The 131,728-nt window shown below is 36.1% G+C and overlaps 6 protein-coding genes across 10 annotated transcripts; 2 read left to right on the top strand and 4 right to left on the bottom strand.

Moving 5' to 3' along the window:
* The first annotated feature begins 10,892 nt into the window (after positions 1 to 10,892).
* Positions 10,893 to 14,957, top strand: MS3_00000118 (uncharacterized protein). Its single transcript, XM_051208016.1, has 3 exons — positions 10,893 to 11,111; positions 11,150 to 11,241; positions 13,306 to 14,957. Exon 3 carries the CDS (start codon positions 14,369 to 14,371, stop codon positions 14,741 to 14,743), a length of 375 nt encoding a protein of 124 aa, XP_051069703.1. The 5' UTR covers positions 10,893 to 11,111; positions 11,150 to 11,241; positions 13,306 to 14,368; the 3' UTR covers positions 14,744 to 14,957.
* A 142-nt stretch (positions 14,958 to 15,099) lies between these two features.
* Positions 15,100 to 45,918, bottom strand: MS3_00005607 (uncharacterized protein). Of its 2 annotated transcripts, XM_051213703.1 has the most exons (6): positions 45,859 to 45,905; positions 42,415 to 42,659; positions 42,255 to 42,376; positions 42,058 to 42,210; positions 41,385 to 41,745; positions 15,100 to 15,706 (listed from the first exon to the last, which is right to left on the bottom strand). In XM_051213703.1, the coding sequence occupies exons 2-6, from the start codon at positions 42,644 to 42,646 to the stop codon at positions 15,357 to 15,359; spliced, it is 1,218 nt and encodes a 405-aa protein (XP_051069702.1). In that variant the 5' UTR covers positions 42,647 to 42,659; positions 45,859 to 45,905; the 3' UTR covers positions 15,100 to 15,356. The 2 variants fall into 2 exon arrangements, with proteins under 2 accessions (XP_051069702.1, XP_051069701.1); XM_051213702.1 differs by having other exon boundaries at positions 15,100 to 41,922; positions 45,859 to 45,918.
* A 4,634-nt stretch (positions 45,919 to 50,552) lies between these two features.
* MS3_00005606 (uncharacterized protein) lies at positions 50,553 to 54,817 on the bottom strand. The gene has a single exon (XM_051213701.1). The coding sequence runs from the start codon at positions 52,026 to 52,028 to the stop codon at positions 51,366 to 51,368; it is 663 nt and encodes a 220-aa protein (XP_051069700.1). The 5' UTR covers positions 52,029 to 54,817; the 3' UTR covers positions 50,553 to 51,365.
* Positions 54,818 to 56,767: 1,950 nt separating this feature from the next.
* Positions 56,768 to 58,973, bottom strand: MS3_00005605 (uncharacterized protein). Its single transcript, XM_051213700.1, has one exon. It carries the CDS (start codon positions 58,252 to 58,254, stop codon positions 57,592 to 57,594), a length of 663 nt encoding a protein of 220 aa, XP_051069699.1. The 5' UTR covers positions 58,255 to 58,973; the 3' UTR covers positions 56,768 to 57,591.
* A 1,824-nt stretch (positions 58,974 to 60,797) lies between these two features.
* MS3_00005604 (uncharacterized protein) lies at positions 60,798 to 64,547 on the top strand (the record flags this gene model as incomplete). 4 transcript variants are annotated; one of them, XM_051213699.1, is made up of 3 exons in its annotated part: positions 60,798 to 61,440; positions 61,482 to 61,748; positions 63,094 to 63,910. In XM_051213699.1, the coding sequence occupies exons 2-3, from the start codon at positions 61,668 to 61,670 to the stop codon at positions 63,616 to 63,618; spliced, it is 606 nt and encodes a 201-aa protein (XP_051069698.1). In that variant the 5' UTR covers positions 60,798 to 61,440; positions 61,482 to 61,667. The 4 variants fall into 4 exon arrangements, with proteins under 4 accessions (XP_051069698.1, XP_051069697.1, XP_012795192.1 ...); XM_051213698.1 differs by having other exon boundaries at positions 61,482 to 64,547; XM_012939738.3 differs by having other exon boundaries at positions 60,798 to 61,748; positions 63,094 to 63,618.
* Positions 64,548 to 66,331: 1,784 nt separating this feature from the next.
* Positions 66,332 to 80,803, bottom strand: MS3_00005603 (uncharacterized protein). Its single transcript, XM_051213696.1, has 6 exons — positions 79,878 to 80,803; positions 78,574 to 78,712; positions 76,108 to 76,416; positions 68,742 to 68,915; positions 68,024 to 68,076; positions 66,332 to 67,190 (listed from the first exon to the last, which is right to left on the bottom strand). Exons 1-6 carry the CDS (start codon positions 79,916 to 79,918, stop codon positions 67,067 to 67,069), a joined length of 840 nt encoding a protein of 279 aa, XP_051069695.1. The 5' UTR covers positions 79,919 to 80,803; the 3' UTR covers positions 66,332 to 67,066.
* Positions 80,804 to 131,728: the final 50,925 nt, after the last annotated feature.

Here is a 131,728-nt window from a genome sequence, read left to right as displayed (position 1 = left end):
ATTCTAATTTATTGTGACACGACCAAGGCAATGCCGCGACCTTTCGTTCCCAAAAATATGCGAAAGTTGATATATGATAACTTTCATTCTTTGTCTCATCTTGGCGCAAAAGCTTCAACAAAACTAATCAATGCCAGATATATATGGCCGAATTTACAGAAGGATGTACACAAATGGGTTAGAGAGTGTTCAGCATGTCAACAATCAAAGATTAATCGTCACACAAATTCACCCGTACGTGTTTTCTCGCAACCAGATGCACGTTTTGCCCATGTGCATATCGACTTGGTAGGTCCTTTACCACGTTCAAACGGTTTTAATTATCTGTTTACATGCATAGATCGATTTACCAGATTCCCTATAGCCATCCCGATAGCGGACATCACAGCGGAAACAGTAGCCAAAGTTTTCATGCAGAACTGGGTAACCATTTTTGGTACACCCATAACAATAACGACGGATAGAGGAGCGCAATTCGAATCCGAACTATTTAATAACTTGGCTAAACTTCTAGGCTCCAATAGGATACGCTGCACTGCATATCATCCTCAGGCTAATGGGATGGTAGAACGTTTTCACCGTCAGCTAAAAACCGCCCTTATATCTCACTCAAACCCCAATCAGTGGACAGAATTCCTACCGTTAGTTATGTTGGGAATACGAACATCTGTCAAAACTGACGCACAGTGTTCAGCTGCGGAACTGGTTTTCGGAACAACTCTGAGACTACCAGGTGAATTTATTAACCCTAATACTAACAGTCAAAAACTTAATTTAGAAAATTATGTAGATCAACTACGGGACCACATGTCTAAAATTAAGCCGATTAATACTCGTGAACAATCGCGCGCCGTATATATACCTAAAGACCTAAGCAATTGCACGCACGTCTGGATAAGATGTGACAAAATAAAAGCACCACTCAGTCCTCCATTTGAAGGTCCTTTCAAAGTCGTCTCAAGAAAATCTAAATATTTCGTGATAGAAAAACATGGAAGCATCGACACAATAAGTATTGATAGGCTAAAGCCGGCTTATCTAGATCATGAACCACCATACGTGTTGTTAGATCGTTTAACTGACAAATCCATTACGGAATCGAAATGTAAAGATAATAAATCTTTACAAATGACTAAAACGGTTCGCTGGGCACATCCAATTAGTCAGTCAAGGATGTTGACAGTTTCGGCTGCAGGATAAAATCTAACCACGCAGCTAATCACACCCTGCATCTACTTAAAAATAATTTTTTCACCTCATTCCGTCTCACCGACAACTCCCCAGACCTTTTACCTTTGATATATACGTGTTATGTTAAATATTTTTTTTAAAATACTGGACACATAAGCTAGGTATTCCGCAACGATGGCTGAGGATTTTAATCAAACTCATACAACTAACACTGGCAAATACAACGAATTCAGAAAGCAACCCAGGCGAGTTTTATAATTTCTTTTTCTGGTTAATTAACTATGTTGGCTGTACTTCTTATATATTTATATACCTTTTTCACGTAGACTGGCTATACATATATACCATATGAACTACTTCTAAAAGTTTTCGGTTGAGGATATGCTTAGTAGCTTGATACGATTAATACTACCATTAGTAAGTAGTTTTCTAGACAAAACATTTTGGATTAAACCATAGTCAAGTACTTATTAAAGTTCTCATCATTTTTTTCATGTTTAGGAAACTTACGTAATGACTTAACCAGTTTCCCTGCAGCATGCTTTTTAGTGTGATCATATAACCCATCTTTATTGGCAATATTCAGAATTTTTTTAATTTCTGACATTTAAGAATCAATAACCGTGAAGATATAGTACAGTGCGTTACTGTAAGGTTACTATGTCAGCCGCATTGATTTCACATACCTAATTTTAAACAACTTATAAGGGAACTGTTTAGTAATCATAACATTGAACTGACAATATGAATATCACGACTATGCTAACGTTAAACCAATTATTATTAGTGGCCCATACAAAGTCCTGGAACTTAACATTAGCGTTATAAAAAAGACATTTTATGTCAATAACTGATATATATATATATATATTCGTTAGTTTAAATATAACGTAAAATGGAAATTTACTAAACTTGTAGTTTTTTTCTATAGTGATAATATTCATGTAAACAAAGAACTTATACTTTTCCAATATGGCACTTTGATATATCAATCTGTCCTCTTGTCATTTTTTCTCTCATATGTGCGCGACTTACGGGCAACAAACATCGTATTGAAGGTGGGCCTGGTGAACAAAAACGCAGGCTCCACACGCACTCGAACCTCTGCCCTCCTGAATGCTAGACCGCGTGCTTAGCCGTTAAGCCACATCAGACCACGGAGGAAGTGACTTCAATATTTCCTTACACCAATTAATCACTCATAATACTAATGAGTAATAGGACTTACACACTTCTGAGGTGCAAACCAATTCGTTACTTGGATGAATTGACGATATATTGCTTCAATATATCATGCATACCTAAATCAAACAAGAAAAGGGTATTTGACACAACTGTACTTGATCCGCATACTCTACACAATGTTTTTTGCTTCTTAACCGTATATTCCTTTCCTTTTCGTGGAGTATTCTGATGCACCCTTGGTTACGCACCTAGTTGTAGAACGCGGTCGTCACAGGCTCAAGGTCACGCGTTTGATCGATTTTGTTAAAGAGTCCAACTTCTAGCAAGTTTACCCTTTTACATATATGCATTACAAAAGAGTATTTTTTTTGTTTTCATGGTTTTTCGTGCACAAGATATCTACACTATGTCTATTCTCTTCCAGAATACCAATCCGTTCTGGAGACCAAGCACTTACATGGAACCGAACAACTATCAATTACATTTATGTATTTCCATTTTGTATCTTATTATTTTATGCAGGCAGTGGAGCAGTTCTTCAGGTTTGCTTGATTTTCACCATTACCTTTGAAGTAGATTCTTCTTTACTTTTTACTTGAGGGCGACTCAAGAGGCAGGTGAGTAAACACCTGATAGCCGGTCTGAGCACGGAAAAATCGTACCTCACCAACATGGTGTTGGGTAGCCCGCTCGCGGCACTTCCTCAGATATTCTTATTCCACATTCTCACACTTTCTCTTGAAAGCACGCAGCAGACCGTCGTCGATAGTTGTAGAAGAAATCACATGCTACAAAATAAGATGACAAGCTAGTAAAGAAGAGACATCCATGGACTATCGTTGACAGCGTCAGTCGTCACTGATTGTAAGTCAAACAGTGAGGGAGTTGATAATTTTCCCTTGGGATGAGAAATAGAACTAAGGTGTTTTCGATGGATAGGTTAATCGAACCGACGTTCCTACGGAAGTCGATTCTAGGGGGAATCTAATGTAACAGCTTAGGTTGGTTGGTTAAGAGTTGACCCCAAACAACCAAGTATATGCCAAAACAGTATTGTTCAAGTATTCATTCACTTCCTTGTTTTGTATAAGCGTTATATTCCCTATTATCTTATATTGAATGTTGAGAGCCTTTGTTTGTCTGAACAGATAATCCCACGCTCCACTGTGACTGCGCTAAGATCGAAATAAAGACCTATTCACTACTTGTCTGGTTTCTTCTATCAATAGCACGAGGGTTACCTATAGACACGAAAACGTATGTATGGGCCAGGTTAACATGCAGGTTGTTGACGTATATCACAATTTGAAAATAATGAACATGATCAGAAAGATAATTTTAAAGTTAAGACTGCTTATGAAACTTCAGGCAAGAATATGACGCGTTATAAGCATTCCGTAAGAAGTTAATGCATTTAGTCTGTGGACACTTACAAATATACGGCAAAAGCAACTAGAAAACATATACATGTTAAGTACAAAAAGTCATTAAGTAAAATAGTTGAACTCGCCTGGGTTATTTTTGAAAATTAGATTATTCAGTGGACGACATATATAACGCCATTTGTGAGGAGTAGTAATGATCCAAAAGTATCCAGAATAAAACATGCAGTATAGCAATTAATTCCAGGGTGCTTGATGCTGTTAACGTTTTTGCCACTCTCTCGGATCAGAACAACCGAATGAATCCAGATAATTGTGTGGTCGCCATTGAACGAGCCATCTAAAATGACCTTATGATTGCAGAAAACTTATGGCTGAAACTCACCGTATGTTTTTGGAGAAGTGTCATCCTTGTTGTTTGGCAATGGAACTCGAAAATTTGAAATTAGACAGGCAGTGGTCGGAAGAAAAGATACTACAGGATAGTGCATAGTTTAAAACAGGATGAGGTGATAAGAAAAGGAACACCGAATATTAGATCCAGGTAACTATTTAGTCCTTGCTGCATTGTTAGTCAATGTATATTTGCGTTATTTACAGGTCATATTTGCTAGAGCTTGATGCTTAAACAAGTCTATGTCGCTGAAGCATGTAAATGCTATAAAAGCTTGTTAACGAACCATCAAAGCTAATTAGTTAATATAGACGACCAGTTTTTATTATCGATTGAGCTAGTATGTCATGAGAACTAATCAATATAACATTACGATAATACATGTGAGCATTAATCAGGACTGTTAGAATATTGGGTTAACATCAATACAAAATAGTCAAGAAATTTAGAATGGAATTAAGATTAACAATAATAGGATGCGTTTCTCTAGTCGGGCTTACCAATGTAGGATTATGGTCTACTATGATATTAGTACTGCTCTAATAATAGACCTAATCCTAAAATTGTAGATTTGTCATGATATAACTGCCTAATCTATAAGATCTTACGTGGAAGTCACATCATCGACTACACCAACTCACTGTATCGTATCAATTACCAATACATGATGTAGAACAAGGTTAGGCTAGAGAAAGAACAATATATTTAATATGAATAGAAGATATAAGGTAACATTCAGCAGAGACCACGCCTGCATGGCCGAGCCATGCCACTCGATCAACTCCAGTCCATTCAATTCATTGTTCGCGCCTTCTCCATCGTTAGGTATTTATCCGCGTTAAATATTGAATATCTATTTTCTGAGTAGTCTCGTGTTCAGCTTTGTGAATTGTGCGGTTATTGTCCAATGCCACTACACATACATACCGCAAACTAAAACACTGTTATGTATCTAGTTTGATTATTCCAACTTTCTTGTATTTACAGGACTTGATAACTACAATACTACCCGTTGTTAATTCTGAAGCTTATTCTAAGTTCCTCAGTAGTTTGCTAGTATTGGATTTGACATGTAGTTTCTATCACTATTGATCTGTGTAAACTAACATGAATTAAGTTCGTTTCATCAGGTTTTCGCCCGCTGTGTACAACCTATCTTGTTAAAAATCAAAATTTCTTGTGCATTTCAAAACACTTATAGATATAAAATTGACTAGAATATAGCAGCTCACATGGAACTGCGTTTGTTCACATTTAATTTGGTTAAGCCCTTTTGTCAACTTATTTAACGGACGGAGTCATCGGTGCAATATTAACTTATCTACATCATTGTACCTTCATTATTGTTACACTTGCATGAATATGTATGTTTGTACACTGCTTGCAGTCTACGCATACATTCACTCTGCCAGCCTTGCTATTAGTCGCTTAGTTGATTCGACGATTCATTCGTTTCACTATATATATATATATATATATATGTATATATATATATATATATTAACTCAGCCTGGAGTCCCTCCGGAGGCTACTGCCGGTCCCAAGTCCGGATAAAGGAGGAAGGTTGGGCATGGGGTTAGCGAACTCATCCCGTGGAAAACTAACTCTCTAAAAAAAACGCTAACCAGAAAAAATTATCCAAACCTTTTAAACTATGCCCTGGGAATCGGAAGGTCTTCATTCAGGAGAACTATGACGCCTCATGATGAAAGCCGAATTCCTTAGGAAGTTACGAGGCCGATGCTGCTTCTGAAAACCAGAGAAGCAATGTATTTAGGTACATGGAATGCTCGTACAATGTTAGACAGCGGGAGAGCCTTCCAAATTGCTGCAGAAATGAGAAGATACAACCTAGAGGTGCTTGGGATCAGTGAAACACATTGGACGCAAGTTGGACAACAACGACTAACTTCAGGAAGGCTTCTGCTATACTCCGGCCATGACGAAGAAAATGCCCCACATACACAAGGAGTCGCATTGATGCTGTCCAAACAAGCTAGTACTTGAAGCAAAATGAACAGTCGTTTTGCATACCGAATGAATGTGTCCTATGTTATCAAATTAAAAGCATTTAGCATAACGAAATGTACATGAATTACGAAAAAGAAATTTGCCACAGAATAAACATTTAACAGACTTGATCTCCCTTTGTGATTTGCATTGTAATTTCTTGTTGAAACACCCTTCATATTTACACGAGAATAGTAATCACTGTTAAACGAACGCAATTTTGACTGACCTCGAGATTGTATTTCATCTTGACGACTAAGCAAAGTATTGGAAATCTTCATCGACTGGATATAAAGTTCATTCACTGCTTCGTAGTTAAGACACGCAGTTTTAGAATCTTGAAAGGAACAGTTCGGCATTTTTAAGCTCTCTTTCCGAACACAGTATGTTAACTCCTGCAATTAATTTATCTCTCAGTTGCACATGAGGTTGATTACCTAAATTGCATTTGACAGCTTATTTCTGCAATTCGAAGACAAATTCCCTGACCTTTGGGTTATTATGACGAATCACCTTATGAAATTTTACCCTCTAAGAACATTCAAAACTGGTGCACATTACGTGATTTATAATAGTTCCTTAAGAGTTTCATAAGGAGGTGAGATAGACATTTCCGGATACGCCAAGTGTTTAGTAAGTTGTATGCTTCTGTTCCAATGAATGAGAGGAAATGTGCCACAATTTTATCACCCTTCACACCTTTCTTGGTCATGCTTCAGATATCGAACCTTCCCGCATAATACTCAAAAGCTTCACAAGTTGAATGAATATCCCACTGTCCCATCGCGACGCTAATATGATAATTAGGAGTATTTGAATTATAGTACAAAATTGGAATCCTAGAAATAACGCAATTTAATCAAGAAGCACTAGATAAACACGAACGAGTCTAGTGTATTTGGGATTCGAGATCAAGCATTCATCAACTACAAAGGAATCGTTAGTTCATACAAACACCGCAGTTTATTACATTTAAATAGTTATATTTATTACTCTCCTTGTTAACCGGGACTTAACATGGGGTGCATTACTTGAAAAATAATTTGGTTCGCATTTGTCATTTTTCACTAAACCCACCACAGTCGTTACTGCTATACGTATTTGGGTTTATGAATTGGTCGATCATATTAGTTGCCTATAAAGACGAAGATAATTTAGATAATAGTCACCGAATTTGGGTATTATCATGCTGCACTTGAATAACAACTAAACTATTAGACAATTGTTGGTCAAACAAATGTTTAAAATCAAAACCTTGGAGACTACTACTAAAATTAACACTATGTAAAAAAATATTTTTAAATTACACTTAGTAATATAATCAGGCAGCTCGAATTCGTTAACGCTACGAATTTATGATAATTTCGAATCACCCAAGACAACAATACCTATTATCCACAGGCTAATTCTCAATCGACACTATAATTAGTTGAACATAATGGTTTTATGATATCTTCATACAGCATTGTCATGACTTGATTGATAAAATTGGTGGAGCTGTTAACAAAACCAGTCAACATATTGACTTATAATTATTATTAAATGGTGTTGTTTTCTCGTTATCTTCATCCACCACAGATGATTTCATTATGTTTTTCTCTCGGTTGCTCATTCAGTAAATATCTTGAAACTCCATCAGTCAAGGAGGTCAACCGACATAATCATGCACGCAACACATCAGTATAAGCAGTTGAGAGAATCGCCCGTAAACTGAAAACACTGTCGAATTTACACCAACACTGACTAAGGTTCAAACCAATATCATAGACATGAGTTGAGAGTTGTGCCCCCCCTTCGTTAAAACTAATGTTCTCCTTGATAATCACATGGACAGCATCATCTTGTAAAGATTCATTTAGCCGGACGCGTGCAACACAACACAACCCATGTTTATGGCACACACCCCGATTGGTTTCAACAATTCGTAATCACCATATTTGTATCTAACTATGCGGAACTCGATACTTGTTGCTTACTCGTATGCATCATCAGTCGGTAGGTATGAATATAAACACTAAGTCTGTGGCAAATTATAGCACTGGGTATTGAGAATGCACTCATGTTTAAGGAATCCCTCTTATCTATTTGCAGGTTCGATTTAGTTTGGTTTGGATATCCTGCGAGGATATCTTGGTTTTGGTAATGAAAACCCAGGGAAATTGTCTTCTGAACCTCAAATCTGGCGTTAAAGTTTACTACCCAAATGTCGCAATTTTAATTCTATTTGCGGCTTGAAGTCTGACTGGGGATGTTTCTCGACCCAGCTCAGTTTTATACTGGGGGAACTATAATAAGAGCAGCGCCAGTATCCGCCAAGAAGTTTAAGTCTGTATTTCTGTCTCTAAGATAAAATAAGCGGTTATTCGAGCGCTTTTCCATGTTCTTGGGATTCTGTTTAAGCCAGGCGCATGGTTGCCTGAACTTGGTTGAGTTGGTACCAAACTTCCAGTGAAACCAACGGAACTGCCCAGATTGTCTCAGCATTTGTGACCTATCTTGTGCGTTGGATCTCAGTCGTTGTGGTGACCTGCTGCTCTTTCTATGACCCATCTGCATTCTGGCGAAACAACCTCAGTGAAACTTCTAGGAATGGGTCCTTTGATTGCTCTTGTTTTCTGTGGATTTGTCGTTCGTTATCCAGGGGACCTAGTTCCATTATCCTATCTACTATACGCACCAGATGAAATAAAGAAGTGTCAGGGTCTTGTGCATCCAAACATTGTTCGACGTAGCATAAAAGAGCTTGTATCCATCCCTGTTTTAGGACTGCTTCACACACTGTGTTGTCACCCACTAAGACATGGAGATGATGTAAAAATGTGATAGCAGCCTATCAATTAATGTTTCTTCTTAGAGAAGTCTTTGGGCTTTTTGGCAACTTGATAATGATAAACGGTTCGTTATCTCTCGTCTTAAGATGGTATACGGTTGTGGTGATGGTGGGCTTAAAATCAAGTCGCGGACTTCTTTGGCGACTGAAGGAGAGGGATGGAACATAGGTCTCTATAGCGAATTCCTTCAAATTTGATATTGTGTCGCATGAAATAATGCTCAAGTTGAGAAATCCACAACTCGAGGTCACTACGACCAAATTCTGGGAGTCTTTGGTAAGTGTTTGTCTCCACTGGTGACAAATCCCCAGGTTTTGAGTTCGTAATGAATCTGACATGCGGTTTATGACCAATATAGTAATATAATAAGAACGAGGTAAAATACTGACTATAACACGAATACTTTAAGACACGAAACTATGTGTAGATATGTACATCAAACTTTGGTTAGAGATAATCAGGTCTACTTTCACGATTAGGCAAAAGAATAATGGTAATAATTAAATTAAACTATCGGGAGAAATTACCGGGATGAAGATTTTACATTTGTGTGAAAAATTCAGCAAGAACTGTACTTGTCCTCGGAAGGTGGAGTGTTGCAAGTTCACTCGCTCACTCACCATTGTTCCTCGAAGATGGCACAGGCATTGACGCTTTTACCATCAACACCTTCTAATAAAACTCGCACCCACCAAGTGAAATCAAAAGACAGAGTCGAGGAGATTGAAGAGTGTATTTGGCGATAACCAATATATCGGAATTCTCTGATATAATCTGGCTAGCGATTGCGGTAGATGTTGAGCGCAGCGTTACCACACGTGATCTGGTACGGATGCATGACCGAGCGCCTTCAGTTAGATGAGTCCACTAAAACTAATCTGGTCAGCATCCAATGTCGAAAACTTACAGAGCTATTTATCTTGGGGATTTATTTACCGCTACACACTCTTCCGATCTCCTCGACTCTGTCTTTTGATTTATCTTGGTGGGTACAAATTATATTAGGTGTTGCTGGTAGAAGCGCCGTGAAATACTGAATACCTGTGCCATCTTCAATGCATTCCCGGCAAGCCAGTTTATCTAGTATTCTTGAGACATTCGACTTTTTTAGCACTCGCATTACCACTTTATCGTTTTGACTATTACACTGACTAGAATTAGAGAAGTCGTGTGGCTGAACTATCACCCGTTGGACATTACCAAATGCCTAGAACCGCACTGAAACAACAAGAAGCGAGTGCAAATGAATCAATCGACCAATACATACTCATGACAGAGATATTGGATATTACAGTTTTGAGCTCCAATATTGACCTTGCAATATGTGCACTTGTACTAATTGCCAAAATTTTAACTGCAAGCATTCTTTCACAACTAAACATATTTAGTTATTCACATCACCGCTTATTCCGTCTTATGTTATTGTTTGCCGTTATATTTCCAAAAGCAGTCTTATTCAAGTACACAGACGACCTTGAGCTGCGACGAAGTCCCTACTTATAGGACGACCTATGATAATTCATTTAAATTCCACTGATCAGTAGTTTTAGCATAAAGAATCAGTCATTATACATGAATTATTGTTATTCTCATGAAAAGTCAACACCACCTAAAAGGCAAGAACGTTTTGTAGCCTTTTGAATGGTTTTCCTTCGAAATCTTATTGGTTCATACACTATACTCTATGAATTAGCTACGTCTGCCAACAGACTTGATGATTTACATGATATCATATCATATCATGTTACAGTTGTATTATTTAATATATAGTTTTATGGTCATGATCCATACAGCTGGATTACGTTCCATCTAACAGTCTTTCCAGGATTTTTTAAGTGTCTTATGGATTCGATATATATATATATATATATATATATATATATATATATATAGTTTTCAAATGCATTGGCTTTTGTTTCTCCTCCTTTCACTTAGGATTTTGGAAATCGTCTGCTTTTTCAGGAGTCTTATAAACCAATTATTGGGCGAATCACCAGTGTAGTAATTTAGAATTATTATAAACCGCGTAAGTTAGATGTCAATGATGGTTATTGTATTGTAGAAGCAATTTAATATCTACTATCTTGTTACTTCACCAGTGTTACGCAGCTATGTCAGGTACCATATTTATTTAACAATTACTCAAAGTTTATCAGATTCAGATTCAACTTTACCAGCCACAGACGACTTTGGGTCAAGGTTCTTAGAATTTGATGAATACTCTTTCGAGCAGACTGATAATACAGAAGTAAATAAATTATATTTTTGTGTAAATGAATGCTTGTTAAAGAAGCAGAAAGCGTGTTCTGACTAGTTTCATTTCCTGAGGCTATGAACCAAGTTAAATTTCCTCAAAACATTTCGCCCAGCCTTACAGATGCCTCTGAAGATGACCGTAAAGCGTCCCTCCCAAAGAATCAAATTGTTTTATTAACACCAGGCTTGTTGCTACTGGTAGCTTACGAGAGTTGGAACAGACTTAGTTGACACACGCAGTTGCTAGTCTACAACTCTCACTTAAGTTCTGCGAGATCTTGCTCCTAAATGACCTACCTTATTTGCTTTGCGTATAAGTGGCGTGATAAGAACTACGGAAATTAAAATGTTTTAGGGACGGTAAAAAGTTCACTTTTTTAATAAGTGGTTCGTAAAGCAAAGCTGCTACCAATTTTCATGGCATCTTTTAAATGTCATTAATACTCACCTGGGCTTTCTAGTGAATTAACATTAAGTTGTAACCTAGCAAGAGTCGATAATTGGTTTGGATGATCGTTCCAACCAATTGGTTTAGAACAAGGTGTCTGTCTATCACTAAAATCCAAGACAGATGATCTCCTACGTACTGTCGTATTAGTACAGTTCAGTCCGATTATATGTTTTGGTTCACTTTCTAAGTACATCAATATGTTATTGCAAACTCCGAAACTTGGTAAGATAAGTATTTCATAATGTTTATGGAAGCATTGTATGAAAACAAGGAGTGGTCTCCAACTGGAATATGATAACCAGATCTTCTACAGACCGAAATTAACCACTGAACATAACTTCCGTCACGAAGTGACAGCATAACATGCTGCACTGTTATTGATTTGCACTTTATTCAGCTCATATAACTCTGAACTACGTGCAGATAACGTCTCCAAGTATGTTCGATACACACAGTCACTTATTATACTCTACCTTCTTGAAATCAGCACTAACAATCCATAACTTGCTACTTTGCAATTTACAAGACAAAAATAGAAACGTCCACTGGAGTAAGAGGACTTTTTAATGAAAACTGAAAGATGCAGTAGAGTTGGTAATATCCCTAACATTTATGCAAATTAGTTACAAGGTCACAGTCCCATATAGGATGAAGTTATGTAGATGGCTCAGCACATCAAATGGAATTTTAGAGGATGGAGTATAGCTGTACTTGATAATAACAGCTAGATAGTTAAAAATCGAATAATATTACAATTAAGTCCTTTCGAAAAATTTCTGAATTAAGAGACAATTGTATAAAATGGAAACAATGTGATGCATTGGGGTATAGGTTAAAGTTACATGAGGGGACGCCAGGTACTGTATATTCAGCAACTGTTCCAATTGTTGTTTCTGGATACAACTAGGCTTTGGTCTGCACAAACTACATCTTCTGTTATGTGACCGATGTATCCAATTTTCTAATGAGCACCACAATACCGGGAAAAGGTCTTTAGTTTGTGGTAATTTTCCATACAAACCGGGATGTTTTAGTTTAAGTGGATGCTACAAGACATCGTTTTTTTTTAGTTTATTAAACTAAGTGAACTTAGCCTAGCGAAACGTAAATAAATTTTGTTTAGGATATAGTTGATCAGTTTCGCCTCTCTTGTATAACGTATTTCCGTGATTATTGGATGAGTAGTATTACAACATGCTCTTGAATATGACTGTCTTCTACAACAAACATCAATTAATAGTTTATATAGTTTAATATTATTCTGCTGTTAGGCCATCATGGAGTTACGAATCACATTTGGTTTCAGGATAGTTGTATGAACTGAATTCGAAGACAGGTTTCGGAAAGCAACAGTCGGAATAATGATTTTCTAAATGTTAGGTGAACTCTGGACCTACTAATCATCCCGGATACAAGCAATGCTACGATTTTCATATAGTAGATAATTTAAGCTATTATTGGTTTACAAAATGGTCAGCTATAATAAAATAACTTAAATGGTGTGAACCAAAGATGAAAATAAAATTTGCTAAGCAACGAATGTTTACTTAACATTACTATCCAGTTCACTTTTAGAATGATTTTTGGCCAATGTTTGTCTTTCAGAGTGATGCTTTTTCTGCGTTTCTACATCAATTTCGCCCCGTTGCCGAACGAAAGGTTTGTTTCTCGATGAGCGGTTGCTTGCAACAAATAGTGGACGTAAGAAATACATAAACCTTGCTCTTGAAGATGACCAGGATTCTAATACCAGTGACAATTTGAAGGCCGGGGCTAGCTCTGGCAACAATTCTGAAGATGATGAAATGGAATATAAACCTCCAAAGTTGTTAACTGCACGACAGATAAGTTTACAATCACAGAAAACTGCTGTTCCAACTGATATTAAGAACATGAAGCAGTCTACAGCTCATTCCAGACTAATTAGTCTAGAATCCTTGAATTCAACTAAACCAACTCCAACTTTAACACTGGAACAAATTGCCGTCCGGCAAAAAGAATAGCTCACCGCAGAGAATCAGCTAAGCACAAAGCGGAAATGGAAAAGCTCCAAACAGTGGAACGTTTGCTCAAGGTAAGTTACCGTATCCACAAGGTCCAAAATGTCAGTCACCGAAACTAACGGAATGGATGCAAATTTTACTTTTTTTCACAGTAATCTATGGTTCATTTCGAGTGCATGGGTAAGCTTCTGCACTTGAACGACTTGTGTAGTCTACTGATTATTAGATCCAGTTTGTGACATTTGTTTCTCAGGGGCGTTCCGGTTATTCTGATCCACACTAAAAGTATATAATAAACTAACTAGAAGTTATCAAGATATATTACTTATTATCACATATCCTCAAACCATACGTATCATAGTAGTGAGTTTCTGCGGGTGTGTTATGTTAATTTTGTTTTCACGGTTGAATAGTGATACTTGGGCATAAGACATTTCGGACGAATTAACCGAAGTATGGATTTTCTTTTTAGATTAATGCAATGTTATTGGGCGACGTGGTCGAGGTAGAGGTAGAGGTCTTCGGAATAATGGTTTGGCACACTGTGATCAGATCTCATCTCAAACGCGTTCACAGTTTGGTGTTTTAAAGTATGAGGGGATTTAGTTGAAAAGGAGTATCTCAATGACACGCATGCTTCATTACGACCCAGTGAAGGTAATTGCATGAATACCGATTTTGTGGACAATGCTTATGAAAATACGAAATTGTCTGATAATAACATGTCTGCTAGTTTGCCAAATGTTCAATCATATAATCCCAAACCAGGATACATCCGCTTTGTATCTTCATCTCGTTTATCAACACAAACAGTCATCTGTTTACCTGAGACAGATAATAATAGTGACAAGGATATTTATTTGCACACAAATGTTTGCATACAAAAAGTCGAAGCTCCTGAAATACCTAAATCACGTCTATGCGACATGGGTTGCGGTTGTGCTAGGCGCTATGAATGTGCTAAAACAGGCCGCTCCTTATGTAGTTTATCTTGTTATAAAGCTAATTTGTCAGGATTCCCATTAACTATCTCAACTTAAATTGTAGCATTTAGACTTGTACAATGAATTTGAATGAATCTTGGTTTCTAGTAAAAATATATCATAATAAAGTATGTTACATATTGCTTATCCGCGGTACTATTGTATCTACTTAGAAATTATCAAGATGTACCTATTAAGAAACGCCTTAGATGTTGCTTAGATGGTTATTTTTAGATAAATACATGTTAAGGTCTATGCACTTCCTGGAAACGAGGGTTATATCCCGATAGAAGTCAATTTAAAGACCGCTCTAACAAAATCTTAGCAATTCATATTTTGAGTAACTCTCTTTATATATATATATATATATATATATATATATATATATATATATATATATATATATATATATACATCTCCGTGAACAACACTTCTCTCAGTAAGCAACAAGTGCCAGCCACCGCTACATACCCAACAACACTATACGGACAATAACACAATGATCCACCTCACACACCAAACACAAGTCATCACATCCAATCACATCAGACAGATCATCGCCACAAATGTCATCATCCACGTTTTCCGTAGTTCAACTGGTACAGATGTAGGAATGTATATAGATATAATTTTATGTAATGCTACAGTTTTTTTTATCATAGTGTATGGATTATTTTTTATGAATAATTATTTTACTTACCTCGCTTATCTCTGGGTCATTTGTTAGATGTGCATATGGACATAAATGAGACGATTTTCCAATACAACCCTTGCCTTCTGTTGACTCTTGACTTGTAATGATAAAAAGTTGTCCTGTTTGAGCATATTGTGATGCTAGTACCATTAGACGTACACATGGAGGATAAACAACCGGATCGCCAGTAAATGATGTGATCACTTCTTCTTTAATTAACGATTTTGGTTTTTGTTTTAAAGGATTAGAACTAGAAGTAGTGCTATTAGAACTATCCGTAGGACTTCTGTTCTTTCGTTTTCTTTTCTTTTTTGAATGTGTCAAATCTGAAATATATAAAGACCTAACTTTTATAGGAATATTATTCAAATATAATAACTGGAAAACAAATTTCCCACTTGTATCAACGTCTGATCAGTTCAAATCCTATTCTTTTTTATTAAAATTCCTATTTAATAAAGGAAAAATCTAGTAAGAAAATTCGGATTCTATTATCAAATATCCATTAATTTTCGCTTAACACATACATACAAGAACAGCTTCAAGTTTACATGGTGATTCGTATTTACAACGTTAGTTACTTCGGAATTATAATTTTGTAGATTGCATATATATTTCAGTAATATTCTCCAATAATTGTATGACAGAATATTTACATATGCTAAATATTTAAACCCTAATTAACATATGATACGTTGTTAAAAAATGAAAAATAAAACGAGTTTTTAGAGATACTTTGTAAGAGTAGTAAATGACAATACATCACCGAAGTAAACAAGAAAAATAGACTGCTGACATTATATTAAAGTGCACTAATAAGATTAAATTGTTTGAATATAGAGTAAAATAATTATTGTTTCTCCACTTAGAAAAATGTTCAGTTTCACTTTAATGGAAATTATAGATAAACAGGTACTGAGATGATGAGTTCATTGGGTCACTTTATATGTCGTTGTATTTATTGTACAACTAGAAATGTAAAGGATTCAAGACGCAAATATCTTCGTATTTGAAATATGTTAATGTTACTTTCATCCTATGCAATAAACTTGATCATAATGATGTATTTAGACGTTTAAATCTGGCTAAGTTAAATCTAAAATTGACGTTCGAGCGTCGAACACGAATTACAATTAATTCCTCAGACTTAATCACCTAATGTACTACTTTCTGTACAAGGTAATATTCATAAACCAGCAGCTTTTATTGAAATGCATATGAAAGGATACTTATCAGAATATTCTGAACGGTAACCAGATTATGTTGCGAAGATCCCCAAAACAACAAAGTGCGATTCATCCGGAAGAACTTTATCGAAAATGATTATCCCATGCAGTTCATAAATCAGAGTTATAAGTCGACAAATGATGCAGTAGGAAACCATTGTTCGTAAAATGAAAACATTTGTCAAACTTTCATTCAAAGATTTCACTAGTATGTTTAAAATCGTCGGCTAATGACCAACACTGAACTGAGATATATCAACCTGATAATCACAAATACAACTAAAAGGCTTCTTTTAGTTATCTGAAATCATATCTTCCTATTTACACGTACGTTGGAAGAACGAAGATAACATCAAAGAGAATCTCTGAACATATACAGATGGACTCGATCTTGATTGATAGAAACAAACGTTGTTTTTCGCTTCAGTCCGTCTATACATACACGAAGAACTTGTGGATCACTTGGCACTGAGAATGTGACAGCTTCGCCACTAAAATTCCCTTCCTTGTCCCTTTCCGCCTTTTTAAAAGTTACTGTTTGCTTTGTTTGTTCGAACACACTTTTTGTGGTTATCATGATACCACTTGTTTTAGTCAAATCTTCATTCATGATTTACGTTGATTACAATGAGCCTAATAATTTTGACATCATTCAACGGAATGTATAACCTCTTATTAATTTAGTCACTCTTTTTCTCATACATACTTCAACTATTATCACCATTATTATGATTACTTTACTATTGTTTTTTTCAATAATCATTATCACTCGATAGCTATTAACGTCCTCGACCTGATCTATATATAGTGACAAAAATTGCAGTTAACTATTCTCTGGTATGATGATTGGGAGTTCATCGAATAACGTTTATTAATTTCAACTTTTAACCTTATATCTTTGCTTCGTCTCCCGATATTCATCTCATACATAATCTTAATGATGTTCATATATTTGTTTCTTTCATCATATTCAATGATTACCTAATCACTTATTAGTCTCATTACCCTTACATAAGCTCTTTTATGATCACTGGTAATTATAACACCTGTTCCATTCTGAATTACTACTTCCCAAAATATAACTTTTGGTTACTCTGTGAACATTTATCTAAACTTCACAAACTAAAGTATGCTAAACAATTGTTTATAATTAAATTTATTATTAGTAATTGTAAATTTAGGGTTGTATGCATTTGATAAGAAACTGTGAAACAACTCATTTTATTCTGCAAAAACAAAACCTTGTTGTTCTTGCTCTGTTTAAACTATTACGGTTGTTATCAGGAGTTTTGTGGATATTATAGTAATTTTAATAGTTGAGATCGTGAGTCAATTGAAGCTAGACCACTATGGAAAACCTGGAAGCACATATGCTCACTAATGACGATCTTCAAAAGGTATTTCATGGAGTTCTATTGAGAAGAAGTGAACAGTGGAGTTCAATCGGGTCTGTTGTGAGATATCAACTCAATGAAGACAATGGTGGATGTGTCGCTCAATTTCGTGGATTAGTTGAAGTTAGACATTAACACCGTTGGATGTCGGTCAGCTCAGTGGTCTAATGGTTAAGCGCTAACGCGCGAGACTGATAGGTCCTGGGCTAGAATCTTACAAAGTGGGATCGTGGATGCGCACCGCTGAGGAGTTACACAGTAAGACGAAACGGCCATCCAGTGCTTCTGGATTTTCCATAGTGTTCTAGCTTTAATTGACTCATGATCTCGATTATCAATATTACTATTGTTTTCGTATGATGTTCTCAAAAAAAAAAACATGTATTATAATTTTGAATGATATTTTTACTTTGTCAACTATTTGAAATACGAACGACCTAATGACCTATTGTATTGATTTTATAAGTTGATTATCATTGGTTAGATATTTTTTTATTTGGTCACATTATTAAAATGTAGATGACCTTGATTAGTGTTGGATGAACACATATGTAAATATGAAAAGTATATAAAATGACTGGATACTCTTGAGAGAAGAAAATCCAACTTATTTTATTTAAATTGTGAGTATTTTATATAAAATTTAAATCATTTACATAATGAACTCTTAACTATTTAGTAGTTCATCAAATATTAATCATAATCTCTAAGTTATTATAACAGTTTCAGAAAATCAATGATATAAATGCATAGTTGATAGAACTATATGTTATAATTTTATTATGAAACTTGTCGGTGAATTCATCATATTGGAATACTTTTTTCTTTCTTTTGTAAAGTGGTGCAAATCAAAATAAATTAACGGAATACATACAATGTGTCAATGATAATAGTAATCATATACTACGACAACTCTAAGAAAGATAAAGTAACCGTTAGGAGTACAAAAATATTCCATGGATATATATATACTCACTAAAATACATTAGATTATAATAAGCACTATTAAATTTAGGCAGTTAACATAGTGAAAATGAATTTCGAAAGATGAGTTCCATAATAGAACGACTATGTATTCAGCACATTTTAAATTTCATTTGTGGTCTAGCTTTTCTATCTTCTATCTGAAGGTCGAAACACAATCAACAACGAAACTTTAATCTATAACTCAATATTCCTAAGTGGTGGCACGATTTGATTGGTTGTAAACAAGCAAAGACTAACAATAGGTATGAATATTAATTTCCACGAGGAAATAATGGATTATTAATTTGAAAACCGGTATTTCGTCACTTTTTTCATCTCGGAATATTGCTTTCCATGTAACATGATTTTCGGATATAAATCATTTAGATGACGCACTTAGGTAGGATGTAATCAGAATGGTGAACACAACAAAATCCCTTAGTCAAAAAATTTAGGTTCACTTATAATTAAGAATAGTGTACCAATACCTAACATTACATATCACTCAGTTATTAGATATTCCAGTCATAAGACTTAGTAAGAATATGGAAGTTTACTGAAAATGGTTTATGCAAACTACCAGAGGCATTAACTTGTGTTTGAAATATCTAATTAGACGACATCCCCCATTTAGTTTAGACATCCGTGGTTGGCAAAATCAATAGTACTGGAATTGAAATTAAAATATATAAATGTTTAATCTGAAATGATAAATTCGTAATCCTATAGGTATGTACGGATGAAATATGTTATGATAATATTGATCGTGCCATCATTATTACTATTAATATTATTATACCAGTATAAAGAGAAAATAAAACACTTTCCAAGATTATGCATAAACCGGAATAACTCATGAACTTATTTCCTATTTATTTGGAAACCGGTAACTTAACATACTTTCACAAAATCTTATTATCACTGATAAGTTTAAAAAAGGTAATTTTTAAAATAAATACAATTTAATTTGATTTATTATAAAGTGAAATTATATTCGTAAGATATTGCAGCGATTAAAATTGAGTGACTCCGATGTTTGACATAGGGCCGTCTGGTTCAAACATTTTCTGGACAAATAAAAATCATCATTGAATAAATAAATACAGTCTATTATTATGGCCGTCTTTCAACACGTTATTTGAATACGTTGGCTTGGGTATGTCGCATAATGGTAGATCATCGTTCTACAAGGGTCGTTCGAATGAAAATTGAGCACGTTCGTCCTAGTAGTTATGACTAACTTAGCCACATGTCATTTAAACATACACGATACAACATGGTTTGTCCTGAGAGACACTTATGACATACGTGTGCCATTGTAAAACCACTGCTGAGACGAGTGTTATGAGTTATATCCCTAAGGTAACTAAACATGTCGACACCCACCAGATGGTCTTGCCTAAACTTTGATGGGTCACTTGAGTTTGTTTTGTGTATGCTCTACCAATCGATAAACATAGTGAACACAGTCATCGACTAAGTTTCGAGATAAGGATTATTTCAAATGACTATTTCTTCAGGCCATACAATTAGATTTTAAACATGCACACATAGTATCACATCTTAACATAGCCTATCATATTAACTAATCTCCCATTAAGTGACCATTTAAGCTATTGTTTTACATTTTCACTCTTTGAACCTAAGTAACTTAATTCATGCACAGTACCGACTGGTTCATTCAATTGAACCTGTTTAATACTGACTGTTGCAATAAATATTTATTGATCTAGAGATGTTTGTGGCCCAGACAAAGATGGTTATTCGAAAGAAACCTTATCTCTAAGCTCAATCGATGACCTTTATGTTCACTATGTTTATCGATTGATAGAGTACATATAAAATAAACTCAAGTGACCAATCGAAGTTTAAGAAAATCTAATAGGTGGGCGTTAAAACTGTCATTCGATTGGTCGAATTATTAATTAAAAAAGAAACCACTTAATGTACAAACAAACATGAACAAACACACTATCCGCACGTCTCGTAGGGTCATGCAGCACGGATAGACATGTATGTTTTCCTTGAATGGTTAGATTTGGTCCGGTGATTATTTTGTTGACTTGTTTTATGCCAAGGTCACAGGTGAAACATGAAACCAAGTTTATTTGCCTCAGTCGTATCTTTAGGAGAGACGGATTCATCAACACCATTGGGTGTAAAAGTGAAATTAACCAATTCGACCCATAGGTCTCAATGTTCATAGATAAGCCACATTGCTTACTCATTTCACCATAATCTTACTGTTGTAATTATACGACGCATTCCACTGGTCACACTTTATAATGGCACTAACAGGAGAGCAATGAGAAAAACAAACTATGGTATGGATTGGGAAAATGAGATGCGTTAAAATCTATAGGGTGATTTATGGATCTTTAATAGTGCAATCATCATCAAATTGCACTCGCAAAGTGTACTAATCACCGAATTTGCCGGTTTTTGGAAAAGTGGTTTTCTCAATTGCCGTGATATTTTGACAAGACTAATATTGTCAGTTTGGGGCCTTACATTAGAACTCTAATGCTAGCGCTCATGTGATTAACATTTCCCAGCACACAAAGAAAGATTGTTCAGAAGTCGACAGGAAAATGACAACTGGAGTTAAATTAACGAAGACGAGTAACCCGTGTTATATTCTCTAGTTGTCAATGTTAATTAAATCCTGTCTATCAAAGTACGACTAGTTCAGTGTTAAATATCTAAATACAGTCAATTTATTTCAACCGACATCAGACAAAAACTACTAGGGGATGTCAGATAATAATATTAATAATTGATGGGAAATGTCTACACTATAGATCCTGTTGAAATTGTGTTTTTCGGCACCCACCCTTATTGTGTATTGTAATCCATATATCAGCTTGAGAAAACTAGGATAATTATTCAACTTTCGAAATAAGTACCGGGCTAAATGTGGCGCTGGATACTCAAGATAATTTAATAAATTCAAGGATAGATGACGAAAATGAACAGACTCACTAAGAAATAAGACTGGTGTTTTGATGTATCTTTCATTCACATGAGAGAAGAACAAAGCCAATCGTTTTTGACCAATGTTAGAGATCAAACTCATACAATTCAGGAATTCCATAAAGGGCTAATAATTTGATGAGTCATCATGATTCTACTCTATTTACTATCATTTGATATATTAAAATGATTATTACTGTATTCATATGAGCGTCAAGCTGTCTGACTAATCGAATGTAAGAAAACAACACATCCTATAATGTTACAGTGCTGGCTAACCTTGGATAAGAACATTAGAAATTGGTACAGAACAACAGTGACAGTTTCGGCTGATTAAATGATTGCACAAAATACTGCGATGGAATTAAAGCAAATCAAGCTACCCGAATAAATCTTATTCACAACATTTAAAGTGAGATTGACATAACATCTCCATAACCATGATGAAGTTTATGAGATCATCTTTGAAAATCCTATGCACAGGCATGAATTGAAGGGGAAACGTTACAAGCTAATGTCACATGCATCTTTGGAAAATAAACGAGCAGCAGAGAACTAGATTGACCATAAGGTTTTTGAAATGATTGAATAAATCATTTGTATTATCATGAATTCAGCCAAATCGTTTGTTAAAAACTTAGTCTTAAATTAACACTTAAAAATACTTACATTTATAACAATATTTTCTCTTTTATTTATAATGTAAATTAATGGATATTAATTGTATAGTTTGCCCAATACCTTATGAGTCAACCAACGCAAACAGACAGATTTTAGATGTTATGGTTATCATCATATTTTACATTATGGGGACAAAATAGAAAAAAAAACTTAGAATATCAGTTTTGAGACAAGTCAGAAAACGTCTCTTCGATGATTACGACTAGCTAGGAGACTATGAGAGTAGATATCAGGATACAGCACAGAAATTTCATGGAATGGGACAGAACTTTGGTGTTGCTACGTTCTTAGCATTGAAAATTGGGTTAGGCTATTTTTACTATGAGTAGGACATGTTTAGGATTTCCGAATAAATCATTTAATATTAACAATCACTTCAATGGCATAAACACTAAGAAAAAGATATGTTTAGTTCATTTAAAACTGATACCCTATATAACAACTGACTACTTATAATTATATCAACACAAATAACACTGAACTGATACGTCTAGTCGGTTTGATTTAGAATTGATGTTGCTGTGAGTTAAAAATCTTGAGCTATCTTTTCACTGTAAGTTCTGACAAGTTTTTGTATTAAATGGGAGCTCTCTGAGCCCTCATTAGTTGAGTGCGATGACGTCGAGATTTTACTTAGTCACATAAAACCAATGCGATATTCTCCCTATATGCTCACGGAACTTCATTCCTCTGCTGGTGTACTACCGGTTAATTGGTTATTTATAACTTATTTAGATGACCCAGACAATTGTGCGTTGACGTAACTGTTGAATTAATTTACTTAGTAGGAGGTACAAACTAAAGAAGTCATCCTCTAATTTTAATCGTGTTTGTATTTATAGGAAAACATTTCAAGTAGACTTTGAAACGTGGTTAAACTGTCTCTAAATTCCGCCATGTTTTATTCATAAGCCATATAAATAAAATGGTAAAATAGACTATAGTCAATATGTCTGATAAGTTTCTTAGCTTATCCTTAAATACCTGAAGGGTTTAACAACATGAGGTGTTTTGATGAACTTATATTGAAGACAAAGGCAAGAAAGTCTATTGCTATATACAAAATAGAATTGCCAAACACGAAACAAATAAAAATAAACACAATACCATTCTTTATGAATTTTCCCAGCCATAACAGGAGTGAATAGTTATCATATATATGTTGTATTATTGTGAACTCTGTTAGTTCAATCAGATTTTTTAGGGAGAGATTTAAATAGTTTCAAAGTTCCTCATTTACAAACTAACATTAGTTGGGAATATATCGAGAACGAAGAAGCCTTGATCAGCTGTTTTATCGCACAGCAAAACCAGGTCAAGTAAACAGCCTATGATCGAATCACGTACTCAAGATACACATGTATTAGCATCTATTTAAATCCCGATCGAATTACGTTCACCACCGTCTAAACAAATCTAGAAACATGTAATTTGAACTAAACGTAATAAAAGTCACCTAAATTTGTTGTTATTATTGTCTTTAAAAAGGATTGATAAAAACGTCCACTTCTTGATACCTAAACCTAAGGAAACATTAAACTGGAATTATCACTAAATGAAACCCCCAATTAGTACAGATTAGAGCATTTGATATCACTTCATATTCTTAACACATAAAAGACGACTAAGATATACATAACATCGGGTAACAATTAGAGGGTTTCCAATCAACAATATAAAGGTGTCTAAATAAACAAGACGAAAAAAGATTTAACTCCGATTTCAATTGAAATACGAACACCATGAATAAAATTTAGGGAGAACAAAAGGAATGAAAAGTTACAGATGACATTAAATAATTAAAGGACGAATAATTAAGGAAAACAACTGCACTACTGTGTGTCACTCACATTCTAGAACCATTCGATTAAAACTATTGAACATCCCCCTTCTTATAAGTCAGCACCAGCTAACGTGGCTCAGTGCAACATTTAGTGAGTTCATGGACTCATGCAAAGTAATGATCTACTTATTACCAGCTTTTAATAATCTACTCCTACATCAGTGAGCATTACATATCATAGTAGAGCAACAAGTATAACATACAACATAATACTTAAATATCATATTGCTTTATATTGGTACAGATGGTTGTGAAATAATTTTATTTACTAAAGAATCCAGGTATGAGTAGAAAGTAGGTATCATTAGAAAGTTGAGTTTATTTTCAACTATTGTTTTTACTAGTTCGATTGTGAAGAAAAGAATCAGGAGAGCATCTGTACACAAATACCCCAGTATACTTGAGTAACTAAGTACAACTTTAGTTTTGTCCTACAACTCAACATTTTAGAACTACTGTAAACTAAGGAACACATTTACCGCGTCCAGAACAACATAAGTCAAATTGATAATAATTAGTGAAGCTATGGCTCAGTTTTTTAGACACTAGGGACTTAAACTTTAGGTTAAATATATATGAAACCAGTTTTACCTAATTTAGCTCTCACAACTATGTAGTATATTTCTAGCATTCGACTCAAAGCCTACTTAACAAATTTGTTAGTGTACATAAATAAATTTAGCCTTCAAAACAATCTTATTTTTCCCTGGATTGTAAGTATAAGAAGTAACTTAACAATGAACACGATAAAGCGCGAGGCGAACAATGAATGATTTCAACACTTTAGCAATTTAATACGTTTAAGTAAGTCGTAATTAACGTAGAGGCTGCCAAAATTGAATGTCAGATCAAGTTGCGATAATGTACCACGAGATTAAACAAACATAGTGATTAAAAAAAGAGTTGATATAATTGGAGTAGCAATAAATGTGGGAATAAGGTTCCAGGAAATCGGATAAAAACACTATATGAAGGAATACCGGAATAAAAGATCCATAGTACGATTAAGATTGAATACACCTACACCAATTGGAACACTACTGAGTAATATCAAAAAAAATGTCCCCAACCACTGATTACGAATATCGCACCGATCCTAATCAGTTAGTCTGCTTCACCAACACGGCTCACATCAACAATAAGTGACTCTACCGACTGACACCATGTATTGGTTCGATGGACTAGCCTGAGCTTTCTTCTAACATATTTTTTACACAGAGAAAACTGTCCGCTGAAGTAGTTGATTGAGCATGTTTTAAAATATACCCAAGCCACCCTAAGTCGATGAAGACTTATACCTGCATCAGCTAATTGGTTATGCTGGTCTGGTACCCTACATCTAATATCAATATTGCTCAACCAATCGTTCCACAATATGTTAGCAATCCTATGAAGATATCTATGATCAAATACTTACGCTCTAAGTGTTTAATTTACTCTCACAGCCAAAAATCAATATGTGAAAAAAATCATACAGAAGAGACAATCCAGTTTAAATAATTAAAACCAGGAGAAAAATTTGTTCATTTAAGGGGGTTGCTCCCGTTTTTATGAGGAACGTAAAAGAGAACTACGGCAGGACAGCTACTGGCTTTTGTCCTTAGTCACGGTCTGATAACGTAACAAGCCACTCAGTTGCACCATCTCTAGGACCCCGACCAGGAAGTCGTGATGGACCAACAAATACCAGTTTCATACAGATTTCTTTGACACAACGGCGGTGTCATATAAAGACCACGTCTTCGTATTTTCCAACCCATCCCAGGGTTGGCAAAAAATGTACAATATGGAAGCTTCTGTGATGGCATACAGAATAAGGGCTCGCCACGAGACCTGAAAGTTTCGGGTTCAACCCCCGTTTGAATTGCTAATGCGCACTGCTGGAGACACATACTGCGAAGAAACAGCTGTTGGACGCTCCCTTGTTATCAAAGGTTGTCTAACGAAGATCAATCATATCTAAGAATAGCTAGTATAACACAGTGTTATTACTGGAGATGTTTACTGATACATATGTCATCTCTATTTAACGAATCGTTGATCCTTGATAACTGAGAGATTCCGATCATGACAAACCTATGGCATTTAGCCTCCAACTACTCGGTAGTACAGATGATACTTTATACATGTGGTTTCAATTGTTATTATTTATTAAACGGGACTTGAACTCGTGAAAGATTCAGTCGAAACCTAAAACGCAGTAAAATTTGACATTCAAACTTGACAGAGTTTACGAATATATTGTGATTTAAATTTTACATAAACATGAAGATTAACTTATATTTTATTAACTGGCATTAATGGAGAAATTTCGTCTGACTAAATTTTCTGTTGAGGCGTACAAATGGTAGACTATGATTATGGTTGACTTAGACGTAGATACTAACAAATAACAGAATAGTGATACAAACACTTCAAGGTCATGGTCCGTTTTTACTTTATTAGAAATATGGTATGTCTGTCACACGTCAACATTGCTTCTTATTTGTTCATAAATCCACTATTGATTGATGCATCCATAATACAAGCTAAAAGTGAACGTAGTGATCGATAAACAGTAGTTTCAAAAGACGGTTTTTAAATGTTTGACAGATAACAAGATATAAGATTGGGTACGACTAATGTTTATGCCTTAAGAGTTTTCTTTTAGCTAATATACATTTAGCGATATTTCTTTAATATGTAAGAAGAATTGTTGAGGCCTAATTTGAAGTTCACAAGCATCTTTAACCAGTTAACATCAACATAGAGTCCAGGACAGATGTACGTTGACCCAAGCTGCCATACAATTTTAGGACGAGATGTTTAATACAAGTGACCAAAATAGTATAATCGGAATGACAATGAAGATCATTAAAGATTGAGAATAGGGTTCGAAAAGACAGTGGGAATGAATACTGGGGTTCAGGATTGAGAGGAAGATAAAGAGTGAATGAATTTGCACTACTGTGGACGATACTGAGCCATCTCATAGTCTCGAGTCACTGATCACTGTTATTGTACAGACTCTGATCGGGTAGACTGCGTGGACTGACGCCACGCCATGGTTTTAGCTAACCTATCCCAAAATCAGTCTTCTTTTATAGACTATGTTTTACAGTCAGAAGTTGTACGTACGTACGAAATTCTATTTTGTTGACTGACTGACTTATTCAGTGCACCCACGCTCAGGTCTGAAACCCGCCTGGTTTTCCAAGGTTTGCTCTCTACGAACTCTGACTAAGTCAGATGTTTGTTGAAAATAGGATTTTAGACAGCACATTGGCCAGACTGATTCATTTGTAGTTATCAGAAGAGGATTTGTGTCCTTCATCCCGACCGTAACTGCTACCTTGACACACTGGTCGGGCTTCTTTATCGTGATGACCCAACCGAGCTATATTGGCTGGAACATATGTTCCTGTAGGTTCTACCATGCCAGGCAGGTCGATTAGGGAACGGTAAGACAAAGCTGCAACTCAATGTCTGAGGGCGAAATCGAACTGCTGACTGTAGAGGGGTGTGACAGAAATAGGGTGTTTCCCTCGGACAAACAGCATCTACAGCGATGCTACCTTCTCACAAGGAAGGAAGGGGTTAGAAAAGGTCGATCCTAAAAATGTCACACCTCATCTTACCTCACGGATTTCCGTCTCCGGCGGTAAGGCCCTTTGAAGAACGGAGCTAACACGTCAAAAACCTTCCACAAAAAAGTCGTGCGCGACCGGCCTCAAGCAGTTGTGCCTTGGGCTCTGCGATCACGCTCCCAGGCCGTAATGGCCGATATTAATCCGAATTCCTTTTCAAGTTCCTCAAGAAATACCCTTCCACGGTGTGGGCAGCCGGGAAGTGACACCAGCTCTCATACCCGTAACAGCACACGAGACAAAGTTGGTCACGTTCAAATCCTTCCTACACCTCCTAATACCTCGCTTATCTCCACGGCTACTACTTCTCCCGTCCTTTTATCATCTCGCGCCGCCAGGGCAAACGATTCGAGTACGCGGAACGTTATTCCTGGTCTCCTGAAACCACGCTCTAAACTACACGTAGGAGCTTTTAGCGTACGAACACAGTGCCAAATAGGACAACAGGCTTTCTTAGCTAGGACTTTAGAATCTCGCGCCATCGATGTGTGCTGCGTCTCCGAAACACACATACAGGATCCGAGTAGCGATGACATAGTTCTATTTGGTGAAGACGCTGACAAAATGCAGTCTTCTGACCACTCTAAGCAACAATGCAAGCATGTTCGGCATGCGATTCTCCCCCTCGAAACGCAAAATGTTACTTCAGGATTGGGTTGCTTCGACACTCGAACTAATGATAGGAAGTGAAGTAGTTGAGTATATCGATTGCTTCACTTATCTTGGAAGTCTCATCAGCCCTTGTGATCTGGTGTGTGACGAAATCTCAGCACGGATACAGAAGGCTCGACTAGCTCTTGCCAACTTGCATCACTTATGGCGTAGGCGAGATATCCGTCTATCAACCAAAGGACGTGTTTACTGTGCAGCAGTTCGTTCCGTCCTACTTTATGGCAGTGAAACATGGCCGGTAAGAGTAGAGGATATTCGTAGGTTACTAGTATTTGATCATAGGTGTCTTCGAAACATTGCTCGTATATCCTGGGACCATCGAGTAAGTAAAGCAGTTGTTAGGAAACGGGTACTAGATAAGAATGGCAAATCGATTGATGAAGTGGTGAAACTTCATCAGTTGAGATGGCTGGGACACGTGTTACGTATGCCCAACCACCGACTGCCTCGATGTGCGATGTTCAGTGGTATAGGAGTAGGTTGGAAGAAAGCTACGGGCGGCCAGACCAAAACATAGCACAAATCTATGAAGTCACTGACAAGTGTGGTGAGCCATGTTGGTAGATGTAGACTACCTGGTTGGGGACCACGAGATGATAGCAACCGATGGTTAGAGACCCTGAATGACATGGCTCAAAATCGTTTGTAATGGCACAGGTGCATACACTCGTTGCGCTCTCCCAAATTTTAATCTCCTGATTCCTCCTTGTCTCTTTTCTCTCTTCCCAAATTTATTTAACTGGATTATACTCCTTAAATAACATCTCCAAACCCTGATCTTCCCGATTACTGCTTATACTCTTACTACCTCTACCACTACGGGATTTGAATCGACAACTGCATCTCTGTGCTGTGGTATGTTAACTCGAACTGACTGACTGACTGTGTCCTTCATGATAAACTGGGACGATCGATAATCAGGACCAAGTAGATTGAATTGCGTTTGCCTCTTAAACTCTAGCTAATATCTCAGTCAGTTCATTGGATAATATAGGACCACTGTTACTCAAGACCTCTGGGACCAGGCCACCTAGACCTATTGCCTTCCCTCGCTTTAGGTTAGATATGGCCTATTCAATCTCCCCAATTTCCCACTCAGGTTGTACAAAGATAATTGGTAACTGGAGGTCAACTGAACTTTTCCCTGAAGTGATCTGTAGATCGTTCCAATTTCTTTGACTGAAAATAAATAATGTTTCTGTCTTTTTCCAAAATATTCTCAGTAACATCTGACTTCTCTCCCTCTAAATGCAAGTTGTTGCTTCAGGACTGGTCTGCGTCAACACCTGAACTACGAATAGGGAGTGAAGTAGTCCAACGCGTTGACAACTTCACTTATCTTGGAAATCTGATCAGCCCTAATGGGTTGGTGTCTGACGAAATCTCAGCACGGATTCGAAAAGCTCGCTTGGCTTTTGCCAACTTACGTCACCTATGGCGAAGACGAGATATCCGTCTATCAATAAAAGGACGAGTATACTGCGCGGCAGTCCGTTCTGTTTTAATTTACGGCAGCGAAACATGGCTCAAAATCGTTTGCAATGGCGCAGGTGCATCCACTCTCTGTGTTCTCCCAAATTCTAATCTTCTGAATTCTTCATGTCCCTTTTTTCCTCTTTCCAAATTTATTTCACTGGATTATACTCTTTAAATAACATCTCCAAACCCTAATCTTCCCGATTACTGCTTATACTCTTGCTACCTCTACCACTACGGGATTTGAATCGACAACTGCATCTCTGTGCTAATGTGGTGTGGCAACTCGAACTGATGTACGTACGTACGAAGTTCTACGTTGTTACTGACTGACTGTAAGCTACTAGTATTTGACCACAGATGCCTTAGAAATATTGCTGGCGTCTGCTGGAATCACCGGGTAAGTGATGGTGAGGTTAGACGTAGGGTATTAGTGGATGATGGTAAACCAGTTGATGAGGTTGTGAATCTTCATCGACTGAGATAGTTGGGCCACTTCCAGAGAGAGTTAACTCTTTCCACCGTCGGTCGTTCATCATTTGTGATGAGATCAATGCACGTATAGTGAAAGCCAGAGTGGCTTATGCCAATCTGGGCCACCTTTGGCGCCTTCGTGATGTTAGTCTGGCTGTAAAAGGTCGGATCTACAACGCGTCGGTGAGAGCAGTTTTGCTCTATGCTTGTGAAACCTGGTCTCTCCGAGTTGAGGACGTTAGACGACTCTCTGTGTTCGATCATCGCTGTCTCCGAAGGATTGCTGACATCCAGTGGCAACACCATGTCAGTAATGCAGAGGTTCGGCATCGTGTGTTCGGGCACAGAGATGATAATTCAATTGGTGTCACCATCTTGAAACACCGACCTCGGTGGCTTGGACATGTTCTACGAATGTCGTCCCAGAGAATTCCACGTCGTGCATTATTTGCCGACTCTGGGACTGGTTGGAAAGAGCGGAGAGGTGGTCAGTGCACGACATGGTGTCATGGTATGAAAGAATGCTGCAAAGGACTGGCTTCTGTTGGTCCTTCACGGCTCCCTGGTTGGGGTCCGAGAGATGGTGCTACACAGTGGCTAGAGACGTTATCAGATATGGCTCAGAATAGAAGCCAGTGGCGATCCTGCTGTAACCTTCTTTTACTTTCTTCATAAAAAGTGGTTGTGTCTCCCTTACCTGAAGGATTTCTTCTGATTGTACCTTTCCATTCCCTCGTTACTACCACACTACCTTACACCAATCTCGTCGTTATTGTTCTCTTTTTCTTTTTGCGCTCCTTAGTTTTTTTTAAAATATATTTCTCTTCGAATTCTCATTGTTTTGTGTGGCGCATATATATTGGCGCTCTTCTGTACCAATATTCATGTGTTCAAATAAATAAATAATAAATAAACCGTCGGTCGTACCAGGGCATATGGGATCCCCTAGTGTACATGTCTTCCCTCATGCTCTAGGTTTCAACTTTCTAAGAGTAACCCATTTCTTGAGCATAATTGCAGCAGACGGTCACTGCATATGAGTACCTGGCTTTTTTGAGGAAATGATAAAATTTGACGTAAAACTTTGAATCCATCTGAGCTACGATCAATGGAGATATAGGAAGCAATGACAAAGAGGCAACAGTATGTCTGTCCCTCCGAGTTCTTATTGTGTCATTGAAACGAACAGCAAACAAGAGACTGTTGATAGGATTTCATTCAATAACTGCCTATTCTCTTTTCACTATACCTACACCGACAACATCACAAAGAGTTGCTTTGGCGTCACCAGGTACACGATGAGAGTTTCTCGTTTGCCCTTCATGCTGGTTACATGAAGTCAAGTGAATACCCACACTGGGATACTGTATCCGTGTTTCGGAAATACGGATTCTAAAACATTATCCGGAGGCGCCTATCATCCGCCTTGAAATAGGGCTCGGACATTAAAGGCTTAACCATTGAATTTGAAGCGCCGTTTCAAAAGACCTGAGATAGTATTTTGTGAACAAGAATCTTTGGCATTGGTGGGATATGTTGAAGAAATCAAAGAAAGATTAGATTTGACAGTGGAAGAAGTAATATTTTTCACGTGAAACTACTGTATTTAAATCATGAAAAGACAGGGCCTAGAATGAGCCCGTAATCGGCATCTTCACAATTAATATTTTTGCTGGTGTATTAAATATACTTCCTTGAGAATTGTTTTTCAATGACCTACTCTAATTGTCCAGTGTTAACAGTCTACTCAGTCAAATAAATTCAACTGAGCAACACGAGCCTCAATGTTAACACAAAATAAGTACTGCTTTGTTAACTAAGAATAAAGTGAAGCTGAGCTTGATTATGTATCCAAAAGTGTATTGCGTCTTATTAATTCAAGGATTCAAAATGCTAAAATATTCTGATTGTCATTGTTAATCAACATGTGTTGAGGCTATGAAAATATTTCGGTGTTCAACAAACAACCTAAACTATTTGAGATACAAATACAGTAGACCTACAGAAATATACTAGATCTTGCAATCACAATAATATAAAAAGACTTATTTCATTATATGCAATTCACTATATACAGGACACCAGACAATGATTTCGCACATAACTTAAGACAAAGGACCTCCACTCACTAATTTTCACATAAACATTGAGGTAAACAATGACAAGGTTTGCACATAAATGTACTAGGGTAGCACTTTGTTGATGAACAGATCGACTAACAGAAAGAAATAAACTTTAATGTAACTGGCCATTCATTTTAAATAATACTTCCAGCTGAAAACAACCAGCTATAGTAAATAATACAGTTACTTCGAAATAATTTCAATCTTACTTGCTTATTCAAAGATAAGATATTGAATATAATATTAAGTAATATAAAAGTTGGACAAGAATTTCACATACTTTAATCCAATTATTCAAGAAGATTGAGAACTAACAAACAAACAAAAATGTGTTTGTATTCACATTTTCTGATAACTAGTGCTCGTTGTTCACAATTTCTGTCTGGAATTAATGTAAGCAATAGGATAAATGCCAGATTTGTGTTCATTTATGCAGGAAGCAATTTATAGTACTTTTATGAAAAGCATAGATACTGCTAAGATTAGATCTTATTGATTTAAAACACTAAGATTACAGGCTTCTCATGATTTCAAACGATGCCACTAAACTTAAACAGATCAAAAGCAAGCAAATAATTAATTTTCAAGGTGGAAAATGAGTGCTATCCAATTACAGCTGTGAAACGGTCATATAAAATGTCTACTTGCTTGATATAATTCATGAAAATCCAATTTATGTAGAAATAATGACAAAGGTTATAACAATTTACTTTACCTTTAACTAATTTTTCGAAAATACCGGTTTTCGTCATAACGTTTGAGTAAAATTCAGCTTGAATTTTGGAGTAGTGACCTAATGGTTAGGAGTTGAGTATTTAGATCTACACACCATTAAATTCAACACAATTGTCATTTATTTATTAAGTGGATGTTTACATATACAGCCTTTAGTTATGTTATTAGTAAAAACAATATTCATTATGGGGAAAATTGCGGTTTGATGCAGGGTACCAGGTGAGGATGGCAAGTCGATTGATGAGGTAGTAAATCTCTATCAGCTGACATGGTTAGGATATGTATTAAGTACTCCCATCAACCGGCTACCTAAATGCGCAATGATGGCTTGAAGAAAGCCAGGAGTAGGCAAACCATTACATGAATGGGGTCAGCATAAATACTATTACCCATGGTTAGATTGTGCGTGATATGGATTAAAATAGTTCCCAATAGCGCAGGTGTACTTTTTGTTTTTCTTAGATTCTAAATTTTTACATTACCTTAAAAAACATTTTATTCTACTGATTCACATTTTCTAAAATCGTAAATTAAATATTTAGTTTTTTCCATTACCATTAACACTCTGTGATTTGCCCTGACAATTTCATATCACTGTGATAATGGAGTGTGACAACTTGGACCGATGTGCATGAGCTAGGTTCTCAGTCGCGAATGACTGACTGCCTTTGAAAGGCTTTGTTAAGAAACAATAAATAAGGTCTAAATGTATAGGTATCAATACGAAAAATGTCGCATTCTCATAAAACAAAGTGATTAACTTATTCACCAAGTATTTAAGTAGGAGGCACAAGTTAGAAGGCTAATGAAGTAACTCTGCTGGCCAAATCGAACCAGGTGGAGTGGAGTTCGAAACTGAGACCTAGTAACCCAAAGTTGAACGCGTTAAACAGCAAGTGAACACTACATTTTTAAAGACAGCAAAACTGACTTGAAGCAGATACTGCCTGAGTTCCGATGTAATGCTCTTAGAACACTAAGATAAGCAATCCTGATTGCATTTATTTAGCAAACTTAAGAAATTTCTAGACGATGGAGTTTGAAAAGCGTTAAAAGCCGCTTATCAGTATTTACCTGAGTCGAAGTTTTTGTTAACAGTCTACTTAAAAAGACAAATACAGCTCCCTTAATACATGGATGGTTTCCATCTCACCGATTCACTTTCTTTTCTCAAGAATTGGAGTAGTCAAGGGTTGTAGTACTACTTTATATATGTGAGTTGTGAAGAGTGTGCTAAACATTTCCAGATTTTGTTCAATGCATTTGGAAACTTCTGAACATTTTCAAAGTTCTCGTCATCAGAACAATAAATGTCATCTAATTTTGATTTTTAGGCAAGATAAAAATTAAAATAGAACAGATATAGGCCACAAAGTCCCACCCCAAGAAAAAGTGAGCGAAAACACCGAAAAAATATTCTCACTTCATTATCTTAGATGGCAATATCCCAAAATGTCTGGCAAGAGTTTGAAGTGTTACTTGTAATACAAATACGAATGTCCAGCCCTAATATTGGAGTTTAGGATTGTAATACATCCCGAACTACATACTTAAAACTTACGAGTTGCTGTCTACAGGTGTTTTCAAGTAGACCAGGATCTCAAGAACTGTAGGATGAAGTTCTGTTCAATATAATAGCGCTGAACATTAGCTGTTTATGAGAGTTTTCGTTTACAAGCTCTAGTCTTAGGAACTACGGGATTATCACATGATAAACCGTTCTAATAAATTGAGACATTCAGCAATCAAGAGCAGTCTATGAGAGCTACTTCCTTTTATGCTCGTTTGCTTTGAAATTATTTTATAGACTAATTCCAGGTTATTTTACAGACATCTGGGGACAAAATGACTTTTATTCTTGATTGCGGACAACTGCGGTGCAGATACAGACCACTGGTATATGATTTGGTAGCTTACTCTGAGATGGTTTCGACAAGCGACTCAATTACTTTCAAGTCTATTTAAAGTGTCCGGATCAAAACTAGTAACTAACTGATGTCGATCTCTTACCGATTGCTTCAATTTGAAATTCACGTTTCCGGTAATAATCGTGTGGACCAATTTAACTTGAAGTTACTTCAGCTCTAACTTATGTTCAGGGTCAACTAGAATGAATGTTCGTGCATCAGTTGGTGAGACTGATTAGACTTGTTTAATTTTGCCAAGTTTCAATGGTAGGCTATATAAAGACAATGATCATGGATGTACTTCACTAAGGTTTGGAAAGTTCCTTTGTCGACATAGTCAGTTGTAAACAAAGTAGAGCTTATCAAATCTATACATGTCTAAATTCCAAAGCCATATCAGAGTGACGAAGTATAATTAGTAAAATGAGTAACTAAATGGTTGACAATAGTAATATCTAAGATATTGAAGAAAACTAGATATTAGAGAACATGGTGAGAAAAGGGATGAAGCCAATAAATAAAAAGTACGAAGTGACACTAAAACTCAAAACTTATTAAATCTGCACCAAAGTAACTAATCTTGAGTAGTGCCACCCGTTGCCAACCATGTAGTTTGCACCAACCAACACGGCCCACGTTAACAAATGACTCCAGCGACTGAAGCATGAATTGGTTTGACCAGTCTGGTTTTCTACGACAAATCTTTTTTCTAGTGAACACCGCCAGCTTAGGTGGCCAGTTGAGCATAAACAAACACACACCGTCAGCCAGCTTGCCATATTTGCCTGGTATCCAACGTCAACATCACTCACTCGATCGTTCCACGACATAATAAAACTTTACAAAACATTTATGACTAAGTACTTACAACACGAGAGTTATTTACTCTCATAGGTTATAAATTTAGTCAAAGAACAATACAGAGCTGACCGCTGTGCAGTGTACTCTCCCATTCACTGGCAGGCGAACATCCCCCCTACGTTACAGGTGTATTGCAACAGTACAAATTAGGTGAGTTTTGTGTATTCGTCCTGAGATCTCATTAGATATCAAACCACTAGGTTTGATAAGACTGCCAAAATAAGTTAAGTGACCAGAGTGCTTGAGCACTCTACTCCCTGTAATCAAACTACGGGACATCTAGACTAACCCAGGAGAATTATCTTACAGTTATGGGAGATTTTGTTTCAAGCAAATCTTCGGATGACCCACGATCCGGGCATAACAGATGAATTTACTAACAATTCGAGAAAATATCACAGCCAATATCGCTACTGGTTAGCTATGGCTTTTTCAACTTTGAAGATTTCTAGAAGCCTTATATCGATTTCGTATCTAATTTGTCGATGAAATATTGGGAACCTGAGGCCTACTAAATTGCTATTCAGTGTTTTACCTAATACCTGACCGATTTGTTTTCGAATGGATCATTACCCAGACTTTTTAGCGTACCTTCATGTCTTTTTGAAGAGTCTAAACAGTTTTCTAATGTTATTCATTGACACCGTCCTCTTCATTACTTTTGGATTTCTTGTTCATCACTTTTCGTAATTATTTCACTAACTTAAGATGAAGTATTTTTGTGTGTTTGTGAACTTTACTAATTAGATAGTAGCTTCTGAAATTTGCAAGGGACCTCAAACATAGTGTTATTACATTTACTACGCGTAATTATGCTTTAGAGTCACCTTGAGATAGATACAAGTTATCCTGTTACTCTGTATACGATTCGAGAATTGAGAAATTTTACATACATCTGATAAAGCAATTTCAAACAGTTATGAATTTAACGCAAGTCGTACAGCACCTTATTTTGACAAAAGTCATCCTAGAACAAAACTTTTCCCAGTAAGTTATTTTAATCTCGATGTTGAATCATCTACGTTCCAGTCAAAGATATATTTGTGTTATGTTCAGTATTTACAAGATCATGGGTTAACGAGTGAATGTGATAGGGGAAACATGACATTTATTGCAACGCGCAACTCAAAATTTTCTATTTTACAATAGAATCGTTATATTCCGAATGGTATCTTTCGAAAGTATTGTTGTCCTTCGAACCGCTCGAGTACGACAATTTCTAATACCCCAAATTTAATTATAGGATTCAAAAAAGTCACCAGTTGTGTAAGACTTAAAAAGCCACGTAAGTAATAATAATAATACGAAGACAAACTTTACGATAATTTACTTTCATGATGGAAAATTTTTCATATCCATTCAAGTCGTGATTTGTTTTTGTAATGACAGGGCTACAAACAAACATGAACTTTTAGGGACGAACGTGTTATTTACTAAAAAACCCAAATAACGAAGTATTGAACCCAGGTACTATTATTATGATTTAACTGCCTTTCTGATAAATACATGTGAATCAGCCGACTCCTAGGCAGAGGTTTGGTTGGACAATTAACAATAAATTAAGGGAGTTGTACCTTCTGAATCATCCCTACACTCCGGAAAATGATTACTATTGACGGCCTAGGGAAAAATCTACTCTATAGACCGAATTATTTTTATGACTAACATAAAAAGTGAATGATGAAATTATGTACCGCAGACAAGACCGAAATAAAACAATAGGAACCAACTCAAGGATTTTACATCGACCAATGTATTACACTGACGAACACATCGCACAAAACCAAGTTAGGTATTTTTAACACGATGAGAATAAGAGATAAAAGCAGATGTCTAAAAGTATTATTCCATCAACCGAATAGAGCCTTTCGCAAGTGTGGTCGAGAAATAGCTGGAACTCGCTGAAAACAATTACCTAAACGTGAGGACTAACACAGCGACAAAATGTCAAGTTTGATGTACATCGAGACAGAGGGAATACGAACAAAGGAAAACCTCCACATGCGTTTGCAAAAGTTGCCAATAAGGAAAGATTATCGGAGAGGAGTAACTTTACAAAAAGAAATAAAAAACTAAGTAACTTCTTGTATTATAAGTATGGGAAAGGGTTAGCTAAATCACCTTTCTGCCACAACTAAGGAGTATAGATCGGACGGTAATCACACCCATGACCAAAACCTGTCTGACAAATTATTGCCTATTGCCTGATTATTTAAGAAAATCAGCCTACAGACCATCTACCCAACAACTTAGCTAACGACGTTGTGAAATATAGGACTGCAATTTCGGGACTTACTTTGAATTAACATGTACACATTCGTGCCAGGTTCACTATGACTGATTGACTTACTTGAACCAATATTATCCATGGTGAAGAACTGCTATCCTGTTTACCCTTCGAACATAATTGGCCCAAAACATATCAATCCCATAAATAATAAGTGGATAATATACCAATCCTTATGTTTTACTTACTTCCGTCGACCCTTATAACTACTAGGGGATACTTTAAAACAATACGCTTACTTCAAAGATCGAAAATTGTTGACAGATTCGATATTAAGCACCCAACATGATAAACGGATCAGGAAGACTCAATTATGATTCTACCACATCAATTCTCTCATTTACATACACGTACTAAGGTCATGAAAGAAAAGACACAACAAGATTGAAGTTTTACTCGCGTGGTACCAAATAAATGTAAACAGTTTAGAGGAAAATGAAATTTAATAAACAAAACACTATTTTTTTATCTAAACTATCTGGTACAAAGTAAATATCACTCCATCCATGAGCTACTAGTTGTGTGCAACGGGTACATATTCAGTGCCATGTACTAAGATGTACACAGTGCCTACTTCTTTAAAACTAAAATGAACTTTACTTATTGAAAGAAAATCAAATTTATGCGATGAAGCTAATTTGGAATAAAAACCTATCATAAAGCAGTGAGCGGTAAACCGTGGGAGCAGTCGAATCCACATTTTTACATGAGTCGTAGTACGACGGTTTAGATATTACATACTAGTCTTCGGCAACGTACATCACATGTAAAATCTGACTGCGTTCAGAAATAGGAGAAACTACTTAACGATTCGTATTTCGTACATTAACTTACTTGATACTAAAAAAATAGGGATTTCGAAATTCGCTATCACAACCTAATCATACTGATATACACCGCTACAAGGATAAATGATGTTTGTTAGAATTTACAATTACATATAAACTAAGCTTTCGTTTCGATGGTTTAAAAGTTTTATAGACCCATTCACCCTAAACAGAACAAATTCGAAGTGTGGTGGCTGAGGATCTAGTCAGATTATCTTAACTGTCAAAATTAGTTACTAGATCGAATAAAATTCTATAACGAATTAGTCAATGAAATATGAATAAAAAAATTGTTGAACATCTGTAATTGGTCGAATCATTTATCCTACTTTAAAAACTTCGATAGTATCCACTGAGCAATTGATAATTGTATCTTTGAAACACAAATACACTGCAACAGATGATTTCCCAAATTTAAAACGTTATAGCCAGTCATTGAAAGAACAGCACAAATCAATTTATTGAATAAGGCTGGCAGCTAAAAATGAAAATTTACAAGACAAAATATTTAACCAGAAATTTATTTAATGTACAACATTCACTTTGATTTTCATCCAGTTAGATTTTACGGTTTTTCTTGATGATTCTTGTAAAATCCGTAGAGCTCTCCGTTTGACGACTGTTTGCTTTCAAATGTTAACTCTAAAGAACTTTTAAAGCTAAAACAAAGGCTAGTTACGTTCAAAAAACAAATTGTATCTGAAAATATTTTTAATTCGACTAAACGGCGTTTAAGGGATATAAGCGTACTTCCTGTCATGTCATTAGTTGCAAAAAAAGCAATAAATGATAAGAACAAAATAATTTGTTCTAAATTATCTAATACACTTGTAAATCTTGGTGCGATTAAAGAAGCATTTGAAAAGTTTATAAAGATTTGTGTGCTACCAAGTATAGAAGAGATATAGTCTACAACACAATTGTCAAGTATTAAGCGGCTGGTAACTAAAATATTACTCATATTGTTGAAGTGATTTAACACAGTACAGCTTTAAAACATTACAAAACATTTGTCAAAAATGAACAAGTCGAAATAAAAGGACCAATTTAGTAACGAGGGAAAGATGGTTATGAGATGAAACTAGTAGATTAGCAGCTATGTAAAAACCATAGCGTTAATGTAAGTGTTTAAACGTGTGAAAATTTCTAGAATAACAGATTATAGTTTCTGCTCGAAATTAGTCTGCGTAACCGCAAGTGTTGTTTCATAAGACAATAATAACGGAATATCACCTACAGACTATTTAGATCGCTAATAATATCGTTAGGACTAACTTCAACTACGAATATCAGTTATGTTGATCACGTACACCCATAAAAAGTTTTGTTATTAATGAAACATGGCCATCGAGACCAGAAACTGCTACCCGCTATTTTCCATCATAAACAAAAGAAAAAGTATTTTGTATCATAAATACTAATCTTGTAAATAGGACAAGACACATCAAGCTTTGCTAATTGACAAGTATATACATATTTCACCGAAAAGTAGTAAATATTGTACTAATTACAATCTATGGAAAAATACAAATAAATCGATGACCTAATACCAACAAAACTGATTTGCTGAATGAAAATTCAACATATTATTATTCTTAACCTGATAATAATAATAATAATAATAATAATAATAATAATAACAATAGTAATAGTAATAATAATAAGCATTTTAGATAGGATTTACAGATATCTCACTTTTTAATCAAGCATCACACAGAAATAGCGAAAAAGCACCTCTTCATCATTTTGATAAAACTCATGTACAGAAATAAAACGATGAATAAATGCATTCTTGAATAAAGTAACGTACTTTAAGCGGAAACTTGTTCACGCACTGACTAATTTAAAAGATGAAAAAGTGGGATAGAAATGTTAATACACAAAAAATGAAAGATAAATTCACAATATGGGCGGTAAGTTCAGAAGAACTCACTTCGACTTTTGTACGAACACACAGAACCAGTAGTAGAAGATGATCGATGCCTGCGTCGATGGGAGTGTTTTCTTCTCCGATGTTTACTACGTTTATAGCGGCTTTCATCACTACGAGAACTTCCAGAACGATGGGAGTATCTGTAAGATTTTTGTCTGCGCCTTGTATGTCTATGAAATGATGGACTTTCACATCTATGTTTGTAGTATGAACGACAGTATTGCGAACCAGAGTGACTACGACTTCTCCGTCTTCTACGATGACCAATATCACTGCTTGTTGACCGACTTTGTCTAGATACAGTCTTTGATAGGTAACCATGATCGTTTTCTTTTTCTGCTTTGTGGCGCTGTTGCATTTTCTTCATTCAACACCCCCAACAATTACATCCCGAAAGTGAAAAGTAATGAAAATAAAAGAGTACGTAAGTAAGAAAATCGAGATAAAATGTCAAATGTTTGTTTCTTTCGAGTGGATTTGATTGTTTTCTGTACAACTGTATTTCCACTGATGATCCGATGACTCGATATAAACTGACCTAAAATAATTAAACAGAATAGGCTGGAACATTACAAAAAAGAAAGTTTTCAATCAATCTATATTTGTTTTAAGCAAACAAATTTGCGCGTGAAATTTTAAAATATAATCAACACTTATGGATGAAACTTCTTACCTTTAGTAAGTGTGCATACACCGGGTGAGAGAATTCCTTGAATTTGCTATTCATAGCATCGTCTTCTGATGCAGTATAATTTGTATATTCACCAGTTTCTGAATTGTACTTATAGTATGTCCCGGTTTTGGGTTCGTAAAATAACTGATTTTCCTAAAGTTATTTGCGAAGTTCAATGAAAGTTTAAAATAACATACCGGATCATAATAGTAGCCACTTTTATTATCATAATACAAACCAGTTCGTTCGTCGAATGTGTAGCCTGTATTACGTACAACAGCTTCCGATGTTTCTTTAAGCATATTAGCTATTGATGCACCTAAGAATGGAATATAAATTTTCACTACGCGATTGCACCATATGTTTTAGAATCAGTAGTATTCGAACCGTTGGGAACAATCTCTTTTACACGTGATAAATTATTTTCACTGGTCACACTGTTTTGATCGAGAGATAGTAGACGGCGTTCTAAGTCCGTATTTTTGTCCATCAGGTTTTGAATGAATGCATCTTTTTCTTCGAGTTCCTTCTTCAAAATGTGGATTTCAGTCTCCAGTTCACTTAACTTTTCAAATACATCAAACTCCATCTCTCTAAATTTACTTAAATAAAAATAAATTACGAGGTTAGTAGCGAACTCCACTAATAATTCAATCACAGACTGAATTATCACTCCGTAGCAACTTACTGAAGATTTTATAGTCTTACCAAAATAATTTGTCAATGGCTTTAACACTACATGGTCCCCTTAAACTGTTTTCAAATGTACGTATAGAACCAAACAACCACGATACACAGGAAATAATGTTTTTGAATCTGTTGCTAACATAGATCGAAGTCCGAAAACAGAACACAATCTGATCATTTCCACTCCATTTTCTGTACTTAGCAAACAAACGGGCTTACTTATTGACGTTCAACTGAAAATTCAAAAAATAATTGACATGCCTTGGCACAGGTTACAGGTCAGGCACAATGAAGTAACCGTGACTTATGGTTACAAACGACAGGCAGCTACAATCAACGCAAAACCTGGGGAAAATGAGCGTTAGCTCAATTTGACATATTATAGTATAATCTAGCAAGATGAATAACATAAGGATCGAAACGATGGTAGTATCAATGTCTCTGTGGGAGGCTATAGGTTGAGATTATGGTTTAAAAAGGTCTGGAGAAACACAAGGAAACATGGCTTAAAATAAACCAGACAGACACCATTTTCTTCTTACTTTCACAATTTTCACCACTGTACTATTACAGCTTGGTACAACTTGATTTTTTCTTTGCTACTAATAACATAAGAATGATAGTTTTTCCTCAAAAGCTGTTGTGAATTCAGTCAGTCAGTCAACAAATAACTTCGTACGTACATACATTAGCTCGAGATACCATACCACATTAACACAGATATAATTGTCGATTCAAATACTTTAGTGCTAGAGGTAGTAAAAGTATAGGCAGTAATCGGAAAAATTAGGGTTTGAAGGTGTTATTCAAAGAGTATAATCCAGTGAAATAAATTTGATAAGAGAAAAAAATGGACATAAGAATTCAGAAGATTAGAATTTGGGAAAACAAAACGAGTGGATGCACCTGTGCCATTGCAAACGATTTTGAGTCATGTCATTCAAGGCCTAACCATCGGTTTTTTTTATTTCAACACATAGATAATGGTACAAAGAGGCACCAAATACATGTGCGCCACACAAATCTCATTCGATATGTGTGAGGGCTATGATACTGCCCGGGTGCCCAGACCGAAGCAGGTTGCTGTCGTCTAGCGGATCCCAACCAGGTAGTCTATACCTACCAACATGGCTCAGTCTACTTGTCAATGACTTCATGGATTTGTGCTATGTTTTGATCTTGCCGCTGCTGAAGAAGTTTCACTACTTCGTCAATTGATTTGCCATCCTTACCTAGTACCCGTCCCCTAACAACTGCATTACTTACTTAGTGGTCCCAGGATATACGAGCAATGCTTCGAAGACACCTATGATCGAATACTAGTGACCTACGAATATCTTCTACTCTTGTAAACTACGATAACTCGGACAGAAAGAAGCATATCGTTGTGGAAATACTTTGTGACGGTATTGGCTATTACATACGACAATTAGAATCTTGCTAGGTAACTCTCACCAAACACATTCCTATATGATTAACAGATTTTTACTGAATTCGTTTTCCAGGATTTCAAATAATCGCTGTTGGCAACCATTTATAACTGGCTGATCTTTACGGTCGGAATGAATGAGAACCTTGAGTCTAGTTAGTCTATTACCACCACAAACACTATTTGCATGCTACCCCTCATAAGTAATAATATGGTCTCTTATTTAATATCTTTTCATTGTAAGGATATCTTAAATGAAAGGAGCAGATAAAGTGGTACGTGACAACTCTTTCCACTCGAATGACTACGCCCTTTTTGGACCAGATGGCTTTGTATTGACTATTTTAGCGGTTTGTATTACTGTATGAAGAATGAACATCTTAACGTATATTACGTATACAGTGAATACCTCTTTAGGTAGCTAATGAACTTAGTAGCTAGAACTGTGAGACAGAATTTATAGAGCAAAAGATCTAATCATGATGCATTAAAGACTGAAATACTTGGCCTGGGAGCAAAATATGTCAAGCTAATTAACCAGGCTAGGGGCCTAAAACTGTGGATGCTAGGGACAGGCTACGCATTCGCTCGGATATACTTTTACCACTTGGTCAGGGGTATTGGACCAGCAATTATGAAATTTTGAATTGGTAAATGATCGCGTAGTTTGACGTTATGAGCAATGATGAAAATACAGCACCAGTTGCATTCGTGGAGGCAAATCAGTCGCGGGATTCTAAAGTCCTAGCTAAGGAAGCCTGTTGTCCTATTTGGCACTGTGTTCGGACGTTAAAAGCTCCTACGTGTAGTTTAGAGCGTGGTTTCAGGAGACCAGGAATAACGTTCCGCGTACTCGAATCGTTTGCCCTGGCGGCGCGAGATGATAAAAGGACGGGAGAAGTAGTAGCCGTGGAGATAAGCGAGGTATTAGGAGGTGTAGGAAGGATTTGAACGTGACCAACTTTGTCTCGTGTGCTGTTACGGGTATGAGAGCTGGTGTCACTTCCCGGCTGCCCACACCGTGGAAGGGTATTTCTTGAGGAACTTGAAAAGGAATTCGGATTAATATCGGCCATTACGGCCTGGGAGCGTGATCGCAGAGCCCAAGGCACAACTGCTTGAGGCCGGTCGCGCACGACTTTTTTGTGGAAGGTTTTTGACGTGTTAGCTCCGTTCTTCAAAGGGCCTTACCGCCGGAGACGGAAATCCGTGAGGTAAGATGAGGTGTGACATTTTTAGGATCGACCTTTTCTAACCCCTTCCTTCCTTGTGAGAAGGTAGCATCGCTGTAGATGCTGTTTGTCCGAGGGAAACACCCTATTTCTGTCACACCCCTCTACAGTCAGCAGTTCGATTTCGCCCTCAGACATTGAGTTGCAGCTTTGTCTTACCGTTCCCTAATCGACCTGCCTGGCATGGTAGAACCTACAGGAACGTATGTTTACTGGGATGACGAAACATCTGGAACCAAATACATTATTTTTTAGTCTTGGATTTCAATGCAGAAAAGAAGCAGTTTGACTACATAGATTAGTGACTCATTGGAAAAGATTCACATAGTCGGAACCAAACTGACTCTCAATAACTCAAAGCTGCTAAACGACGAGTCAACTTAGTCAGAAATAAAGAGAGATATCTCTGAGAAAACTGTTAGTACAACTACAGTTGGCTAAAGAACAACCCACTTTGTTAACCAGTACCAATGGCGGGTCAAGCCGCCATAAACTTAAGTGCAAGGTCACGCCGTGGTTCTATATCCAATATATTTTTGGCACACTAATAATAAACAATGTCATTAACTGCCTTAAAATCTTGATGTTCAGTAGTGTTTACTGATCCCAGTGGTATAAAATTGGTCCAGTCTAGCTAGTGAGCTGCAGTAATAATGGGTTTCTTAAGAGAGAGGTATTTTAATTACGTGATAAATTTTTCGGTCGTGATTGTTTTCATCAAAAGCGGCTAACACGCGTGTGCCACTCATGTACGTACTTTTTTCGCGAGTACGTCTATTTTAATGTAGGTTCAAATACCCAGGTCGACTATTTGACTTAAAGTTAACGTATCCTCTATAATTTGGCACTTGATAAATAATCTCTAGATACCTCGAAAGACAGTTCAGACCAAATATTTTTTCTACTGATGATAAGATTATTGCCACGCAGCATAAATGGTAGTGTGATATGATGAATAAAATGAGTTGACATCTTCAAGCTTCTATGAGTCTCATACTGAAAGCGCAAAATCGCCGCGACAAAACGTTGGTCACATGTGCCTGCAGTGCCACTCACTGAGTACTCGTTGTTCTCATGTATGATTTCCCTACTAAATGATTTTAAACAGAGTTGATCAAAAGGCTGTTGACAACTAAGAAGAATGAAACGAAACCAATCCTACTGAAACATAAATCTACACTTGTAAGATAAACCTAATCTAAGTAGAGTCAGAAAAGTTTTATTTCTCACTGACAGTATGGCGAAATTTTCCCCCGGACTAAAACTTAAGTGAAATCAGAAAAGTCCTAAACGCTTGTCGACAAATGAATCCCATCCCAAGAAAACACGCTTCTTGAAGGTCGTAATGCAGATATGGGGTGTTAATAGATCGAGAAACCTACTTCTGACAATAAGGATACGTTGTTGGAACGTTTGTAGTGTAGTCTTGTAAACAAACTACGCGTTCTTATCCTGTTTTTTGAAGGATTACTGAAAAGATGAAGTCGGTGAACAATCCATACGATACACCAACAGATACTGAAATGCAGTGTACTCCACATCATCCTGAAACCCTCATGCGACGAATATTCTCAGACCCATAGATGTCAGGGGAGATCATTAGAAGCAGTTATATGAAAGGCTGACGTTCTCCAAAGAAAAATCGTCAGATGATCTGACTTCAATTTGAAAGAAAGAATGAATTTGTCATGAATACAATTATTTTCTACACAAATTACGCTCACGCTGACACCATTTGTGCTATGGTGGTCATAAAATTTAAAAGCAGATTGAGTTGAATTTGTAGTGACTTACTTTTATCACGAGAACACGATTGGTTTAATGAAAACAATTATTATAACCAATTGTACCAGTGACTATTTTAATGTGCTCATTGTTTAACAGTGCTAAAAACACCCAATATACTTACTTCGATTGTGACCTCGCGCGAATCCGGCGGAAATATTTGAGTTGCGCCTGATAATGTTCTCTTTCACCATATTCACTGTCGCAATGGCTTCTGATAACAAGCTTAAAGATGTACTAATGAAAAAACCACATTCACCTTGATCGCCACCTTTCAAGAGCCGCATATGCTACAGGTTTCACTTATATGTTGTATCATGCTTGTAGGATACTACATTATGATTACAAAACCTTGAGTTTCAATATACTAGGAACCCTAGAGTACATTCCTCTACTACGGCCTCACATTTTAACCCATTAACGAAAATTTTCACTACTCAGTATTCCGAAGTTACGTTTCTAGGCCAGTTTGTACTTTTTACAAGTATAATATATTTCTGCCAGGGCAGGTACGCGCCATTTTTACAGTCTTGATCTACAAATTACAACATTAATTTGCTTACAGTATGCTTCCCAATCAGGGTCGTTAAATAGGTGAAATCAATAAAAGTAAATAACAGTACATTTGTGCAGATGTCTTGGAAAGTTACTGATTAGCTTTATGCTTTGGTATTACACTGGGTGAAGTCTTTAAAATATTATACAAAGTGTCATCGTGTACACGTTACACATCAGATCCAAGCATAGCATAATTGGGTTAAAATTCCGGTCGTGCTAAGTATTTATGCAATGTTCACAGCTTACTAAATAAAATGGCAGAGTTCAAAAACACGGTGGGCACAGAAAACCCCCACGTTACTCTCATTTCAGAGGCATGGGCAACGTAAGAAGCGTATTGTGGTGGAATTCATTTGTTTGGTTTCTAACCCTGCTGGTTTGAGAGACTAAACTATGGAGATGGTGAGGTTACTCTGTATATAATAAGCACCCTGACCACACGAGCTGTCAAGACAGTGTCACACAACTCAGAGACACATGAGCTAGCGCGGTGCCGTCTGAAATGCAAAGGGCAAAACACTGAGTTGGTTTTAGCATGTTGCAGTCCACAATACGTAGTGGGTGACTTCATCTTAAGTAAACTTAAATCCTGGTCAAATAGGTGTCGTCATTGATTACAAGTCAAACAGTGAAGGAGTTGATCATTTTCGCTTGGGCTGGAAAAACAGAACTAAGGTGTTTTTGATAGATACGTTAATCGAACCGACGTTCCTACGGAAGTCGAGTCTAGGGGGAAGCTAATGTAACAGCCTAGATTGGTTGGTTAAGAGTTCACCTCAAACAACCAAGCATATGTAGTGGCATTGAACAATAGCCACACAATCCACAAAGCTGTGAACACGAGACTACTCAGAAAATAGATATTCAATATTTAACGCGGATAAATACCTAACGATGGAGAAGGCGCGAACAATGAATTGAATGGACTGGAGTTGATCGAGTGGCATGGCTCGGCCATGCAGGCGTGGTCTCTGCCGAATGTTACCCTATATCTTCTAATCATATTAAATATATTGTTCTTTCTCTAGCCTAACCTTGTTCTACATCATGTATTGGTAATTGATACGATACAGTGAGTTGGTGTAGTCGATGGTGTGACTTCCACGTAAGATCTTATAGATTAGGCAGTTATATCATGACAAATCTACAAATTTAGGATTAGGTCTATTATTAGAGCAGTACTAATATCATAGTAGACCATAATTCTACACATATGCCAAAACAATATAGTTCAAATATTTATTCACTTCCTTATTTTGTATAAGTGTTATATTTCCTATTATCTTACATTGAATGTTGAGAGGCTTTGTTTGTCTAATTAAATAAACAGACGCTCCACTGTGACTGCGCGAAGATCGAAATAAAGACCTATTCACTACTTGTCTGGTTTCTTCTATCAATAGCACGAAGGTTACCTTAAGGCACGAAAAAAGTACTGTAGTAGATGACTTTACTACATTCATTACATATTGGAAGAACTTATAAGTAGGGACATCAAAAAAATCGCTTGATTACAAATTGTTAGAAACCCCAACCACCTTTGATTGATTCCGGCACATAAGACGTCCCACTAGATATGACCTACAAAACTCATTGTCTGTTTTGGACTTGGTCTTCACTCACAGTCGTGATGTCAGTCAGATTGCACTTCAGATACCTGTAGGAGTAACACATAATATGGTCATCACATTCAAGTTCATGGCTAATATGATCTTTCAAGAACTTGCACTGACCCAGCCCAACATATAGAAGATAGACATGAAGATAATTAACACCATTAGACGCCTAGTAAATTAAGTGTAAAAGTGTCTCTATCGGCCTTGTCACACCAGATGCGGTGGAATACTACATGTCGTTCTAAAAATGTGTGCCAGTACAATTCGGGCAGCTCAGTGAAAATAAAAGAAGCAGTTGATCCAATCTGTAATCAGTCAGTCGTAAGAGACTGTTATTGTACATAAATTATGGAACAAGAGTGCACCACTGGACCCCCAACTTATTACGGACGAAGACCAGGACAAAGAAGGAGCCACGGAGAACTGTTCGGGGACAGTTTTCATTCAGGAGCCTCTTCTAGACGAGGGACGAGATATGGGATATAATTTGTCCTACAGATATACTACTGGAGCTGTAAACGCGAAGGCTATACCCAGAACATGGACAACTTGGTTTGAAACTTTGTCTGTTTCTAAACGTAAAAACAATCAGATTAGTACAATAATTAAAGGAATTATAGTCATTAAGTGGAACACACAAGCATACCGACCAGTATTGCGTGTCTTCTAGAAATGAATAAAAATAATGAGTCACATTATTATAATGGAAAAGCAGTGTCCTTCAATTTACATATCACAGGCAACAGGGGTAGTCTACAGAAATGTCAGACCAGATTGACGTAGTGGGCACTTAGGTAACGATTCGACTGGTTGGTTATGGACACAACTAACACTAGATCCAAATACAAAGTCACAAAGTCGGCTGCTCACTATGAAATTTGATAGAGACAACGTACTGAAGCCCCTTAGCACTTTAGACGTGGAAAATCCAATAGAACAGTGTGAACCACACCTTAAAATCCAGAGACAAATGGAATAATACACTGCTGCCTTACTGACTACGATATTCAATATGTCACTTGGCCAAGGCGAGTTACCTTGTAGCGTGGTGTCGAGTTGAGATTAACTATGAACACCGCTACCAAGAAACACGTGCCGAATAAATCAGAAGGCGAAGGTTGAACGTAACCAAAGAAACCCATAAAATCTCCGAGAAGCCAAATACCAGAAGGCAATTAATGGACCAAGTCGAGATATATTTGCTGGCGATCTCGTGGTATCGAAAGGATACCGAGATCGTGCCAGGATACAAGCTTGGTTACAGAACGTAACCGAATTCGCGCGAAGTTACAATCAAAGTGTGAGTATCAGAATGGAAGCAAAATATAGCTGTCATTAGCACAGTCAAACAAAAGCACGTTAAAACAAACACTGGTACAGTTGGTTATAATAATAATTGTTTTTATTAAACCAGTCGTGTTCTCGTGATAAATGTGAGTCACTACAGGAGCCCCCGCTAGAAAGGGTTTACACTTTCGATAAATAGCGGTTTGAATCGTGGGACTGATCGGCTGACGAGCGATTGTAGGACGGAAGAATTGGCGAACAGGAAAGCGATCGTTGATCGTCGAGTTGCCAACGAAGGTCGTTTTCGGAGAACAGTACCAGGAGCGATGTGTTGTATTTATTGCTCGAGTTGGCATGCTACACCAGAGTGGTTTGTATCCAGAATCTGAAGAGGGCGTTCGTAGAGGTGCGCACCAGAAACGCTGCAGACGTAGGACGAAACCACGTTGAGCCAAAAGACCAGAAGCGACCGTAACGACCAAGTTCGAGACCAAGCGTATGCCAAGCATTCGAAACCAATATATCGACTGAGTACGTTGACAAGAGCGTGGGTGATCAGGCCAGCTTTCGCCAAAGTTGACTGAAGTCGACGGAACCAAATGGAGATGGTCGAAGGCGTGGGCTCAGGAAACAAAAAGAAAATCAAAAAAGAGGAGTGTAGCATGCGTGTAGTATAGGAATAACCCTACACCGTATCGGTTGTTGACTGTGCGACTAGTCGCTGAAGCGTACGGGTAACCGTACTCGGCGACCGGAACGTGAGACGGCAGTCTCGTTCGTATTTCGTGAGCCTGCAATCTCATCCGAGGTCAGAGGCGGCGTGGTCTGCTGATCTGGACGTGAGACTGTCGTCTCGTCCGTAGAAGGTGCAGATGACGCGTGCTGTTGACCGGGACGTGAGAATGAGGTCTCAGATGCATCTAGCGTGGGACCTGAAGGAGATTTAAGGATCCCGCTAGGTTTGCTAGGTCTAGCATTGAATCTCAGGTTGTCAGATAGGGCACTGTCATCGACGTGTGCTGGTTTGAGACGATCAATGCTGACGATCTCGACGCGGCCGTGTCGATCAACCTTGAAGGTCTTTTCGCGACGAGCGATCACGCGAAAAGGGCCTTCGTAAGGTTGTTGCAAAGGTTTGCGTACCGAATCTACTCGTACAAAAACATGTGAACAGGTAGATAACTCTCGAGGGAGAGCGACCTGTCGATGTTGTATTCGAGTTGACACCGGAGGCAGCGTTCGCATAAATGCAGACAGTCGTTGGACGTAGTCTGATTTAGCGAAATTAGGTCTGCTCTGTGGTGTGAAGAATTCTCCAGGCAGACGCAATGTCGTGCCGTTTACCAGTTCAGCGGCGGAACATTGCATATCTGCCATCAGGCTCGTTTTCACCCCTAAAAGAACGAGCGGTAAGGTTTCGTGCCAGTTGCCGTTTTCGTGTGCTCGTAGAACACTTTTAAGTTGGCAGTGGAACCGTTCAACTTAACCATTTGGTGCTGGGTGGTAGACGGATATGCTTATGCGTATGCATTCCGTACCAAGCAGCCGGGTCAGCGAGGAGAATCGTTAATAGGGTAACATTTCTCGAATAAAGCGTGGAATTCATCATCACGCGAATAAAAAGTGACAAGGATTCGTTACACATACGTGTGAGTCTATTATATTAATACTATTCTTATCGTTATCCGTCATGTCGCGTATATTATATATTAAAAATATGAAAATATACGACAGACGTGGATAGATAAATCATAGACTCACCGAATTGGCTTCTTTGGAAGATTTGACCAGAAGCTGAGGCGTGTTCCAAAATACGGGTCACCAATTGTAGCGTGGTGTCGAGTTGAGATTAACTATGAACACCGCTACCAAGAAACACGTGCCAAATAAATCAGAAGGCGAAGGTTGAACGTAACCAAAGAAACCCATAAAATCTCCGAGAAGCCAAATACCAGAAGGCAATTAATGGACCAAGTCGAGATATATATTTGCTGGCGATCTCGTGGTATCGAAAGGATACCGAGATCGTGCCAGGATACAAGCTTGGTTACAGAACGTAACCGAATTCGCGCGAAGTTACAATCAAAGTGTGAGTATCAGAATGGAAGCAAAATATAGCTGTCATTAGCACAGTCAAACAAAAGCACGTTAAAACAAACACTGGTACAGTTGGTTATAATAATAATTGTTTTTATTAAACCAGTCGTGTTCTCGTGATAAATGTGAGTCACTACAGGAGCCCCCGCTAGAAAGGGTTTACACTTTCGATAAATAGCGGTTTGAATCGTGGGACTGATCGGCTGACGAGCGATTGTAGGACGGAAGAATTGGCGAACAGGAAAGCGATCGTTGATCGTCGAGTTGCCAACGAAGGTCGTTTTCGGAGAACAGTACCAGGAGCGATGTGTTGTATTTATTGCTCGAGTTGGCATGCTACACCAGAGTGGTTTGTATCCAGAATCTGAAGAGGGCGTTCGTAGAGGTGCGCACCAGAAACGCTGCAGACGTAGGACGAAACCACGTTGAGCCAAAAGACCAGAAGCGACCGTAACGACCAAGTTCGAGACCAAGCGTATGCCAAGCATTCGAAACCAATATATCGACTGAGTACGTTGACAAGAGCGTGGGTGATCAGGCCAGCTTTCGCCAAAGTTGACTGAAGTCGACGGAACCAAATGGAGATGGTCGAAGGCGTGGGCTCAGGAAACAAAAAGAAAATCAAAAAAGAGGAGTGTAGCATGCGTGTAGTATAGGAATAACCCTACACCGTATCGGTTGTTGACTGTGCGACTAGTCGCTGAAGCGTACGGGTAACCGTACTCGGCGACCGGAACGTGAGACGGCAGTCTCGTTCGTATTTCGTGAGCCTGCAATCTCATCCGAGGTCAGAGGCGGCGTGGTCTGCTGATCTGGACGTGAGACTGTCGTCTCGTCCGTAGAAGGTGCAGATGACGCGTGCTGTTGACCGGGACGTGAGAATGAGGTCTCAGATGCATCTAGCGTGGGACCTGAAGGAGATTTAAGGATCCCGCTAGGTTTGCTAGGTCTAGCATTGAATCTCAGGTTGTCAGATAGGGCACTGTCATCGACGTGTGCTGGTTTGAGACGATCAATGCTGACGATCTCGACGCGGCCATGTCGATCAACCTTGAAGGTCTTTTCGTGACGAGCGATCACGTGAAAAGGGCCTTCGTAAGGTTGTTGCAAGGTTTGCGTACCGAATCTACTCGTACAAAAACATGTGAACAGGTAGATAACTCTCGAGGGAGAGCGACCTGTCGATGTTGTATTCGAGTTGACACCGGAGACAGCGTTCGCATAAATGCAGACAGTCGTTGGACGTAGTCTGATTTAGCGAAATTAGGTCTGCTCCGTGGTGTGAAGAATTCTCCAGGCAGACGCAATGTCGTGCCGTATACCAGTTCAGCGGCGGAACATTGCATATCTGCCTTCAGGCTCGTTTTCACCCCTAAAAGAACGAGCGGTAAGGTTTCGTGCCAGTTGCCGTTTTCGTGTGCTCGTAGAACACTTTTAAGTTGGCAGTGAAACCGTTCAACTTAACCATTTGGTGCTGGGTGGTAGACGGATATGCTTATGCGTATGCATTCCGTACCAAGCAGCCGGGTCAGCGAGGAGAATCGTTAATAGGGTAACATTTCTCGAATAAAGCGTGGAATTCATCATCACGCGAATAAAAAGTGACAAGGATTCGGTACACATACGTGTGAGTCTATTATATTAATACTATTCTTATCGTTATCCGTCATGTCGCGTATATTATATATTAAAAATATGAAAATATACGACAGACGTGGATAGATAAATCATAGACTCACCGAATTGGCTTCTTTGGAAGATTTGACCAGAAGCTGAGGCGTGTTCCAAAATACGGGTCACCAATTGTAGCGTGGTGTCGAGTTGAGATTAACTATGAACACCGCTACCAAGAAACACGTGCCAAATAAATCAGAAGGCGAAGGTTGAACGTAACCAAAGAAACCCATAAAATCTCCGAGAAGCCAAATACCAGAAGGCAATTAATGGACCAAGTCGAGATATATATTTGCTGGCGATCTCGTGGCATCGAAAGGATACCGAGATCGTGCCAGGATACAAGCTTGGTTACAGAACGTAACCGAATTCGCGCGAAGTTACAATCAAAGTGTGAGTATCAGAATGGAAGCAAAAATAGCTGTCATTAGCACAGTCAAACAAAAGCACGTTAAAACAAACACTGGTACAGTTGGTTATAATAATAATTGTTTTTATTAAACCAGTCGTGTTCTCGTGATAAATGTGAGTCACTACAGGAGCCCCCGCTAGAAAGGGTTTACACTTTCGATAAATAGCGGTTTGAATCGTGGGACTGATCGGCTGACGAGCGATTGTAGGACGGAAGAATTGGCGAACAGGAAAGCGATCGTTGATCGTCGAGTTGCCAACGAAGGTCGTTTTCGGAGAACAGTACCAGGAGCGATGTGTTGTATTTATTGCTCGAGTTGGCATGCTACACCAGAGTGGTTTGTATCCAGAATCTGAAGAGGGCGTTCGTAGAGGTGCGCACCAGAAACGCTGCAGACGTAGGACGAAACCACGTTGAGCCAAAAGACCAGAAGCGACCGTAACGACCAAGTTCGAGACCAAGCGTATGCCAAGCATTCGAAACCAATATATCGACTGAGTACGTTGACAAGAGCGTGGGTGATCAGGCCAGCTTTCGCCAAAGTTGACTGAAGTCGACGGAACCAAATGGAGATGGTCGAAGGCGTGGGCTCAGGAAACAAAAAGAAAATCAAAAAAGAGGAGTGTAGCATGCGTGTAGTATAGGAATAACCCTACACCGTATCGGTTGTTGACTGTGCGACTAGTCGCTGAAGCGTACGGGTAACCGTACTCGGCGACCGGAACGTGAGACGGCAGTCTCGTTCGTATTTCGTGAGCCTGCAATCTCATCCGAGGTCAGAGGCGGCGTGGTCTGCTGATCTGGACGTGAGACTGTCGTCTCGTCCGTAGAAGGTGCAGATGACGCGTGCTGTTGACCGGGACGTGAGAATGAGGTCTCAGATGCATCTAGCGTGGGACCTGAAGGAGATTTAAGGATCCCGCTAGGTTTGCTAGGTCTAGCATTGAATCTCAGGTTGTCAGATAGGGCACTGTCATCGACGTGTGCTGGTTTGAGACGATCAATGCTGACGATCTCGACGCGGCCGTGTCGATCAACCTTGAAGGTCTTTTCGTGACGAGCGATCACGCGAAAAGGGCCTTCGTAAGGTTGTTGCAAGGTTTGCGTACCGAATCTACTCGTACAAAAACATGTGAACAGGTAGATAACTCTCGAGGGAGAGCGACCTGTCGATGTTGTATTCGAGTTGACACCGGAGGCAGCGTTCGCATAAATGCAGACAGTCGTTGGACGTAGTCTGATTTAGCGAAATTAGGTCTGCTCCGTGGTGTGAAGAATTCTCCAGGCAGACGCAATGTCGTGCCGTATACCAGTTCAGCGGCGGAACATTGCATATCTGCCATCAGGCTCGTTTTCACCCCTAAAAGAACGAGCGGTAAGGTTTCGTGCCAGTTGCCGTTTTCGTGTGCTCGTAGAACACTTTTAAGTTGGCAGTGAAACCGTTCAACTTAACCATTTGGTGCTGGGTGGTAGACGGATATGCTTATGCGTATGCATTCCGTACCAAGCAGCCGGGTCAGCGAGGAGAATCGTTAATAGGGTAACATTTCTCGAATAAAGCGTGGAATTCATCATCACGCGAATAAAAAGTGACAAGGATTCGTTACACATACGTGTGAGTCTATTATATTAATACTATTCTTATCGTTATCCGTCATGTCGCGTATATTATATATTAAAAAATATGAAAATATACGACAGACGTGGATAGATAAATCATAGACTCACCGAATTGGCTTCTTTGGAAGATTTGACCAGAAGCTGAGGCGTGTTCCAAAATACGGGTCACCAATTGTAGCGTGGTGTCGAGTTGAGATTAACTATGAACACCGCTACCAAGAAACACGTGCCGAATAAATCAGAAGGCGAAGGTTGAACGTAACCAAAGAAACCCATAAAATCTCCGAGAAGCCAAATACCAGAAGGCAATTAATGGACCAAGTCGAGATATATATTTGCTGGCGATCTCGTGGCATCGAAAGGATACCGAGATCGTGCCAGGATACAAGCTTGGTTACAGAACGTAACCGAATTCGCGCGAAGTTACAATCAAAGTGTGAGTATCAGAATGGAAGCAAAATATAGCTGTCATTAGCACAGTCAAACAAAAGCACGTTAAAACAAACACTGGTACAGTTGGTTATAATAATAATTGTTTTTATTAAACCAGTCGTGTTCTCGTGATAAATGTGAGTCACTACAGGAGCCCCCGCTAGAAAGGGTTTACACTTTCGATAAATAGCGGTTTGAATCGTGGGACTGATCGGCTGACGAGCGATTGTAGGACGGAAGAATTAGCGAACAGGAAAGCGATCGTTGATCGTCGAGTTGCCAACGAAGGTCGTTTTCGGAGAACAGTACCAGGAGCGATGTGTTGTATTTATTGCTCGAGTTGGCATGCTACACCAGAGTGGTTTGTATCCAGAATCTGAAGAGGGCGTTCGTAGAGGTGCGCACCAGAAACGCTGCAGACGTAGGACGAAACCACGTTGAGCCAAAAGACCAGAAGCGACCGTAACGACCAAGTTCGAGACCAAGCGTATGCCAAGCATTCGAAACCAATATATCGACTGAGTACGTTGACAAGAGCGTGGGTGATCAGGCCAGCTTTCGCCAAAGTTGACTGAAGTCGACGGAACCAAATGGAGATGGTCGAAGGCGTGGGCTCAGGAAACAAAAAGAAAATCAAAAAAGAGGAGTGTAGCATGCGTGTAGTATAGGAATAACCCTACACCGTATCGGTTGTTGACTGTGCGACTAGTCGCTGAAGCGTACGGGTAACCGTACTCGGCGACCGGAACGTGAGACGGCAGTCTCGTTCGTATTTCGTGAGCCTGCAATCTCATCCGAGGTCAGAGGCGGCGTGGTCTGCTGATCTGGACGTGAGACTGTCGTCTCGTCCGTAGAAGGTGCAGATGACGCGTGCTGTTGACCGGGACGTGAGAATGAGGTCTCAGATGCATCTAGCGTGGGACCTGAAGGAGATTTAAGGATCCCGCTAGGTTTGCTAGGTCTAGCATTGAATCTCAGGTTGTCAGATAGGGCACTGTCATCGACGTGTGCTGGTTTGAGACGATCAATGCTGACGATCTCGACGCGGCCGTGTCGATCAACCTTGAAGGTCTTTTCGCGACGAGCAATCACGCGAAAAGGGCCTTCGTAAGGTTGTTGCAAAGGTTTGCGTACCGAATCTACTCGTACAAAAACATGTGAACAGGTAGATAACTCTCGAGGGAGAGCGACCTGTCGATGTTGTATTCGAGTTGACACCGGAGGCAGCGTTCGCATAAGTGCAGACAGTCGTTGGACGTAGTCTGATTTAGCGAAATTAGGTCTGCTCCGTGGTGTGAAGAATTCTCCAGGCAGACGCAATGTCGTGCCGTTTACCAGTTCAGCGGCGGAACATTGCATATCTGCCATCAGGCTCGTTTTCACCCCTAAAAGAACGAGCGGTAAGGTTTCGTGCCAGTTGCCGTTTTCGTGTGCTCGTAGAACACTTTTAAGTTGGCAGTGGAACCGTTCAACTTAACCATTTGGTGCTGGGTGGTAGACGGATATGCTTATGCGTATGCATTCCGTACCAAGCAGCCGGGTCAGCGGGGAGAATCGTTAATAGGGTAACATTTCTCGAATAAAGCGTGGAATTCATCATCACGCGAATAAAAAGTGACAAGGATTCGTTACACATACGTGTGAGTCTATTATAGCAATACTATTCTTATCGTTATCCGTCATGTCGCGTATATTATATATTAAAAAATATGAAAATATACGACAGACGTGGATAGATAAATCATAGACTCACCGAATTGGCTTCTTTGGAAGATTTGACCAGAAGCTGAGGCGTGTTCCAAAATACGGGTCACCAATTGTAGCGTGGTGTCGAGTTGAGATTAACTATGAACACCGCTACCAAGAAACACGTGCCGAATAAATCAGAAGGCGAAGGTTGAACGTAACCAAAGAAACCCATAAAATCTCCGAGAAGCCAAATACCAGAAGGCAATTAATGGACCAAGTCGAGATATATATTTGCTGGCGATCTCGTGGTATCGAAAGGATACCGAGATCGTGCCAGGATACAAGCTTGGTTACAGAACGTAACCGAATTCGCGCGAAGTTACAATCAAAGTGTGAGTATCAGAATGGAAGCAAAATATAGCTGTCATTAGCACAGTCAAACAAAAGCACGTTAAAACAAACACTGGTACAGTTGGTTATAATAATAATTGTTTTTATTAAACCAGTCGTGTTCTCGTGATAAATGTGAGTCACTACAACCTATTGACTGAAAGGATGCAGCTCTTATTCCAATACATAAACCTGGATCAAGATAACTCTCATCAACCTACAAAGCTGCCTGCTTCACAATTGTTTTGGTTAGGATTCTGGAAGGAATATTAAAAAGGCCATAATGACGTCCATCGGACCCAACACCTTGTTGGACAGCGAATAACATGGTTTCAGGAGAGAATTAGCTTGCACGACGAATCTACTTATAGCAAGACAGCGATAGATGGAGGCTCTGGATAATGGAAAATGCATGGACGTTGTCTATGTAGACATCAGTAAAGCATTTGATAAGGTGCGGAAGAATTGACTACACTTGAAGCTGGAAAATATGGGAATTTCCCCCCAGAAAGGATTAAGGATTGATTGGCAGATCATAGACAGAAAGTAAGAACATATTCCAAATGCTTCTCCTAGAGCCCAATACTAAGTAAAGTGCCACAAGACTTATCCCTTGGTCCTTTATTCTTATACTGTATTTAAATGAAATCCCAAGTATGGTTGAGTCTCCGATGCTACTGTATGCCGATAGTGTAAGAACCTGGAGAGAAACAACAGGAGACGCAGATTCGCTCGCACTTCAGGAGGACTTTGATGTCCCAATTAGGTGGACTAAAAAATGACTGGAGCCTATCAACGAGGCCAAGTGTGCCTACATGCACATTGTGGATACAAAGATAAATACGTTCAGCATGGGAGGAGAGTCGGTTCCAATAGTTTGGTCTCACAAGGATCTTGGAGTGATAGTGAGCCATGATTTTAAGACCACGCCCCACTACCGCGAGGTCTCAGATAAGTGCTTCAGAACTCTATAGGCTTTAAGATGGATATTTATCAAGTTGTACACCAACATGTTCACTAAAGTATACACAACCTTAGTAATATCCAACCTTTAGAACTATATTCAGGCTGCAGACCCCTGTTTAAACGGTGACTTGGATATCTTGGAAAAAGTTCAGAGGACGGTTACTTGTACAGAGGGCAGCAACCCGTGCAATTCCAGAACTTCGGGGTTTACCATACAAGAAGGGTTTGAAAGCTAGACCTTGAAAATGCCACAGGTATTTAGAGTTTGACAACGCTTTAAACAGTAACACCTATTATGAACCGTACCCATCAAGTAAAATCAAAAGACAGAAGCGAGGGGGTTCGAAGATATATTTGATTGGCTATCAATATATCGAGGATCGACTGATCTATACTGACTAGCGATTGCACGGGATGTTGAGCACGGCGTTCTCACTCGTGATTTGGTGCGGATTCACGACCGAACGCCTTCAGCTAGGTGAGTCCATTAGAACCAATGTGGTCAGGACCCAATATCGAAGACTTACAGAGCTATTTGTTTTGGGGATTTATTTACGGTTACAACCTCTTTACACTGTCCTATCACAGACTAAGGGGCGATCTAATTTTGATGTGTAGAACACCAAGAAATAATTTTGGACCTAATATATTCTCTTTTTCTTCCCACTAGATCGGTACATCTAAGAGGACATAGCAGGCGAGTAGAAAAGCCATGGAAGAACAAAATACCTGTGGTATACAGGTTTTCACACCGAGTCGTCAATTCCTAGAACCTATTACCCGAAGCACTGGTGTCTACACCCTCAATTGACCTATTCAAAAGAAGACTGAACACCCACAGAAGCATACTAGAAAAGGAAAAACATAGGTCGTAGGCCTTCAGTCCATACTCAAGTCTGAAATCTGAACCTGAGTCTATTAAGAGAAAACTTGACGTATTGTTAAGAACCCACTAGAAATTACTGATCTTTTTTCTGTTTTTTTCGTCAAGTATACCTAGGTTTCTATCTGGAGACATTGGTGATCTACTGCCACCAGATACAGAAACAGGTCAGGCGAAAACTCCTATTCCGTCCAGAACCATTTGCACCCAGTTGCAATAAGCAAATCTAATCTGAATCTTCAACGAATGAAACTCGTATCCTAAACACGTGATAGAAGTCCAATCTGTCGACGCTTTCAAAAGAAACGATCATTCTCAAGACTAACACAAGCACCCCGTCCTTTCGAAACTGAAACTGAGACTCAGGGTTATCAAAAGATAAAGAGGCAAATTCGAGTTTGTTATCTACTAGTTGTCAATGCATTTGTAAGGGACGTCCTTTGATTCTTTAGATAAAAGACTTGGAATGTGTTTGAATGATAGAGATTCTGATGAGTGGCTTCGTGTTTGCTCTCGTAAAACAAAACGTAAACACAAGGCTACACGACCAGTGAAACGTCCTGCTATCCAGAAACCTAATGTTCCTTTAGATTACATGGATGATGACAGCCTGGAGACGGTTTTAGGTAGATTTGATGGTATCCGGTCTAGTTTACTACTTTCGAAGCCAGACAGAACTTTCCTGGAAGGTTTATTAAAGTCTATCAATCAGGCGTTCACAATTATATCAAATAAACAGACTGAGCCAAGTAGGATTGATGTGATTTGTTTAGGATTGGGTAACCCGGCTGTCCATCATGCCAGTTTACGTCAGTTAGTTGTACTAGATTTTCTGTTGCAGTTTGATCCACGTATGGAGCGATCACGTACTCACCTGTATGATCCTGTTTTCAAATCTGTTGCTCGTGCTTTAATAAGAAAGCTTGGAATGCATGTGAGTATATTTTAATGTGATGTAAAAGTGTGCTGAGTTCATAGTAAACATTCTTCTAGATATAAGTACAAATATGTCAAATTAAGTCACGTTTAATGAACGTAGAACCCAACACAGATGTGCGTTAGCCCAGAATATATCACATTAGCAAGATGAGACAAAAGTAACAAGATGAGCAGTAAAGAAGCCTCAGTAATATAGCAGCTATGATAATGGGTCAGATTAGGGATTGAGAATATGGTTCCTTAAGATAGGGAAGGTGCGACTGAATACCGGAGTCCAGGATCTACGGTTAGGTAAAGAATAAATTTACCTGTGCCGTTGTGGCAATCTCTGAGACATATAACATGACGTCTCTAACCACTGATATATTCCATCACTTGGGTTCCGACCAACATATCTCAAACTTAACCAGTGACTTGGTGGACTGATGCAACGTCTTAGTTTGGCATTGTGTAGTGAATTCTTGGGTGCAAGCAGAGCCATTCAAATTATGTTCATACCATACTAAGGTATATGGTGTAAGGTCTGAAACGTTTTCGGGAAATCTTCAAACTAGTGAAATATAGTTGACTGAAAGATATATCGTAACAACTCCAGCAGCTTGTTTTAAAATTATAGTTAGTGAACTGATCTAGGACGGAGCTCGTGTCACTCTTTAATGTCTCGTGCAGTATCTTGTGAAGCATCTTCAGTTTACCATATTAATCTGTTTGTTTTGTTTTTCATTACGAATGTTGGTATTTTGTGACAACATCCGTCACAGGTCCTTACCTTATCTCTGTTTTTTTAGTTGACTTAACTGTCTGAGAATATCAGTGATTAAGTATCTTTAGAATCCTTGGAAATTGTACTCACTGTTGATCCTTTTCATTATTCAATGGTTTACTACTAAGACGAAGTCAGTCTGAATCTAACCTGGTTTTCAAAAGTTAGGCACCTAAACCTTAGCCAAATATCTGTATAATTTAATTTGCATTAAGTTTATTGACACCATTATAGATTAGAATAGAATGTTGGCCAAACCGTTCTGTTAGCCATTCTTATGCATTTATCGTGTGCATGTACTAGATACTTAATGGTTAGTAAAATGATAATTAAATGATAAAGTAAGGTCTATCTAACCAATAATAATAAAGTTAGCTTACTGTACATCAGTGAATAACCATACAATGACGAATGTCAGTCGTACTTGCCATTTTGTTCAGTTTACTCAAATGTATGACACGAACAAATAGCAAAAAATGTCACCTACACATTCGTGGAATGAATCGAGAATATATGGTTGCTTTATCTGTCATTGAGAATTTCGTTTAAATCTTTTGGTCTGATTTTTTCTATCTAGATTCTACCGAACAATAAAGAAGGTTGTTATAAATTATCACCTGATCGATTTTACTTCGTTATGCTACCACATTGCGCTCCAGCTCTTCTAAATAATTTACTGTTTACTAATTGGTCGCCTAGTATACTTTCCCGTGTGGTACTGTTCTCTAATGGATGGAAAGAGGCTCGCCAGGAGTTAATTGCTTCAGGTGCTTCAGATGGTCTGAAGATTGCTAAGGAACTAGCTTATATTACTGCTTTGGAGTCAGTGGTTCACAGTCCTGGCAAAGAACATTATCTACTTTGGTCTTCAAGAAATAAACTCAGGGAATACAGAGATTTTGAGGGTATGCGTGTGCAATGTTTTTCTCCTGTTGAAATGGATAGTTTACCAAAGAATGTATGGAATATACCTCCTTATTCTGAAAAAACAGATAAAGAAATATCCTGTTCTAGTAAATTAACACAAAATAGTGGGATTTTTTCCGATATAATTGATGCTAATGTTGTACCAAATTTTATCGATTCCAACACTGATGGATAAGGATTTGTTCAAATTTTCTAAAATTAGTAATGGTATTATCTTTCACCTTTTTCCTAATGATCTTCAGACTCATGAAGTAAATCCATCCTTATTTGCTGTTTATTTATGTACATTGTGATTTTACACTGCATTCCCATAGTACGCTTAATTACTGTACATATTTTAGTCTTTTTTGTAAATGGAATATTATTCTCCATACTGAGTGAATTTGAGTTTCAACTTTAATTACTAATTTGAGTGATTTTTTTCTTTTTGAGAGTTAAAATATACCTGTTTTGCCATTGCAAAAAAAGTGAGGACTAATTGCCTAAGAATATTCATTTTTTTTGCAAGACCAATTAGTAAAGCTGTACATTCGTATTAATAGTTATTTGGCAGGTAAAGTTTTTATTTATTTTAACACAGCGTTGGTAAAGAAGGTACCAAATATATATGCTCCATACAATATAAATGAGGTTGTGCATAGATAATGGAGGGTATGATAAGAAGAAGGGCAATAATGAACAGAAATGTGTGAGAGTGAAATAATAATGGGCGAAACAGTTCAGTTAGGAGAAATACAACCAGAAAGAATCCTTTCAGTTAAAGAAGCTACATCCACTTTCATGATAAAAGTGGAAGAAAGTTAGCAGGATAGCCACTGGTTTCTATTCTGAGCTATGTCTTATAACATCTCAAGCGATTGTTATACCATCTCAAGGACCCCGACCAAGGAGTCGTGGTATAGTAGTTTATTATAAGATAGACAAAGACATTTTCCAAAAATTTCAAACATGCGAAAGAAGTTGAGCAGTAATTTAGAAGGTATCAGAAATTGTTGAGCGGGAATCATCTGTTGATGAGAAGAATTCGAGTTAGTTATCCTCTTGACGAATATAAAGGTAAAAGGGAAACAAACCGGTATTAATAATGAATTATTGAGTAGAAAAGGGATTTTGAAAAACATGATTCAATTACAGGTCCGACTTGAGGCTTTTAAACTAAGTTCGTATTTGATTTTTTTAAAATTGCTATACATCTTTTGCTGTACACAATCCCCTATTTCATTTTTTGTTTCGTGTTACTACGCGACCGAAATTGGTATGTTTCGGAATTGGTATGCTAGTTGACTTGAATCTCCTATTTAATTCCTACGGTGAGAAACACTCAAAGGTATGGTTAAAAATGTGAGTTTAGTGCGCTTATGTTGAGGGAGTTGTTTCTCAACTGTGGGTCAAACTATTGTTGTCCGTGTCGTAAAATCCACCATAGACACGGTGGATATAAATGTATGTAACTTGTATGGAATGATCTATACTTCTGTTGAATACGGTTATTGTTCATATATTATTGTCAATTAATCGGTCATACAAGCCTTTCAGTAGTCACGCGAAACTTAGGTGATAATAGGTAGTTGCTGGGTTCACTTAACTATGTCAATGTAATTAGCTGAACATTACATATTGTATCTAAACGACCATAGGGTTTTTGAGCGTTCCTTCTGAGTTTATATCACTTCATTGAGATTAAATGATTTGCAGTTATTTTGAGAATTAGGGGAATTTCGGTTTGCTAATTTTTGTGATATTATTTACTTATCTGATAGTAACCGAAATTTATTTCCGCAAAATGAAAGTCTGATTAGTGTCCCATCACTGCCGTATCCTACAGGTCAAGGTCCCACTGATATAACGCTACATTCGAAAATACCTGTGATGTCACACGCACTACTTTCTAGTCTAACAAGGTAACATAAGTAATTAAAGTTCTCGGTTTACATATCACGTCATAGAAATCATATTGTGTCAGATACTCATCGTTTTAGGAAAAAATATCTTGAAATCTAGTTATTTAGGTATGTACACCATCTTTTTGTTAAACACTATTCACAGGAGCCTTAGTATAGGCTTGTATTCAAAAGATTGAGCAATGCAAATTCGATTTCCTTTCGTTGATGTATATGCATCTTAATGGAAATAAAAACTCTTGAATAAAAGTGCGATCAAATGTACACGGTAAAGCAGTTTTCGTGAGCAATACAGGAGACAAAGCGATGTGGAATTCAGTACAACATTCAGCATAATCACACGGATAAGACAGAAGAGATAAGAGAAATACTATAAGGCACCTAAGTTCTATAGCAACTCTAAACCATGTAATCTCGAAGGTCCTAATTAGACCCTACAATCTACATTATTTGGTTCCTGGGTGGTGTTTGATGTCACTGTTGAGTCTGTCGACCTACTTTATAGTGTAACCACTATTTTAGGTGGTTTGGTGTCGCATTGTACTTTGTTTTATGTTTAGTAGCTAGAAGCAGTCAACAAGAGTAAGTGAAATCAGTCTTCGTACTGATTGAAACTCATCATCGAGGTGTATTCCCGATCCTAAAGAAAGTGGTACTCTGCCAGTGCTGCAGTTAGAAGCCACCACAGCTATTCGCGGTATGAACTTCGTCAATGCAATTTTGTTGTAGTCGAGAGTTATGGAATATGGTACTGAGTGGCTGGTTGGTGAGTCATCTCAGTACTAACGTGAGCTCAGTTATCGCCCTGGTATGGCTGAGAGTGGGGAGAGTACGCTCTCCCTCTCGAAATGCTCTCACATGGCCACGCGTATACAGCCTCTTTCAGGCTCGGGGTGTGGCCCCCTAAGAAAACCACCTGCTTCGGTTTGGGCACCCGGGCAGTATCACAGCCCTCACACATGTCGAATGAGATTTGTGTGACGCATATGTATTTGGTGCCCTCTTGTACCAATATTCATGTGTTAAAATAAAATGAATATATCAGTGATAATGGTCTCTAGGTTCTGTTTCTATTATTTCCAGAAGGATCCAGTTTCTTTTAGTGTTGATGCACCCTAGCGATCAGCGACGATCATCATAAAACCTTATTTTAGGTCTGCTGTTTGATTACTTTTAACCACCCAACAACACAATCTAAAATAAAACTGTGGAGCAGTGTCTTGGTGCCTAATGCATTCAACTTTCAGTCACAATTCTCAGGTTCTAACCTCTATCTACTTCACCTTGAACGTCCGGGTACTAAAATTAGCGCTCACACTTAGAGTGTACCAATTACCTGATGAATGGGCTTGTTGGAAAAACGCTATTACTAACAAATTGATGTTTTCACTGATTACTCTGTATTAAGGCAAGAAAATTTCAATACTATATCGCTTTTTGTGCTTATGTATTTGTTTTTGTGAGTAGCACAATTACATACATGAAAACTAACTAAATTCTAGCTTGATTTCAATATAAAATTGAATTAGTGTGGGTTTATAATTGGAGTTAATAATAATGAGTTGGATAATAATGAGATGTATATGATAAGGATTTGACATCAGAACAGAACGTAAACTGGTTCTGAATGTCGGTTTAACAATGTTGTCTGTAAGTAGAATGAATCAATTGTTTAACTTAATTTGTACTTCAACTGATCGACAAAATGGTCGAATCAAGTATTTAACTGACATCATCGTAACTTCCAGTATCCAATAGTGTTTCCATTGTTTGTATTGATAGCTTTTGCATGATTTGGTGCAATTGATAATTGAACCATTCCAATTTTTTGTATATTATATTCAGTCTAAATTATAGAAAATAAATAACTGGCAAAAATTTAATTCCAATGACTTTTTTAATTGAGATGTGCAATTGTCATTTAAACAATACTTACATTTAAACCTGAATTGTTCTATTCCACTTAATAGTTTATACTATGAGTGTACAAACTTGAATTAGTTAGTGAATTAAGCTTCTGACTGTTGTTTGCCAGCATGTCAAGTTACCTTACTGTCACTAGTATAAATTCTTGGACAAGTAATGCATCAGATCCCAATGTTTATTAATCAGGTTTATTTAAGTGATATATTTACCCCGAAATAAGTCTAAATTTCATTAATTTTACCGCCCTGAGTCGGTGCATCATGTGAAATATAGAAGCTAGCGCAAGTAAACATCGATCCACGTCACTTTTCAAATGAGGATAGCAAGCGTAAGATAGTAAAATTATAACGGAATGGAATACACAAGTGTCGATTATATTAGAAAAAAAAAACAGTTTGGGAAGAGCGAATTAAATTAAGGAATGAGAATTCTAATTTAACAGTAAAACTTAATACTTAAAATAAGATAAGGAGATGATGAGTCTACATCACTTTGAGTGATTTTGATCTATATCATTTAGTGTTGCCTACCAAAGGGATACGTTCAGTGATCCTACACTTTCGAAAACGAATAGGACCAATAACTCTATAAACTGGTGGTACGCTTTGGTCTAGTCCTCTTTAGCCTTTTCACATTATCTCCCTATGCTAGAATTATCATCCTAAGTTTAAGCGAATAAAATATAGATGATGACCGTCTTGAAATATTAAAAGTATTCTAGAGGCATAAAAAACAAAACACTTTACTACTTACCGTTGATTTAAAAGTTCGACAGTTTTGTTTAGTTCTTGTCTAGAACGCTCATACTTTTAGTAAATTGAAATAAAAAGTAGAATTATTTGGTTATCTGATTTATCGTAAAAAGATCTTTACTAATGGTAATATTAATACTAATAATATCAGGAAAGATAATCATTGTCTAGTTGATTTTACTTAAGTTAGTTTACTCTGAAGACACTTTTTGTCATGAAGTGATGTAAGCTAAAAGGCCATTGAAAATCAGGCAGGACCGTTTGAACGTGTCATCCTAGCTTGGTATTTCTTCCTGGTATGCAGCCGTAATCCCGATAGGGATGTTTGGGTCGTATATTTGCAAGTACTTTAGTTCTAAATCCTCTCATGAATAGAAAACCAATTATATCGCCTCAAACTTGGATGATAAGTCCAAGAAGTTTGATATGAGAATTGGATGGAAAGAGGCGGGACTATTTATGAGACTTAGTCAGTATAAATACTTAGTGACATAAATGTTATCTTAAGGGCATTTATTCAGTTGAAAAGTGAATCAGTCAAGTGTCAGACTTGTTCGTTTCAAGCTGAGTTAGCACAAAAATTACTGGTTGATTAGCAAATTACTGAATACATCGTTTAAAAAGTTTTACTAATTAAAATCTATTAAAACGAATATCTACTAGCTGGAAGTATCTTTGTTTAAAAAAAAACTTCTTAAAAGAGACGAAAATTGAATTACTCTTGGTACATTTGGTCTAGCTGGTTTCAATAACCATTTTTGAACACAAATTTTAGCGTATAACCAACGTGGGAGATTCGCTTCTAAACTATCTAACCAGTAAACTTGTCGATAAATTAGTTCTTGTGTCGCACTTCTTCTAGCCTTGTCAATATCACCAACTGCTAAACCAATCTAACAAGTTAAATAAAGAGACATAAAAGAAAAAAAACAAACGATACAATAAGTAGATCATTAAAATAACTTTTTAATATTACTGTTGATTTATTAGTAGTATTGTTTAAAACAAGTATTAAACAAAGACTGATCTACTAGGTTCATCATGTTAAACTATGTAGAATTTAACATTTTTAGTCCTTCTAATAAGTCTAAAGGTTGCAGTGAGTAGATGAGATATGTCATGACTACAGAATACGTAGATTCCTTTTGAATAACTTGTCTGATGGTTGCTCGTAAACTTGTTAAGATATTTGTGTGAAAGGCGAAACGGTAAGTTAAGCTGAGTGATCTGATAAATACTTACGTAGTGTTTATGAAAAGTTGGTATAATGAAGAATATGTGAGGATTTTAGTAATGTCTCAATTCTAATTATTAGTTTATGACTTAAGAAATCTGATTCCCATTAACCCTTAGTGGATCTTAATCAGCCTTTGGAATGTTTAGATTATTACTGTACAAATAATGAGGACAATGTTTAGCTTGACTTGTAAGTGGTTGTTAAACTGATATAGGCTTTATAAACAACTGGCTTTGAGACACTGCCTTTTAAACCATAGTTATCCGTAAAGAGAACGTTGACATTATTAGTAACATATCGAGATTATTACACTATATCGCCAATTGACAGTGTATGTAAACAATTGTATTCTCACTCAATGAACTAAAGTTATTGTACTCCTGGATGGTGTTAGAGATACTAGTTTCAATTTTGTGTCAGGTCAGTTGTATGAATTGCTGAGAAGTACTAAAGTAGAATGAAATCGTGGCCTAATGCTTAATGGTTGTCAAAATTTCTCCAGCTAATTTCAGTTTGTAGTGAAAACTACTCTCATATGAATACTTATCATTTTAATTTTATATAGTTACTTACGCCTGTTACTCCTCGTGGAGGAGCATAGGCTACCCACCAGCACTCTACATCCATCTCTGTACTGGGCAATCTTTTCCAGTTGTTCATAGTTGATATTCAGAATTTTTATCTATACTTCCGATTCCCGGTACAGTGTGTTCTCCGGCCTTCCACTTTTCCGTTTCCCTTCACGATTCCAAGTTAGCACATGCCTCGTGATGCAGTTTGGTGATTTCCTCAATGTATGTCCTATCCACTTCCAACGTCTTTTCCTAATTTCCTATTCGTCAAGAAGTTGGTTTGTTCTCTCACACAGTAGATTGTTGCCGATGGTATCCGGTGAACGGACATTCAGTATCTTGCGTAGCAAATCATTTATGAATACTTGTACTTTTTTATTGATGATTGTAGTAGTTCTCCAAGTTTTAGCTCTATACATTATGACTGTCTCGACGTTTGTATTGAATATTCTGATTTTGATGTTGTTTGACAGCTGTCCAATGCTTCTTTAGCTTAAGTTTTATCATGGCAACCACCAGGTGGTGATCTGAAGCTATGTCAGCTTCTCTCCTGGTTCTCATGTCTTCCATTGACCTTGTGAATCGTTTATTGATACAAATATGATCTATCTGGTGTGATCTGGTGAGACCCATGTAGCTGTGTGTGCGTTTGTGTGAGAATATTGTGCCACCTATAACCAAGTTGTTGAATGTACATAGGCTCGCGAATCCATCTGTGGTGTTTGAATGAACTAATGATTCCTTTGTACTAGTTGAATGCTTGATTTCGAATTCCAAATACAGCACATTCGTACGTGCTTATCTAGTACTTCTTGATCCGATTACGTTATTTCTGGGATACTTAGTTCGTACTATGATTGAAATACTTCTAATCATCATAATATCCTCATTTTCGTTTTTCTCCGCCACTCAGTCCATTTCGTCCCGTAATATTCTCATATCCGGTGTTGTTCATCCCAACTTTAGCGTTCAGATCTCCCATCAGGATGGTGAGATCTTTTCTTGGGCACTTTGCTGTGATTGATTCCAGCTTCTTATAGTTTATTTATCAATTTGAACATATAAATATTGGTACAAGAGGGCACCAAATATATATGCGCCACACAAAACAATGAGAATGGTAGGAGAAGAAAGGACAAGGTAGGGAGCGTAAAAGAAAAAAAGAAGAACAATAACGGCCAGATTAGTGTAAGGTAGTGTAATGATATTAATAATAATGATAGTAATGATAATAATAATAACAATAATGGGGGAAACGGAAAGGTACAACCAGAAGAAACCTTTCAGTTAAGGGAGACACAACCACATTTTATGAAGAAAGTAAAAGAAGGTTACAGCAGGATCGCCACTGGCTCCTATTCTGAGCCATATCTGATAACTTCTCTAGCCACTGTGTAGCACCATCTCTCGGACCCCAACCCGGGAGTCGTGAAGGACCAACAGAAACCAGTCCTTTGCAGCTTTCTTTCATACCATGACACCATGTCATACACTGACCACCTCTCCACTTCTTCCAACCAGTCCCAGAGTCGGAAAATAATACACGACGTAGAATTCTCTGGGATGACATTCGTAGAACATATCCGAGCCACCGAAGTCGATGTTTCAAGATGGTAACACCAGTTGGATTATCATCTCTGTGACCGAACACACGATGCCGAACCTCTGCATTACTGACATGGTGTTGCCACTGGATGTCAGCAATCCTTCGGAGACAGCGATGATCGAACACAGAGAGTCGTCTAACGTCCTCAACTCGGAGAGACCAGGTTTCACAAGCATAGAGCAAAACTGCTCTCACCGACGCGTTGTAGATCCGACCTTTTACAGCCAGACTAACATCACGAAGGAGCCAAAGATGGCCCAGACTGGCATAAGCCACTCTGGCTTTCACTATACGTGCATTGATTTCATCACTCACACCCCCACCAGCACTTATGCAGCTACCCAGATACACGAACTTCTCGACTACTTCTATCTGCTCACCACCCAGGGTGAGTGCAGGATTAGAATCCTGCCAATGTTGTAGAAGTACTTTATCTCACAGTAAGACAATATCATCCGCACACTCAAGGTCGAGAAGTCTTTCTCCAGGCAACTGATCCACACCACCATTACTTACATCCTTCAGAGCTGTTTCCAGGATGTCATCGACGGCAAAGTTGAAGAGGAATGGTGAGATTGGGCAACCTTGCCTAACCCCACTGCTTGAATGGAACAATGGAGAGAGATGGTTGTATATAGGGCCTTTAGGATGTTAATAAACTTCTCAGGCACACCCTTCTTCAATAGACAATCCCAGAGAACAGTCCTGTCCAACGAATCGAAGGCAGCCCTGATGTCAAGAAACACTACGATTGTTGGCCTTTGATAAGTATGGCGGTGTTCTAACATTTGGCGGAGGGTGAAGATATGATCAATACATCCTCGACCAGAACGAAAACCAGCCTGTTCCTCGCGAGTCAATCTTTCTCGGGTTTTGAAAAACCTACGAAGTATGACAGAAGTCAACAGTTTGGACGCAATCGGAAGTAGACTTATCCCCCGATATTTGTTACAGGAACGACGTGAACCCTTTTTAAAGATAGGGAAAACTATCGACTCATTCCATGACGTTGGTACACTCTCTAGTTCCCAGACCTTTGCAAACAACGTCGTCAATTCCTTAGACAAAAAGTCACCACCATCTTTAAAAAGAGCCGGAGGTAAGTCATCTGGGCCAGGTGATTTGTAACGCTTCAAGAGTTGGAGGTCCTTGTGGACTTCCGCCTCATTCGGTGGATCAGTCGTCACCGGCCATGGAGGGCAGGACAGTCTGACCGATGTTGCCGAAGCAGCAGGCCAGTTGAACTGCCCTTCGAAAAATTCTGCCCATCGTCCAAGACGTCGATGGATGTCAGTGATTGGTATCCCGTCATCCTTGCAGATTGTTTCGCTCACACCAGATTTCTTGCTGCCAGTGGCTCGGATGAGTTGGAAGAGCTTCCGGTAATTACCAGATGCAGCTGCCGCTTCCAGCTCATTAGCATACTCCGACCACCAGGCTTCTCGAACCTTACGCAAGCTTTGCCGGATTTCATTACGTAACATCCTTCGTTTGTGGTCAAACTCACGGTCACCCGGAGTAGATCGACGGGCTTCAATGAGTTGTAAGGAACCTGAAGAAACCCAGTGCTTATAAGCGGGACGTTTCGCGAACCCACAACTGACTGTACCCGTCATTTTCATGGCGTCATGTAATTGCAACCAATGCTCATCTATACTTTTCAGTGGAATGGTAGCTAGCCTAGAAGCTAGCTCGGTTCAATACCTACTAGCAACTAGCCAGTGGTAGCTGATCGCGATGTGATCAATCTGAGTCCAGGCTTGAGATGCCGAGGGAGGACGCCAGGTGGCACATCGGCGATGACTGTGCCGAAAGTTAGTGCTAGCCAGAAACGGGTTGTGGTCTGTGCACAGTTGCAGTAGACGGTCCTCGTTATCTGTTCTGCGACTAATAAGTCCCCATCGGCCACCTAAACGACTCTCTTCTGTGCCTGGACGCCCGACCTGAGAATTCAAGTCTCCGGCTAGTACCACAATATCTGTCGAACGCACTTTCTGGAGAAGAACAGACAACTAGTGGTAGAATTCGTCCTTGATTGCATCCGGGCTGCAATCTGTCGAGGCATAGGCGGAGATGACGAAAAGACATCGTTTCTCACACCGATTTCTCCTCACTTTGATGGAAATTTCGAACCTCACAGCATATAACCGACTGTTAATGGGTATCCAATCGATTAGTGCTGTCTCAGCTTTAGCGCTTAGTGCGACATCAACGCCAGCAAGACCATACTAAGATGCCACGGGTCTCCGGATAAACGCAGGTAAAACAAGCTTTTTGGATCGACAGATGAAGAGCGAATTTGTAGTACTTCACCAGAGTCTTGAATACGGGTCTCGGATATACAGCAAACATCGATATTAAGACTTTCCAAAGACATAGCCAGCCCTATCTGTTGTCCAACCTGCATAAGTGTGCGAACGTTGAAGGTAGCCAGTTTGAATGGTGCACGTGGTTTCTGAAAAACTGCTTCAGTACTCGTATTCAGTGGTAGCATACAATTTTCAACCGGACAGTGACTCGAGAACGTTTAGATACAGTCGAATTTCCACCATAGGCGAGCTGTTGTATAAGTCGAAAAACAAGGATACTTAAAGTGGGAATAAAATAGAGTGAATAAATGACGTAGTAAATAATAATAACAATAATGATAATATTACTAATAATAATGATGTGAATTGTTTGACTGTAAATCGAAGCGAGAATAGAATTTCCAGTAAATACCGTTATTTTCATTTTATTTGTGTGTAAGCTGTGATACTGCCCGGGTGCCCAGACCAAAGCAGGTGGTTATCTTAGGAGGCCACACCCCGAGCCTTTGACCTAAACGTCTAACCCACAAGGCAGTGGAGCATCGTAAGGAGATTCAGTCCCATGGTAGCCTGTGACCAACGATTGGTTCATACGCCATTTGTTCCCGCAGGATACTGAAGCCCATGTGCACCATTGGTTTGGGATCCGGTTAAAGCGCCGGACATTCGCTTTTCGTCCTCTCATTTTCGTAAACAACACCCCTGTCACGAGAAGGCAGTGGGTAGGACTTCCCTGACAGAGGCTGTATACACGTGGCCGTGTGAGAGCATTTCGAGGGGGAGGGCGAGCCCACCCCACTCCCGGCCATACCGGGGAATTCGGGGGCTTCTCACAGAACTGGTCTTTACTGTAGTCGTTGTGGTGTGTGCATACCACTAGATAATATATATTGTGATTTCCTCTCTCTTTGTTTTTAATGATGCTTTGATGATCCTGGATCCATGAGATTCCCATCCTATAAGTGCTTTACTTGATTCTTTGAATAGCATCGGAGCAACTCTCTGAGTGTGTGGAGCATTTTCCTCTCCTCGACCCGAGTACATCAGCATCTCTCCCGTATCTGTCCTTTTCTGTCCAGCTTGGGTCTAATAGGGTTCACTCATTCCCAGTACTGCCAAATTGTATCGCCTCATTTCCGTTGCTATTTGAATGATCATTCCGGTCTCCCATATTGTCCGGACGTTCCATGTCTCTATAAAAATTATTGCTCTGGTTGTTATAAGGAGCATCGGCCTTTTGACATTCGAAGAGTCTCGGCTTTTATCCTGAAGTATCATACTTCATTTTGAACTCGGAGGGTAGAGTTTAAATGGTTAAATAATTTCAATCTGATTGGCGTTTTTTGCAAGATTTTCTTCTATGAGATGGTGTCGCCAACTCCATTCCCAACCCTCCTCCTTTACCCGGGCTTGGGATCGACAGCAACTCTATAAAAGCTACTGGCAGAGTTTAATTTCATATGGTCACATATGAAAACATAACGTACATTTATTTAAATTACGACCTTACTTTCTGAATAATATGCTCATTAGGACGACTGGTCGTGCTACAAAACTTTCTCTTATTAATAGATATTATAAAAGGAATAGAGAGTGAAATAAAGTAGCTTATTTTGATTAGAATTATTCAGAGACATTGGTTTATCACTTAGTAGTAGCCAACGTCACGTTTGCCTAGTCCTTACTGCTGACCGGATTCTATTTATTAAGTTGGAATATAGCCACTCGTCTAAGTGACTTGACATCGAGTGGACCATGTTTTGTGTTAGGTGAAGAACTCGATAGTCAAGTTATGATACAAAGAGAGGTTACTTACGTATCCCGTTGAAGTCAAGTCAAAAATTGATAAGCTGTCATTTTGTGGATTAAGTAACAAAAAGTCAACAGTTTAAATCTCTTCATGGCACAATTTATCGTCACTTCACCCACCTCCTAAAGTTAAGATTTATTGTACCTTATAAATTAACTCATATACTCGGGATTTTGAATTTCTTACATTACAATAACATGACTGTAATTTACCAAACGTTAATAAAGAGAACGAATAAACTTACTTGAACTGCACAGTTTACACAAGTTAAGCAATCAACCTTTTTACCCTAATCTTCATTATGAAGTAAAGTGTTTTGAAGAACCATTAAAAATCAATAAGTACTGGGAATCTATTGAGTCATAGTTTTTGGAATTTCTCAACAATACACACTTCCTATCATTTACTGAATTAAATCTAAAGAATTCAGAGCTTTCAGCTAGCACCCCTAAATGCCTCTACAAAAGCACAATTTAAAATCACTTTCATTTTTTTGGCATAAGTCAGATTACGAATATACCTTTCTCATTTTATATTAAACAATTACTTACCGTCAAGCTGATCAGTGTTATTGGTATTAAAATAATAAATGCTATATAAAAGATGAAAGTCAATTTTGGATAAGGTATTGCAGATACTTGATCCTCTAAATATGACTGAATAATAATTTTTGTACGCTTATATTCACCCATCATCATCATTATTGTATCGAAAAATGTTAGTCCAATATTACTAAGCATATTGAGTTGTTTTCTATTTATTTTTGTTATATTATTCATTGAATGGTTTAGTGAACTTGTATACTCAATGAAACAGTTACGGAATTGTATTTTATTATTGTCAGATAAAGAAGTGAACACCTGAGTAATAAACAGAAATATAGAGGAAATAAAACGTATGCATTTAGCTATCAATACATGAAATTGTTCAGCAAATAAGAATGGTTCACTTCAAGTGTATGGGTATTAAATCTCTCTACTAGAAATATGTCAGAATAGTAGTTTTGATATTAATGATCCAAATGTATTGTTAACTTTGAGACATTAATCACAGTGTATAAACCTTGGTATGACTTTTAGAAGACTATGATTACTTTGTAGTTCAATATTTGGTTCTTATCATATTGTTTCAATAACTTCTTTCACTTTTCTACTGTTATTTACAGTATCAAGGAGAAGTGAGAGGAGAACAGCATGAAATTTGAATAGATACTCTTTAGATAATAAGTTTGTATATTTTTAACAAGCATCTAACAAATGATCATTTTATGATACCATCCTAAGTCATTCTAATTTCAAGGTTTCTTTCATAAAATTGAAGATTGTTATATCTCTTACTAAACGAATGTAAAATTCGATTATATAAAAAGTCTTATAACCATTCGTTTCACCTACTACTGTTATTGTTGAAAATTTGAAAAAGTCAAAATTCATTGGTATATTGACAGCATGAACATACAGTAATGAATATGAAGGCTTTATCTTTAGTGGCGTAGAGAACGTCAATAGTTACATGTTTAACTTAACAGAGATAATAATTCACTGTTTACTAATTTATACATATAAACTACATCTAATTCCATAGTGTCTTTTGATAGTGAAAAGTTTTCGTAGTTCGTTTTTAGAAAGTTATCAAACATAAATTTGTTCATTTAAAGACAATACTTTATACATTAAGTAATAATTTATAAATAGATATCGAATGAATAATTAGGTTAAATTATCAATGAACTGTCAATTAAACAATGATTTTAACAATGACTTTAATGATGAGAAGTTTTTCTGTTTAAATGTTCGATCAACTTGACACTTAGAGTTAACTAATTTAAACAAAGGTAACTAAATTATAGAATATCAACATTGATGGTAAGTCATGATCATGTCTTTTATCAAAATTGCTTAATCACATGAGTTTTATAGTGTGAATAATACAGAGTAGCCATCGTACTTAATTGGTCATCCTAACACCTTTATTATTTAATTTTCAGGAGCTAATTATGATACAGTCGGAGTTGGCTGTCGTTTGAGAACATAAATTAACTGTACTAACTGTTGTATAATGGAAGTAAGCAGAAAAAAAGTCATAAAGAAATTCTGTTTAAAAATTATTCTATTTAATACTAAGTATTTCACAGATATTTCATATTTTGCTCATTTTTCGCGGTTTAAAATATAAAGTCATTATGAAAATATTTAGATATTTTAATGAACATTTCTATATTTTGAGGATAATTCTAACTAGGACTGATGCCAGATGGTCATGTACTGCTGGTGATTCTTAAACTACAACAAAACATTTGCGTAGTTAGTACTTAGTTAGTTAGCGCTAAATGAACTCTAATAGAAATGATCTGTCAAGCGATTGAAATATTATCATCCCAAAATTTAAATGCTAAGTCGTTGAGAGGTGTTCGTTTAAAACACTAAAACGCTCGCATCCATTTCAAATGAATCCATATACCAAATCCTTTGTACGAATTCTTAAAACGAGAGATGGTATGCAGTAGTAGAAGTCACCTATGCCAGGCTAGTAAGATATCTGTTTATTTCATGAGGTAATTATCTTACTATTCTTGGATAAACTATACGATTAATGAGCATTTATGAAGTGTATCGAAGTGATTAATTGTGCAACTTTCCACTCACGCTTATAATTGTGTTAGTAAAGTATTGTCATTCATATAATGCGTGTAATTATTCAGTGAAACAAGTGGGATTTTGTTTGTGAATATATCAATGTCCTCTGGTTTTTAAAAGTACCTCAAAGCATACACTTAGTTCCTTTTTATATAACTGTAGATTTAAAACGTTAATTAAACTAGAATCCAATGAATTCCTTGTTTTTTATGGACTTCGTTTAAATACGTTAAACCTTATTCATATTAAAAGATAATATAATATTATGCAATCATCAAAGACAACCGTGACTTCAGTTTATGACGTAAATATTCTTTATTATGAGATTACCATAATAACTATGTATGTACTGATTATATATGTATATATAAAATAATTAACCTCTTCATCTGGTAACTGAATTAGTTGTTGAAATACTGTTGCAAATCCAATAAGAAGATATAAAGATAAAGGTAACAATTTAGCAACTGTGGCTGTCACATGTATAAACATGATGATAAATATTCCAAAATCTTGTGACCTATAAATGAGAAAAAATAGACAAAAATGATGGAGGTTTAGAGTGGTGGTTTGTGGTAGTCGACAGGAAACCATGGACCAAGGTTTCATACTGTTTGGTACTCATCATTAAAGTTTACCTGTAGTCCTGAGGGGACTGATGCTCCCTGGCACTAAGAAGGACCTGACATAGATGACATTGATCACTACCCAGTGACCAATCATTTGTAAATCATTAAGATTAACTAAATAGTGAAGTTTTACTTAAGTATGTAACTTCTGATTGAAAAAGTACAATAACGAAAACTAGGGAATATCATACATCTAGATTAGAACAAATGATGAATGATGCAAAACTAAAATAAATTTTACTGAGATTCATTGTAAAAAGTATAAGTGTAATGTTCAACTATCTATGAAAAATAATTATGAACTTTGAAATTAAGATTAGTTATAGATAAATAGCATTGTCTGTAGTTGTGTTCTGTTTTCGGAGCGGGCACAATGAAATGATCTATCTACATTCGTAGTGTGTTCATCAACAAATATATTGACTTGTGTTTCAGGATTGATATAATTTAATTCTGACCCTCGATCTTGTGGCATATACATTTTTCAGGACTGAATTAGGGTTATTTGAATTTTCTCAACAGTAGTATGCCTTATAAGCAAATATGGATAGTGGCTAGCAGTGGAATCCAGGACGCGCGTTTCGTCCTGTTTGGGACTCGTCAGCTGGATGTACCTGCATCTCAGAGTTGATGTTCACCCTGGGACTCGAACTTAGTACCGTTCGCTTCAAAAGCCATCGTAGTATGCCTTGAAAACGTCTATATACACAATGATTTACACTTGCTACTCCGAAATCGTTAAGGTCATGTAAACTTTATTTTGATGCCTATAAGTAATGTTTTGTGATCTATTAAAAAAGTATAGCACAGAAATTATGTTTACTTCTTTATAATAATCCTACAATTACATATCAGCTTATATTAATATTGATTCTATGGTATGGTGTTATAATATAGTTATATATTTACGCAGTGTTTTATTTAAGACTATTACGGACAGTAATGCTATTATGGAACAAAAAATAAGAAATACTTTTAACCAATTATTTATACCTTGATTAACCAGTTAAAAATTATATTAGTGTAATTAATATTAAATATATGAATAATACAAACCGAATCATTTGTAAAAGTAGATTCATCCAAGCTATAAACATGACAATTATTGCTAGAACAGCAGAATATAGTTGATTATTACCAATTAAACTTATTACTGAATTTATAATAAGTAATGATTGAAATATTAAAACAAAGTGGTTATTCCAATATTTAAAATATTTCACTCTCTAAATGGTAGTATAAAAGAGAAAAAGAAAGACAAATAATTACGAAATATATAAATCGAAATTTTGAATAAAATATTTAATAGTTACTTCTCGGATGAGGATATAAAGGAGAGGATTGACAAAACAAGGGAAGCATTACTACAGTTGAACAACATATGCAACTCAAAACAAATGTCAAACAACATCAAAATCAGAATATTCAATACGAACGTCGAGACAGTCATAATGTATAGAGCTAAAACTTGGAGAACTACTACAATCATCAATAAAAAAGTACAAGTATTCATAAATGATTTGCTACGCAAGATACTGAATGTCCGTTCACCGGATACCATCGGCAACAATCTACTGTGTGAGAGAACAAACCAACTTCTTGACGAATAGGAAATTAGGAAAAGACGTTGGAAGTGGATAGGACATACATTGAGGAAATCACCAAACTGCATCACGAGGCATGTGCTAACTTGGAATCGTGAAGGGAAACGGAAAAGTGGAAGGCCGGAGAACACACTGTACCGGGAATCGGAAGTATAGATAAAAATTCTGAATATCAACTATGAACAACTGGAAAAGATTGCCCAGTACAGAGATGGATGTAGAGTGCTGGTGGGTAGCCTATGCTCCTCCACGAGGAGTAACAGTCGTAAGTAATTTTCAAAAATAAAACAAAGCAATCAAATAGATTAACTGAAAAAAGCTTATGGATACAAATATTGAGTTATTGATTCTGTGGATAACTTTTTCTGTAAGATAAAGTTTGTATTTGTTAGCACTACATGTTATTACAAACGTACCATACGCTAATTGTTCTGTGTCATATTCAATTACCTATATGCTAAAACTGAGGATAAAATATATGGAATAGAAAAAAATCAAAAGGCTTATCAAGTTGATTGGATAAGATAAGATAAACCGTTGGATGATGATTGATCTACATAAGTTCTCTGTATAGGCAACTATGGTATTCTCTCTTCACTTTTTTATGTTCTTACTGACAGTTTAATCACCACAGAATTATTTTTAATGAATCAAAATATCAACAAGCTTTTGATACAGTACTTACATACTTAATTACTCTTACGATCCCTCGTGAAGGAGCATGAATTACCCATTAGGATTCTCCACTGAACTCCTTCTTGGGCAATCTTTTGCAGCTTTTTGCAATTGATATTCAGAATTTTTATCTATGCTTCCGATTCCCGGTACAGTGTGTTCTCCGGCCTTCCACTTTTCCGTTTCCCTTCACGATTCCAAGTTAGCACATGCCTCGTGATGCAGTTTGGTGATTTCCTCAATGTATGTCCTATCCACTTCCAACGTCTTTTCCTAATTTCCTATTCGTCAAGAAGTTGGTTTGTTCTCTCACACAGTAGATTGTTGCCGATGGTATCCGGTGAACGGACATTCAGTATCTTGCGTAGCAAATCATTTATGAATACTTGTACTTTTTTATTGATGATTGTAGTAGTTCTCCAAGTTTTAGCTCTATACATTATGACTGTCTCGACGTTCGTATTGAATATTCTGATTTTGATGTTGTTTGACATTTGTTTTGAGTTGCATATGTTGTTCAACTGTAGTAATGCTTCCCTTGCTTTGCCAATACATCCTTTACGTCTGCATCAGTTTCTCCTTGTTCATCAATGGTGCTTCTTCGGTACATGAAAGATTCCACATCTTCTAGGGCTTCTCCATCAAGTGTGATTGTGTTGGTGTTCTCTGTGTTGTATTTGAGGATCATGGTTTTCACCGTGTGCGTGTTGAGATCTACTGATGCAGAGCCTTTTGCTACATTGGTTGTCTTGACATAAATTTGTTGATGTGTATTAAGTAGAAGGCTTAGGTCATCTACGAAGTCCGAATCGTTTAGGTGCATGTTCTGATGCAGTGATAATATACTTTTCATTCTTATATCAATAGCAATTATACAGATCTAGCTTTTAGGCAATCAAATTATTCTACGAAAGAAAAGTTTTATGGGTTATCTTAGCTGAATAGTTTATGAATAAACATATATTTCCTAATTTTTATGTCACTACATTCATAGTTAGGTAGTGACCACACCATTTATTCAATGAATTTTTAAAAAAATTAGTGATTTTTTAGAGTGATGTGGCCGCGAATTATCAATATCCATCTTTATTGTTATTTTGCTTACATTATTAATTTTTAAAGTCAGAAAGGGTTTTTGTGGATATTATAGTAATTTAATAATTGAGATAATGATTCAATTGAAGCTAGACCACCATGAAAAACGTGGATTCACTAGAAGACCGTTCCATCCTATTATGGGACTCCTCAGCAGTGCGCATCTGAGACTCCGCTAGCGGGATTCGAAATTAGGACCTATTGGTCTCGCGCGCGAATGCTTGACATCTAAACGACTGAGTCGGCATCAAACGGTGTTAATGTCTAAATTTAACCTATCCACGAAATTGGCTCAGAGGCTAAGCGTTCGCGCGCGAGACCGATAGGTCTTGGGTTTGAATCCCGCTGGGTGGGATTGTTTACAATAATAATTTGTAAAGTCCCAAAGTTTTTCACAAAAACACATTGCAAGTGTGAAATATTTCGCATAGAAAATTTAAGTTTCAATATTGTGTTTGAATAAGGAGATTTTAAACAAATTAACTAAAAATTGAACGTTCAACATAATTTAAACAACAGAAAAGCCCTTTCATCATTAAGTAGTTAAACAAAAAATAACTTTCAATTTGGTTAAATGAATCAAACTTAAATGCAATGCTCTTACTTGTGAAATAATTTGCAAGCATTGTATAAATATATTTGATAAACTAACAAACAAAATGAAAATCAATATTGTTCTGTTAAAACTTAATTCATTTGTCTGACTGTATAACTGAAAGGAAATTGATACGGAAAAACGTTAAACGACATGACCTTGTAATTTATTTTAAAAAAACGTGGTAACAACAAGTACTTAAGATGTAGATTATCATTAACAAAATAATCTTTGTAGCTTTAATAGACAACAAACATTGTTTTTAACTTAGTATGAGTGTGTGCACACTTATTGCGTCAGAATATATGATCTTTAAAAATTTTGCCAATGGGCATAATACCCTTCATCAATTGTTATAACTTTCTCAATTTCAAATACGTGACTATATGATACAGGGATAATTCAATAATCGATCCAATTTTAGGGATCTATCTACCTTAGTTACCAGTTAATTAAGATTTAAGCTAGTAGACCTGTCATCAAAACTATCAATTTTTGCTTATTTTGTTTGATTATCTATTTCGTTGTTATTATTGACTCATAAACTATATTGATTGGTTTGGTATTTTCATATATCCATATAAATATTACTTTTTATATTAGAGTATAGCCTGGTAATAGTTTAATTGAAAGTCATACTGTTCGTTTAGAATCAATTCTATATAGCAATTCTAGTTTTTTGTTCAGTAGATAGATCTCTTTCAATTACAACCCTTATTCTTGATTTTTGCTTTCATTACATCATGGATCATGTAAAGTGAATAGCAACAATTATCCATAGTTGTTGTTATGTATATGAAAATTAGTTGATTAAGAAGAAAATTATCACTTGTCTACTTGAATAGATTCAAATCAACCGTTTTAAAATAGTTTAAGTTCATAGTAAATCTATTTATCTAATTAAATCACTCAGATGACAACAAGAAGCTAGACAACTGTTGATGAATTGTTTTTAATATGCATAAATTACTTAAACATTTTACATAAATGAACTTTCTATTCGTTGAAATTTATTTGGTAACTAGCTTACAAAAGTAGTTTCTGTGAATGTTTCATTAAAAAATGTTTGAGAAAAGTGCTAAAATCTTATTCATTATATGATTTACTCTTGTTTGGCTGAAGAAACTTGTTTACTATAGAATAACTAACATTAGAGCCATTATATAGTTCAAAAATATGTTCCGTTACTAACTAAAACAACCGAAATTTATCTACGGTAACATTAATATGTTGTCTCGTGGTTTCTAATTCGAATTATAGCATAATTTAGATTTCCTCTAGATCTCATATCATCAAGTGATGAACCGATGTGTATTAGGATAAAAGAATACTGTTAAACCTTTCATAGTAAATTTAATTAATCATAACCATAAAAAATTCAACTGTGACAACTCAACACTAATATCCTAATAATCTAGTGAGTCGCAGATTTTCATCATTATCTTAGGATCACTAAAATCATAGATATCTTTAAAATAATAAGGATTAGCTTATTATAAAAAGAAAATTTTTCATAACTTACATTTTGAACACAGTGATCTACTTGATTATTATTATAGTCCATAATTAATGGTACTTGTCTTAGGCAGGAAAAGGTTACTGCCGAATTTAATATTATGTAATAAACAGTTATGATTAAATGAATCCATCTACCATACATCATCCTTTTTTTTGGGGGAAAATCAATAAACATGGTATAAATAAATGATTATATGTTATGTCGATAAAGTTAAATAACTCATAACTAATAGTCATTAATTTTTCGATTTTATAGATTCCGAAAGGTTGTGTTTAGGAAAAAACGATTGAAATGGATAAGGCATACATTACGCAAATCATCAAACTGTATCATGAGGCAAGCCTCAACATGGAATTTTGAAGGGAAACGGAAAAGAGGAAGGACAAAGAACACATTACGTCGGGAAATAGAATCAGATATGAAAAGGATGAATAAGAACAGGAAAGAGCTGTGAAGGATTGCCCAAGACAGGGTTAGATGGAGAGTTCTGGTGAGCGGCCTATGCTCCTCCACGAGGAGTAACAGGAGTAAGTAAGAAAGGTTGCGCATATTAGATCTTTTAAAATAGTTTAGTCATTGTATATATGTACGTTAGTTTAAAAAAAATTAATATTAACTGAATAAACGGCACAGATTGAACAATCTTTATGCCTTTAGGGTTTTATAATATGAAGATGCCTTGGCAAAACTTATGTTTAGTAAGTGTATACCTTTGTCAAATGGTAATATACTATATATGTATTTAAACGTTACATAGAAGTATTTTCCTTAAAACCAGTTTCATAGTCTCACATGTCATGTATATAAAAATTAAGTTTAGAAATTAAAGTATGAATACTGAAAGGTTCAACATAAAGTTTTAGATCCACAGTTTTGGTTACATATACAAAACAGATTGGAGTCGGTGTACAAAAGTTAATACTACCTATATAAGAAAATCTATGAAACAACATTGTACCGAGATGGTGATCAGTTAATCTGTTCATTACAACCAAATATCCTAATTCATTTCGAACCTTGTACTGTTCGCTTCAAACGCCATCCCGGAGTGAACATCAACTCTGCGATGTGAGTACATCCAGCTGACGAGTCCCAAATAGGACGAAACGCGCGTCCTGGATTCCACTGCTAGCCACTAACCATCTTTGCTTAAAATGCTTGTGACTTAAGGTTATATCGAGGCAATCCACACAGGATGCACATATGGCAACATGAGACTGTTCAATTACAGTCCTAAATAGCAATGGGAAGATACAAGTAAAACAACACCAAGTGAAGTTAACTGCTCAAATTTCTTACATTAGACTAAAAAATAAAATTTGTTAATCAAGTATTGAAATAAATTACTGTCAGTCTACTTAAACAGTGACAACAATGATTTAAACAAATATATATATACTAGTCACTTACCATTTTACTTTGAGAAACATCTCACATAAAGGATGAGCAAGTAATTTATCCCGTTTATGAAGAATCATAATCTTTGAAATGTTAAAAAAAGAAAAAGTTGTTAAATTTTGTTTCATTCTAACTTTGGTTACAGATTTCTAATCCTACTCTGTCAACTTTCAGTTTGATAACCAGACTGTCCTAATTTGATAGTTATTGTCAATTACTTTCCATATTCATCTTGTGTATTTATTGAGCTTTTGAATCAGTTTTTCATCATCTTTTTCTTCTGTCTTCCAAATCCTCACATGTGAGTTTCACTGTACACTCTTGTGAAACATAATGTACTTTTAGGATAGATGTAATTCTAGCAAAATCGGAATGTTACACAATGCACCATTAAACTTATTTGATTCATATGAATCGATATGAGATTAGGAATTCCCGATAGTAAACAACATATCTGTCAAAATTATCTCCTGTAAGAATAATGTAGATTGTATGTAGAAAAGATTTAAGGTGAATAAATTTGCATGTACATGGATACTTGAAAGTAATTTCTGCATCACGAACTGTTAAAAGCCGGAAAACTAATCGGAAACTATGAAGCTCTAAATAAAAATTTCCTTCAGATTGCACGAAATCTTCACAAAGTCATGTAATCACAAATGATCGATTTCTTTACGTTTGAAGATACCTTACCTGCCGAGTATTGTTGTATAACTTTCTAACACCTTTCCATTTTTGGCTGGATAAGTATTCATAGATCTTCTGTAGGAGTTAACTTAAAGAGTTTGTTGACTATCTTCATAGCGATAATAAAGACTAGTATCCATTTACTTTTTATCATATAAACTGTCTGATCATGTATTTTATAAATCCTCAAGGTTGAATGCAAAAGTTATGGAATGATTCAATGCTTCAATATTTCTATAAATGAGAAAAATTTAACTCCTTGTATTAAGATAGCAAGATAATTATTCTAGGGAGTAATTTTTAGGTTCATTGTTTTCTTAATAAAATCCCATCTGATTGGTCTCAATCACTGATTGTGCTAGTCTATAAAAAAGGACAAAAGTCCTCTTGTGACAATCACAGAGGAATCAGTTTGACTAATATAGTGTCTAAAATATTAACTTCAATAATACTTCGACTAGAGAAAATCAGGCTAGTTTTCGACCTGGACGTGGTTGTATAGACCAGATATTCACATTACGTCAGGTTCTAGAACACAGACACACATTCAGACGCCCACAATCGTAGTATTTCTCGACCTTAAGGTAGCATTCGACTCTGTTGATCGCGAGGTTCTGTGGCAGTGTTTGTCACTGAAAGGAGTACCAAAGAAGTACGTTAACCTTATACAGGCTCTCTACTCGAACACAACTGGTAGAGTGAGAGCTTATGGCGAACTGTCATCAGAATTGATTACCTCAAGTGGTGTTCATCAGGGCTGTCCACTCTCTCCACTCTTGTTTAACTTTGTCATTGACGTGCTTTTAGAGATAACACTCTCCTCATCTAAATTTCCAGGGGTTGAACTTCTATCAGGAGATTCACTTGTTGACCTAGAATATACCGATGACATAGTTCTATTTGGTGAAGACGCTGACAAAATGCAGTCTTCTGACCACTCTAAGCAACAATGCAAGCATGTTCGGCATGCGATTCTCTCCCTCGAAATGCAAAATGTTGCTTCAGGATTGGGTTACATCGACACCCGAACTAGTGATAGGGAGTGAAGTAGTTGAGTGTGTTGACCGCTTCACTTATCTTGGAAGTCTCATCAGCCCTTGTGATCTGGTGTGTGACGAAATCTCAGCACGGATACAGAAGGCTCGACTAGCTTTTGCCAACTTGCATCACTTATGGCGTAGGCGAGATATCCGTCTATCAACCAAAGGACGTGTTTACTGTGCAGCAGTTCGTTCCGTCCTACTTTATGGCAGTGAAACATGGCCGGTAAGAGTAGAGGATATTCGTAGGTTACTAGTATTTGATCATAGGTGTCTTCGAAACATTGCTCGTATATCCTGGGACCATCGAGTAAGTAAAGCAGTTGTTAGGAAACGGGTACTAGATAAGAATGGCAAATCGATTGATGAAGTGGTGAAACTTCATCAGTTGAGATGGCTGGGACACGTGTTACGTATGCCCAACGACCGACTGCCTCGACGTGCGATGTTCAGTGGTATAGGAGTAGGTTGGAAGAAAGCTACGGGCGGCCAGACCAAAACATAGCACAAATCTATGAAGTCACTGACAAGTGTGGTGAGCCATGTTGGTAGGTGTAGACTACCTGGTTGGGGACCGCGAGATGATAGCAACCGATGGTTAGAGACCCTGAATGACATGGCTCAAAATCGTTTGCAATGGCGCAAGTGCATCCACTATTTGTGTTTTCCCAAATTCTAATCTTCTGTATTTGTCATGTCCCTGTTCCCTCTTCCCAAATTTATTTCACTGTGTTATATCCCTTGAATAACATCTTCGAGCCCTAATCTTTTCGATTACTGCTTATACTCTTACTACCTTTACCACTACGGAATTTGAGTCGACAACTGCATCTCTGTGCTAATGTGTTACTGACTGACGGACTGACTACCGTTTCATATGAAATTGTATTCTAGTCATCAGTTTTTTTAAAATAAACAAAATTAGTTTACCTTTAAGTGTTGTAGTGGTTCGGTTGGTTGTCTGTTGCGATTTCTTAAAGGTGGTTGTAATATAGAGAAATCAAACAATGTCTAGACAGACAGAAAATAAAAGACAAAGAAACAAGTAACAATGTCTCAACATACTATATAATATAAAAGATCCCATAAACCATTTCTTTTATTGGTTTACATATCTAACAAGGGAAGTAATGAAAAGTATAAACTGAAAGTAACTCATGAAAAATGTCACGAAACTTTGAAAAAGAATCAATGATCATAGAAACACACTGATTCATTAGAAAAATATTTACATACATGTCAGTCACCTGATAAGTTATGAAAATATGACATGGTTACTTTATTGGGCATCGGTAACCAGTAGGGAATTTTGAACGTTGCTAGATTTTATACTGGGATTAACATGGAGTCAAGTCACTTGAACAATATGACTTATCGAGTTCAATCAATAGTGAGAACTAGACAGTATAATATTGATTATTAGTCAGTAACCAATAACTGTGAGCTACATAGCTATCGGACAATGAATTAAATGACCAAATTAGTCAATAAAAACACATGTACATTTAACAGTGATAACGTCGATTTTGCAACCTGGTGTGTAAGTCATACAATTTTATGAAGGCCAGTAATACTATTGATCTAGCAAAACAAAAATAAATGAAGCTCAGTTTAAACTTTTTGCCTAAATGTTGAAAGTTTTCTTTGGTGTTAACTGATAGAAACTGTAAATTACCATTATACTTATTGATATTAAATGAAGAATAGTTGAGGATCATTAAGTTCTAAACATATTTACTCTGGTTTAAAATAGATGTTTACAATTTAAGGATTTTTAGAATATCTCAAAATCAGAAGTAGACAGTTTCATCGGGTAAAGAGTATGGAGTTTTGAAAATTGATCTAAACTATTTATCTTCTGAAACAATTGATAAATATTAGTTCATGAAGAGAAATGTCTTCAAACTAGTGATTCGTTCACAAAGCACTCATATGAATGTTGTTTTTTCATTGATAAATTTTTCTTACACATTCAACCCTCAGACAAATACATAATTTGCACCTTACTGAAATAAATATTTATTCTGATAGTGAGTTGTAAACACCTGTAAATAGTCACTCAATGTAAGCATGACTGATAACGTTATTTACTGATCCTACATAAACGATAAACAAAAAACATAGAACATTAACGAGTCAGTAAGTTCTAGCACGAAAATTTGTCAAATAGTGAGCTTAGGATCTACTGCATTCCAGGTAAGGGAAATCATCGAGTTTGAACCCTGTGGTCGAGATTTCTATCTTCAGTTGTTTCATGATATTGGGTTATAATTCATTGTCATCATTGAGAACTATCTCATTTCCAGCGTTGTTAAATCTCACCAGTCACCACCTCTCTCTAGAACCAGGGGATAATGAGCACATAGTTATTCATAGAGTTATCATAAATTATATTGGACATCATATAAACGATTATGAAATAATGATAAATACAAATTCGTTTCTTTTATGAATACTGGTTTAAGATTTTCTCTATATAAAATAAATATTATTCAGTTACCCCGTGTTCTGGACTGTTCACTTTTCCTTGATCAGTGATATATCGGTCCATAACCAACTATAAACAATTAGATGTATACCAGATTATTTTAAAAAAGGTAACTACCTAATAATAATAGAAATTTATTTTTATGTTAAACATTGATGTTTATTTTTGACCTTTTTATTGCATTTCTGTGTCTGAAAGGCATCACAACCGTAGGACTGTATACATACTCAGCTGAAAACTATAAATTGACAATTTATATTTAATCATCAAGTTATTTTACAGTCCGATTAAAGTCTAAAGAAACTTTGGTAACCTAATATCTGGCTCGCAAAGTACACTGTTCACTTTCAAAGATAAGTCTCAGTAAACATAAAATATGACTTATTCATGCCAACTCATAAGGATTCAACACTTTATTCATTCTTTACAAAGATTTTATTATCAATGTATTGAATGAACTGTTCATACATTTCACTAGACTGGTGCATATTTGAAGATTTAGAAATAGTTAGTTCACAGTGTTGTAACCTCAAAACTAATCTGATAAAAGAGGGAAATTGCTAAGCTAAACAAAACGACTATTCACTTATAGGATACATTTCCAACTGCCAACAAAATAGATTCCAGAAAAGAGATTCTCACACCAAATAGAGTATTTTTGTATTATGTATTCTTATTGTTCATGCTTGTATATAAAATGTCCAGCCATAGTAGTATAAACTTAAGTTGCCCATCAGTTTATGAACAATTAAGCAATGATAGAACCGATGGTATTTGGTTCGTCCTATTGTAACTAAAAAAATTACTGAATACAGTTCATAGCTGTATATTCAACTCTATTAATGTAAATACAAACTAAGCCTTCTGTCGTTAGACTGACTTGATACTAACGATTAGATCACGTTAATAACTGCTAAAATAGTTATAATGAATGATGAATATATTCAATAGTTTAATTCATAAAAGTGAATACTGAATATTTCGATGACTTTGATGACTTTCAAATGACTTCTCGTCTTTAAATCGTTCTCTTGTCTAAGAAATGTAATTATCATTTGTTTACGATCGGCCAATTACTCAAGTCTTTTAATATTAACATAAAAGTAATCATTATCAACAAATCGTAGAGTGCTGTTCAAATGTTTAGATTTCAAAGGAAAACCTTTCTGAAGTTTCAGATATGGAATTTATCTAGCAAATTCATTTTGATTTCATATTGGAAAAATTGCAATAGCTTTGATTAGGGCTTAATAACACATGAATATTATAAAAGAAAACTCATTCCTTTTATGAATGAGTTAGAAAAATGAACAGTTATGTAATCTTGAAGTAAAATTCATTGTGAATTCAATAAAACGGTAGTTTACATAGTGTCGGGAATTTATACATCTTAATTGGTTATAGTGAGATGAAATGATCCATTTGTATCGAGTTTATGTACCGTCAATATAACTAAACTAAGATTGATATGTGAGTTTTATCAAGATTTTAATGACAAACATCTGTCATTCAAGTGGCATACATTCTATCAATTTGTTTAGGTGGTTGTAATTTTTTTGTACGAGTCATGGAATTGATATAGGAAATACCAAAACAGTTATATACGAATTATTCTTCCTCTTTTCTCACCAAAGAAACCACATACCAAACAAATTTCAGGTAAATACTCTATTAATTCTTTGAATGGACAGTGTATTGTGTTGCTAAGTAACTCCACTATTTCGGGCCATCTGTAAATAATAAAAAAATATTATATTGTTAAATAAATTGTTATAACTATGATACTGTTACACAATGACGTGATTTTATAAAGATTTTATATAATTTGATAAGAATTGTCATCATGAACTGATGACAGTTGAAAACAACAGGAAAAGGTTAGTTATTTCAAATAACTGTGATATTTATTTACAGTGCACCAGTAAGATCCTACACATGATAAGACTTAGAGCTTCAAATCTTCAAACTAGATCGTTCAAACATATTATTCTATGGTTCTGAGATCCTAGATTCAATTATATGTAGGTTATTAGTAATGCTTCGCTGAAAAGTTTTAAATAAGATCTAAACAAACCTTTCACTAGCTCTTAGCTTTTAAAACTTCTCCAGCTGTTAATAGTTTGTGATAGAAATTTCCTTCAAGGTTTATTTAAACTGCATAACTTTCACGAGAGAAAGATATGTATGAGATGATATAATATTCTGAGTGAGGGAATATTCAGTCAGTCAGTCAGCTACAACGTAGAACCAGGCACATATGTGCATCAGTCCAAGTTGACATACCTCATTAACACAACAGGATGAACACCGAATTCATAGAAGTAGCTAATTCAGTGGTGGCAATATATAAAAGAAAGTTTGCATATTAGGACATAGTACAGGAAGAAAGAATTAGTTGGTAGGAAGAAAGATATAAAGTGATTTTAACCTCATAGTTTAAAGGAAGACAGAGAGTGTATAGATCTACGCCATTGTGATCGATTATGAGCCATGTCACCCAAAGTCTCTTGTTTTAGTTATACTTTATTTTTACTCCAACTGTTTAACTTAGCTTTTGATCAATCCAAATTGATTCCTCTGGAGTATTTTGAATACTTGTGATACAGTTGGTGAGTCACCCATAAGGATAGATAATATCTGTAATTTATCAAATTATCATTTTAATTCTATTTTTTAGTATAGAATAGTGAAGGTAGATCGATTCATGGTTTCAATGAAATTGAACAAAGATTATTATTGAAAAACCTAGAAGCATTGTTTTCGGTTGTTTCGTCCTAGTATGGGGCTCCTCAGCAGTGGGTTTTCACAATCCCACACGCAGGAATCGACCCCAAGAATGCACGGATGCTTAACCTCCGGATTTTCAGGAGTGGCATAACTTAACATGGTTCATAATTTCAATTAATTGTAATTGTAATTTTATTCAGTTTGTCTTATGAAGCTTCTGTACATCACTTCCACTTGATAATGATAACAACGTACATGTTGAACTTTGATGCTATATTCAATCTTTCAGATTATAATTGTAGTAAGCGTCTTTCAACTATGCACTCATACATCCTGTATTGTTATAGCTAGAAAGTGCATCAAATAGACATGTTGTACTTCCATTAATCACTTTTCTGTTCGTAAAATATTTAATCAGCTATGTGTCTTCTCTTGTGTGCATTTGAATATGTGCATGTCCATTATCTATTTTATCGATTCTCTTATAGGTTGTCAATTCAACGAGTCGATAAATCATAACTCAAATAAATTCATATCATGCTTAAACAACACTCTTTACACTCTCTTCGGCTGTTCGACTGACAAACGTTTGATCTATTGAATTCCAACCTAATCCGTATTTAGCTTTTGGATTTCTAGAGTAGAAATGCATTTAAACACACGTCGACAGTTTGCAACAAGACACGAGTAGATTGAACTCGGAGTCAGAACATAGTAATTTGAATTGTAACTTTTATAGTCTCATATCCACATACAGATCATAGACCTATCTTTCTGACCAGTGTTAAAAAGATATGAGACAAGGGCTTGGCAGCTAAATGTTTAACTGCAATACGACAGATTATTTGTGTTCACTTTTATGATTAGTTCTGATCCCTTGATTTTGTACCTGAATACATGTATGAATGTTTATGCATACTTGTCTGATGATCTTGTTGCATTGGATCTATCTAATACATCACGCTTTAGGTCAGCATATTTATATGTATTACCGTAACTAACCTTTCATGTAGAACTATTTCTTTAACAGCTGCCTCATTTTGTCTTGTGATTGCATAATTTGAGAAGTATAACCCATTATGATCTGGTTTGATCTCCGCACCGTTAGATAGTAAATATTCTATTGTACGACTGTTATTCCTTATTGCAGCAATATGTAATGCAGTCATCTACAAATTATTAAATATTGTGTGTCTACTGTATTAAAACCAATAGAAATAAAATGACGGTTGTATAGATCGAGTGAACAATTTGCAAATTATGTATTGATTCTTTTTTATCACTAAATAAATACCAGACGTACATACTAGTAGTGTGTGCTACTGATGTCGACGGATATAAGTAGTATATATCATCAATTGAAAGTGAAATATCTGGAGGCAGAAGGTTAAGAAGATCGAAGAAACAAGAACGAGAACAGAGAGTGATTGGTGTGGAAACGAAGGAACAATCAAGTCTGAGACAATTGGTGGATATTTTACAAATAAAGTATTTAGTGGTTGGTTCTCAGATTTGACTAAGATTCTGTAATTTTGCATTCAAATACACTTGTGTTCTCGCTCAATACATTAGTACATAGATATGATAGTAACAATTTCAAAACAAGTGTGTTCGCTAAAGATTTTGTTTTATAGTTTAAATTAGTTGTGACAACTGACATATTTAGTACAGGAAGTAATATTCAACCATCAACTGTTTTTATCAAATTTGGATAGCAACCAGCACTAAAATCCAGGACTCACGTTTCGTCCCATTTGGAACTCGTTTTTCGGGTGTTCCCGCGTCCTTACCGATCTTCACAATGAATTCCAAACCTTGTAGCTTCCACTACAAACAAAACCTACATCTCCGATCCCAACGTTAGCTAATCCCCGGTTATAATAAAAAAAATCATGATAGACGGTAGGACCCAGGTAATTTGCTCAGGTTGCACATGTGCTATTAAAAACTAATGGGCTACATTCCTTAAAATAAACAGCAGGAAAATACAAACCCTTACAAATAACTATTAGCCGAATTAAGTGGTTAATTTTATGCCACAAACTAATGAGTCAAAGTTCAAATAAATTAGTGATTTTGTCCAATGGTTATTTAGTAGAATCCTCTCAAAAGATAGGTTCAGAGCTCGTTGATAATTTACTGTATTTAATCATATTAAGGAATATAATATAGCTACACTGCAAAATCGTGCATGGAGGACAGTTGACAAAGTCGTTCGAAATAAAGACCGGTGTCAGGCAAGGTTGCTTACTCTCACCCTTTCTCTTTCTCCTGGTGATCGACTGGATCATGAAGACGTCAACATCTGAAGGGAAGCGCGGGATACAATGGACATCTAGGATGCAGTTGGACGATCCAGACTTCTCAGATGATCTGGCCCTTCTATCCGAAATTCAACAACAAACGCAGGAGAAGACGAACAGTGTGGCAGCAGCCTCAGCAGCAGTAGGTCTCAATATACACAAAGGGAAAAGCAGGATTCTCCGATACAACACAGCATGCACCAATCCAATCACAATTGACGGAGAAGCTTTGGAAGATGTAAAAACCTTTACATATTTGGGCAGTATCATTGATGAACACGGTGGATCTGATGCAGATGTGAAGGCGCAGATCGGCAAAGCAAGAGCAGCATATTTACAACTGAGGAACATCTGGAACTCAAAGCAACTGTCAACCAACACCAAGGTCAGGATTTTCAATACAAATGTCAAGACAGTTCTACTGTATGGGGCAGAAACCTGGAGAACTACGAAAGCCATCATCCAGAAAATACAGGTGTTTATTAACAGTTGTCTACGCAAAATACTTCAGATCCGTTGGCCGGACACTATTAGCAACAACGTACTGTGGGAAAGAACAAACCAGATCCCAGCGGAGGAAGAAATTAGGAAGAAGCGCTGGAAGTGAATAGGACACACATTGAAGAAAGCACTCAACTGCTTCACAAGACAAGCCCTCACATGGAATCTTCAAGGCCGAAGGAGAAGAGAAAGACCAAATAACACGTTACGCCGGGAAATGGAGATAGACATGAGAAAAATGAACAAGAATTGGATAGAACTGGAAAGGAAGGCCCAGGACAGAGTGGGTTGGAGAATGCTGGTCGGCGGCCTATGCTCTATTGGGAGTAAGTACTTAACCACTCTATCCATGTAAAATCTTTAAAGAAATGAAGTTATAAGCCAAAAAGAAACTTACTCCATCATAGTTTGTTTGATTTAATAAAGTAGGATTAATCTCTAATAGAATTCTACATGCTTCTACATTCTCTTGCATTACTGCATAATGTAAAGCAGTATTTCCTTCATGGCATCTAGATGAATTAGCAAATATCAATAAAGTCGTTTTAATTTTGATAAATTGAAAAAAGTTATCAGTATTTTTGCAGTTTCATTGTTATTTAAGATTATATACTACTGAATAAAGAAACTTAATGGAAAATAAAAAAATAATACAGACATTAATGTTAATTTGGTTGTTTGAAAGTAACTCAGTTAGTATTTTTGAATTCTAAAAGTCAATTAAAGCTAGACAACCATGGAAAACCTGAAAGCACTGGACGGCCGTTTCGTCCTAGCACAGGACTCCTCAGCAGCGCGCATCCACGATTTCGCTCCCGTCAGATTCGAACCCAGGACCTATTGTGAGATATCAGCCCACTGAAGACAACGGTGTACGGTGGCGCAATTTCGTGGATCGGTTGAAGTTGGGCCTTAACACTGCTGGATGCCGGCCAGCTCAGTGGTCTGACGGTTAAGCACTCGCGTGCGAAAATGATAGGTCCTTGGTTCAAATCTCGCCGGGGAGGTGATCGTGGATACGCAATGCTGAGGAGCCCTACAATAGGACGAAACGGCCGTCCAGTGCTTCCAGGTTTTCCATGGTTGTCTAGCTTTAATTGGCTCATCATTTCAACTAGTGAAATTTCTAAAATCTTCACAAAACCTCTTCTGATAATTCTAAAAGTACTTTGAAAATAACTTTTCCCGTAATTTTAAGATCGAAATTCTTGTTTTTTTTCAGTCGAACATTCGCTGTAGGGTGTACTACTTGTACGGACAGATATAAGTAGTATATATCAGGAATTAAAACTTTTTCCCGGGTGAAGTAAACAGAAAGCAATCGAAGTAACAGCAGGGATGAATGACAACTCAAGGATGATGGGGTGATAGGTTATTTAATGTATTGCTTATTACACCATCCGCAAGTGTTTATTCCCTTTTTCTGTAGTGTCTAAGATCATTTTTTAATCATGCACACAGGCGCATTGCTTAGTCATTTTTATTGCTCTTCAGAGACAAAATGAGAATTTCTTGTAAAAAATTAGTCCTCCAAGTACCAATAACAGCTATAAAACAGTGATTGATGTGTTTTCACCTTACAACTAGGCAAGTATTTTATAACCCCGTTGTGCTCGTACTATTTGTAGAAAGAATGACCGATCTGAAACATATTAAGGGCAGTTATATAATAATGGCTAGACTATAATTTATGGACGAATCAATCAGATTTAGGGTAACAGTTATTGGATTTTGGCGCGAAATTCATTCATTCATTTAGCTAGATAGCTTTTTGGTATTATAGTTGATGTCAGTTCGTAATAAAAACACTAGATTAAATTCGTAACCCTAACCATCAACTGTCAATGATAATCCTAATTTCTTACACTGGTTTATAACCCTCATAAGTAGATGGACATTTTCGAGGTTTTTTTAGTGACACCCAAATATCATCAATAAATTATAGTTTCACTATAATAATTAGTATTTCTCTGACAAAAAGTCGAGTCAATCAGGTAAATGATCAAAACTGATAGTAAATCATAATTTAATTTTAACTTATTCAAAAAAATACTGAATGGAAAGTGTAAAATTCATGTTCAATAGAATTTTAACTTTATTAGTCTTGGTATATTATCGATTATCTTTCGTAGTCTCCAGATTGAATGTTAGATATAGAATTCATATCTTAATTTATGTATTTGATGATATTGACATTAAATATTTCAGTAATAATTGATTTTCTAAACCTGAAACCTTATAGTTTATTCAGTAGTTTGTTCAAATTCCTTCCGATTTATTTTTTACCTTGGTAACATTAACCAGCAAATGATAAAATAGTAATACCTGTTCATATTCGTCTTATCAATGCTAGCAGTGGAAACCAGGATGTGCGTTTCATCCTATTTGAGACTCGTCAGCTGGATGTACCTGTATCTCAAAGTTGATGTTCACTCCAGTACCATTCGCTTCAAACACCATCGTGTTATCCACTTAGCTACTGAGTCCTGATAACCACTTGCTTGTGTAATTGGGTGAATTTAAATTGCTTATAAAGCTTGTGAATTAAGGCAATATCGAGGCAATGCACACAGTATACACACATGTCAATAACAGACTGATCAATTGCAGTCTTAAACCTCAATGAGAAGATTCAAGCAAACAATACCAAGTGACGTTGTTACTTTATTATTTTATAAAATGACTACAACCTTAATCAATGCCAAATACCGGATATATCAGACGGGAACATCATAGTTCTTGATACATTTATCTTCTAGTCAAATTTTTGAGAAAAGAATAAAATGGGATTACATTCGGGTTCATACACCCGTCGTATAGTAGATGAAGTAAAATGTATAGTAAGTGAATTGACTGAACATTTTTGTGATTAAATATAAATGATAAATAAATACAACTTGACTGTATGTTAAGAGAATATTTTTCTTAAGTACTACCTAATTGATGTTGAGAATTCTTTATTATAAAAAGGTATGTAATAGTCAATTGACCAATTATATATAATCTTTAAGCTAACCTTCGGAATAAGAAACCATTTTTTAAAAAAAGTTCCAATAATTTATCTTGTCCATAATAAGCTGCTATATGCAAAGGTAGACAACCTTTACTATCAGTCATAGATAATGTTCTCATACCGCCAATTGTATTCAGTATAACCTGTGATATTCGTAAACGGCCAAATTTAGCTGCCAAATGAAGTGGAGTACATTTATTCTCACCGACAACTGTTACATTTGCACCATATCGTAAAAAGAATAGACAAGTTTCTATAAGACCTAATTTAGTTGCATAATGTAACGGTGTATATCCATAATTGTCTACATCGTTTAATAATTCAGGTAACTCTTTAAGCTAGAAAAAAATGAACATATTTATTAATTGGAAACATTATAAACTGATTTTAATATGAAAAAGTCTTTCTTCATATATTATTTTCACTTAAAAATCTAATGTGAATTATTTATATTTAAGTTTTTTAGCAAATATATCCTATCAAGGTTAATCGTTCGCACGTGAGACCGAAGGTCCTGGGTTCCAATCCCGCGAGCGGGATCGTGGGTGCGCAATGATGAGGAGCCCCACAATAGGACGAAACGGCCGTCCAGTGCTTCCACATTTTTAATTGTGGTCTAACACTAATCGGTTCATGATCTCAATCAAAAACTTAATAATCTCCACAACCCAATACTGACAAAATTTCTGAGTTTATCATCTATTATTGTCTAATTACTTGTAGAATATATCTTGAAGTACTAGTAAGAAGTAGTGGACCATTAAATCAGTCCTTTTGAAATTGATATAGATAAGCACTGATGCCTTTGGATGATAGTTGCATTGTGTAGATTATTTGTCAAATGAAGTTGTAAGGTGTAAACCGAAACACTTCAACCTATTTGTTGAACACTACTATATCTAAAACCTGTACATCTCTGTCTATTTCTATATGAAGTCATTATTGTAGTAAGCTGTAGAGTCCCAATACAGGAAAAATGCTTGATTAACGAGTCATTGTTTTTGACGGTTATTCGAATGATAACAGCTCATGATGGCAATTATTACCATATATTTGTTATCATATTCTACTACAATTTTAATTTCATAAATAGGGAGAAATACTAAAGATATCGAAATATTTGGAAAGTGTATTTTAAAAGTGTCATTTTAATGGTGGTCTGAACATCCAATCTTTTGGTTTAATCATAAAGCTTTGATTGTCCTTATAAACAGCACATTTGGATAAACACTGGTGAAAAATTTCCTAAGAAAAATAACCATTGTTTTAGCGATTAATAATTTAGCTGGAATTGTAGTAAAGGCGAACACAGTTGAGGACAGCCGATACAGTTATTTGATATAATACGAAATCCATACTTCAATATTTCATATGCAAAATGATCATTAATTGTCTCAGATTTCATTGTTCCTTCATTTCCTTACTAATTAATTTTTGTTCTCGTTCTTTTCTCTTCGATCTTCTCAACCTGCTACCAGGCATTCTATTCCTGATTGGCGTCACATACTACTTATGTCGACATCAGTAATACTTACGATTATTAAAACGCATGGAAATGCAAACAACTTAACTTTTATTTTCCATATTTTATAGTTTGTGAAATAGAATCATTTGTGGTATTTTAATAATTTTCATAATATACATCTCTTCATAAAAAAGTGTTATTCTTACACTATGTATGAAGTTGAATATTGAGTTGGAATGGGTTTCGAAAATAAGAAAATGCTGATTATATAAAAACTAAAAACATAATTGTTTAGTACTCCATGGTTTTTGAGATGAAAGTACCCAGTTGTGAAAACTACCTTCAGACTGAAATTTCACCAAAAATATATCTATATTATAGGAACAATTGGCTTGTTTCATGTTGTAATATTCCAGGAGAATGCATTCATATACTCTTTCGAAATTGAACTACATGAACCAGGGCTATTGATGAATGCATTTTATTTAAAACCAACTAGATTGATATTCAGTTGATAATATTTTTAACATTTCATAAATACATTCACTTGGTGTTGTTTGTGTGTATCTTCCTATTGATGTTTAACACTGCGATTGATCAGTCTCTTGTTGGCATATGTGCATCCTGTACGTATTGTCTCAATATTACCTTAAGTCACAAGCTTTATAAGGAAAGATGTATAATAACTAGCAGTGAGATTCAGGATGCACATTTCGTCCTATTTGCAACTCATCAGCTGGATGTATCTGTATTCCAGAGTTAATGTTAACTCTGAATTCTACTGCTAGTCACTATCCATCTTTTCATAAATACACTTTAAACCGGTGAACTTATAATCAAAGATACTGATACAGAAAGACTTACATTTCTAAACAAAAGTGATTCAGTATGCCATAAAATTTACAATTTATAATAGTAAAAATCCTAATACGTATTTTAAAATTTAAATCGATAACAACAAAATAAAATAATTTGTGGTTTTGTACCCTTAGTTCTTTATTTTTTACCCTGTCGCCAATTGTTATAACTCTCGGTTTTACTTCGTCTAGTGTTATAACGGTTGGGTTTCCACTTTTACACGTATGGGACATTAATTTACCTTAGACGAATACCTACACTAGATTCCCTCCCACTGTCTATTCTACAAGAATTCAACACAATTCAGATCAAGAACATGTGATCAACCTGACCACAACATAAATATATTTCCACACCAAAAACCCGACACAATGCAACAACAATGAACAATCAATAATAAGCGAGTAATAATAATAATAAGGATAAGGGAATATATAACTCATCTGACACCTGTCAGACTATCTACATGTGTGCCTAAGCAGAGAACTAATCATGATCATTCATGCCCACACATCAAAAACAAAAAAGAATAAATTACGTTAGATTAAATAAGCATAAATGATTACATAATATCAACAGTTGAGATCATGAGTCAATAGAAGCTAGACAACCATGGAAAACCTGGAAGCACTGGACGGCCGTTTCGTCCTAGTGTGGGACTACTCAGCAGTGCGCGTACACGACCCCTAACCCAGAACATATCAGTCTCGCGCCAGGCGCTTAACCAACTAGACCACTGAGCCGGTCGGCATCCAACGGTGTTAATGTCTAACTTCAACTAATCCACCAAATTGAGCGACACATCCACCATTGTCATCATTGAGTTACTACCTCACAACTGACCCGGTTGAACTCCACTGTTCACTGCTTCTCACTACAACTCCAGGATATATCTCTTGAAGCCAGTCACTAGTGATTCATATCTGAAGGGGTTTTGTGGAGATTGTAGTAATTTCAACAATTGAGATCACGAGTCAATTGAAGCTAGACCACCATGGATGCATACTGCAGAGGACTCTCACACTAGGACGAAACGGCCATCCAGTGCTTCCAGGTTTTCCATGGTTGTTTCATGATTCCAACTGTTGAAATTACTACAATCTCCACAAAACCTCTTCTGATATTGCATAATAATCATATTTGAATTAAAACATAATTAATTAATCAATGAATTGAATATCTTACATTTTTTATTATTTCAATTGAATTACATATTTCATCTGAACAACTTAAAACAATTAAATGAAATAAATTTCTTTGTTTTATATCATGATGTTTAATTATAATGTTTTTATTTAATAAATAATCAATTACATTAATTGAACCTTTAATAGCAGCTGACATTATTGGTGTATAACCATTTATATCTTGTTGATTAATATTTGATCCCTATATTTAATGAATAAAAAAAAATCAAAAATCAATAAGTTGTGAACAAGATCAATAAATGAATATTTTTCTTTTTTTTTCTTTTTTTTATGGTAAATTTTCTAGTAGTTTATCAATATATTGCTCTTCGGAATTAGTTAGATTATCATTATGTAACATAATTCATTACAACTGGTCTTGTATATCTCAAGATCATGGATTTAATATAACTATTATACTAAAAGATATATGATCTAAATGTTTGGTATTCAGTGATTCATCCTTTTATGAATGTATTTATGATGTTCCAATAAGAAATTTAAACTTACAATCTGGTGCGCCACAATTAAGATTCCCTCTTTCTCTCTCCCTAATTATTTTAGTTAATTATAGTCAATCGATAAGTAACCTTGTAAGCTCCACGATAGTTGTTACTTAACAGTAATGATATATGTAAAATATATCGAAACAACTCTCAATTCTTATAGGAGTACCTGGTTTTACAATGAGAGATTTTAACGGTAACAGTAAGGAAATCTAATTACGTTGTTAGTTTAAAATACAAAGTACTAAACTGGTAGAATATTTGACATTTTCAACCATTTTTAACTGAATAATCTATTTGATTAGCTAGAATATTTATTGTATTACGAATACATGAGCGATAATCGCTTATCTATTATTAATATCTAAGGTGTATCACAATGCATTCGACATTAAAAAGTGCTTAATCACTTGACCTTTGCCAAAGACAAAAACAATATTGGGAAAAATGCCTTTAAATCAATTTGTGGGTGGCCCTGAAAAGGGCCTTTAATCGTTCTCGCGGTGGGACGTCCAAACTATTAGTTGGTAATGGCGCCACACATCGGACAGTGTACTGCTCGTACGTTCGGTGACGGGTCATAAGCACAGAATCTATGAAACATAGCTTCACAAGGACAGAAAACCCAACCCACTTCATCACCAGTTTCATAGGGCGGCTGTGCAAGATTACAGATGTCACACAAACGGTTCTCTTCATCTTCTTCATTTTGGATGTCCCGTTCTGTTAACTCTTCTGAGTTTATAGAAACTACGTCATCCTCGTCGTTACTTAACGTTTCATCCAAATCGACATTTCCTCGATGCATCAACGGCGTTGTAAAGTTAGTCGACATGCTTGTTCCACTGTACAACTGCGGTTCAGCCTGTAAGTTCAACGGCGTTGGTGGTAGTCTACCGTGAAGTTCTTGATAAAACTGGCTATAAAGTGAACATGGCAAACCGTTTTCAATGGAAAATGTACAGGAGCAGCGCATGGAATCACGGTGTACATTGTAAGTCCCTGTTGCGTCCACAGCCGTGAATAAGTCAGCAGACATTACAAACTCCGTCAAAGGAGATCTCAGCACAGGTGTTTTTCGACTCAGTTGATGCATCTTCAAAATTCGGTGACTTGTCTCAACAAAGTTCGTATTATTGAGTTGAAGTAGCGTTGCTGATGGTCGAAAAGCTGTAGACCATTTGTGTTTTCTCGCTAATAAGTGGTCTCTGACATATCGGGCAAACGTTCCGTCCGATATTTCGATCAAGGATAATACATTGTTAAAACTACAAATTAATGTTATGTTGCTTTTGATTTACCTTTCAACCGTTTGAGTAAACATCAGGCGAAAAAATAGTTGTATCACTTCTGATCGTACCCTCTACAATTAAGGTTACTGGGTTAATGTTAATGAACGAAACACTTACCCTCCTTATAACATTGCGAACAAGGTGGACGCGACACAAGATATGGTGAGCATTGGGATACACCTGCATGATGGCAGCAGCTATTGCAGGTGAATCATCTGTCACAATGCCTACCACCTGTCGACTGTTGGTTAAACCTTGGAAGAACGACAGGAATCGAGAAATCAAAGTCGATGTTTCGCGACTTATAAATGCAATACAAACGGGTATCGCTTTCAAATTCATATCCAGGGCTACGACCTGATATAAATAGATATTCTCGTTATTCGTCTTGTATGTTCCGTCCAAACCAATAACATCACCGAAACGGTCTGCAAAAATCTTTTGATCACCAGTGCTGAAGAAAAAGTACGATAGACAGTTCTCATCGTCTAATTCGTATTCGCATCGCCCACCCAAAGATGTTATGTGCGCTTTCAATTTCCCGTAATCACCTATCGTTTACATTATAAATTGGCAAATGGCTTACCAGGAATGTTCGCCTGTGAGAACACTTTGTACCGCATATTATAGATATCTTGATCAGTCAGTAGTTTCCCATAAGAATGGTAAGCATAATTCTTAATGTGGAATGAAGCAGTACCAGATATTAGCAGCGGTCGCACATTTTCAAACTGGGCCTCTGTTAACCTGCGCACCCATGAATTTCCTTGGTACCTTAGGGAATTGCACTCGTGATTGTGATGCACATTCCCACGTACAACAGTCCAGTAGCCGTCGATAATCTTACAACACATGAAGGCCGGACATTCAGTGTTCATGGAAGCCCTTCATGACAAAAAATGTTAATAACATTTATAAAATTACCTCCTCCGTCTAATCCGCTGTGACGAACCGCTAGATGTTATACGGCCATGTCTCCAGCACACAAATTTAATGTACGAGTTTTCATTTCTGCACAAATGCGAATCTCGAACTACATAATGACAGTAAGTTGATCTTTCATAATTTGTGATAGCGGACTTCAACGCTTCAATCGATGGGAACGCAACGAGAAACAACGTTGTCAAAAAGACTTCCTCTATTTCTGTTACGTGAGAAACAACAGCGCTTGTACTAGGCACGTTACTGTCCTCCATAATGATGATTAAAATGTACTTCGTCGACAAGTACTGATGTTTTATAGCAATCACACAAAACATAACTAACAAATTAAAAACGAACTTCAAAACTAGCCATTTCATTGGACGAAACGGGATGAAAAATATTGCAATTTTGGGTTGAAAAAACATTTTTAAAAAGGGTGGGTGGGGGTTTTTTAAAAAAAATTGCCGTGGGGCAAATGAATTTTTTGATTGTGAGTTCATTCAGTCTAGTAGTAGTAGTAATAATAATACTAATCTTGCAAAACTCATGGAATAACCATTGCCTTTTATTACTCACTTTGTAAGTATAAGTTGTACCAAATATTTCTCAGTATGTCAAATTCCCTTCATCAAGTCACTAATATCTTCCTATGTATCTTTTAGAAGCTGAGACGAAATCATTACAGTTGATGACTTTCAAAATATTCATTGGATTGACTCAATGTATGATTAATTTATACCAATGGAAATCATTTTTCAAACTGAAATGATTAGTTTAAATAGTTTTTTTTCATCAAACGATCAGTTTGTGTTAATTTATCATCTTAATTTGACTAATTAAACCAATGGATACTGTCTAACAATAATGTTAAGAATGAACAAAGAAAACTAGTATGTTAAAGAAGTACGGAAATAATTACCAAACTTATTAAATAATCTACCATATCAACAAAATTGTGTTTAGCTGCTAAATGTAGACACGTTTCTTGATTTTCATTGGAACATTGAATTAATTTGGTTTGTTTTTCAAGTGATATGTTTTTAATGATTGCCTTTACACATTCTAGATCACCTCGTAGTGCAGCATAATGAAGTACTGTTTGACCATTTTGATCTTTAGCTAGTACATCTGGGTTATATTGAAGGCATATCTATTATTATGAATAAAAACCAGAAAGAATTATTTTCAAAATTGTGGTAATTAAATGATTCTGTGCGGAAATTTGTATAAGTTTGAAGATAGTCTTGATTACAAGATGAAGTCAACTAAAGAAGTCTAGCCAGCACTTAAGAGCTATTTCGTCCTACATATGTATTCCTTAGAAATGCAAATGACTAATTTCAGAAAAGTATAGAATCTAAGTTTGTTAGCCCTCGTAAAATACACCACACCTTAATGCAAATGAGTCACTAGTTCGTAATGTTTCTATAGCCGATGCCTGTTTGAAATGAAAATAGAACTGAAAATATCTAAAGTTCCGTACATAATTACCTAAGGTACTGGAATTTCAAAGTTACATGGAAGGCTTGTAAAGACAATTACAATAGTGTTATATTACTTAATTATGAATAATAACTAAACTTTACCTTGACAACATAAGGCATACCAATCTTTTCCCTAACGAACTGATAAAGAAGTGGTTTGTAGGTGATTTCTTTCATGCAATGATATCAGCTGGTGTATCGTTGAATTTCAGAGAGTTCCAGTATAGGACTTCTTAACAGCGCTTATCCACGAGTTCATTAAGGAGGAAATCCAGGACATTGAGATTTCGAGGTGAGCTCACTGTTCTAAGGCCACTGAATCAAAATCTATCGACATGTTACAGAAATGTCGTGTTTTAACGTCACAGAAATTTTTACAAAATATGGTACTCAAAATCATACTTACATTCAACAATTCAATCGATCCTGAACTAGCTACCGCATGAATTGGTGCAAGACCTTCAACATCACGTAAGTGGATCAACTGTTGTTTCTTGAACGGCTTCCTCATTCTCTGATTAAGTTTTTCTTGTCTCATTTCGAATTCAAATGAATTGGTTAAATCTTTAGATCCTGAATTAAATTTATTTGAACCTGTTGAATATTTACGACTGAATACTGAAATAGATTTATGGTTCTCTGTGTTAGTAATCATAGAATTAACAATCTGCCAAGAAGGTTCTGTTATTGTTGTCATTGGCTCATTATGTGCTTGCATATCATATTGATTATAATCCAAAAGAATTTTAAGGCATTGTAAACTTGATTGGGAAATCGCTTCATGAATCGGATATTTTCCTAAAGCATCCGTCTGGTATATATTCCCACCAGCTTGTATCTTGTTGACAGAAAAGATGACAAAAACTGATATTATTTAGCTATGAATTTAACGATTTCCTATAATTACTTAAGGGATTATTTTCATGAGGAATCACTCTTATATTCAAGTTATTTTGTAAGATGCATATGGTCTATTCACTGCATACACAAAACAAGCTACTGAGGTTTTGAAGAAAATTGCGAAACAATGTGTGGATATTCACGAAACGTTCATGGTTGTTTATTGAGATAACGCGTTAGATAAGGTAGCTGTTTCCCAGTGGGTCAAGGGTCTTGTTGACAACAAGAATGGTGCGAGGCCAGGATAACTGTATACATCCTATATTGTTAAATATATTTAACATATGCTATCTCTTGTTCATTCTTATTACCGTTTTACTGCTCAGATCAATGCCGATGAACAAAACTTAGGAAGTATGGTCTATAAATCTAATTATGAAAAGCCTCCCACTTCAGGACTTGTATTTATGTTTGGAACAATGGGAATGAGGATGGCTAGAGTTTATCGCCACAGATGGATGTACTTTTTATGTTGACAAAATCGGTTCATCTTAAATTTGATGCTCTGAAGCGTTTGTGACCATAGGTTGTAAATTTATTTGAAAATTCACCCATAAAATATGTCACCAATATTGATTTACAGTACTGTCTGAATATTGAAATGGAGCGGAATTTAACCATGAAGTATGCTTCATATATTGTATTTTGAAGAACCTAACACAACTGAAAGAAGCTTACGTTATAACTCATATGCCGACAGAGTTTTGCTCTGCAATTCTAGGTCTTTCTCTAATTGAAACGTGTCAGGAAGGGTAGTTTCAAAGAAAAGTAAATGAAACGCATATTCACCTAAGATAAAGACAGTCTAAAGTATTTGATGTGATCGAGTATAATGTAATTGCTTTTATACTTTGAAAACAAAAAAATTATAGTCATAGTTCTCAGTGTTCTATAGACAACTTTTGTTCAGACTGAGTCAACCGTCTGTCGGTTAAAAAAATCGTACAGTAGTGATTAATTTCTAACATAATTGTAATATGTAAGTTAAAAAGTCGAAGTATTAAGTTTTTTGGTAAGTTCTTCGAATTTTAGACCTTTACATTTGATGTTTCACCCTGAGCAACATGAGAAGTTAATTTCGGAGTATAACATAGACTACTGTTTGAATAATAAACTGTATTATCTTACATGTAGTGATTATTTGTTTTAAAATCTCTTACCAACATTTGTAAACATGCAGCACTATCATTGAAACAACAATAATGAACCGGTGTTGCACCTTGTTCATCAGGTGTATTGGCATCTACTGCAATTTCAAGCAGAAGCTAAAATATATTAATCAATGAAGTATGCATGTATACGTGTATTATACGAAAATAAAACTTTGTTCATAAAATAACTTATTTAGAAATATATGGAATGGGGCTAGCGGTAGGATCTAGGACTCAAGTTTCATCCTGAGCGGGACTCGTCAGCTGGATGTACCTGTATTCCATGGATGATGTTCACTCCTGGACTCAAACACAGTTCAGTTTACTTCAAACACTATTGTATTATCCACTTAGCTAATGAGTTCAGATAGTCACTTATTTGTGCAACGCATGTAAAATTCAACCCGATTTGAAATGGATCAGATTGTCCCGTCGTTGATATTTTCGACTAAAATGTGATCAGTCTTGGTTGGGATGTGAGTAACCTGTACAGGTATATCCGGCAAATGAGTCCAGAATTAGATGAAACTAGCGTCCTGGATTTTATTTCCAGCCGCATCCCACCAATTATATATCAGCTTGTGTCATAATGACTACATCAAGACAATCTGGGCAGGTCAACCATATGACAATCAGGACTGACCAAATTTTGATCAAAAATATTAACAACAAGATAATACGAACAATTCCAAATTGGATTCAACAAGTTATATGTTAAATGATACAATGCTATTTCACTGTTTTGTAGGTTAGTTTATCTAAGAAAATATTCTGAATGAAATTTAACATTTAGAATTATTTCCCGGTTTAAGGATCTTCGTTATTGTCAAAAGCTTAGATTATGTTAGCAATTGCAATTTGATAAGTATGTACTATATTTTATTCAAAGGAACAACTTTCTGTGGCATACAAATGGATTGGTCATGAGACTAACATTGATTGCTTTTTTAATATAGATACATTTAAGTACAGTGTAAACTGTCACAAGATTGTAATTTTTTGTTAGCTAACTGTAGATTGTTTTTCATAGTTAAGCTTACGAATCCTGTTACTTCATTGTACAGCTTTATTAGTGACATTCATTTTTATCTTTGATCCATTATTTGTAACATATTGTTACCATATAGAATGTAGCCTCAATTCTCTTATTTATATTCATTCAGTTAGGCAGTGTGTTTGACTATTGGTAGCTAGGCAGTTAGGACTTGGAGATAAGTATATTGAAGAAAATATCATTTAGATTGTTCGATTTATTCCGTTATCTTACTAAAACACTGTTCCTATCATAATAATGTCTAGATCAATACTTATGCACGGGACACTGATAAAGTCATTTTGTAACTATAAATGTACACATTAAGTGATAGTTATTTCTATGTTCTTTTTGTCTTACAGTATTACTCTACAAAAAATTAACTATTATATGTTAGGTATTTATGTCACTTATGGATCCATCCAAAATTTACTATCTACTTACTTCTAATCCTTCTATAAAATCCGCTTCACATGCTAGATGTATAGCTTGTGCACCTAGTCGGTTTTTTGCATCCACTTTGGCACCAAAATCAATTAACAATTGAAGTATTTGTACGTGTTTTCTTGAGACTGCTGAGTGTATAGGTTGATTTCCCAATTCATTGATATAATTTGGATCTAATAGCAAATAAAATATATGAAAACAGTGTTATATTAATTTAAGACAGATAGAACGTTCTACTTACCAGTTATCTGTTTGCTATCATAAAAATGACGTTAACATGTTGGTCACTATCGGGGTATACAGTTCGATACAACATTGCTAGAGTTTTTCTATCATTATTATTTATGTTCGAATCTAGAATATACGGTTAATTTTTGATTGCCATAAAATCGAATGATTTTTAGAATAGTGAACGGAGACTACGGTGTGGAAAAGCAATTCATTGTTCATTGCAGAATTACACAGTAATTTTATATAATATGGAAACTATACGTTAAATCCATTATTTGCACACGTTTCATCACTCGTACTTTACACACTTTATGATTCTTACAATTTTATTTTTATTCAATTTGCTTTCTGCTTCACTTGTTGTTCTCTTCAATTCAATCTTCTGCTGGCAGGCATTTTACTTCAGATTACTGCTACGTACTACTCAAATCTGTCAGCATAAGTAGTATACACCACACTAGTAGTAGTCGTAGTGGAAATCTTAAAGTAAACTTAATAAGATGTATTTTTAATATATTACTCTACGCTTAAAAACGAAATGTCAGCGACTTAGACTACAGCATCATTGTCTATGGGTTTCTTAGTTTCAAGGCGCAAATATGTACGCTTTATGTGTTCCGAGAAAAGAGTATGTTGGAAGTAGGCCTATGATCTTTGTGAGATGAGATCGCTTGTTGTATGTTTGGCTTGTCCAGTCACACGGTAGTTTATTCACACTGGGCCCTATTAGATTGATATTTTCTGTGATTGAATGTAGGTAAAGGCGTAACTGAGGAGATCTCTTGTCCGGAAGAGCTAAATTTTCTACGGACCCTATTGAGAGATGTATGGCTCCGGTTGCACCGTTTCTGACGAGCAATATGGTGAAACAAGTATGAATACCACAGACGATAGTCAATGCACGGTACAGTGTTAGGGATAAAGTAAGAAAAGAATTGAGATTGGGTTGGTTTAGACACTCATTTGAGCATCCATTTTGTGTGTTCCTTACTGAATATCTTGAACACCTCAAATCTTAATGATAGTGTAGTGAACAAGAACACGAGTGGGGACAATCGAATGTATTTGACACAAAATTAAAGGACTTGATAATAAAATCTAACAATCATAAAGTAAATCCTTAATTTGCAACATGTCCATCGATTGTCCCAAAATGACTCAGACTTTATTGCTCTTGCATTTTCATACAAATTGCATTCTGTCTCCATTCTTTACTGTTCGATCCTCTTGTCTTTCTGCTGTCAGACTTTCTGTTCCCGACTAACATCATATACTACTTGTATCAGTATAAGTAGCACACATCACAACAGTTCATCTAAAGGTATGTTCCACTGAGTGAAAAGGGCTTTCACTTTTAGATCTTCTGGGGTTCTGATTGTGTAGATATATGATGAACACACGCCCGGCCAGTTGGAGTGAAATATAAACATTTGGTAGGCTTTAGTAAAATGTATTGGTAGTCATATGAAGCCAGCGATTCTTTCAAAAACTAAACAGAAAGACGTTATGACCTTGATGTCTGGCTTTTCCATCACGCGAATTATCCACTAATCAGAATACGACTTATACGAATCTTCACACTATGCCAACCAATGACTTTCAACCGGTGTGGGCAGTCTAGTGCCTTAGATGGTGGTTGGAGGTAGTCAACAGGAAACCCTGGACCCGGGTTTCGTGCTACTTGGCACTCGTCAGCAAGGTGTACCTGTAATCTTGAGGGAACTGGTGCTCCCTGGCGGATTCGATCTCGTGTCACCCAGCTTCACAGTCAGAGACGTTACCACTGAGCTATCCGAGCCGCGACTAACCTCCTGTAGGACTGAGATGTAATCTTAATTGATTGATCACTGGGTGGTGATCAATGTCATGCTTGTCTAGTCCTTATTAGTGCAGATCAAATGCTATCGATCATGTTGCAATGTGGCCACCAGTCTATTGCCTTATTGGTCCTAGGTCATTCTAGCCCGTCTGCATGAGTCCAAAACACAATACCAGCTCCCGCAATATGAATCATGTATTTCAAACATACTCTGTTTATATACCAATCAAGCAGACCACATCGTATCATTAAATAGAAGTAACATGTGTACATAAATAAGCCAAAAAGTGGCTGTGAACGCGGGAGGTAGTAATTAATAGACTGGACATAGATTAAGAACTGTAAATCGTATAATAATAAATTATAGATCAAAATAAAGCTTTTGCTAAGGGGAATATAAATATACATAATGTATTATAGAATGTTAGTCCATTAATAGTCCTCGGGAGTTACCTGTAATTTAATCTTGACTGGGATATAACAAAAGATGACAAATTAGTAGTCACGGGTTTATTGTACATTAAAACTAAGGTTCGTTGTTAAAAAGTTGTTTTGACCGATGATCCTGGAATACTTTGTTATTTTTAAATACATTGATTACTTTAGTAGGTTAACCTCAGGTCATGTAATTGGTTGATTTTGTTCTTATAGGTTGACAAATCGGATCTAACTGAATAAGTCTTAATTGTAGATTAACTCACTGATGACAATGGTGGATGCGCCGCTCAATTTCGTGGATTAGTTGGAGTAAGACATTAACACCGTTAGATGCCGGCTCAGTGGTCTAGTGGTTAAGCGGACGCGCGCGAGACCGATAGGCTCTGGGTTCGAATCCTGCGAGCGGGATCGTGGATGCGCACTGCTGAGGAGTCCCACAATAGAACGAAATGGCCGTCCAGTGCTTCCAGGTTTCCAACGGTGGTCTAACATAAGTCGGTTCATGATCTCAATCACAAACTCAATTATTCATCTAGTTATGATATTCATTACATTTACAGTGTTGACAAGTTGTTATCATAAACAAGGTCTTTAAAAACAAGCAAATTGAAGCTAAGATTATTAATATTATGAAGTAATGAGTTTATTTGTAATAATCTGCAATTTATTAAAGATATTTAAACAATATCAAATGAAGTACTTAGTTAAATTAATGATTATAACAATTAAACAATATAGAATAGAATCTATTCTACCTGCTCCATTATTTAATAACCATTTAACTAAATCTGTATATCCATATTCCACTGAATAATGTAATATTCTATTAGTCATATTGTCAGATGAATTTAAAGGGATTGAATCATTTTGGATTGCATAGATAATATCTTCATACTGAAGTATCAAGTATAGGAATAACAACGACAACAACAAAAAACAAGGAAAAGAAAAAGGAAGCATTTATGAAAAAGAAGTATTTTTAAAGTAAAATAAATAGAAATTTATCGAATGTTAACGGTTATACTCTATTCATATTTATCTATGATGTTACACTTTGTTTATTAAATAGGAATCAGTACCAATGAGAAAACAACTATTTAGAGCCTTCAAAATTGTGTTAAGGTATAAATGTTGTAAGAACGAAAAACTGTCAGATAAATGAGTTTTCATGATACTTTAAAAGATAACTATAATTCATAATTAATATCTTTAATTTCAGTGAATAATTATCAAGTAGCAATCTGTCTACTGTATGTTCAATCCGTATTGATAAAAGAGTTCTATGTATCAATTTACGTTGCAACTACTAGTCTAAGTGACTTGTTAATGTTTACACTATATTTGAATAGTAGACGGTTGAAGATAATCAATAGAGAATTGTGATTTTCATCAACAAGATGTAACTATGATCTTGAAGAAAATGATGTTTTATACAAGTTTCAAACTTACATCACCAAATTTCTTAGTCACAAACTTTATCATCAAATTATTCTGCCTAAAAGTAATCTCTTCAGTAAAAGTAAGAAGCTTTTGATATATTCCTTGAGATAACACTAGAAAGTACTTACTTATGTCAAAGCGTTTACTATTAATTATGAATCAAGGAACTTAAGAATGTTATATTTCTTAAATGTTGTTTTAATATAACTCAACATTTATGTTATTAACTCATTCAATGTCAAGGCAGAAATATAATTACATTGACTTTAATAACAATTATCACTTGTCAATAAAAATAGACTAACAAAAAGGATAAATTTCAATTAATTCATTTAACTTAACTAATCAACATCATAGTAGTGATATAATCAACTCAATTGTATGAATAAAATAGATGGGAAAAGAATATCATCCATTTACAGTATATGAAGTATTTTCTATATTACTCAACGAAATCATCATAGATAACTAGACTTGTTAGAGAGTATTCAATAATTATATCGTTTTTTTAAACATAAAACTAGTCCCCTCTGATTTAGTTTATTACTAGTCTGATATAAAGTTATATAATGAATGAAAACATTTAAAGAGACTATTTTTTTTCATAACACAAATGCATCATAAGCAAAGATGGATAGTGGCTAGCAGTGGAATCCAGGACGCGCGTTTCGTCTTGTTTGGGACTCGTCAGCTGGATGTAACTGCATCTCAGAGTTGATGTTCACTCTGGGACTCGAACTCAGTGCCGTTCGCTTCAAACGCCATCGCACAGTATGCACATATGCCAATAACAGACTGATCAATTTCAGTCCTAAAACATCAATGGGAAGATTCAAGTACAACAATATCAAGTGAACAAATGCATCATAGTTTGTCAAGCACAGATTTATATATTTTATGGAATGTAGAGTCGAATCTCGTGACCTTCATGGATGTAAGAATATATTCTCAGTACGAACATTACCAATATTACAATATTCATTGATTGGGAACAGTCTAAAGTTTGATATTTAGAAAAGTCTCATTGATCAGTATTATGCTTACAAATAAATGAATTAATTAAATTCACTTGGTATTGTTCATTTGAATCTTCCCATCGATGTTTAGGACTGTAATTGATCAATCTCTTATTAGCATATGTGTATACTGTGTGTATTGCAATGATACTGCACATATGTCAATAAGAGACTGATCAACTGAAGTCCTAAATATCCATGGGAAGATTCGAGTGAACAATACCAAGTAAATTTAAACTTCATCGCATTGCTCAAGTAAGTGGCTGTAAGGACTTATTAGTTAAGTGCATAACGTGATGGCGTTTGAAACGAACGGTACTGGGTTCGAGTCCTGGGGTGGAAATCAACTCTGAGATGCAGGCACATCCATCTGACGGGTCCGGAATTCGACGAAATGCGTGTCCTGGATTTCTCTGCTAGTCATTATCCGTCATTGTTTATAATGAATTAATTAATTTACGCTTTTCAATACAATTCAGTTTGTATAAATAATACCAATAAAACTACCAGAATTAACACATGAGAAAATGATGTGAACAGAGAAACAAAGGAGCCATAACAAACAACGGAAGCTATTTTCGGGGATGATATTTCACTTAATTCAAAGCTTGTAAAACGTCGACATTTAGGTTTGTCCCTAGTTTATTCTATAAACCATAATCTTTCGTTTGATGCATGATTCATTGTCATACCCCTTTTTGTTCCAAGGTTATTGTAATTTAAACATAATCTTTCGTACTCTATTTTCTACACTAATCTCCAGTTTCGGACAATTGTATTTTCCTAATTGTTTGTGCGTTGTGGTTATGTTAGTCATCTATTTATTCATATATCTTTTTATACCAATCTGAATCAGTGTAATCGGAGTTGGAATCGGAATAGGGAGTAAGTCGAGGAGTGTTCCAGTTGACGCGTCTTCTCTCTCTTGCTTGTCAACCAATCAAGTGATAGAAACTTTTTCGTCTCTTTACCCAAGGCAGGTAGTCTCGATTCGGATTCACTCGTCTCAAGCCTCAAGGTTAAATCAGTTAGCCTATCATTCAAGGACTTAATCCAGATAGAGACAAGTTCTCTCCTGTATATTATCTGGTAGATAGATCAAGTACGTGACAAAAAATTAAGAATATACACAAATATGTAAACTTTTTCTTAGTTGTCTTCAACGAAAAAGAGACGTCAAAATTCAATAGTTTATAAGATACGAGATAAAGTTAAAAGAAATATCAGTCGGGTTTCCGCTAACCTTAGACAATTCATTATCTTTTAAATATTTCAAATTTTGCAATCCATCATAACTAGTCATTTGGATTTCTGGAATATTTGAATTAACTAGGTCAGTTATCCTTCCATTCGGATCTGTCTCAGAAATTGTGGTTAGTTTTGTAGAGTTTCGCTTTGAATTCAAGGATGATCTTAATTTATTTAAAAAATTGTAGAAATGATCTTGAAATTTGTAAATTTTTAATTCTTCCGGAATAATGTTCAGATAAGAATAGTTAGTTGTTTTTGATTCAATATAATCAAACCAATTGTTTTTACTTGATGGAATCATCAATTTATTGGTAAAACTGTGCTAAAGAGAAAAATTCAATACATTTTCATTTGAGATGTTATATTTGCTCATACAGTTTATGAAATTACGAAATGACTGTCATCGCGAACTTGAAGTTTTAGTGGCCCTATATCTGACTCCAATTGGATTGTATGCTGATTGTCATCGAAATACATATGTCGGCTATCCTCGTATAAAACTATCGACTTAGTCCACCTTAGTGTATAAAGGAATTAAATAAGTCGAATACGAGAATGGATTTTCGAATTCGTATATTTCGTACAATTGTTGATCGAGACAAGCGATTGAAGAAACGAAGCGAAGAGAAGAATCGAAACAAAATGACACGCAGTGGAAAAGGCGTGCAAGCCAACTGTGAGTTTAGTTGGAAGACGGGCTCACCACTTTAGTGGCCTTGAATCTGACCCAATTAGATCGTGCGTTTGATTGGTATTGAAATATACATATGATCAACCCTAGTATATTATTATCGACTTAGATCGCGTTAGTGAATAATGGAATTAAATAAGTCAAATACGAGAATTGCTTTTCGAATGCATATATTTTTTACACTCATTTGTCTGGACAGGCAGTCAAAGGGCCGAAGCAAAGGAAGCGAAGCGAAACGAAAGAACTCGCAGTGGAGTTGACTTACGAGCTATCAATTACTTTATCCTAGTTTAGTATCCCCAGCTTTAGACATACATGCCACTTTGAATAAAATCAAAAATGGTAAACTCTGAATTTCTTAAACAGAACGATGATTTTAAATTATTAAATTCAGTAATTTATATTTTTAACTTTGTTCAATAGTCCCCTAAGTAACGTACTAATTTTTTAAAGATTTGTGAACCTCACATTGGTTGGCATTGTTGTTAAGTCTTGCTAGTTCATAAATTAGAATTGGTGCTTTTAACAGTGACAAATCATTAATAAATGACTAGTTACAATATTTATACGCTGTAAAAAAACATCCTCTTTAGTACAGTAACATATTTAGATTAAGGACAAAGTGTCGCGTAACATAGTCACTGACTGTGTTTCTTATTTATCGTTTAACGATTAAGAACTATTTTTTAAATCAATTCCCCCACTTGTCAATTAAAACTAACTAAAACTCAACCATTAAAACTCAAATAAAACGGAATCTGTAATGATAAAATCATATTACCAATTATCTAGGTGCTTCCAGGTTTGTCTAGCTTTAATCCACTGATGAATTCAACCATTAAAGTATTACAATTTCTACAAACAATTATTCTGACAATAAACATCATGTGCTTACTAGTGACTGGCTTCAAGATGTGTTACTTGGAGTTCTAGTGAGTAGACGTTGCCAATGGAGTTCAACCGCGTCTGTTGTGAGTCAGTTACTCATTGAAAACAATGGTGGACGGTGGCGCAAAATCTTGGATTGGTTGAAGTTAGACAATAACACGAGAATGGTGACAGGTTTGCAAACTTATATGAATTCAACGAAATGGTTATAGATGGCATTATATTTGTCAACAAATGCATTAAAAAAACTAAATGGGTCTCACCGGACCATACTCTAGAGAACCAGATCGATCATATTTGCATCAGTAAAAAATTCAGATTAATGGGAGACGTGTTAACAAATAGAGGAGCTGACATAGCTTCTGATCAAGATGAAACTGAAGCTGAGGAAACACTAGACAACTAAAGAAAAAGCATTACAAAGGTTCAAAACACTCATTGAATCCAAAATAACAGATACTAAGCCTTACAAGATCTACTCGGAGTGAGAGAAGCTAATACGGTGAACAACTGGAAAGGAATTGGAGGAGCATGCCAGAAGGTTCTGGGCCAAAAAACTATCATAAAGAAAGAATCGCTATCGAAACACTGCACAAGGTTCAAGAAAGCAGGAACAAGAAGGCGGCAATTAAAAACAGCCGAACAAGAACACAGAAAGTTAAGGAACAAGCTGGATACACAGAAGCAAACAGGCAAAAGAATAAGAGCATTAGACACGACAGGAAGAAATACGTGGAAGAACTAGCAACGATAGAGGAAAAAGCTTCAAGAGAGGGAAATATGAGACCGTATTATGACAAAACGAAGAAACTTGCAGCGAAATATGGTAAACCAGAGATACCAGTCAAGAATAAAGATGACAGGCCAATCACTGAAATTCAACAACAGAGGAACAGATGGGTAGAATACTTCGAGGAACTCCTGAATAGGCTAGCTTCATTAAATCCACCGGATATCAAAGTAGCACCTACAGACCTTCCAACAGATGTCACTCCACCAAAGATAGAATAAATCACCATGACTCAGACAAATCAAGAGTAGAAAAGCAGGACCTGACAATATATCAGCCGAAGCATTAAATTTAGACATAGCAGTAATCGCAAGCATGCTTCATTTTTTATTCAGAAAGATTTAGGGGGAAGAACAAGTGTCGATGGACTGGAAAGAAGGACACTCCATCAAGATTCCGAAGAAAGGAGATCTGAGCAAATGTGAGAACTATAGAGGCATCACGCTACTATAGAAACCGTTACTCTAACTAAATTTCCTTGACTATGAGGAAGCATTCGAAAGTGTAGATGGAAGGACTTTATGGGAACTCCTTCGAAACTATGGTGCATCTTAGAAGATCATCAACATCATCCGGAATTCATACGATGAACTACTGTGCAAAGTTGTGCATAGAGGACAGCTGACAAATGCATTCCGAGTGAGGAACGGAATCAGACAAGGTTGTCTACTCTCTCCGTTCCTCTTTCTTCTGATGATCGACTGGATTATGAAGACCTCGACATCTGAGGGAAAACACGGCATACAATGAACAACTCGGAATCAATTAAAAGATTTGGACTTCGTAGATGACCTAGCCCTCCTATCGCATACACACGAACAAATGCAGATGAAGACTACTAGTGTAGCAGCAGCCTTTCTATCAGTAAGCTTCAACACACACAACGGCAAAAGCAAGATTCTGAAATGCAACACAAAAATCAATACTGTCACACGTGATGGTGGAGCTCTACAAGAGGTGGGTAAACAGGGAGGTTCTGGTGCAAATGTAAAGGCAGAGATTGGCAATGCAAGAGGAGCATTCCTATTATTTGAGCAAAACTGTGAGTCAACATCAAAGTCATAATCTATATGGAGATTTCAAGACAGTTCTATTGTACATAGCTGAAACCTAGAGGACCATCATCAAAAAGGTACAGGTATTTATAAACAGTTATTTACAAAATAGGGGAAGACATTAGAAATGGATATGACATACATGCGGAAACCACCAAACTTCATCACGAGGCAAGCGGCAACTTGGAATCTCAAAGGTAAAAGGACCGGAGGAAGACTAAGGAACATATTGCTCTGAGAATTTGAGGCAGACACGAGGAGAATGAATAGCAACTAGAAACAAGTGGAAGGGATTGCCCAGGACAGAGTTCGATGGAGGATCCTGGTGGGTAGCCTATGCTCCTCCAAGAGGCGTAAGAGGCATAAGGAAGTAAATTAAATGGATAAAACTGTTAACTGACGTGTACTCTTTATATTAATGATTATCCTTGTTAGTTTCACAAAGTTTTCTTATAGAAGTGCGGTGAGTATTCATTATTAATGTTAAGAACCAGTCATACTATTTATGACCTCAATCACTGATTAATTAATAAAATTTTAAATTCGTAATTTCAACTGTTAGATTACTACAACCTCTACATATCCTCCATACTATTATCAATCATCTTCTCACTAGTGATTAGCTTCAAGCTATAACTCCTAGGGTTTTAGTTAGAAGCGATGACCAGTGGAGTTCAATCCAATATAATGTGTGAGACAGTTATCTACTGCAGGCAATGAATTACAAATGAGCAATAACGTGTACTGTTTGACGTTAAAAATTAACACCATTTGGTGCCATCTGAGTGGTCTAGAGGTCAACCGTTTGGATGCGAGACCAAAGGTTTTGGGTTCAGTCACGACGTACGGGACCATGGGTGCGCTTATGAGGGGTCTCGTACTATGACAAAATATCCGTCAAGAGATTCCAGGCTTTCAATTATGGGCTAGCTAGGATCAGTTCGTAAATTCATCTGGGACGATACTACATTCTTCACAAATCTCCATATATTAAAATCCCTGGATCATTTATTATTATTTTTCGGCGCCACATCTTCCAAAGTAGATGATTTGATGGCAGATAATTGATTGTCTATCTTGACAACAGTATTAATTTAAATTTAGGATAATATTTAGTTTTAACTAAAAGAGCTAAACATATACAATATCATATTCTATGTTTTATTACATTCTGCACAACTTACGTTCCAGTTAATCAATCCTGTAAAATTACAAATTAGACTCTATTTTAATTTGAAAAACAAATGAAAACATTTTAATTTCTTTTCATTGGTTATTAAAGATTTATGCTTATGATTGGCGAATATTAGAAGCGTAAAATTATTGAATAAATGAATTAATAATTTTATTTAATAGTTGAATTCATGAGTCAATTGAAGTTAGACCACCACCGAAAACCTGGAAGCACTGGACAGCAGTTTCGTCCTAGTATGGGACTCCTCAGAAATGCACATCCACGACCTCCCCTCGCAAGATTCGAGCCCAGGATCTATCGGTCTCGCACGCGAACGTCTAACCTCTAGACCACTGAGCTGGCATGTTTAACTTTAACCAATCCAAGAAATTGCGCCACCGTCCACCATTGTCTTCAGTGAGTTACTATCTCATAATAGACCCGAACGAACTCCACTGGTCACGGCTTCTTACTGGAACACCAGGAAATACCACTTGGAGACCACCACTAGTGAGCATATGGTGATTATAATCAGTGAGGGGTTTTGTGGATATTATAGTACTTTAATAGTTGAATTCATGAGTCAGCCGAAACGGCCGTCCAGTGCTCCTAGCTTTTTCATGGTGATCTAGCTTCAATTGACTGATGAATTCAACTGTTAAATTACTATAATATCCCAAAAATCCCTCCCTGATTATAACTAGTGATTTGAAATATAAAAACTATTATTTTGACAATGATCTCTTTTTAATGTTCAAAAGTGAATTAGTTCAGAAAGAATTTGTAAATTAGAGATAAGAAAGTTTTTAGTACTGTAATTGTGAGCAAACTTTTTAAATGAATATCCAGTTTTAAAATCATCACTTTTTATAACTGATTTCTATCCAGTCAGGAAACTCTACATAACTGGAAAAGACTTTAAAATAATAATATAATACGCATTTTACTTACTTACTTACTTAATTAATTACGCCTGTTACTCCTCGTGGAGAAGCATAGGCCCAACACCAGCATTCTCAATCCAACACTGTCTTGGGCAATCCTTCACAGCTCTTTCCTGTTCCTATTCATCCTTCTCATATCTGCCACTGTTTCCAGACGTAATGTCTTCTTTGGCCTTCCTCTTATCTGCTTCCCTTCAGGATTCCATGTTAGAGCTTGCCTCGTGATTCACTTCGATGATTTGCGTAATGATGTCCTATCCATTTCCACCCTTATTTCCTAATTTCCTTTTCAACTGGAAGCTGGTTTGTTCTCTCCCACAAAAGGCTGTTGCTGATGGTATCTGGTCAATGGATGTTGAGCATCTTGCGTAGACAACCATTTATAAATACTTGTACCTTCTTGATGGCGGTTGTTGTAGTTCTCCAGGTTTCAGCTCCGTACAGTAGAACTGCCTTGACGTTCGTATTGAAGATTCTCACTTTGATATTGGTTGACAGACAGTTGTTTTGAGTTCCATATGTTTTTCAATTGTAGGAATGCGCACCTTGCTTTATCAATCCTTGACTTTACGTCTGCATCTTAACCTCCTTGTTCATCGATGATACTTCGCAGTTATGTGAAGGATTCTACCTCTTCCAGAGTTTCGCCATCAAGAGTGATTGAATTGCTGTTCTCCGTGTTGTAATTGAGGACCTTGGTTTGCCCCTTGTGTATGTTGAGGTCTACTGATGCAGAGACTGCTGCTACACTGGCTGTCTTTCTCCGCATTTGTTCGTGTGCATGCGATAGGAGGGCTAGGTCATCTACGAAGTCCAAATCGTCTAATTTGTATTGAGCTGTCCATTGTATTCCGTGTTTTCCTTCAGATGTTGAGGTCTTCATAATCCAGTCGACCACCAGAAGAAAGAGGAAAGGGGAGAGTAGACAGCCTTGTCTGACTCCGGTCCTCACTTGGAATGTATACGTCAACTGACCTCCATCCACGACCTTGCACTGTAGTCCGTCGTATGAGTTCCAGATAATGTTGACAATCTTTTGAGGAACTCCGTAGTGTCGAAAAATTTTCCATAACATTCTCCTATCTACACTGTCAAATGCCTTTCCATAATCAATGAAGTTGATGAACAGTGACGAGTTCCACTCAACTGATTGTTCGACGATGATCCGTAGTGTTGCAATTTGGTCTGTGCACGACCGATCCTTACGGAATCCAGCTTGTTGATCTCGAAGTTGTGCGTCTACTGCGTCTTTCATCCGGTTCAGCAACACTCTGTTAAAGACTTTTCCTGGTGCTGACAGTAGTGCGATGCCTCCGTAGTTTTCACATTTTCTCAGATCTCATTGCTTTGGAATCTTGATGAGGTGTCCTTCTTTCCATTCCATCGGTACTTGTTCCTCCTCCCAACTGTTCTTGAATAGAAGGTGAAGCATGTTTGCAGTTAATCCGATGTCTGACCAGTGTTTCAGACGGTATATTGTCGGGTTCTTCTTTAGCTTCATTTTTAAATTGGCCACAACTAGGTGGTGATCTGAAGCTATGTCAGCTCCTCTCCTGTTTCTCACATCTCCCATTGTCCTTAGGAATTTTTTATTGATGCAAATATGATCTATCTGGTTAGCGTTTTGCTAGCGAGTTATTTTTCTACGTGATGGGGTCGCTAACCCCATGCCCAACTCTCCTCCTTTACCTGGGTTTGGGACCGGCAGTAACTCTAGATGAGCTACAGGCAGAGTTAATATGCATTTTAGGGGTCCAAATATTTGAGAGGAACTTTGATAATAGTTAAATTTTGTTAAGCTCTTTTGTTAACTTACTTAACAGACATTGTTATTTGAACAGTGACAATTCGTATATTTCTTTTTACTGTTATGATCACTTTCTAATTGATATAAACGTGTACGCTTGATCACATGACAACTTACCCATATCTCTCTCTAGTTTGAATATTTGGGCTACCTACCATCTAGATATTTCAAAAAGTTATATGTCTTTTTTTTTCGTTTCAACAGATCATTATATCAATTAATTGCATAACCTATTCAGGTGCGCTTGTTAAAAATTCACAATTTTTCACTGTAAAAGTTAGTAAAAAGCACAATCAGAGACATTGTGGTTGATAGCAGTATACATCGAAAAGAATGTACATTATTCAGATGTCAATTCCTGAACCACTAACTTCTAACTGGCAACTACTCAATATTTATCTTAAGGGTCGACCAAGAAATATAAAACGGAAACTCGTTGAAATACTTTATGCTGAAAATTCTATACTGTACCAAAAAGATAATATTGAATAAAGCTAATAATAATAATAATAATAATAATAATAATAATAACAATAATAATAATAATAATGGGCCATTTGAGAAAAACCAAAGATAATTCAATGAAGAGGATATTTAAGATGATCGCAAAGAAAAATCCTCTGAATTTTCCTTAATTATTCTCCAACAATACAATAAATTTCTTCTCTTATGTGAAAACGTAGAGGGATTCCATGACAACAAAGGAAATCAGTGGATGTTTAGAACATTCTATCAAGCTTGCTGTGACGACTGTCAGAATCACTTTTATGAAAAGGTGTACAGACAAATGTAAATATCCAAAACAACTTTTAATACTGTCAAAAACAAGCTTTTCTTCACCATTTTTTTGAGCTCAAAAATCAACGTGACAAATTGTTTAGTTTAAATAACTTGGAAACTTCATTTTGATGGTGATTTTCATCATAAACTGACTATACCTCCAGCACTTAAAAGCATATGAGAGTTTAGAAAATATTTTATTACACTTTAGGACTTCTTGGCAGTTCATCTTCATTTCTCTTCACACGATCAAACCCTCGACTTTTGTTATCACTGAGTTCACTTTACCTTGAAGGAAATAATCTGTAATCACTCTTTCAATGAAAATCACATATCCTAGACGTATTCCATATAATAAATAGGGCATGCATTGTTGAACTGTTACAAACCAACAGGCTTCTTGCGCCACAGTGTTTGGAGTTGAGCAGCTTAGTTTTTCATGCTGACATTATCATTTTCTTCCTCAAATTGTGAATAGATATGCTTCCACTTTAATGACAATTCTTCTCTTTTATTGAGAATTAAATAACATGGAATTCACAAATAGCAAAAAATGGTCGAATTGATTGATTTTAGTTAGTTTATGACATTTGCCCCTGATGGGGTTAGAAATGATAGCCTTGTACATTTCATCTTTAAGTAACTGCATGTAACGACTAAATGTTTAAAACAGCGAGGTTGAATATGTTTCTATCTTGGAATTTCTATTGCATCGTTTTATTTGTTATATTACGGGATACTACTTGTAAACGATGAGTAGTTATAGGCATAATAAATCATTTTAACTGTCTGTTATTTGTAATACATCATCCTATTGTAGAGAACATCTTGTTAAGTAGCCAGTTAAATTGATTAATTTACCGACAGCTTTACAACCTTCCTATCCTTAGTGGAGATAAGTAAGATAGTTTAGGTATAATATGTTTTATCAGAGCATAAATATGAGAAATGCAAAATAAAAGTAATAACAATAGTAATAATAATAACTGGCTAATTTCAAGAATAAAAATGAAAACAAATTCAGATTTTATCTGACGAATAACAAGACCTGCTGATGTTTTAGAAATCACAAGGAAGGTAAATCCATAAGATATCAATGAAGTTCATAATAACTTTAAAGCCAAGATGTCGGTTGAGGGATCAATGTTGAACAAGTGTCCAAAGGGTGAACGTCTTGTAGGTTTCCGTCCAGCCTTTTAACTCTGAACTGGACTATGCGTTAAAAATCAATACTTACTATGGTAACAAATGATTCACTATAGATACACGTACAGGTGTTCAGTCAACAAGGCTCATCTTCTAAATATCTAAAATCAATCTGGAGTTTGTGGATGCCAACAGATGTTTAGATGTGTAAAACATTGTCCTAATAGGTGTGAGCAGGTCCTTCATAAGTAAATCTGTCATCTGATAATCAATCAAATTCATTCTCTTTTGAATAGTTATACAATTCTATTCTGTTCATTAGTTATATGATACGCGGAGACAGCCACTGTGGCACATACTACTCACAAGATTGCTTGTAAGTAGCATAAAGCTGAACATGGACTCGAAGCTGTCATAGTTGTCAGACGAAGAGAAGAGTTTTAGCATATCAAAAGTACGGCATAGGTAAAACCTTTGAAGATCAGACGAGAAGACAGTTCGGATTGCAGCAAGATGCAAATATATGATCGAAGGTTATGTATACATATTATGTAAACATGTTTTAACTTCGTGAACAGTTTTCTGTTTATGGTCTTGTTTTAAACTACTATGAAATTCTTCGTCAGGGTGGATATGAAACATTGCCTAAAATTCATTTGATAGTGACTTTCCTGACAGATAGATTTATAAACACTAACGTTCGCCAGCATATATTTTACCAACAAAAAGTTTACTCGCTAGGAATTTCCCGATGTTAATATTCTGTCATATCCTTGCGAAGTGAATCAGATTTATCGTTAAATTAGTATATCGTTGACTACGGTAGTAGTAATCATGTATCCAAACAGTATGAATAACTGATAGCAAATATAAATTAAAACAGTCTGCTAGAATACTCCTTGAAAGTAACGATGGTTTGAAGATATAAAATAAACTAAGTTTCATCAGTGGAATATCTTTTTGTACATGAAGTGATTTCTTTGTAAACTTTAGAAAATAATAAAGTGAGCTATCAGAACGCAATATCCTTTAAAGTCATTGTAAATTGTTTATGTTTTCTCCAAGCTAATGTTGACTGTTACACCTCTGAGCAACTGTAACTCGTCAGAGTTAAATGTATATGTTGTAGAGACACTATACATCATTAGTAATGTATTCAATTTTATCGTGATACGTTTAAATATGTAGATCAAGTAAATTAGCTAACTATCTGTTGGGGACGTTAGATCCCCAGAACTCACTTGGGAAAGGACCTAATTTTGTAATTTTATTTTGAAAATTTGAATTTCTTTGTCTTCACGCCAAAGGTGCTCTTGTTACCTTCATGTCGTATTTCCCACTGGGAAATTTCTTAAATGCTATTGGTCCGTTGCGTCTTTTAGTAAGCAATTTGGTAACTCTCCACAAGGACGGTTCTGCACTGTATATATACGTTTTGATTTGTGTTTGTTGTTATCGCTCGTTTCTGACTGTTTGAAGAATATACTTCCCATTCCAAGCTTGGACTTCTCCCTCTAATTAGCGGGGCTGGGACGCATCAATAGCTAGCTTACTGGTCTTTGGACACCGAGTCTTGTTCTCGTTCGCAGATTAAGTGAACTCGTGATAGCTTCAAACCGAGCACTATCTATCAATCCTCTTTTACATGTGAGGATACTCAATAGGATTATAAAGTTTACTGCAAAGAATAATATCCTGCCTCTAGATGTTTCATTTATTTGTTTATCTGTCAAAGATATAAACAAGTTTCATCTGAAAGACCTCAACATTTATGCAATACAAATATTTTTATTCAACTATTTATACTACTAAAAACTAGTATAATCTATTCTTTAGAAATATTTATTAACACGAAGAATATTGTAATAATTATTAGTGAAAAACTAGATACTGTGTTTAAGACAGAGATTTAACCTTAAAAATAAAACGCCTCAAATGGGCTCCATCTCATTATCTTTTAAAATTAGATAGAATTAAGTCTATCCCTTTAATCATTACTTAAAGTTTGAAAACATGGATAAGTAATTTTTGAGAAAATGTATATCCCTATTGATCGAGATAAGCGAACAGAAATACGTTTCCATTTGTAGTTTGTGAATGAATCAGTAATAATCTTTCTGAGTAAATAATTTTATCATCAGTAGTTATGATGTTACATAACTTACTTAGATAGTGCTACATAGGATAAAAGGGTAATATTAATACTATTTTCCAAGAAATAAATTCAATTTTTAACATTTCTTCAAATATAACACCTAATGTACTGTAGTGAACAGAACACGGGTCGCTCTGGTCTAGTGGTTAGGACATTGCATTGTGTTTCCGCTCTTCCTTTCTTGATCTTCCCCCATCTTCTGCTGCCAGACATTACGTTCTTAACTCGCGTCATATACTACTTACATCAATATAAGTAGCACGCACCACAGTACCAGTACACAGCTTTATATTATTAAGCCTTGATTTATATTATTATTGATAATGGCTTACATTGTTGAATTTGTGACCCTGTAGTGTCGGTTACTATGTTAAACCCATATCAATTATTCTAGCTTCTAGGCAGGCCAATATATTCATTCTTCCGGAGTCATGTTTAGACCTTATTAATTATTATACACTTATCAACCCTGACTGTTTTTATATGAGCTTATGTGTGAGTACATCTTATCCTACTCATCATATGTCTGTAGCTTATTTTTATGTGACTATAAATATTGATTAACGCCTGATTAAATGGAGTTGGCTCACATGCATTTTCCGCTGTGTGTGATTTCACTTCTCTCTGTTCTCTTCGCTTCCTTCGCTCCATTCCCCTGGTTGTCTGTCCAGATCAATAATTGTGCAAAATATACGTATTCAAACATCCATTCTCGTATTCGATTTATTTAATTCCGTTATTCATCAATACGATTGAAGTCGATGAAATATACGAGGATAGCTAACATGTGTATTTCAATGACAATCAGTATACAATCTAATCGGAGTCAGATATATGGGTACTAAAATAGTGAGCCAGTCAACAACATTGTCATAATATACTTCTTTTGTATTTGCTTCATCAGATTTCAAGATAAACACATATAACGTCTTTAAATAGTTCTATACAATAATTTTTGAAAATGTTTTCACCTAGAAGTGATATAGAGTGGGTAATTTAAGTATGTACTTGTTAATATACATATATATAACACTTACAATTCAGTTATTTTGTAATAATGAATAAAGGCACTCATAAATTGTATAGATGTTATGCATATTCATGTAGACTGTATTTCTGGTTTTAAAAAATTCTCATGTCAATTTATCTTTAAGTGGTAATTTGGACTGAAATTATCTTTTTATTATATTCAATGATAATAACTAAATTAGTATATTTTAAAGTGTAATCACATCAACATAATCTTTATTTGTATCCATGTATTTAAGAATGAATAGGAATAATTATGACTGACTAGAAAGTATTAGAATAGAAATAAAACGTGTATAATCAAGAAATGGGTTTTAAGTTTTGTGAATTGACTGCCAACATTTATAGAATTATTATCAGAAATGGGTTTGTTCTGGATATTATAGTTATTTAATAGTTAAGTTCATGAGTCAACTAAAGCTAGACTATCATGAAAAATCAGAAAGTACTGGATGGCCGTTTCGTCCTATTTTGGGACTCAACTATTGAAATTACAACAATCTCTACAAAACCACGTCAGATACTAATCAACATATGCTCACTAATGACTGGCTTCAAGATGTATATCCTAGAGTTCTAGTGATTAGCAGTGACCAGTGGAGTTCAACCGGGTCAGTTGTGAGATAGGAACACACTGATGACACTGGTGGATGTATGGCTAAATTTTGTGGATTAGTTGAAGTTAGACATTAACACCGTTGGATGCCGATTCAATAGTGCGCATCCACACTCTATAGAATGATTGAAAACTAATAAATAATGAACATTTTTAATTTAGTCCTATTTCTACAGCAATTGAGACTTATGATATTATTATAGGAATTTCATTTGTAACAGCAAACCTGATACTATTCAGTTAAAGAATCGATATCCATTTGTTTATATTTTCAACTTTATTCAGTTTCACTTGGTATTGTTTGGCTTGTATCTTCCCATCGAGATTTAAGACTGCAATTAATCAGTCTGTTATTGGCATATGTGCATACTGTGCGTATGCCTCGATATTGCCTTAATTCACAAGCTATTTGTAAGTAATGATGGATATTGGCTAGTGCGTTTCGTCCTATTTGGGACTCGTCATCTGGATGTACCTGCATCTCAGAGTTAAACAATGTGTTCTTCATAAAATGTCATTAATGAATTATTGTATATATATTTTTAACTACTTCGACTAATGGCTTCTCGTTAGAATCTAAAGAAGATTACACTGAAACTAGTTGGTAGTGTGTATATAATATTCTAAAATTTATATCATCAGTTTATCTGCACAATATAACATTTCACCTTCGAAAAATTCATCATTGAAAGTATACTGTATAAAAATCACAATTTTCTTATAATTATAAGCAGTAAAATGTATATATATATTCCACAAGTAACCAGAAACAAGAACAACAATAAAATAGCATAGTAAAAGATACAACGAACAAATAGCGTTTAAGATCCTCCCAAGTAGGCAATACAACATGAAGGTGAAAATGGATGTTCTAGCGCGAAAACAAGGAATTCAAATCTTTAAAATAAAATTACAAAAGTAAGGCATTTATCAGGTGAGTTTTGGGGATTTATCTACTCCAACACCATCTGGCCAACAAATATTGAATATCCTATGTACACAATTGTTTAGAAATACTTATATATTTTTGATGATGTTTGTGAGAGTTCTATATTTTTCAGCTTCATGCAATAGAACTTTCTTGACTTTTGTATTGAAGATTTCGACTTTGATATTAGTTGACATTTTTTTAGTTCTATATGTACTTCATTTGTGGCAGTGTAGCGTTTGTTTTGCCAATCCACACCTTTACGTCTGCATCAGATCCTCTTTGTTCATCGATAAATTGTGAAATTAATGATGATGGAAATTTATGCCGAGTTTTCCGATGTTTATGACTGACTGTCACGGAATTTATATATATAAAGAGAGAATGGAGTCAAGGGTAATGCTATCTAATGTTATTAATTTTAAATTCTACTACTACTACTACTTCTATTACTACTATTCATGATAATTAAATTAATTAACAAAAATGTTGAATAATTGGTGAACTATTTCCTTTTTTCTTATTTTCGTTCCAAATAACATTCAAGTGAGTTTTATAAAATACTTCAGTTAAATGATACTTGAATTATGATAAATTAATTGACATTTCTTCTATGATAGAATAAATACTACTAATTTAATAGGTTTAATCATCTTGATTTATCTTTTTCCTCTTTTTCTTTTCTTTTTTTTCTTTCTTTTTTTTCTTTTTAAAAAAAACGAAAGTTTAATTTTTTTTGGAAGCAACCAATGATTCATATATCATTTATTAATTATATCTAATTAAGAAAAATATGCTTATAGAAAATGAATAAGGAAGTGTATACCTGATTCTGAGTAGTATATTCTATAGTTTATATCATTATGGATATACGTAATGTGAAATTATTCATTTAAAAAAAATATATAATTAGGACAACAGTTTCAAGTTGTTTAGGTGAAATGAATAGAAGAATAGAAGTTTTATGGTTAGTAATTCTATTATAAATAAGTTGTCACGCTATTTAATAAGGATTTTTAATCTTCTTGTTGTTACTGTGAAGAACTATAATAGATCCTTTTTTTTCTTTGTTTGTTTGTTTGTTTGAATTATATGGTTTTGAGTTTAGGGATGAGTATTATTAAATCTACAAATAATGCACATTCAAATGACGAGTCCTAAAATACTCATTCTAGACTCAATTATTAGTTAGTAACCAGTTTTCACTTTCTTTAAGAGCTGAATGGGAACTAATCATTTGGTTGCTTACTCTTTAGTTTCAATCATATTCTGTTGATTGACTAACAGTCTAGTATAGGGTATATTATTCCTTTTTAAATAACCAAGTAAAAATAAATCATATATATATATATATATATATATATATATATATATATATATATGAGTACAACAGTATTGTTTTTATCAGAATGGGTTTTGTGGTTTTTAGAAAGTTCACTGGTTGAAATCATGAGTCAATTGAAGCTAGACTACCATGGAAAACATGGAAGCATTGAACGTCCATTTCGTCCTAGTATGGGACCGGGATCGTGGATGCGCACTTCTGAGGAGTCTCATACTAGGACGAAGCGGCTATCCAGTATTGTTTTTATTTAGATCATTAGGATGTACTCTAATTTATAGTTTATAGGTAAGTTGATTAATTGAATGGACAGATGAGAGAATTCTACTTAGCCATTTACTTACATGATATAATTAGGGCGGAAAATGGTAGTCTCTATAAAGACTCGTTGGGATCAAAAATAAAGATAATTCAACATCTTAAACCATTAATTTGAATATAACACTATAAATTGTTTTTATAAAAAGACTGAATT

Source organism: Schistosoma haematobium, chromosome 3, assembly GCF_000699445.3.
Source record: "Schistosoma haematobium chromosome 3, whole genome shotgun sequence".
Classification (NCBI taxonomy): Eukaryota; Metazoa; Platyhelminthes; class Trematoda; order Strigeidida; family Schistosomatidae; genus Schistosoma; species Schistosoma haematobium.
This window is presented reverse-complemented; position numbering and strand designations above follow the sequence as displayed.

Bases quoted from the DNA above. Each gene is read 5' to 3' on its own strand.
- MS3_00005606 (XM_051213701.1), bottom strand. From the start codon at position 52,028: ATGGCAGATATGCAATGTTCCGCCGCTGAACTGGTAAACGGCACGACA.
- MS3_00005603 (XM_051213696.1), bottom strand. From the start codon at position 79,918: ATGTTTATAGCTTGGATGAATCTACTTTTACAAATGATTCG. The intron at 68,916-76,107 runs GTAAGTAATTGT...TTAACTTGTTAG, and splicing joins TAACACTGATCAGCTTGACG to ATTGGTTTAGCAGTTGGTGA. The intron at 67,191-68,023 runs GTAAGTAGTAAA...TCTATAATTTAG, and splicing joins GTCGAACTTTTAAATCAACG to ACTGAATATAATATACAAAA.
- MS3_00005605 (XM_051213700.1), bottom strand. From the start codon at position 58,254: ATGGCAGATATGCAATGTTCCGCCGCTGAACTGGTAAACGGCACGACA.
- MS3_00005607 (XM_051213703.1), bottom strand. From the start codon at position 42,646: ATGGAGTTTGATGTATTTGAAAAGTTAAGTGAACTGGAGACTGAAATC. The intron at 42,377-42,414 runs GTGCAATCGCGT...TTCCATTCTTAG, and splicing joins TACTGATTCTAAAACATATG to GTGCATCAATAGCTAATATG. The intron at 41,746-42,057 runs GTAAGAAGTTTC...TGTTGAATGAAG, and splicing joins TGTATGCACACTTACTAAAG to AAAATGCAACAGCGCCACAA.
- MS3_00000118 (XM_051208016.1), top strand. From the start codon at position 14,369: ATGAATACCGATTTTGTGGACAATGCTTATGAAAATACGAAATTGTCT.